General features: G+C 33.9%; 8 protein-coding genes, 1 long non-coding RNA gene and 2 other non-coding genes across 13 annotated transcripts; 4 read left to right on the top strand and 7 right to left on the bottom strand.

The window, feature by feature from the left end:
• Positions 1-11,274: 11,274 nt before the first annotated feature.
• On the top strand, positions 11,275-29,635 carry LOC149476459 (uncharacterized). The gene is made up of 7 exons (XM_089711705.1): positions 11,275-11,408; positions 13,188-13,218; positions 16,590-16,707; positions 17,281-17,435; positions 27,341-27,476; positions 28,212-28,304; positions 29,060-29,635. The coding sequence occupies exons 2-7, from the start codon at positions 13,204-13,206 to the stop codon at positions 29,173-29,175; spliced, it is 633 nt and encodes a 210-aa protein (XP_089567831.1). The 5' UTR covers positions 11,275-11,408; positions 13,188-13,203; the 3' UTR covers positions 29,176-29,635.
• LOC149476461 (ommochrome-binding protein-like) lies at positions 17,740-19,127 on the bottom strand. The gene has a single exon (XM_089711704.1). It carries the CDS (start codon positions 18,910-18,912, stop codon positions 17,992-17,994), a length of 921 nt encoding a protein of 306 aa, XP_089567830.1. The 5' UTR covers positions 18,913-19,127; the 3' UTR covers positions 17,740-17,991.
• Positions 19,338-26,021, bottom strand: LOC149476460 (ommochrome-binding protein-like). The gene is made up of 3 exons (XM_089711696.1): positions 25,999-26,021; positions 25,269-25,668; positions 19,338-19,822 (listed from the first exon to the last, which is right to left on the bottom strand). The coding sequence occupies exons 2-3, from the start codon at positions 25,664-25,666 to the stop codon at positions 19,384-19,386; spliced, it is 837 nt and encodes a 278-aa protein (XP_089567822.1). The 5' UTR covers positions 25,667-25,668; positions 25,999-26,021; the 3' UTR covers positions 19,338-19,383.
• Positions 29,636-31,351: 1,716 nt separating the features above from the next.
• LOC149476456 (uncharacterized) lies at positions 31,352-46,935 on the bottom strand. Its single transcript, XM_089711635.1, has 13 exons — positions 46,860-46,935; positions 44,729-44,871; positions 42,400-42,541; positions 39,744-39,937; positions 36,270-36,470; positions 35,795-35,944; positions 35,238-35,448; positions 34,560-34,735; positions 34,040-34,295; positions 33,081-33,238; positions 32,561-32,663; positions 32,027-32,130; positions 31,352-31,424 (listed from the first exon to the last, which is right to left on the bottom strand). The coding sequence occupies exons 1-13, from the start codon at positions 46,911-46,913 to the stop codon at positions 31,352-31,354; spliced, it is 1,965 nt and encodes a 654-aa protein (XP_089567761.1). The 5' UTR covers positions 46,914-46,935.
• On the bottom strand, positions 36,661-36,733 carry TRNAK-UUU (transfer RNA lysine (anticodon UUU)). Its single transcript has one exon. It is a non-coding gene; the product is annotated as a tRNA-Lys (tRNA).
• Positions 43,076-43,156, bottom strand: TRNAK-UUU (transfer RNA lysine (anticodon UUU)). Its single transcript has one exon. It is a non-coding gene; the product is annotated as a tRNA-Lys (tRNA).
• Positions 46,936-49,520: 2,585 nt separating the features above from the next.
• On the bottom strand, positions 49,521-51,419 carry LOC149476455 (ommochrome-binding protein-like). Its single transcript, XM_089711804.1, has 2 exons — positions 51,262-51,419; positions 49,521-50,582 (listed from the first exon to the last, which is right to left on the bottom strand). Exon 2 carries the CDS (start codon positions 50,573-50,575, stop codon positions 49,763-49,765), a length of 813 nt encoding a protein of 270 aa, XP_089567930.1. The 5' UTR covers positions 50,576-50,582; positions 51,262-51,419; the 3' UTR covers positions 49,521-49,762.
• A 525-nt stretch (positions 51,420-51,944) lies between these two features.
• Positions 51,945-81,518, top strand: LOC149476454 (uncharacterized). Of its 3 annotated transcripts, XM_089711765.1 has the most exons (15): positions 51,945-52,177; positions 56,098-56,236; positions 62,530-62,613; positions 63,540-63,554; positions 64,497-64,650; positions 65,321-65,514; positions 66,055-66,252; positions 67,293-67,445; positions 68,786-68,996; positions 69,923-70,098; positions 70,557-70,809; positions 73,090-73,241; positions 73,957-74,116; positions 79,924-80,027; positions 81,091-81,518. In XM_089711765.1, exons 2-15 carry the CDS (start codon positions 56,106-56,108, stop codon positions 81,167-81,169), a joined length of 2,064 nt encoding a protein of 687 aa, XP_089567891.1. In that variant the 5' UTR covers positions 51,945-52,177; positions 56,098-56,105; the 3' UTR covers positions 81,170-81,518. The 3 variants fall into 3 exon arrangements, with proteins under 3 accessions (XP_089567891.1, XP_089567892.1, XP_089567893.1); XM_089711766.1 differs by lacking the exon at positions 62,530-62,613; XM_089711767.1 differs by lacking the exons at positions 62,530-62,613; positions 63,540-63,554.
• Positions 81,519-81,591: 73 nt separating this feature from the next.
• Positions 81,592-82,777, top strand: LOC149476453 (uncharacterized). Its single transcript, XR_016317826.1, has 2 exons — positions 81,592-82,542; positions 82,584-82,777. It is a non-coding gene; the product is annotated as an uncharacterized LOC149476453 (long non-coding RNA).
• Positions 82,778-84,950: 2,173 nt separating this feature from the next.
• LOC149476452 (pro-resilin-like) lies at positions 84,951-86,845 on the top strand. The gene is made up of 5 exons (XM_089711965.1): positions 84,951-85,130; positions 85,580-85,641; positions 85,861-85,885; positions 85,974-86,105; positions 86,552-86,845. Exons 1-5 carry the CDS (start codon positions 85,125-85,127, stop codon positions 86,615-86,617), a joined length of 291 nt encoding a protein of 96 aa, XP_089568091.1. The 5' UTR covers positions 84,951-85,124; the 3' UTR covers positions 86,618-86,845.
• A 177-nt stretch (positions 86,846-87,022) lies between these two features.
• LOC149476451 (uncharacterized) lies at positions 87,023-90,629 on the bottom strand. The gene is made up of 8 exons (XM_089711719.1): positions 90,605-90,629; positions 90,130-90,158; positions 89,925-89,986; positions 89,611-89,682; positions 89,064-89,350; positions 88,563-88,684; positions 88,040-88,174; positions 87,023-87,777 (listed from the first exon to the last, which is right to left on the bottom strand). Exons 2-8 carry the CDS (start codon positions 90,133-90,135, stop codon positions 87,637-87,639), a joined length of 825 nt encoding a protein of 274 aa, XP_089567845.1. The 5' UTR covers positions 90,136-90,158; positions 90,605-90,629; the 3' UTR covers positions 87,023-87,636.
• Positions 90,630-102,425: the final 11,796 nt, after the last annotated feature.

The raw sequence follows: 102,425 nt of genomic DNA, 5'->3' as shown, positions 1-102,425 counted from the left end.
CCTATCTCATTATCTACGTTTTTTCTTATGATGCAGATGGAAATAAAGCGTGTAGTTGTAATTCGCATGCTATTGGATTCAATTTAAAATAAATTAGGTACCTAGGTAGGATATTATTATATATTTTCATTTGTATAGTTATGAAATTATCCACAGAAATTATCGTAAAATCACTTACCTAGATACTAGCTGTTGTATACGTAGTATATTATTATTAGTCTGTGATACTAGGTATTATTATTTATTGGTTCAATCAAACGTCGCTAGATGTAGATAGTGGTACTGTAATTAAGTAATTATCAATTACTAGCTTACCGCCCGCGGCTTCGCCCGCTTTGTCTCAAACCTAATAGATTATATACCTTTCTCTTGAATCACTCTATCTATTAAAAAAAACCGCATCAAAATCCGTTGCGTAGTTTTAAAGATTTAAGCATACAAAGGGACACAGAAAACGAGTTTGTTTTATACTATGTAGTGATGATGATAAAAAAAAGGTATGACGTAGTGATTGCAGTTATTTGAATTAAATAAAAGTAAGTGAATATCGTAATATTTAATTTTAAAACATAAATTATTTTCTCAGACCGTTTATTTTCTCGATTGTAACATGACGTTAGTCTGATCAAGATTTTCGTAGATGCATAGGTACCTACAGATATTCTTTAGTGGACCACTTACGTAAGCAGAGGTTCCATTGTTATACGATACGATGTACGACAATTTTATCCTACTGGCTACTACCTACTAGCTTTTCGCCCGCGTCTTCGCCCGCGTTTTCAAAGGAAAACCCGCATAGTTGCCGTTCCCGTGGGATTTCCGGGATAAAACTTATCCTATGTTAATCCAAGTTACCCTCTATATGTGTGCTAAATTTCATTATAATCGGTTCAGTAGTTTATGCGTGAAAACCATATGTATACATACAAACATACAAACCTTTCCTCTTTATAATATTATTAGTATATTAGTATGGATTATATTATGATAAACGCAAAATTTTGTACGTATGGATGGATGGATGTTTGTTACTCTTGCACGCAAATACTACCGAATCGATTACAATGAAATTTGGTACCTGTGTATTTTGTATATAGCTGAAGACCCAGAATAAGACATAACCTAGGTACTTACTTTTTATCCGACCGAAAATCTCACAGGAAGGGGAACTATGCGGGTTTTTTCATTGAGAACGCGGGAAAAGCCATCGCGCGAGAGGAAATCTGGTATGACCGTATGAGTAGGTAGGTACATATATAGAAAAGAAAACTTATACTTTTTAAATGATCTATGACTTGAACCGTTAAATTTGAAACAATTTACATTGCCAATTCTGGTACAACGGACACGCTTGACCTACTCTAATTACACATAGTAATTAGAATTTTGCGGAAAACTAATTTGCATACTCAGAGCCATTCCCAGGCGATAATCTCAGATTTGTATGGGAAATGATGGCACTTGCATTATGTAAGGTTGCTTCATTGTTTTAGTTTGATTCCTGATGTATTTGTGTCCTGCTATCCTTTCTTATTGTTAAATGGTACCATACATTATATTTTACACTTTTTCGTATAGGTATACTATATTTTACTATTTTAGTGTGCTATATTTACCAATTTACTAGTTTTCCGCCCGCGGCTTCGCCCGCTTATCACATTCGCAAATCTATAAAAAAGCACATCAAAAACCATTAGATAGTTTTGAAAGCTTAAAAAGAGAAAGACTGACAAACAACAATAAGCAACTTTGGTTTTATACCTACTATACTTGCTGTCCCGGCAGACGTAATCTGCCTTACTCTTATCACTGAAAGGGTCGTAGGGGGTATGAAAAATACTGCCAATTAACAGATCTACACAGTAGGCAAAAATTTCATGCGAATCGGTCCAGTCGTTTCGAAGGAATATGATAACTAACATTGTGACGAATAGAGAAGAGATAAAGATTGCATTAATCATGCTATAAATCAGTAAAGTACATATTTCGAAAAGCATGTATACATCAAAAAGCACCAAGATCTATCTAGATTCTAGACTCAATTAGAGGTGCACGTAGGCTGACAGATGAATTAATATGTGATGTACTCAAATTAGATTTTATCAGATAGTACACCCACAAACGAGTAACGAAATACTTTTTAGTGATGTAGAGTTATTAATGTTTAGACAGAGTTTAGTTTTTGGGTTATTATTTTTCTAATTAATGAATTGATTGTTAATTTATTAAACTAAAATGATGATTAATGGTTTTGGTTTATTTCTTCCTTAAATATCAATATATATTCTATATACGTGGTAATAGCAAGCTTAGTGGGCCGTTCAATTATTAGCCTAGCTTCTTTATTGAACGACAAAAACCTATTTAAATGAAGGTATTTAATTGCAACATATTAGTTACATTCATGACATTCTTGTTCTACATTTAACACGCTCCTCAAATGAATGGTTACATCTTCAAGCGAATAAAAAAAATACCCACAAATTACATATTTGTACTTTGCCTCAATTATTATATAAATATCGTGTCTAAAATTATATAATACATAAAACCGGCCAAGTGCGAGTCGGGCTCGCGCACAAAGGGTTCCGTAGCAGCAAATATAATAAATTACAGTTAAATCAACCTATCTCAAAAACTATAAGAGATACTTTGATCAAACCAAAAATCGTTGAAAGAGTTAATTAGCATGCATCACCTCTATTTTTTTTAGAATTTTATACCCCGTAGTTATAAAAATAGAGGGGGGGGGACATACTTTTTACGACTTTGAGAGCTGATATCTCAAAAACCGTTCACTTTAAGAAAAATGTTTTTTAGAAAACTTTATATCATTTTAAAAGACCTTTCCATTGATACCCCACACGGGTATGTACATCGAAAAAAAAAATTTCATCCCTCAGTTACATGTATGGGGGGCCCCACCCCCAATTCTTTTTTTTACTATTTAGTGTCATATTTTTGTAGCGGTTCATACAACACATATTCCCATCAAATTTCATCACTGTAGTACTTATAGTTTCCGAGTAAATCGGCTGTGACAGACGGACAGACGGACAGACGGACAGACGGACATGACGAAACTATAAGGGTTCCGTTTTTGCCATTTTGGCTACGGAACCCTAAAAAAAGCACAATATGTAGATCAAGGCCACCGCAATTATAAGCTTATTGTGCTATCTTTATTTGTGGCACATGTTATAAGCTGAAGCGACGAATTGGGCGATAAGCGGAACCGTTTAGTCATGTATTAGTTCTTTTCTAAACTTTATACTATCGAATCTGGTAAAAGCGGCAGAAGAAAGTATTACAAATTTCAAAAAGAATATTGATTGTTATAAACACTTAACTTAGGTAAACATACTTTATGTTGAAGAAAATTGAGTTCATTGATAAGAGCACAGGTTTGTAATAATCTAAGCATTTTCTTTATTAATTTATCCACTACTATAATAGTTGTTTAAAAAATATTATTCTTATCAGGAAAATTACTCAATAGGATATTGAATGTGCGACGAAAATCTTACACACATAAGATTGAAAACTCTTTGACTTGACTCAATTTATCGCTTACTCTTATAACATAGCCACATCACAATATTTGTGTAATCCACGTCTTGTTGATTGTATTTGATGTTGTTTTGACGTCGCCATTGTATAGCCAGCTCATTATTTAAAGATAATAGTAATTTCTTTGTATTGATCTAAATTGGATCTCGTTTGGAAGGACGGTATGGGATCAAGGTTTTAACATACCCTTGAAGAACTTTTTAAAAATTGCTCAATTGAAGTTTTGCCTCAGTAATTATAACCAATTTGTAAAAAAGTATATATGTTGTAAGTACTTAATTATTGTGGATATTTTTTCCCATAGTTCGGAACCGTTTTGATCAGCCAAGTGATTGGCTGGTACTTGGTAGGTTGATATGAAATGACATCGAATCTTTGGTTCTAATGATAATATATTTTATTACCTTTTTCAGAAGACTATCGAATAGAATATCTCTGCCAGGCAAAGGTTTGACGGGATACTTTTTTTATACTACATAGGTACATCTATACTAATATTGTAAAGCCGAAGAGTTTGTTTGTTTGAACGCGCTAATCTCAGGAACTACTGGTCCAATTTGAAAAATTCTTTCGATTTGAAAAAGATATCCCATTTATCGTGGATAGACTATAGGCTTTATATCTGCATCACGCTAAGACCAAGAGGAGCGGAGCAACGTCGAACGCGGGTGAAACCGCGGGGTGCAGCTAGTACACAGATACAAGTAATACAAGAAGGTAAGTGGACGGAAAATTATTAACTTTACCATATAATTAAAATTACCATAATCTTAGATAAGTACCTACCTATAATGATCGGGAATGATTCCCAAAACTTCTTATTTCGTATAGACCATATAGAAATTATGTATTCTATGGTGTAGACAAACGAACATTACAATCCCTAAACCATGCCTAAATAAAAGATTTCCACACAAATGTCGTAATGTAGGTACTACTTTTGGTAATAATTACATCTGCGGTCGGCATCCATAGAGATGCTGTGATACGCTTAAATGTTAAATGTAACAATTTGCTGTACATATGCTTTTGTAAACACATGTTATGGTTTTATCCTATAGTTAAGTGACTTGAAACATTTGAATTTGATACCTATATTATATTCTATGCGTGTGTTTGTATATGTACATATTATGTTACTGGAACTGCAATAAATCTATGCTCGTAAAGCTTAGTAGTTTATATTATTGCTGACGAGCTTTGACGTTATCTATACTTCATAGAATAAAGCTGAACTCTGAAGAGTTTGTTTGTTTTGTTTGAACGCGCTTATTTCAAGAACTACTGGTCCGATTTGAAAAATTGTTTCGGTGTTGGATAGCATATTTATCGAGGAAGGCTTTAAGCTATATATCATCACGCTAAGAACAACAGAAGTGGAGCCACTACACAGATGATTTTTGAAAAAGAATTACTTTATAGAAAGAATTACTGTTTCGAATTGACCAACAACAGCGGATCACCAATGAAAAATGCTGCAAAAATGGAAAAAGAAGATAAATCTTTTCAGGACAAACAAAGTGTCGTGGGACAGCTAGTTAATTATATAATTAGAAATAGAAGTAGTTTTATTTGTTTTAAAATTCCCTGACGGTATTCCTTTCTTTGGACAATACGGAGAATGCAACTCTATTTTGTTATGATTAATTATTATGTCTTTTGAACGTCTTAACATTCGCAAATAAATAAATTTGAATTTGAATTGTATTATGTAAGTACTAAGTAGATATATTATAACTAACAAGTTGAATCGTGCGTGGTTTACAAAATGGGTGTTTTAAACACTATCTGACCTGGTTTTAAATCCGTTATTATATATACTTATTCGTGATAATCATTACTTAAGCTTTAATTAAATTGATTCGTTCATTGTACGATATAATTAAGTATTGTTGGCTCGTGATCCATCAAACCTTGGTGCGATGAAAGTTATTGTGTTTTACAATAAATATTTTTCGACTGTACAAAAGATGTTTACAGGGTTCATATTATATTCCTACCATGTGCATAAACATTCATAATAGAACAATAACAATAATTGAATAAATCCATACTAATATTATAAATGCGAAAGTAACTCTGTCTGTCTGTATGTTACTCAATCACGCCTAAACTACTGAACCAATTTTCATGAAATTTGGTATGGAGATATTTTGATACCCGAGAAAGGACATAGGCTACTTTTTATCCCGGGAAAATCGTCAATCCCGGAAATCCCTCGGGAACGCGAATTATGCGGGTTTTTAGTTGGCGCGCGGGCGAAGCCCCGGGCGGAAACCTAGTAAATAAATAAGCAACAAAATAAATTCCAACTACACTTCAAAACAAATTCCAAGAAAATCGATCATTGAAACGAAATGTAGGTATGCATATTGCATAATACATCTACCGTTCAAATAGATACTTTGAGCAAGTCACACTGCGGTCTGCTAGGAAATTCATAGTAGCAGAAGAAACCATTAAAAATGATAAAAGGGCATTCAGACATTTAAAAGACAACTTTTTACGGTGATGTCGCACTTGCATTGAGCAACAGCGGGGTTATTTTAAAAATTTCTGGTAATTAAACACCTATTTATGGGTTTTAATTTGGTTTTAATGATCATCATGTGAATAAAATTTTTGCACTTACCACATTTAGATTTCAATTTTTCGATTGAAGCCTTCTGAATAATAAAATGAAATTTTTAGGGTAGCTACCTGATAGATAGAGCGAGTTTTTAAAAGCCAAATGGAAAACTTTTTTTATGTGATTTTATTTTTTTATGGGCCCTTGAAGTTGTGAACATACTGGGTAATTTTATCTTTCTTGGCATTTAATTCTTTTTTTATTCCATTCGAAGATCTAACGATAGTAAATGTTACCATACTGAATTGGCCTATCTTTCAGCTTACCACACAAAAAAAAATCAAGCATAGCTAGCGCAATAAGTCACGTCACCATAAATAAAAATCTCATCGTACTCAGCGATAGATGAAAAATTGAAAAAAATGTCATAACTCCGAAAATACGAAAAATCGCATAACATACATGGGGGTGATTCGGATAGCTCTCTAGGTCCTATAACTCCCAGCTTCCGTTCATCACTACTTTTTGGGACACCCTGTATAAATGTGCATGTCCACAGTACATATTACAATATTATTTCCTATGCATGTCTATATAGAATGTTCAAAACCAATTGTTAACTTCACTAAGACTATTGTAAGTTTTCCGACAAGCAAACAACGAAATGAAGCAACCTTGATACTTTCATTATAATTGCGATCTGCATATATCATGGTTTTGAAACTTGCATGGACTGTGAGAGAAATAGAATAATGAATCGAGGCGGTAGTAATTCTTATCGTGACGGGAGATAAAAACAGGTTTAAATGTAAGTGAGAATAGTTCATCGATTTCAATCAATGAATAGGATAAGTGTCAATATTGGTTATGCAATGCTAGTTAGTTCCGTATGGAGAGGATTCTGTTTGATTATTTCTTGAAAATAACTATCGGAAAAAAATATGCAATTTAGTGCAATTGTTATGCGACATAGGTACCTACCATATCGCCGCAATGGCGATTCAGTTAATGTAAATACCAAGGTCCTAAATAAACCCTTTTTTATTCATTTAAGATAGCCAGGCATTTGACAGCATCCTATACCTGATAGTAAGTAGTGATGCAGTCTATGGATGGACATGCCTGCCTAGAAAGTGCCTATTCACTTTTACCTTGAACAGATCCGGATTATAGGTTTTGGGAAAGACGCGGGTAAGGCGTTCCAGTCCCTCGCAGTTCGGTTTTATAAAAGAAGAATTAACCTAAAATCCCTACCTATTATCTAAATTCCTGAAGAAAACACTTGCGCACCGCAGTTCGCAGTTGCGCAACTGCTGCGCAGCTGCAGCGCTGCATAAGTATAGAAAGCCTGTCTCTGCAGTTGCAGTGAGAAGAAAATATATACATTATACATATTGTGTCCTTGCAGTGGGAAAAAATGGGATGATGACGTCATAAAATATAACGTGACGCGTTTTTTTACGCCTTCCTTATTTACATTCGTGACACTTAACTCGGAAAACAATAAAATGCTCATAACGACATGTTAATGTTTTGCTTCTTGTCAAAATATTAAAAAAGTGGATCAGATAAATATATCAAAGGATCATCCCGCTTTAGTGCCATAAAATAGCACTGTGTGTCCATAAATTTTTATCTGTTTACGTTCTATTTTATGTAGAATATAGTGTAATGTAGGTACACATTATTGTAATTGTAATAAATACTTAAAATTATATTGAATAAAATATTATAATTATTTTTTGACTAGCTAGTTTGTTTGTTTGATTGAATGCTATAATCTCGGGAACTACTGCAGTCCGATTTGAAAAATTCTTTCAAATCGGTCGGTCGGTGTTAGATAGCCCATTCATCGAGGAATACTATAGCTGGCTATATTATAATATCATCGAGCTAAGACCAACAGGAGCGGAGTCAAGCAAACCGCGGAGCGCAGCTAGTTAAATGTAAAGTATGAAACAAAATTATACCCTAAAAACCTTCCTAAGTGGATTACTTACGGGAAAGTCGTTATAAAGTATAACTACATGGCCACACTTATCATAACTGACAGATTGCCATCAGCAAATTCAGAAAACATTGACCTCAACGTGATGTTACATCTGAATCATAACGAGGATCGAGGAAAACAGTGGGAAGTTAATTGAAGTGAGAATTATTGCAGTCACGGATGAATGAGTTTTTAAAAGACATCTAAATATTCCTGGTTCCTGGGTTCGATACTCGGATATTTGAATATATAAAAGAATGACTGTGATAATTAAATTATTATATCCAATATAAATGATAATAAAAAATATGCAAGTTTTATTATATTGCATTGATCATACCAAGTGGGTGACTTACCTATTTTATTTATAGTAGCCACAGAACAGTAAAGTGATAGTAGCCCACCATAATATTATAACCTGCGGACGAAACCGCGGGCAATATCAAGCATTTCTAGCTCATGTGTTATTTTGATGCATAACCTACCTATATTATATATTATTTTACTCTAAAGTTTCATCCAAATCCTTTCAGAAATTTTTCGTGAAAGAATAAACAAAAACTTACAAACTTTTGAAATCATAGATAATATCAGTAGCACAGATAATATAATAGGTAAATGCTTATAGTAGCTGTGGCTGTAGGATCGAAGCGTGTTAATGATAACTGCCATAGATTATTGCTTTAAGTACATACATTTGTATTGTTAATATTATCTCACCTGCAAAATGTATACCTATGAGAATATGTTATGTGTAGTTAAGTTTAATGCATAGTACCTATAACCTACGCACTGTAAAAATATTTTTAATAGGCATCACTACAGTTACACCAGTTAAATGACAATAAAAGAGCTACAAAATATCCATATTTGTTTGTTTTATGCAACAGTTATATATGATAAGATTTTATTATATTTTTTTACCTCTCAAGAACAATTTACAAGAATTCCATAATATACAGTTATATTTAGTACTAGCTGTGCTCTGCGGTTTTTCCCGCAGTTCTCCGCTCCTGTTGGTCTTAGCGTGATGATAATATATAGCCTTCCTCGATAAATCGGCTATCTAACACCGAAAGAATTTTTCAAATCGGACAAGTAGTTCCCGAGATTAGCGCGTTCAAACAAACAACAAACTCTTCTGCTTTATGATAGACTAGCAATGCCCTGCGGTTTCACCCGCATAGATAGCGATATCGTTACAGTGAAAAGTCTACTATAGGTCGGACTATAGGTTTAATTTTTAATCACATGAAAATCACCTTTACCCCGTCCCGCACTACGGCCTTTTTTTTTTGGTTTTAGTGGGGAAATCTTTCATAGATACCCACGGCCTCCGGGGGAGGGGCCGTGGGTTATGTCGGATTCCTACCGACCAAAACCCCACTGTGTTCCGTCAAGACGCATATTGGTATGGTTAGGGAGCCAGGTGCAAATTTGGTTAACTATTTCCTCTCAAGAGATAATTCGTCAGACGCATGAGAGTATAGTATTATAAAGCCTCGTGAACGTCAGCTGGCGCTCGGTTGGGGGGGTGAGCGGTTGTAGCCTCCCACGCACATAGGAAAAAAAATACATTCATTCATTCATTTCCTCTCAGCTAAAAATTTGTCAAATTGTAGCTAACCCAATATCTCAACGAAAAAAAATAGTCAGCTGGTTACAACATGGTGTATTATACGTCAGCTGGTGTCTCGAACATGAAAGTTAAATTTAAAGAAAAATTTATTTTCCGTTATTTCCTCTCAAACAAAAATTTACCTGATGATAGCTTATATGTAACTGTGGATAAATATATATGTCAGCTGGCTGTATCTTGGTGGAAAAACCGTCAGCTGATACGGGAGGCTACAACCGCTCTTCCCCCCAACCGAGCTCCAGCTGACGTTCACGAGGCTTCATAATACTATACTTTGATGCATTTTACTAATTACCGCTTGAGAGGAACTTGGTCATAAAATCTGCTGCTGGCTCCCGGACCAGTAGAATTCCTCCGTGACCCCTACGGCCTACTCGAACAGCATATGTACCTACTATTTTCTGTAGATTGACACTTTTAAAAATTCGTTATATCTTTTGAATGGAATATCCAATTCTTTTCATTTAAAAAGTATTTTGCTGGTATTGAAACAGTCTATAATAAAACATCATTTAATGGGATAAGGATTAATATATATATGTATGGATAACATGGTTTGATTACTGTCGGCACTTCTATTTACTTTGAAAACGTAAAAAAGTTGTTGTAGTAACATAACTACTGAAGATGGACATATGGTATCGCGGACTTTCTTGTAGATATTGATCCATTCTATAATACCGTAGAACATTTTTTTGTTCTATCTTCAATAGATTCCGCAGCGCACGCGATGACAGAAGTTTTATTGAGGATTTTTTTACACCTTGGGTTACATTATTGCATTTTTGGTAAGGATCTCTAATTTTTTTGAAAATGCAATATAGCCTATGTTGCTCAGTAAAGATGCAGCTTTCTAATGGTGAAAGAATTTTTGAAATCGGTCCAGTAGTTTATGCGTGAAAATCATACATACATACATACATACATACTTACAAACTTTTCCTCTTTATAATATTAGTATAGATTAACTATAATATTTTAAGAATAGGTACCTACGTGAATAATAACAAAACATTAGATCTGAGTTCTGTTCTCTGTTTACAAATAATAAAATTGAATATTTGATATATGACTTTCGCCAACATTAAGAAAAAAAATTGCTTTAAAAAAATAACGCTAGGTTGCCTACCGGCTACATGCGGGCTACCCACTGTCTATTGTTAACTTTCAGGAATGCGTTTAAACGGAAATAAACAATTGCTTATTCCTGTATCTTAACTTTTTAATCTGTTTTGTCGTCATTGTCGGATAAGGATATCCTCTTGTAGGGATGAAATTCTTAAAGTGTCTAAAAATATATCTAATTTCCAACGATAAATTATTACATGAAACGTTTTATTATCTGTAGGTACATTGCGAGATCACGACTTGCACTTGGCCGCAAATGTTTTATTAGCACAGATCTGCATACATAATGCATGTTGTAAATCTCATTAGTCGAAAATCATATTGCACGTACGCTAATAAACTATATCATAATACGATGAGCCCCACGCTTCATAAAAACTATAAAACTATCATTTCGCGAAACTGTATCACAGTGTGTGTTCGAACTAGAGCGTTGCCGCTGTGCGTATCCGAATTTGCCGCGAAAAATTGTTCAGGTTTTGGCGCGAAAAGTTTTTAGTGATTTTTTTGAGGTTAGTAATTTTTGTGATTAATAGTTACAGTAAATGAAAAGGATCATAATACTTAAATAATTTAACAAGAGTAAATTAATTTATGTAGAGCACATATTATATTGTAAAAAATTTATAATTCAATATTTTAACACATCGAATAGAATAATAGAGTGAAAAATATTAAAATTTTGCAATTATTTTGACTTCTTAGTAAGGATTCTTATAAAGAAATATAGGAGGTATGCTACTTAAAGGATGTTTAGTTTTAAAATAAAATCTGAGCATTTTTTTATTAACATAATATATATCTGTAGTTTTTACCCAATATTTTGAATTATTAATGGGTTCCCATATGAAAGCATAATAATATATGATTTCAATCTGACTTTCCCCGTACAAAGGCTACACATGTCTTTCTGATTTATCAAGATAACCCCTGTCTCTAATTAGCCTAGTTTTATAATATTATAGTTCTAAATAAGGTTACATGACTATCCAATGGAGTGAAATGCTTTCACATATTGTTTATTTTACCAAGGATAACTAAATAATTATTACGTAAAACCATAGGTGATAAAAGTGTAGTTTTAAAATAGGATTTGGAGATAATATTATGTTCAATGATGTTTCGATAGAATGACTAAAAAATATCTATAGTAAGTAGTAGTGTTTACCTGAAAAAAAACTGAAAAAAATCAAAATCATGTACATCTTGATGAAAATTTCATCAAAATCAGTGTAATAGCATATTAAACTGAGAATTCTACAAAAAAAAATTGTGTTTTTTTTTCAAATCAAATGTCGGTGTTGGTGAAAATAAATGTTTTTTTTTTTATTATCATCATTAACACGCATCAATAAACGTTTTTCTTTCTTTCTTTTACTAGCTTCACCTGTATGTTTATAATCCTCTCCTAATAATCTCTAATATATCCGCCCACGGCTTCGCCCGCGTTTTCAAAGAAAAACCTGCGTATCTCCCGTTCCCGTGGAATTTCCGGGATAAAACCTAGCCTATGTCTTAATCCAAGTTACCCTCTATATGTGTGCTAAATTTCATTGAATTCGGTCCAGTACTTTATGCGTGAAAACCATACATACACCGACTTCTAAAGGACAGACGGATTGAATTCAACGATCAGCGACAATACTTACATACAAACTAAAACATAGGTCTAAAACAGTAGTTCTTACGTTATGTCACATTAACAGAGTTAACAATAATTAGCATAAAGATTATAACAATGAACTAACTGTGTCCCGCGACTTTTCTTCATTTTACTACTTACGTGTTAGCAAATTCTTCATAGAAATTAACATTTCTTATTTCTACTCCGAGAATTAACATATTATACTTTATAGTTATAACTTATGAGAAACAGATTTTGAATATTTAACGGATTATAATCACGATTTATTTGATACTAGATTTCCGCCCGCGGCTTCGCCCGCGTTTTCACAGGAAAACCAGCACAGTTCCCTTTCCCGTGGGATTTCGGGGATAAAACCTATCTTATGTGTTAATCCAAGTTACCCTCTATATGTGTGCTAAATTTCATTGTAATCGGTTCAGTAGTTTTTACGTGAAAGAGTAACAAACATCCATACATCCATACAAACTTTCGCCTTTATAATAGTATTAAAATTAAGATTAAGATTTAAAACCAAACTAAAGTAAATCGAGCGTAATAAAATTGCAGTTTTATAACTAGTGGTTGTATATTTTTATCGTAAATAATTTAATTCAAATAGCTGTTTTGAAAAAGCTCACGATTAAAGCTCGAATTTGTTTTACAGATTTGGAAAACTACAAATGGCGTTTTTCAAGGTATGTACATATAATTTCAACTACATATTTATATTTTATTTATTTATTTATACAGGGTGACTTGATTTATAGGATATAGGTGTAATAGTCTGAAAGGGTTGACAGTATATTATTATAGCTCATTTGGAGTAAAAAAATAAACATTACCTAGACGAAAATTATTGTTTTCAGAAATATTTGACAATTTACTTTTTTTTTATTTACCAAATTCTTAGGGAAAATGATAAAAGAAATGAACATACACACACATATAATATATGTTTGAGTACAGTAGATTAAAAGTAAACTAGTATAAACCGACTTGTTCCTCTCAAAAATACGTAATTTGTCACGCACAATAAACTATTATTGCCGTCGCTCGATTATTTAGAAATTTTTCATTTCGTTACGTCATACATATTACAACTACCTGATAATATAATATACATATTTAAAAACATAAGTAGAGCCCGTGTGGTTACACGCATAGTAGGTACCCGGGGAAAGGATAATGTGCTAATCCAGACTATTATCTTTGTACCAAAGATCTTATAAATCTCGTCACCGGTTTTTGAGTGAAACAGTAACAAACATCCATTTATTTATTTATTCAAAACTTACAAACTTATAACATAAGCACAGAATACTTAATAGTAGCTAACGCTTAGTAAGAAGTAGCCGTTCAGATTTGCTCTACCCAGTAAGAGCCAAAGAAAATAAAATAATGCAGCTTTCATAAAAAAGATTTGTAAAAAAAATTCATAAATACATAATAATTTGCAACATACTTATATCGAAACAAATAACCTCAATCAAACAAATAAAACTAAAATTTTATGAGTACGATTTTAATTTGAGTTTATCTAAGTACTAGCTGTGCACTGCGGTTTTACCCGTAGTGCTCCGCTCCTGTTGGTCTTAGCGTAATGATATATAGCCTATAGGCTTCCTCGATAAATGGGCTATCTAACACCGAAAAAATTTTTCAAATCAGACCAGTAGTTCCTGAGATTAGAGCGTTCAAACAAACAAACAAACAAACTCTTCAGCTTTATAATATTAGTTGTATACGTAGTATATTATTATTAGTCTGTGATATTAGTATTGATAACAACGTAATATAGTCTAGTTATATGTACTTTCCGGTGTATAATGTATTTGTGTAGAAATGGCAAATTATCAGTCTATTTTAGGATAATTACAATCACGACTAGTATGGGTCATTAATCATAATGGCAGAAATATGTAGGGCAGGGCCATAGAATTGGTGTTGTAAGTTTTGATGAAAATGTACAGGAATTCTATGGTCATGGACCTTATTATAGTATCGAATACTTGTTCCCTTATATTGTACTAGCTTTCCGCCCGCGGCTTCGCCCGCGTTTTTAAAGAAAAACCCGTTCCCGTAGGATTTCCGGGATAAAACCTATCCTCTGTCCTTTCTCGGGTATCAAAATATCTCTATACCAAATTTCATGCAAATTGGTTCAGTAGTTAAGGCGTGATTGAGTAACAGACAGACAGACAGAGTTACTTTCGCATTTATAATATTAGTATGGATTGTACCTATTATATTTATAATTGTATTGGCATTTGCATTTCACATAAGTTTTAGTCATCGATTTTTAATAATAATAATGTTACTCTTTCATGCAAATACTACTGAACCGATTACAATGAAATTTATCAAACATATAGAACTTGGATTAACACATAGATATAGGTTTTATACCTAACGGAAATCAACGGGAACGGGAACTATATAGGAAGCTAGTTTATATGTATACTAGCGGTCCGCCCCGGCTTCGCCCGTGGTACATATGAAAAATAGATGTTGGCCGATTCTCAGACTTACCCGATATGCACAGAAAATTTCATGAGAATCGGTCCACCCGTTTCGGAGGAGTATGCAGACTAACATTGTGACACGAGAATTTTATATATAAGACTAGCGGTCCGCCCCGGCTTCGCCCGTGGTACATATGAAAAATAGATGTTGGCCGATTCTCAGACTTACCCGATATGCACAGAAAATTTCATGAGAATCGGTCCACCCGTTTCGGAGGAGTATGCAGACTAACATTGTGACACGAGAATTTTATATATAAGACTAGCGGTCCGCCCCGGCTTCGCCCGTGGTACTTACATATGAAAAATAGATGTTGGCCGATTCTCAGACTTACCCGATATGCACAGAAAATTTCATGAGAATCGGTCCACCTGTTTCGGAGGAGTATGCAGACTAACATTGTGACACGAGAATTTTATATATATAAGAAGATAAGATAAGATATTATAAGTGTGTGTAATATACAGCTATCTAGGGTCCATTTCTAATTAACCACTGAACCAAAGTGACGGTCATAGTGTAAGTGTAGCATAAATCAGAGTGAAGTAACCGGCACTATCCTAGAAGACAATGCGTACATTCACTGTGTATAGATGAGGCTTATATGGAGATATAGTTTAATATTATGTATGTAGTTTGTTTTTTGGAAATGCGAAAATTACATATTTTTATTATAAGTATTTATAGTGGGGATGTAATCAAATTGGAAATTTATAATATATAACGTATCATACTTTGTTATTAATATTATAAAAAAATATCATTCATTTTTTCAATACTTATTTAAAACAGAACAAATGTATACACACCATAGTTAAATCGTCCAAATTGTTGGTTTCAATCTTAGAGCATTAGTTGGTTTAATGCTCTAAGGTTTCAATAAAAAAGTCAAAGAAGTAGGTACTTATTTTTTTATTTTTGCAAAATCGTAAAATGGCGCCATGTAAGCCCAACATATAACAATTAATGGTTCTTTCTGTGGTAACAATGCATGTTTGATGGCCATAGTTTGTATTCAGTTCTCAGAGGAAAAAATAATTCCTTCATCGGGCTGTTTTCTCTTGTTTCCCGACTTTACTAAAAAAGGGTAATGTTATCAGTAAAAGGGCTTGATGGTGTTTGATTATATTTATTTCAAGTGATAATGATCTAGTGTTTATTTTTCTAATGACGGACTTTGAACGTTAAATGGTATGTTTGTTATGTTCAAATATCTTTAACTTCTAGATTCTAGAAAAAGCTCTATCCTTTTTCGTAAAAAAAAATACAACAAGACAATACCAATTATTTCAAATCTACGATTAAAATTAATAACTACCTAACGATTTTAACCTAATATATGTTTTTTTATTTATTTATTAAAATAAATTTTAATCTACTATTAGCTATGAAGTTATGCTGGCATTTAATTTTATCCCAGCTTCGCTCGTATTTACGCGTGAATGAAATCCTGTTATTTAAGAAAATGTTTCAGGCGAAGTATTCAGGTATTGTTTTGAACTGTTTATAAATAAATACTAAAATATTATTTTTTCTTTTCCAGGTACTCAGCATAACATTACTAGCAACTTTGGCACATTGTGAACCACCAGTCAACTATTATAATGGTGGTTATAATGGATTAAATCGACCGAATAATAATTATTTACCGCCAAATTCAGGTAATTTTTTGTTTTAATTAGTTTTTTTTTTATTGAGGTACTTTAAATTATTTTTCATAAAATTTTTCTGTTATAATTTTTAGTGTGTACTTTAGTGATAAGTGATTGAAAATAGTATAGCCTTAAATGTATAAAAAGTATTATAGTGCAAAATGTAGTTATCTGAAACACTTGTTGTGCCCGCATGGGTCCGCTTGCGTAAATATAATTAGGTAAAAGGAAGTAGGTACCTACATGGTGGTCATGGTTCATGGTGGTCGTAATCATGTTAATTTCGTCATTTAATTTCACTCGATTGTGAATTTTATTTCAAGTAACGAATAATATCATTTATATTGAATTTATATTTAATCAAAAAGCTTTCCGTAGGTACACTGCTTTAGTTTCTCCAGCGTTATTTAAAATTAAGCAAAATTTTGTATAAAAAAATTATGGTTCAGTTTTCATATCGAACCAATTCTACAACAATAATTATTCATCATTCAACAATTTCTATTAACAATAATAAGTAAATTAATAAACAATGCAAGTTCAACATCTTTTATTCAAAAACATTTACTTATATTTTTTCAGGTTATTCACCTCCTAATACCTATCTACCTCCACACACAGGGTCTTACCAAGGCTCAGATTATAATGGTCTTAACCATAATCAAGGTTACGACAATGGTCACGGTCAGAATCACGGTCACGGTCACGGTCATGGGCACGGTGATGACAATGAAGTGGTATGTAATTTTTTATATATTTTAATAAATTTAATTATGTAACTATATAAATTGTAGATATTTCAGAAATTTCATAAGTCTATCCTCTGCTGAATTTACACTAGTAGTGAAAAATTAGTAGATTCTTGCTATCTGTAGGTAAGCCATAAAATGGATAAACAAGAGTTTTTGTGGAGTTTAGAAATACATGTTGATATTCCTACTTTACCCATGCTATAAAACTGGGAGTTTATTAATTAGGTATTTCATTAAAAATCGTTTGACTGACAAAATAATATAATCTGACATAAATATATATTTATATCCAAAATACGTTTTTAAAAAACCTGGCACATAGGTTACAATATTTACAATTATTATTACATTGATGAATATCTTCTATGAAGCCAGATACGTAACTTTATATTTGACCTTTCAATTGAAATTCAATAAATAATAGTGTTATTTACATTCTTGTAATATTTTATACAATAATATGTTATTACAATCCTTATCAAAATATGTTTATTACATCACCAATAAATAAAATAAATACAAAATTAAAGCTTATTTACAATCATTCAACAGAATTCCTCTTAACATTGTAAACGAAGTAAGAATTGATCGGAATTAATCTATAAATATTATCATCAGTTGCATAGAAAATATCACCATAGTCACCAAAAATTATACTCCTAGGAAAGAACGATAAATTTGCTACTTTATTCGCTGTTCCGTTCCTACAATCGATTTCAAACAGGCCATTATCAGTAACACCGAAAGTTTTCATTTCATCACTTAGAAAATGATAAACGACATTCAAATCTTTGTTTTTAACAACTTCAACACCGTCCACTGCACAAAAAACACCGCACATGGTCACAAAATGTATATTTCTTTTGAAATCCACGTCAAACTCCATGACTGTCTTCATGTTTCCAACTTTGACTGCCCGAGTTCCCAGATTGAAGATTTTGTAAATCATATGGTTGTTCGCATCGATTATATACATTGCATTGTTACGGATGACAATTTTGAATATGTTCATATTGTAAAGACCTATATTAGTAGCCACATTGGAAACAGGATCATACTTGTATAGACCATTATCAGATCCGAAATAAACATCTCCCGTATCCTGGTCCACTGCAGTTGCCTTATTCTTTGTTATTCCGTTGATTTTCTTGGCATTTTTCGTTATTACATTAATGTAGGCTCGACCAGAATTCTGCAAAACATCGTCCATGTACATGAAGTAAAGATTTCTCGTTGACGAATCGTAGGCTAGCTCTTTTGGGTTTTTGAATTGGTCAGACAGAAGTTCCTGTTTGTATAGACGGCCGCCGATTTTCTGTATTGGGGAGTCTGTCAAGTACACAGTAACTTTTGCCTCCACACTTAGGATCGTCACTAGACTTATTATAAGGTACATTATGATTCGTGCACTATACGTCACTATGTGAATCGCACTGAGCCCAATTGAGAATGTTTTCATCATTTATCTGGTTGAGGTTAAACTAATTTACGTTTGCTGCTGGTTTATTGTGTTGGTCGACTTTGATCTCTATAGCCTTGGGTTAGAATAACGTTTTGATTCAATTGACTCGATCCTGGTTTGAGTGAACAAGTATGAAAATTGTCATAATCGTCCGGAGGTCATTTGGGACAGCTCATCTCTTACTAATGCGTTTAATTGTGTTCGTTGTACATACTGGAGCAAATTGTTTAAAATTTTGGTACAATAGGTTACAACAATTGTAGATTATGTTTTCTTTACCAAAAATGCATATAAAAATGCTATCCATTAATTCATTTAAATAAAAATAATAAGATTGAGCATAATTTTCAAACTAATTTCGAATGATTTAATCGAGTTAGATATAAACGCGTAACTTTTTCAATAGGGAAATAAAACTGAACACATAAAATCAATTAATATATTTACAATCACAGCTTACAGTTACAACCCCTATTTCGAACAATTGTTATTTTTATTAGGTTTCAGTCTAACGAGACTTGTAGCATCAGAGTAAATCATATGATTTTCATTGTCAAACGCAAGACCGAATGCATCATCAACTGCCAACACTTTATCTAAACTGACTACTTCTTTATTAACTTTAAAAACACCATCCATCATACAAACATATGCATTACCATTTATATCTGTTGTCAAACCACGCACACTATCACTTCGAGTCTCTCTGTATAAAACTGCGTCTTTCGTACCTTTCTTCTGTCCATACAAACCAGTAGCATTTGTATAGAATAGAATATCTTCATTATCAATTACGAAATGATCAACTTTAGTGTCTTCTAAATCCTTAAACCTCGTAGAAGTACCATCTATGAGCGTGTAAAGGAACTGTCTGGGAAAGTCTGAATAGTACAAAATGTCTTTGAAGTATCTATACATATAATAAAATCGTAGGAAAGTCAAAACTGTACATTGAATATTTTTTTAAAAGAATACATATTCCATGATCTATAATCGATATAGAAGCCAAAAATATAGTTTTTAGAATTTTTGTCTGTTTGTCTGTTTGTCTGTTTGTCTGTTTGTCTGTTTGTCTGTATGTTTGTCCGAGCTAATCTCGAAAAGTACTGCATAGATTGACTTCAAATTTTGCATGAATATTACTAACAGGTCGAGTGAGGTTTTTTTAAACATATAATCATGCTATCACCTCCGGGGGAGGAGCTGTGAACCTTTACTTTTCTTACGTATTCCGTGTACTACGTCAGCGTACAATCTAAAGACTCATGTTTAAATGTTGTTTTTGGGTAAGCCATGCTATTATCTAGCTTTACACTATAAAAACTACGTCATTTACGTAATTTGGGCAGAGAAACTGTTTAATGAATCTTAGTACTATAAAGACAAATTTGATTCAGCGCCATCTATGAGATTTCGTAAAAATCAAATCAATTTACATGTTAACACTACTGAACACAATGTTAAAAATTAATAATTTAAATATAATTATGTTAGTTATTTATTTAACTCTTTAACCCATAATAAATCTTCCCTTCCCTATAAGGTGCGCTTATAATTCGTGTGAATATACTACATTTTTAAAAGTGAGGGTAGATGTATATTATTTTAAGTCAAACCAGACACCATTACAGTTAATCTAATATTGATTGTGTTCATTGGTTACATTTTTAAAAATCTTCGTGTTTTAATAATTCGATCACGAGGCGGGACTCTAATACAAAAAGGTTAGTTCGTTGATAATTATTATTCCTTCATCATTTACATGATGTTAATAAAAAATAATATACTTTGACTGTTAATACTTTTGTTCAGTATTTATCTATATGATTATTGCTTGGTAATTAATATATTTTCATGTCGTATACCTAATTATAAACATAAGTGTGATGTGAAACTAGCTGGATTTATTTTTACACACTCACAGTCTTATATTTTGTGTTAATGTTAAAATAGTATTAATAATAGTGTAAATCATAATATTTTTTCAAAGTTAAAAATATTTCCTTTTTTCTGATGGTGTTGCCATCGAATTAAACCGCGCTGTCGTTTCGTTCACAAAAAGTCATGTTATTAGGACCGAATATGTAGCCGCCTCAACTTACGGAAACGAGAGTAACCTGCGTTGTCTGTTAGTTATTGTATAGTCGAATTTAACGTTACATGGAAATTGGAATCTAAATATATGTATACCTACTTATATTAAATCTGTAGAGGTCAATTCTGCACATGAAATATATTTCCTAAATAACTATTATTTTTCATATTCGTGAGCAGAGCAGCAACTCCATTTTTAAGCTTTCGTCGCGTGTGCGTTCTTAATGCGTGTATCTTAATGGTTAAAGCTACACAGAAATCAAGTATGAAAGAAATGTTCTCCATATTATATAAAAAATATCTCCCGACATCATAAATGTCTATCTTTTATGGTTGAGCTTAGGAGTTCAAAGCTTTCTGATTATATTTGTCTACTAGCTGTCCCCGCGACTTCTTTCGCGTGGAATAGTGACTATGGGACCTATGACCATGGGCTCAGGGTGGGGCAACAATAAAAAATCATTTTTATTTTCATGCTCCCACTCCCGCGCCCACTCGCACTCCCACGCCATATGCCACGTTCAGTCCCAATCCCACGCCCACGCCCACTCCCCTTCACAATTAGTACCTACCAGATCAAAGCCAGGGTAAGCGCCCCACCCAGCCCCACCGTGGCTACGCCCATGCTGAATTACTACTTAAGATACAATTATTGAGTAAATACGTACTAAAGTCCGGTCGCGAAGCAGAAAGAATTTCGTACAATGACCTCTTTACCTACTGACAGTGGTCACAAACATTTTTGAATGAAGTGCAGTTTACATGAAATATTTGGAGGAGAAAATGTTTTTTACTAATTTATTAAATAAATGTCCTCTATTCATTTACAATACTAATTAGTTAGTTACATTTTAACTTTTTCAATAACAACGATATATTATATAAAAAAAAGTGTGCGTGTACACACATAAGAAGTGAAACTTCTTTATGACCTTATTTTTCAAAAAATAATATACTATGTAGGTACAATATTACAGAAATACGTTATTCTAACACGCGATTTCGACTTAGGCGGATTTTGATTGGACATAAAGAGTTTGAGGTTTATTCTTATAAATTTTGAATTCACAAAATCATAATTGAACACCTGACACCAATCAAGCAAACACAAACCTTACGCTCTCAGGTTAAAGGTTTACAATCCCTAAGGACGGCGGTCATTGCACCTGTGCGAGCAAGACACATTATTTTTACAAGGGAGTGACAGTGACAGGTTAATGTACGAAATTCTTCCTGCTCCGCGACCGGACTTTACCATAAATAATTAAAAGAATTGTTATTAAAATTTCTTACTAAACTGAGCTAAAAAACTTACGTACCAAATTATTAAAGAAAATCAAGAAATGAAATGCTTAACCTATACCAAATAGTTACTACATAATGTAATTTAAAATTATGATTAGTATATAATATCGAAAATCAAAAAAGAAATGCCTAACTAATTCTACGTACGTCTACGTAAAATTTCTTTTAAATTATGTCATATTATTTTTTAAGAACCAGGGGGGGGGAGAGGAGCAAATTCTATTTCCTTCCTTTCTTAAACGGATGTTTTTAATAATCTATGGTGTAGCCACTGATCAGCTTAATCGATACTCAGTTTTTATCAAATCCAGCAACAAATCCAAATTAGATCTTTCCTGTCTCACGCACGTAACTAAAGGCTGAAGAGAGAGAGAGCATGTAACTAAACCGTTTAGACGAAGAAAAGTGTATAGAAAAAGGAATAAATAATTTCATAAACTTCCCGACGATCTTTAAAAATAAATTATAACTTTCATTTTTTTCATTCCCACTTTTACCCCTATGTAGGTATAATAAGTGGATGAACCAATTTTGATACACTTTATCTAAGAACCAGCGTCGGAAAATATTCTGCATAACAAAAAAAACCGCATCTAATTCGGTTTACCTGTTAGCCAGCTACGGTGCCATAGACAGACACACACACACACACACAGAAATACATAGCGGTCAAACACATAACACCAGTCTTTTTGCGTCGGGGGTTAAAAATATAATACGACATAATTTAAAGGACATTTTATGTGGAAAATTTACCTATACACCAGGGTAGATAATTTTTGAAACAAAAAAAAATCGCAGTAGGATGAAACCCATTAGAAAAGGATATGATAAAAATGTAAGGAAAAATAAATTACGGTCAATCGGAGTTCGGGAAGTGGGAGGGGGGGGAGCTTTTAAGAGAAAAAATGGTTTCTCTCAATTTCTCGATAATAATAACACCTGCTATTTTTTTTCTACATATTTTAATTGTACAGACATCACTTTTCCACAATTTTATTATATGTATTGCTTCACAAGCATTGGCAGACGACAAGCGCTTGTCGCCATCCGTCGCGATTTGAACTGAGCGTTCCCACGGCATGTGTGCGTATGGCAAGCACTGGCGAGCGACAAGCGCGCCGATTCCCATGGCATGTGGTGTGGTGTGGCGCGGTCGGATTTGTGAAGCAAACATGTCGTGGGAATCAGGCTTTAACTTAATTTTTATTCACCCGCATCAGTGCCACCTAAAAAATCTTTATATCGAAATTCGAGCAAAGTTAAGAAAATGAGAAATAAGAGTTCTCAAGGATCGTTAGAGATAAGAGGCTTACTATTGACCGAAAACAACATGTGTTATGCCGAACCTGAAACTGCTTCACAACGAGAATTGCGGCTCACAGCTGACCGCGAACGGCATGTACTATCCTGTGAGACCGAAACCTTCACTGAGAGGGTATAACGTCTCACAGCTGATCGCAAATGGCATATTGTACTATCCCGTGAGACCGAAACCCTCACTGAGAGGGAATTACGTCTCACAGCTGATCACGATCGTCATATTTTATCTCGAGAATCTGAAACTTTTACTCAATATGAAGACCGTTTGACAAATAATAGGGTGCACCATAATATTATTCGATCGCTCGAAGATGAACATGAGCATAAGCAATGACTAGAGTAGGGACGCGAATATTACCATTATTTGAGACAAGAACGATTAATAAGTTTGTTTAATGAAAGATTAAGAATTGAAACTATTGGTCTCTTGAAACGGACGAATAGCGAGAGGCCCGTCTTACTGCAGACAGATTTCGACATAGTCTTAATGACTTAGAGGTAAACATAGAAGATCAATCTACAAATTCGGTGGTGTGGTCCGACAAATATAAAAGTGGGTTTGCTTATAACCTCACAATTGATTACCTACAGATCATCTTCTGTATTGGCGATATTAACGTAGTATGTTCTTTTTGTAATGCTTTAAAGTGGAGTAAGGAGTCGGCTTTCGTTTGAAGATACGCCGGAACCTTTGAAATCACTACTTTTAAGTTTTAGAGGAACATGTGCAATCTAAACAGTTCTTAGACAATATTAGCTCTTATAGTATTGCGTTTTAAATGATCCTTTGGTGCTCAACAATTATCAGATGCTCCTTTCATTCTTACTTTTAAGATACAAGGTCAAGTTTATCATTTGATAGGATCCCTTTTGCCTGAAGGCCAACCTAAGTTTCTTTAAATATATTTTGTATTCGACTACGACGAATAATCGAATACAAATAATCAATATTTCTCGAATTTAAAACTGAACTCATTTCACAATTTTAGAACATGTTAATTCATCAGGTTAATCCGTATATATGCGTTTTAAATCGACATTAGAAGCTTTTCCTCAAGATGGTGATATTAATATAAAATTGGTATAAATGCCGATAGACGGAAGTCTATCAGCACTCAGGAATTCCCTGAGCGTGTTATAACGCCCAGGCCACAGTATTACAATTTTTCCTACAGTAGGGCGACGAATGTATTTTCGCATAGCAACGGAGGGGAACTCGTGGGGCGTAAAGTGACGTACCACAAACATGCTTAGTTTGTGGTACCGAGCGCGAAAGAAAGTCATCGTGTTTTTAGTAAAGTTACTATGTAAACTAACGTAATTTATTACTTAGGTACATATTCTATAATGGTGCGCTCAAACTGTTAATCTACATTTAATTTAGATTATTATTTTAATTAGTTACTAAGAAATGTAGAATTTAAATCACATTCATTCATGTTTTCCTCAGATATTCGATGTCTATGATTTTCGATGATTTTAAGATTTTCTTATCAGAGTATTCAATTTTAATGTAGTTAAATTTTATAAGAGACAATTAAGAACATTCAAAAATAAAGTGTCACGTATTTTTTTTAAACGACGAATGACGAAAAACGACCGAATCGCGGACGAAGTCGCGGGCAACAGCTAGTAGAGTCCATATATTGGCGTCAGCTTCTCCAACGAATTCTGCTTTCTTTGACATGTGATTATATTTGTATATACCTTCACTACCACCTATATAAACTTCATGGTTCTTCTGATCTACTGTTTGTGCGAAGCCGTTATACACACCTGCTACTTCTCCAAATTCTTTAGTATTTAGATTGATAAATGCTGTTTTGAATACATCGTCGTCTTTGTTAATACTATAGCTGAAGTATAGGGTATTAGTGCTGTAATCTACAGTCATTAAATACGGTCTATCGATGTCTGTTTTAAGGACTTCCTTTTCGTGGTATAAATCGTTAACAGTAACGCCATCACATTTTTCTTTCACCACTGCTGCTTGAATGAGAAAAGAACTTGAGAGAAGGAGTAGTAGATGCATTTCTGAAAAGTAAATTATGGATTATAGTTTTGAATTTGGATGTAGTCTTTTAGTGTGATCAAGTGAAGTATTTAGGCTACAAAATTGAGAAAGTAAATTAATAAGGGTGCAAACTTTGTGTTTAAGAATCTTTAGGAAATTATTAAGGCTAGATTTATTAAAGGAGATTTGAGAACTTATAATTAGACGTTATATTATATCTGTAAATGAAAATTTTCGTACTAATAAATTATCTTGTTTTTGCCTTAAATTATTTGGTAATTTAATTTATTTTTCCAACCGTTCAAGGTTAATTTACTTGTTACATAAAATATAACAAATAAATCACTTACCCGTTAAGTGTTGCGGTCAATTTATTACTAAATAGATATATGAATTTCATATAATTCGACGTATAGAACAACAAAATGCATAGAGTCGTTGTTCTCAAAGTATTTACATTTATCGATTTGACCAAGCTTAGTTAGAAATACTATTTTATAACTGTTAAACAAAATTAACTAATACATAATGAAGAAAGTAGTTCAATAAATTTTTTGTTCATTCATTAGATAGTTAGATACTATAAAGCGGAAGGCCCGCGTTCGAATCACAATACAATTCTTTCTATTCATTCGCAATTATAAAAATTACACATTTTTTATTCATAACATCGTCTCTATGTATTGGCTTCCTCGATACGTAAACCAAAGGTTATCTTTTAGCAATGGTTAAGTGATACGTAGATACGTATAATTAGTTATGTTCTTATATTGACAATTGTTTTGTGTCATGTCTAAGAATTTAATTTTCAAGGTCGGGGTTTCAAAGTCAGTGTTGATCATTCATTATCTATATTAATTTGTTAAAGGTTTAGAAATATTTATTCCTAAGCTAAAAACTCAAAAACAAAGTGCATGTCACTCAGAGTCAGGAATAGTGTAGCTTTTTAAAGGTGCCTGAATTTTCTAAATTTGGTTAGTACCTGGCCCATTAGTTAGTACAACAACATACTTCATTGTTTTCATAACACCGTTTGAATTTATTACCTACTAGCTTTCCGCCCGCGGCTTCGCCCGCTTTGTCTAAAACATAATAAATTAACTAAAACCTTCCTCTTGAATTACTCTATCTATTACAAAAAACCGCATCAAAATCCGTTTCGTAGTTATAAAGATTTAAGCATACATAGGGACATAGGGACAGAAAAGGCGACTTTGTTTTATACTATGTAGTGATTTATTTATTACCTATTTATCGCTAATATTATAATGAGTAGGTATAATAATATTCGAATGGCGTTTTGATAAAATTATTTACGAAAAAACAAAAATAACGATATCGTTTTATAATTAATCTGAAGTTGAATTATTCCTTCTAGAATCTAGATTATGGTCTATACCACTGTTATATTCTAACATAGACCACAATATATACCAACACTAGCTGCGCTCCGCGGTTTTACCCGCGTTGCTCCACTCCTGTTGGTCTTAGCGTGATGATATACATTATACATATAGCCTATAGCCTTCCTTGATAAATGGGCTATCTAACACCGAAAGAATTTTTCAAATCGGACCAGTAGTTCCTGAGATTAGCGCGTTCAAACAAACAAACAAACTCTTCAGCTTTATAATATTAGTATTGATTATATTAATATTCCTACATTACTTAATTTAAAATATATTATTTTAGCCAAAAGCCTACGAATTCGGTTATTCAGTGAAAGACGCGAAATCAGGCAACGACTACGACAGACGAGAGATGTCCGACGGTAATGTAGTGCGGGGTGAATACAGGGTGGTGCTACCCGATGGAAGGACTCAGATTGGTGAGTTTTGGGATAGTGATAGATTGGTAGGTCGAGTTTAATGTATGTAGATTGATTGGGTCTTCAAGCGAAGAGTGAACGGGTACCTTTTAGGGAAGCGCGCTCCATCATAGGCCACATCTCAGCTTACCATCAGGCGAGTTCGTGGTCAAGCGCTTCCCTATCACACAATAAAAAAAAAAGATTGTGATAAGTATAAATTTTTAATTTACCAAATTATTGTCAATTCTAATAACTACCTTCGTAATCTCCGCTATGTTAAAGTAAAATTATACTTGCCTAGCCTTCGTAATAATAGTACGATTTACTATGCTTGTATATATTAATTGTTTTTATTCATCCCTATCTTAAAAAAATTAAGGAACCCTATCCATTAAGCGAAATGCTGTCTAAGACCCTATCGGATCCTAAATCCTAATACACCTCAAACGAATCCTAAAATAATATTTTCCATAGAATGATTTACTACTATTAAAATGGTAATTTTAAATTTTTTCAATTACCGCATTAAACATTCATAAGTTTTCAAAAATAAAAGAGATGGGTTCGAATTTCGTGTCATGATCATGCCATGATTTTATTTTTTCTCTTCTTTACAAAAATTCATTCTATTTAAAACAACAATTTAAACAATTAAGACTGTTGTTTTTAAATTGTTAATTAGACAATTTAAATAATTAATTTTAAAAATTTTAAATTCCTCATACAATTATTAACTAATTTATTATTGCACAGTATCCTACCACGCTGACTGGCAAACGGGTTACCACGCTGACGTGAGGTATGAAGGGGAGGCGCAGTATCCTGAAACTAACACTAATGTTTTGGGTAAGTTACAATTATATTGACTGACCGGTTGGCTTGGTTGGTAGTGGCCCTGCCTTCCAAGCCAGAGGTCGTGGGTTCGATTCCCACCCAGGGCAAATATTTGTGTGATGAACATAGATGTTTGCTCTGTGTCTGGGTGTTAATTATCTATATAAGTATTTATTTAAAATTATATGTATGTTTATCAGCCATCTGGTTTCCATAACACAAGCGAAAGCTTAGTATGGGATCAGATTGTGCCGTGTGTGAAAATTGTCCTGAAATATTCATTTATTTAATTATTATTTCTGCAGGTTTTTTGAAGTGAAACTTCTACAAGCGATAGAGTAAAATTTCAGAATCGCGTCATGGCAATACCGTCACGTCATGGAATAAAGCGACGATTTTGGTATCTTTGAATCTTGCCAAAGAAGTTTCACTTCTGGCGCGTGGCTCGGCACACACGCTCTTTTTTTTTTAAATAATTTGATGTACTAGCTGTGCCCCGCGGTTTTGACCGCAATGCACCGCTCCTGTTGATCTTAGCGTGATGATATAAAGCCTAAATTTCTGGATAAATGGACTATCTAATACCGAAAGAATTTTTCAAATCGGACCAGTAGTTCCTGAGATTAGCTCGTTCAAACAAACAAACTCTTCAGCTTTTATTAGTATAAAGTTATAGACTATAGAGTATATAGACTATAGATGATAATAGATATTAACTATTGGTCAGCTTTATACCATAAAATCTAATTTTCTTATTTCTCTTTTAGGATCAGGATCCGGTTACAACTACAACGCACCGGAATTCGGCGGTTCGTTGACCGGTTTCCATGGCAACGGGCAACAGTTGCCCAAACCCTCGTATGGGCCTCCCGCTTTTCATTGATTTTTATAAAAATGTCAAAAGAATTGCTTAATTTGTGTATAAATTATAGATATAACATTTCTTGTCTCAATTTTTTAAATTTTAAGATTAGTTAAAATGGAGTGTTTCACATAAAAAACAGGATATATTTTATCTTTCAGAACACTACTATATTAGTAAACATTGTAACGAATTGTAACGAATTTAAAAAGTTCATTCAGAAATAGTATTTTTTTTAATTCATTTAAAAGCTATGAAAATATATGAAAACTGTAACTATGTACTGTAATTTTTTGACTAAACGTATGTACCTACCATTGTGAAATAGATACATATTATGTACCTATTTGTTTTGTTTTAAAAATATGTATTTATAAGCATTTCTATTGACAATAACACCGAGAAGTATTAAACCGTAGTTGGTAAGATTTTTGTACAAACTTAGCTATATTTTTGTATTGAATAAATGACTTTTTTTATATGTATGTATTTGTTTTATTTGCCTCTACCTCTTCCTTGGTATAGTTTAAATGAATCGGAATATTATGTTTTATTTCCGTTATTTTTTCATAATTCATAATTCTTTATTTACGTTAAACATGGTATTTTTAGATGTTACATTTTTACTTATAGTAGGTACAACATGTTTAGCCGGCATTAAAAAACAGCATGCAAATTTTATAATTGTATATAAAACAATCATGGGTCCAATTAAATTATCAAATGTTAATTACAAAATTATTACTTATATAATATAAATTAGCTTGTCAATTATAATTTTATTTCTCGTCATCAAAAAATTCTTTAATACTGTAGAAGGACCGATTAGTTAGCCATTCTCCTAATGCTTTTTTACATAATTTGCCATTATTATTTTTAAATTTATTAGGTACGTGATTATAAATTTTAATACACATAAAAATACAATTTTTGTTATACAACTTTAGTCGAGGATTTCCATCTAAAATAAGTTTATTAGGATCCCTACGACTACGATCATTTATATAAGAAGCCTTTTTGAAAAGATGCAGATTTTTTGATACAAACACACAAACATCGTAAATGTAGAGTGACGGAAGCGGCAATAGACTAAGTTTTTTAAACATTGGTCTACAGGATTCATCGGGAGCTCTGCTACATATGGCTCTTATGCATTTCTTCTGTGCAATAAACACCTTTTGTACATCTGTGCTATTACCCCAAAAAATAAGTCCATAATGAAGTACTGATTCTACACAGGCGTGGTAAAATGTAACAGCCGTTTTTATATTTGTGACAATTTTAATTTTTCTAAGAGCGTAAACAAATTTATTAATTTTTTCACAATTTCATATAAAATTATCGTCATATCTAAGCGTACCAACCTATGTAAATGTAACTTTTATGAAAAATAGGTTATACCTAGATACTTGTTTAACATAAAAAAATCTATTCATGAAACCATTTGCAACTACAATATTAATTTCAATTTAATGTAAAAGCCAAAAAGTAGTTAAATGAAGAGAATAGTAGAGAATAGTGTGGTCGTAGTGGCCGTTTAAAGTGGGTCAAAATCGCGCCCAAAGAAGTCGGTTACAAACAAACATACAAACATACAGGTGAAGCTAATAAAAAGCGTGTAAAATAGGTTTTGTGTACAACGGGTTTACATCAAGTATTGTGTTTGTTAAGGTGTTCGTGTGTAAATTATTGTTGGCTTATAATATTATGTATTTATTATCATGTAAATCAGGAAATATTTAAAATAGATTTCCGCCCGCGGCTTCGCCCGCGTTTGCAAAGGAAAACCCGCATAGTTCCCGTTCCCGTGGGATTTCCGGGATAAAAACTATCCTATGTGTTAATCCAAGTTACCCTCTATATGTGTGCTAAATTTCATTGTAATCGGTTCAGTAGTTTTTACGTGAAAGAGTAACAAACATCCATACATCCATACATCCATACATCCTTACAAACTTTCGCCTTTATAATATATATTAGATATTAGATATTAGATACTGATTTCCTCCCATAAGAACTAACCTCGTATTTCATGAATAGGTATTATAAAAAAGATTTAACGAAATCGGTTCAGCCGTTCTCGAGTTTTGTGCTTACCAACACATTTTTTGTTTGCTATTCATTTTTATTATAGATTGTTATAAAACGACAATTAAATAAAACAAATATTACATTATTAATACTTTATTCAATAAGACTATTTGATACAATAACAGTATTTATCCAAATGCGGGCTTGTTCCATTTAGACACGCTGGCTCCTTGCCGTACCTGAAAACAAGAATATTAATAATTATAATTAACACTGCAAATTTACAAATTTATTATTTATACACTTAAAAAATCGTAGTAGTCTAAATTGTACATTGAATATTTTTTTAAAAGAATATTTGGGGCATGATCTACAATCGATATCGCAGCCAAAAAGATATTTTTGTCTGTGTTTTACTGACAATATGGATTAAAAATATGAAAAAATATAATTTTTGTTCTCTAAAAAAAAGTTAAGATATAAAAACACTTTACATTATTTAAAAAAAAATCGTAGAAAAATATTATTTAAGACTATCTGACTTGTAAAAATTATGATGATTCTGTTTTGAAACATTATAAATAAGTACCTATATACTACACTAGCTTTCCGCCCGCGGCTTCGCCCGCATTTTCAAAGAAAAACCCGTTCCCGTAGGATTTCCGGGATAAAACCTATCCTATGTCCTTTCTCGAGTATCAAAATATCTCTATACCAAATTTCATGCAAATTGGTTCAGTAGTTAAGGCGTGATTGAGTAACAGACAGACAGACAGAGTTACTTTCGCATTTATAATATTATATAGTATGGATTATAAAAATGTAAAAAAACAATACAAACGCAGATATCCTAGATATATCCCGATCGCTAACAATATACTTGTCCGTCAGTACATTGTATTTTATTGTCGCTTCAAAAGACGCGCGTTTTGGACTCATCACCACCTGAAAATTATAAAATTATTTTAAAAACTTTATATCACTAACAACATAGTATAAAACAAAGTCGCTTTCTCTGTCCCTATATCCCTTTGTATGCTTAAATCTTCATAACTACGCTACGCCACAGATTTTGATGCGGTTTTTTTAATAGAATATAGTGATTCAAGAGGAAGTTTTTAGTATATCATTTATTAGGTATTAGAAACAGGCGAAGCTGCGGGCGGTAAGCTAGTTTACTATAAAAATAAAATGTAAACGTTAAAAATACTTATGTTATCACGATTCAAAAGCACACGTGTCACAAGTGAAACTTCTTTATCAAGATTCAAAGATACAAAAGTCGTCGCCTTACTCCATGACGTGACGGTATTGCCATGACGCGACCTCGAAACGCGCCTAAAGAAGTTTCACTTCATAAAACAAATAAATTTACCATCATTTGATAATACATATTCCCTTCTTGTAAGGTAACGTTCGTCCAATCCCTTCTAACTATCCATTTAATTGATACAATCTCCCTTTTTGCGCAAAAATCTCTGTAAAAATATAAACAATATAATTAAATTATTAAACAAAACTGTATACAAATTAGTTGATCCATTTAGGAGCTACAAACACAGTTAAAATTGGTATATATAAACTATAAATGATGATGATTTTTGAAATGAATTGACATAGGAGGCAAAAAAAAGTCGTAAAATATCAGTAAAATCATGAACATATTATTATGTTTATATTAATATGGCTATCTATGTATTTAAAAGAGTAACTATGGAGTTTCTTGGTTTGGTTCTTCTCCATAGATACTGCTTTCCGAATCGGTGGTAAATGTTAAAATATGTAATGACGATTCAAAAGTGCTTCTAGAAGAAGTCTAATTGAATAAATAAATGTTAGAGTTTGAATAAAAATTTTTTTTAGTCCTTAAAGTACTAAAAAAAAATATAACACACCGCTTCTCCGCTGTAGCGTTATTGATGAACTCTGCCAGAGTGATAGCTAGTGTATTATACGCGGGATCACTCACACCAACATCGTGCCACTTTGTATTAGTACACACACACCAATGTGGTAGAATTGATGCGTCTTCGCATGTACGAGTACTTGGTATCTAAAAAATTATAATTACTATAGAAAAACAGTAATAAATAAATATACTTAATGAATAATAATAATTTTATTTAGAAAAACATGGTTTTACCACAAAACAATTTAAACACAGTCCAACTTTAAACCAGGGATCTGTCACTTTAATAGTTGTCTATGTGAAATACGACAAAACCAGATTAAAGAGAACCCGCGCTTAAAGTTAAACCATGTCTAAAGTATTTTTGTGGTAAGATAGACAATGTTTAATTTAAAATAACAAAGCGAATTAAACTGAAATTTTGAGATTTCAAATTAAAAAAACAAACAAATATCTATTATCTATAACAAAATATGTATCGTTAAAAAAAAACTATCCTTATCCTAACAAAATTTAAAACTAAAATCGCCTTACAATTTAAAGAAAAAGACACAACAACAACTTATTGAAAAAGAATTGTTATTTGTTAACCTAGCAAAAGCATCGCATAAAAACTAAAACTACACTACACTACAACTATTGAGAGAAATAACTAATAAAATACTAAAAAAAACTACGTAACTTAAGCAAAGTTATATGCAAAAAGCTGGCTACAAAAAACTACCTTACTTAGGTAACCTGAATAAAGCTATACGCAAAAAAACTGACTACTAACAACTACTTCTAATTCAAAAACTAATACTACAAAAAATCTCTCTAGAAAACCTACCTAAAACAACAAACTAACATTTTACTTTAATAAAACAACTACGTAAATAATAACTGAAAATTACTCTACTACTTTACTACTTTTACTATAGAAAAACCAGATTATTAAAAACTAACCGGTTGCAATAAACTCAATCCCCTCAACATTTTACTACCAGGCACGATATAATCACTTGCAAACAACTTAAGGCCCATAGCGTCCAAAATAGTAGTATGAATATCGAATGGAGTAGTAAGTACTTTACTATTTAGTTTTAGATTTTCTAATATATTCGGTTTTTGTAATTTTAATATTTCCGGTAAAGTTATTGACATGAAAGCCAAACGTTCCTCCATTTTACCTTGATACGTGTTTCGACGCATGGGGGAAAATCTATTTAAGTAAATTAAATTATTTAGTTAATGTTAAATTCAATCTATTTAATATCAATACTAATATTATAAAGAGTTTGTTTGTTGTTTGAACGCGCTAATCTCAGGAACTACTGTTCCGATTTGAAAGATTGTTTCGGTGTTAGCCCATTTATCGAGGAAGGCTATAGGCTATATTATATCATCACGCTAAGAACAATAGAACCAGAACAATGCGCGTAAAACCGCGGGGCACACACAGCTAGTCTTTAAATAATAACAATACCTTGGTCCATGATCGCCCATCAAAATGAACAGAGTGTTATTTAAAATGTTGGAATTTTTCAAATATCTCATAAAATCAACTAAATCGTCGTCAGCTGTAGAAATCAAGTTAAATTCATCATGGCTTATATCCGCTATGAACGTGAAACAGAATTTTTTCGATTTTATTGTTGTGAACTGAAAAACAATTATAAATATTTTAAAATAAATAGGAGTAGGTACGTAATTACATTTTGAAATTTTGGACACTTTTTTTACTGAAAAACAAATAATAAATCTTTCATACTCAAAAAGCAATATTTTTTTAACAAAAAATACCAAATAATAAGAAAAAATGTAAATGGGACTAATCGAAAGGCACCAGTTTTCAAATAATAAAGAATAATCAAAATCGGTTCACCCAGTTAAAAAATCCGATGTAACAATCCCAAAAAAAGAGCGTGTGTGCCGAGCACACGTGACAGAAGTGAAATTTCTTTGGCAAGATTCAAAGATACCAAAATCGCCTTACTCCATGACGTAACGGTATTGCCATGACGCGACCTTGAAATTTTATTCTCAACGCGCATAAAGCAGTTTCACTTCAAATAAATAAATAAATAAAATCTTTATTTGAATTCATACATTTTAATTTGTCACATTGGATTGTGGTTCATGCCCCCCTCAAAAGAAAAAATACCTGTTTAGTCAAGTCAAATAACACTTTATACTGCGGTTTTTCCCCTATACAATATCTCTTTTTGGTCCCCGTCCACCATTTTATCCCAGATTTGGCTTCCTCCATGAGAAAGGATCGTAAATAGTGATCCGCGGGGCATTTGGAGAAACCATTGTATCTGTATTGGAAGGAACCAATCCATGGCATGTCTTCGTAGTATGCCGTTTGGTAGCTGAAAAAAAAAAAATTACATAAATAAAATAAAATGCAATTTATTTTGTGTAAAAAATTACTATAACATAAGTACAAAACATTTTCATTTAGGTATCCCGGCGAACATTTACACTCATAATTCTTAGCTATCCATAATCCACACACAATATTTTTTATCTGAATTTGTCTTATTTATCCTTTTTTAATAAAAAAACCTATACCTAATTATTTTTTTCTATCGAATACTTTTTTTTTAATTTAACCCTTTAACACACGGTACTATTATCATCGGAGGTTTTCTAGTATTTTTTTCTAACCATATTTTTATTTTTAATTTTTTGTAATTTTTTCACAATATCCCTTACCCGTCATCCATAGCAGTTTTAAATATAAACAGATCGGGGTCTATCTTAGCGTCTGTGTGCACACGCCTCGCGCTAGTGTGCTGCCACTCGTGTTTCCCCGTTAAAATGGGAAATAAAGCGTCCGGTGTACCATCGCCTAGTATGTTATATCTAAAGTATAAGAAATCAAAACAATTTTGACGATTTTTTTACAATAGATGTAATATTAATAAATAATTTATTTATTGTACATCAAATAGAACAACATAGAAGGAAAAACACAATATTTGAATAGTATAGAAAGACGGTTTTAATTATAATAAATTAAAATAAACTTTATTAAGCAATCTACTTGATTCCAAAAAGTACAAATTACAAATAAGTTAGTAGCAACTAAATATTACATTGAAATAGCCATAGAATAACACAAATAATACTAAATTATAAGATTATCTTTCCAAAAATTGACATTTTTTATAACTTTTTTTTTTCATACCCATTCAAAACCACGCCACCCAGTTCGTTCACCAAAACGCTATAACTCTTAGGCATCTTCCTTATAAAGCCGTTATGCGACGTTGAATCGAAGCCGAGTATGAGCACGTTTAGGCTTGTTACACGTGAGGCGGAAACGCTGCGTTTTATTTCACGCACACCGGAGATGTAGCCTTGCCACCTGTGGGATAGGAGGCCGAAACTGGAAGGAAAACAAAAAAAAATGCTCATTCAATAACTTATATGTAAAAAAATGCATTCGTTTTATATTTTCTACGTAAAAATTGAAAAAAAAGAAAAAAAAATGGGTTTGGTATAAAGTAATTATCGGTATGACTAACTGAAAAAACATGCGTCATGCTTTTCATCATTTTTTCGTCAAAAAAGATCACCGCCCGAACAGGGACTTGAACCCTGGACCCTTGGATTAAAAGTCCAATGCTCTACCGACTGAGCTATTCGGGCTATGGACGAATGTCACTAATAAGTAATCTGAACTTTTAAATAATGTCTAAGTGAGTATAATATTTATTTATTTTTTATTTTATTTTATTAGTTTCCAAACAGCTTACACAACAATATAACAAACAAATTATTCAAGTACAATTAATAACGTTCTAACTTCTATGTATAAGCCTATTATATGGATACACAAATGTTTATGGGGCGATTATAACACCTAACGAGTACAGTGGCGAGACAGTGTCCTCGGCCGAGTGCTCGGTTGGTATAAACCATGTATAAACACTTTGGCTTTTACATGCGCTAATAACCTTGAGCATATGGACGGATCTCAAACCTCTCCCCCCGCACCTTCTTTTTTCCTCGCATTTTGTATTTAAAAAGATACTAATCAGTGAAACAAAAAATCCTCGTCAGGGACTGTTGTGTAACTGATAATTTATTAAACATAAAATTTTCAGAGCTCTAAGTCAGCAGGTTACGAAGTTTATAGAGTATTTGCAGAAAAATCGATGACCATGGCACATTTTTTTTTTCTAGAAATCTATTAACTTTGGAAAAAAGTCCTCGCGAGCAATTAAAGATCAAAGACCATCCTATTTTATAAATTTTTTTTCGGTATTGTGCTTTATGTTGTACCAGACTTTATAGAGGTTGAACATAGTCGAAATTGCCGGGAATTGCCGGGTAACGCCTTAACGAGTGCTCGGCCGAGTACTCGGCCGAGGAGAGCGGCGAGAGAGTCACTAGAATCCCAATTTGTTTACTAGGTCGAGTACCCACCTCCCCGCTTCATTCTTCTGCCCCCGCAGCGACTCACTATCCCGCTCGGCACGTATAAACACGCACTCGCTTGTCACTCGGCCACTCGCCACTCGTTCGTTATTCGTCATCAAGAAGTGTGCGTGTTTGTGTATTTTTTCAAACAATTTATCAAAATCTCAATTAAAATGGCCGCTAATAACGAATGGATCTACTGCAATTCATTAAAAAGGCTATGTTGCTCCAAGGGCATTTCGCCTTAAAATCCATTTTCTGGTCCAAATTCGTTGATCTTCCTCTTCTTATAAATCTCACAATTCGTTAATAATATCTGGTAACAGCCGATTTAAAACCCGTTTAAATTACACCCGTTTTATTACCCGTTTACATTGTGATAAAATATTAGCATAATGCAGGGGTTAAAAAAAAATAATAATAAAAATTAAATGTAGATAAAGATATTTATGTAAAGACTAAGGCAGATTTTTAATCTTATCTAGATAGACTATTAAATATTAATGAGTACAGCTGGAGAATGTTCGTTTTTTCTCATAAAGACCTTCCCAAACTTACCCACACGAACTTGTAATCAAGTGTCTTAGAAGCTTGTCTAATGTCTAGCCTCCATGAAAATATGTCTCATTTCTGGCGTGAGATTTTCAGCTACATAAACTTGTTTAACTTCACCTACAACACCGAGGTCAAGCGAGTTCAACACATTCCTCGAGTTAATTTATTGTAGCGATGCACTGCTGATAATATCATATCGCGATGCCTAGGAGTCATCAATGTAACCAAAATAGTGCGTGGGCGGTCGGTGCTTTTCACCCGTTTGGCCACACGGTAGGAAGAAATGACAGCATCGTTGGGAAGCGAGACAGATATTTTATCCAAATAGTTAGAGACAATTGAACTTAAGTTCTCATCCTTTTTATCAGGTACGCCATGTAATTCAAAATTATGTCTTCTGGATATTTGTTCCAATTGGTTAACTTTATTTTGAAGAGTTTTCAAATTATTGTCAATAGTAGAAGTAGTTACTGACTTTTAATTCGGTTGTAGTTAATGTCTGTGACGAGGAATCAGCTTGTATATCGTCGAACTTCTTCGAGAGAAATTCTAGTGAGCTTTCATGTTCAACTAGTTTGTTTTTAATGTCTACAATTGAGTTCTTCGTACACTTCAGAGCGGCCTCATTACGATTGCTTATATCTTTTAATTTACTAGAGCATTCCATTACAGAGTCTAGATCGGTGCGAAGTGACTGAAAGCACTTTTTCATTTCGATTATTTCAGATTGTAAATTACAATCAAGAACCCCGCTGAAAGTGTCAATCTTCTCTTCCTATTTGTCTAATCTCAATTGCATATCACTACGGAATGATTTGAGCTCCGACAAGATGGTAGTAAAATTCGCGGAATCACCAATGGAAGAAGCAGCCACAGGAGACGTCACTGCACCAGGAGTAGGCCTAATAGGTGTGTTCGTGTTGTCACCACCCCTTCGAGAAGCAGCAACACAAGCAGGACATACCCAATTAATACGGGCCACTTGTGAAGAATTGGTTGATTGATAGTGCTCTTTATCATATGGAATGCGTTCTATATGATAAAGAGCACTATATTTAGTGCATTTTATTCTCTTATGCGTCACTAATACGCTCAAATTACATGCCAAACATTCTCCAGCCATAATTAATCAATGATCGTGTAGACACAGCATTAGCAGAAAATATTCATATAATTTTTATATCTATGGCAACTTTTGTGTGAATTGGCAGTTGACACTAGACAGTGAGTTATGACAGTTGCAATGTTATTATTATTCGTTGTAGAAAAATTCAAATTTAAAATTTCTTCTTGTTTTTACCCTCTGCCCTCTTCTTGAAAGTGTTATAGAGTGAAACTGTGTTAATTTTCAGGTTTATAATGTGTAAGCAGTGTTATAAGTTTTACTCACTCAAAAGTCCGAAACATAGGATCAAAATTAGTCAGAAATTACACTCGGTAAATCACTGTCTAGGTAAAAAAGTAAAAAACAAAATAATCAGAAAAAATACAACAAAAGAACAGAATGATTTGCTTGAGTTGAAAGACAAAAAAAAATTTAATTGTATTTTATTTTATTGTTATAAGACATTTTAACGATAAACATTACATTTAGGATTATCCATAAAAATAAAATAAAATATAACACCATTATCCAAAATTTTAAGTAAAAACCATGGTAAAAACATACTTATTCACTTACCCTTTTTTATCGTACCCAAAACACGACACCTTAAAGTAATCACTCTGATTAAGTATATACTTTTCATCACCAGACAACTTTATTCCATCACCGATTTTATAATTATCATCATCTATGTATATTATATCTTTGTATACACAGGTGATGTCTTTTTTCGAGTCTAAAATCTCCTTTTTAACATAGCATTCCGACATCTGTATGAAAAAATATATAAATCTTGTTTATCTGTGTATGCAAAAGTTTATGATCATTAACAATAAAATAATAAATGTAGTATGTAGTTTAAAAAACTAAAACACATGCTTAGACTCATGAAATTATTGTATCTTCAATCATTATATCCCAAGAGCCCACTACGGCCAGACATTCCTTATTTTATAAAAGTTGAAAGTTTCTCTGTGTATGTCTCCTATACACACAGGTAGTAAAGGTGTATTAAGTAGTACCTAACTTTCATTATAGTTTAAAAGCTAAGTTTTATATATGTTAATTGGGGACATATAAAAATATGGAACCTCAAGAGCTGGACAGTTTTCATGGTTTTTACATCTTGCCAGACACATTTAAAAAATAACTAAGGGCGCGTTCCCACTATGTCGTAACGACTAATTTATCGTTCGACGACTGTCGTCTCTACCTGTTCCCATTATAACGATTGTTTGTCGTCAACACTTTTTATCGTTTAGCGACTGTCGTATCTAGCTGTTCCCATTGGATCGCGACCACATTTTATCGTTTCCTGGGAGTCGCTTTGTCGTTTACACATCATCAGCAAGCTACAAATCTAGTCGCCTCTGCGTTCGCTTGGTGATTACTAGTGCGTTTACTCTCCTGAGTTCAATGGACGTTATAGAGTTGCCGTCCACGATTTTTTATCGTTTTACGACTGTCGTGCTTGCCGTTCCCACTGTCACGACAAAGTGTCGTCACTGCAAAAACTGTCGTAGACGACAGTAAATTGTGTCGTTCTAAATGTGAACACCTCCATTTAAACATATAAGCCACGACACTTAAAACTACACGATTATCTGTCGTCACGACACGGTGGGAACGCGCCCTAAGGGCGCGTTCCCACCGTGTCACCAAGCCAACCATAATCACCAAGCGAACGCAGAGGCGACTAGATTTGTAGCTTGCTGATGATGTGTAAACGACAAAGCGACTGCCAGGAAACGATAAAATGTCGTCGCGATCCAATGGGAACAGCTAGATACGACAGTCGCTAAACGATAAAAAATGTTGACGACAAACAATCGTTATAATGGGAACAGGTAAAGACGACAGTCGTCGAACGATAAATTAGTCGTTACGACATAGTGGGAACGCGCCCTAACATATCATCAAATTCACGTTACTACCTAAAAGTGTAACAAATATGAAATAACGTACTAAAAACATTAGTTAACTATAATTATTAAAAAATAATAGTATAATATAAGTAATAAAGTTATTACTTATCTTTTACGGGGACTTATGTTGATGGAATTCCACGTATCACAATGACTTTTGACAGTTAAAAATGAGATATCAGTACTCCCAGATACTTCCCGTGAGTCATATTGCTTAACAGACGCTTTAAAGCTCTCACAATAACTAAAAAGTCATCGAGATACGTGAAATTCCATCAACATATTAAGTCCCCGTAAAAGATCACACACACAGAAACACCTTTACTACCTGTTTCCTGCCAAAGTAACCACAACCCAAACTTGATAGTCGCTGGTCATTCTTATCTGTATAGGAGACATATACAGAGAAACTTTTATAAAATAAGGAATGTCTGGCCGTCGTGGGCTCTTGATCTTGATGATTAGCTTATGATGTTAACGATGATGATGTTGAAGATTATGACGATATTGAAGATATAAATGATATTGAAGATTATGACGATATTGAAGATATAAATGATATTGAAGATATAAATGATATTGAAGATTATGACGATATTGAAGATATAAATGATATTGAAGATTATGACGATATTGAAGATATAAATGATATTGAAGATTATGACGATATTGAAGATATAAATGATATTGAAGATATAAATGATATTGAAGATTATGACGATATTGAAGATATAAATGATATTGAAGATATAAATGATATTGAAGATTATGACGATATTGAAGATATAAATGATATTGAAGATTATGACGATATTGAAGATATAAATGATATTGAAGATATAAATGATATTGAAGATTATGACGATATTGAAGATATAAATGATATTGAAGATTATGACGATATTGAAGATGGTGATTGGTGACGATATTGAACATGTAAATGATATTGGAGATGATGACAATATTGAACATGTAAATGATATTGGAGATGATGACAATATTGAACATGTAAATTTTATTGAAGATGGTGACGATATTGAACATGTAAATGACGTTGAAGATGGTGACAATATTGAACATATAAATGACGTTGAAGATGATGACAATATTGAACATGTAAATGATATTGAAGATGGTGACAATATTGAACATGTAAATGACGTTGAAGTGGTGACAATATTGAACATGTAAATGTTATTGAAGATGGTGACGATATTGAACATGTAAATGATGTAGATGGTGTCGACAACTATGTCGATAATAGTGATATTGATGATTAAATATTTAAATTAATAATATTGGCATACATTGCACTCAACCCAATCCTTCCCTTTGCACGTAACTTTCGGCATATCTCTGTTATATTTCATGGCGATTGGTGAAAAAGGGTCTATAAATGGGAAAATACAACCAACGTTAGGCGATGATACATGTGTGTTTGCGTGTATTCTGTAACAAAATGTATTTATATTAGCGATCCAACCAAGAATAATATCATACTTATTATTAACTAGCTTTCCGCCCACGGCGTCGCCAGTTTTATCTAATACTTTCCAAATCATATTATACTTACTAAAATCTTTGTCTTGAATAAAAACTGTGATAAAAACTATCGAAATGTGTTGCGTAATTTTAAAGATCTAAGCAAACAGACACTCAAATCTCGGAAAGCAACTGTTTTATATTACATACTATGTAGTACCTATGTACTGATTAGGTTATCAACTAAGAATAGGATCGGCTCAGCGACATTTTTATGACGTAGCTGTTAAATCAAACGTATTTAAATTATATGATTGAAGATTCAGACGTAATAAACAGGTAAGTATAGATTTGCAGAAAGGTTTTCTAAACAAATTCCATTTTATACGAGATTCTTTAAAAAATAAACCATATTGATAATTCTTAAATAGAATAGTAGTTTTTTAGTTGGTAAAAAAAAGGTTTGTGATGACATGTTAAAGAGATTATTATAAAAATAACCGCCCGAACAGGGACTTGAACCCTGGACGGCTGGACCCTTGGATTAAAAGTCCAATGCTCTACCGACTGAGCTATCCAGGCTATGTTTTGTCGAAATTAAAAATCAATTGACCTATTAATTTTATGTGTATTTCAAATTTATTTATATTGATCTTACATACTAAGTATTTATCAGAAACTTTTATAATTTTTTTGTACAAATCTTTTATACATATAGTATATCGTAGAACGCAGATAACTGCAAAAATTCTTTTTCGAAAAGAAAAAAAACAACATTTTTTAAGAATTTGCCTTTGAAAAGCACATGAGAATTTAATATTTAGGCTATGAAATAATTTAATGAGAAAGAAAAAAGGAAAATACTACGAAAAATTACTTCAAAAGCGTTCTTCTTCCCCTTACCGTACCTAGGTACCTAGTTACCTACGTCTTGAGATATTGCACACTATCGAAATGTTATACCTATAACATCGATAGTTCCCTAAAACTATGCAAAGTTTCTACTAAAATAATTAAGTAAGCATACAAAATAATATTAGTTCGTCTTCGGTAAAAACCAAAGACGAACTAAATAATAGAACCGAGAAATTTGCAGGGGCCGTATTATGACCTCTTATTTCCAGACAGTTTACGCCGTGAATTGAACTGACTGGCATATGGCATACCTATTGTGATTTACGGCCCCTAGTCTGCTGTGTTGCATCGCGATAAAAAGTGAGTGAAGTCCCGTGTCCCCGAAGTGGGGTAAGGGGCAGATAGATGCATTATCCATACATCTATTTCACTGATCGATTTTTCTTAAGGGACAAGTAGGTGATCAGCCTTCTGTGTCCTGCCAGACCGAGACATTTTTTTTTTCTTCGTCTCCACCGGGAATCTAACCCAGGACCCGTGTTTAACGCTCACGCGTCAACCACTGTACCAGCGCGCATCGCGAAACGTGCAGTGGAATGCGTGTGAGCAGTGAGGCGATTTTTTTGTAGGCATTGCAAATATTTTTTTGGTCAAAAATATTTTAGAGCAAACAAACAATTTCATTATCTTCAAAATCTATGTACAAATCTTAATACTTACTATATATATAAAAATGAATCGCAAAATGTGTTGGTAAGCGCATAACTCGAGAATGGCTGAACCGATTTCGATAATTCTTTTTTTATTATATTCCTTGAAGTACGAGGATGGTTCTTATGTAGAGAAAACGTAAACATGTACCACGGGCGAAGCCGGGGCGGACCGCTAGTACTATTATAAAGGCGAAAGTTTGTATGGATGTTTGTTACTCTTTCACGTAAAAACTACTCAACCGATTACAATGAAATTTAGCACACATATAGAGGGTAACTTGGATTAACACATAGGATAGGTTTTATCCCGGAAATCCCACGGGAACGGGAACTATGCGGGTTTTCCTTTGAAAACGCGGGCGAAGCCGCGGGCGGAAATCTAGTAACTAATACTATACAGCTGAATATTTTGTTTCATTTGAACGCGTTAATCTCAGGAACAAACGGACCGAATTAAATATTCTTTCGTGATCCAACTAGGTACATTAATCATTATATTAGTACCACGGGCGAAGCCGGAGCGGACCGTTAGTATTATTGGTATTATCACAGATAACATAATGTGTATTAGTATAAACATACTTACGGATTAGTGTTTAACATATCCTCGTTAAGCTCCTTGTACATTAATAAATAAAGACCAGTGCATATAAAAGTGCAGACAAATACGAAAGTTAGCATTTGTATTTTTCTTGATCTATTCTGTAGCCTTTTTATGTTGTGGCTTAGCTGAAAATAAAGGTCAAATATGAAACGGCTTAAAATTATTTTCGACTAGCTGTATTAGGCTTCTGGGAACTAAATAAAAAAGAGCGTGTGTGTCGAGCACACGTGTCGGAAGTAAAACTTCTTTGGCAAGATTTTTGAGTCTAACTAAACCAACCATTGATACCAAAATCGTCGCCTTGAATCCATGACGATGAAATTTAACTCTCAACGCGCCTACACGCGAAATTTCACTTCAAAAGCTTTGCTCATCTTCCTGAATATAGAAAATTTTTCTGCGGAAACGCGTAGGTATTAACTAACAATTTGTGGCGTACGTAAAATATAGAATTTGCGAAAAATATTGTAAATATTTAAATATTAGGAAATTCTCTCTGGTTTATTGTTCACTAGCTTTCCGCCCACAGCTTCATCCGCTTTTTCTATAACCTAATAGGTACCTAAATTACCTATATACTAAAACATGACTAAAACCTTCCTCCTGGATCACTTTTTAAAAAAACTGCATAAAAAATCATTGCGTAGTTTTAAAGGTTGCGTATTTTGCTGGTATTGAAACAGTCTATAATAAAACATCATTTAATGGGATATGGATTAATAGTGTATCGATAACATGGTTTGATTACTGTCGGCACTTCTATTTACTTTGAAAACGTAAAAAAGTTTTTTTAGTAACGCATAACTACTGAAGATGGACATATTGTATCGCGGACTTTCTTGTAGATATTGATCCATTCTATAATACCGTAGAACATTTTTTGGTCTATCTTCAATAGATTCCGTAGCGCACGCGATGACAGAAGTTTTATTGAGGAATTTTTTACACCTTGGGTTACATTATTGCATTTTTGGTAAGGATCTCTAATTTTTTTCAAAATGCAATATAGCCTACTGCCTATGTTGCTCAGTGAAGATGCAGCTTTCTAATGGTGAAAGAATTTTTGAAATCGGTCCAGTAGTTTATGCGTGAAAACCATACATACATACATACTTACATACATAATTACAAACCTTTCCTCTTTATAATATTAGTAAAGAATATAGATAATATCATTGATTACGAACATAATATAGGCATATAACGACGCCGTTTTTCAAATATGGCGAAGTAATGATGAATGAATGAGGAAGTGGCATTGTAGAATTTAAATAGGTACGAGTCAAAGTAAAAGTAGGTAGGTATGTACATACAGGTGTAATTTTAACTGTTCAATAATTTATTATGGGTCAATTCTCGGGTGTGTTAAGCAAATTTTTCGAAAAGTTTGAATGCAGTTTTCGGTCTTTCAAAAAATAATGGGTTACCGTTAATTAAAAAAAAATCTATATTCAGTTGTATTAAAGAGTATTTTCCCTTCTGGGGGCATAACAAAATTCCACTCTGTATTTTGTATAATGACAAAACGAAATAATATGGTCTTTGTGCGGTTGTAAATAAACACCACTTTTTATAACTATAATGCGTCTATTAATATTAGTCGAGTAACAAAACCTAACATATTATTTCTATGCTAATATGCCATTTTTTACGGAGACCAAAAGTATGTTTAATATGACCGTTTATATCTGAGTCTGACTAATACACAGTATAAAGTTCTGATTCAATAGATTATTTAAATACACCGTTACGTTAAGTAAATTCATAGTAGTTAGTAGTAGTAGTAGTAGCTATATAACTATTATATTCTATAGCAAATTTAAGATAAAAGTCCTTATGAATTATAGCATAGGCCATGGCAGCAATGTAATTTTTATCAGGCACTAGCAAACCCGGCGAACTCCGTTTCGCCACCAGAGACACCTTTTCTTTGCTATAAACCTCACGGAGCCCGAGACCTTTCCAACGAATGCAAAACCGTGGAAATCGGTTCGTGCTTTCTGGAGTTATAGCGTCAGGAAGGAAAACCCGACTTATTTTTATATAGTAGATTTATCAGGATTAATAACAGATTAAGGTAACAGATAACTGTAAAATGAAAATATTAACTTACTTTCCAAATTATTGATGACAATATCCATTTCATTTCTTTGTCTTCCCGGATCATCACAACGCAATTATATTGTCTATTAATAACTAAAACAACAACAAATTAAACTTATAGGTAATATTTAAATCAAATTTCAATTGAGATCGTAATTCGTAGCGGCAATTTTTTTATTTTTTTGGCAGTTGACAAAAGTGAAGTCAATAGAATGTCTTTTCTTCTTTACATAAATTTCCTTTTTAAATAAAAAATCAGAGACGTCAAGGATACTTCATATAAATGTTTTTTTTTTATTGGAAATGATTTTTTATGACATCATAACTTAACTTATTATGTACTTAACACAATATTTTTCTTTCCATAATTTAATTTTAAGCGGAAGTAGGATTCGTGTTTATATCTTGCCAACATGATAAAAATTATGTATTTATTATTTCTGTTTCCTGTATTGTCTATGATTTGAGGGTCTTTCTGTTTCATAAACAATTAAGTAAACAATACATAATTTTACACAATTTGACGATATTAATTTAGGATAATAACTATTTTGTATTAATCATTTGGCAATAACAATTAATACAGTTATGCACTTACACTGGTAAACAGTGTGATATAGCACCGCGGATGTTTTAATAATTAATATCACCAATAATTATTGTCAACATTTATTTTGCATAAAAATTTAAAAATAATGAATGTACACGTGCTAAACATACTAAAAATATATTACTACGAACACAAAAAACTAATTAAAAGAAAATAATAGAGATAAATAATACAACAAAGTAAAACAATATTGTAGGCTTACATTGTAAGTTTGGGCTTTAGCATATAATTTTTAATTCATGTTATAACAAATGTCTGAATAACAAAAGTTTATCCACATAAAAAAATCGAGAGGTGTATAGAAGAATATAGTTTGGAAAATCCAAAAGTGCACGCCTCATAATTTTTTTTTAATAATTTTTTATTAAATATTTTTTTTGTTTATTTAATAACAATTAAACCACATCGAATCAGACCCTGAAAAATGAAAGGGTTCTATTCCTGAGCATACTCAAGCGTAAGAGAAAAAAAAAGACTCGATTAGTAAAGTATTTCGGTCGCTATCGTGTTAACAAGAAAATCCTCCGCACATACAGACACACGGACGTCCAAGACAGAACTTTTTTAAACTGTTTTTTAACTAGTTTAAATAACAAAAATGACATCAAAAATATCATGAATGTTAAAAATAGTGTTTTTTCTTAATATGTGTGTGTATGTATTATCTTACAAGTGCAATGTATGATACATAAAGACATTTTAAGTTTGAAAAATCAGATGTTTTGCGCGAAGTGACAGTGGTACCCACCTCAACGCTTCGCATGAGGCGTGCAATATTCTGCTTAATATTAATTTTCTTATACCTTTATGATGAAATCACAGACATGTATCAAGATAGACTAAGCGAGTGTATCTACTTCCCGTGTCCAAACTAAGTTTATGAAACTTACTTGACGCTGGCCTACACTCAGTCCGCGCTTGCAGTTCGCCAAGGAAAGACGTGAAGCTGAATAAAGTAAAATGCCGAATTGCGCCGTTATAAACTGTAGAAACTCCACAGCTGTGAGTGGCTGAGTTAGCATAGATGTTTCCTTCCACCGGTAAGTAATTTTCTAATCAGAATATGCACTATTTATTTTAAAATCAAATAAAGAATATCTGTGGAAAACGATCGTGACAAACACGGATACCAAATCATACGAAATGATTCGGAATACATTGCGGCTTTTACTTGGCACGGTAAAGATCGCGTCGTATGATAACAAGCAATGAATAGCGTCTTCTCATTTTTCTGTTCTCATTTTTCTGTCCAATTTTGTGGTTAGTGATGTTCATTTGATGCAACAGTTCTCGATTCTAATCGATTTTATAATCGAACAGAAAAATGATAATTTGAAGGAGCAATTTTTCAGAAAAAAAGGCATAGATTTTTTTTGTCATTTAATACGACTTGACCTAGAACTTTTAAGTATTTTAATACAAAGGTACTAAAAATAAATATTATGACATGGACGCCATTAGTTATAAAGTGTCATCTTGGGAGTTTTTTAAGAAAACTCCTTATTGCTTAGACTATGTTTGTTTTTTCAGTTTTCCAAGTAACCCGAACATAAAAGGAAAATGGATCGATGCAACGGGACATAAAGATTGATTGATTGACAGTTTCATTACTTTCTTTCGATGGCCTCTCTAGTACGTAGTACATGGTAACTCAATGGGCATATGTAAGAAAAAGCTAAAACACATTAGTTTACTTGTTAGAATATTAAAAGGTTTATAACTTTATTTTATCATCCCTCTGTCTATGGTAATTATCATTTTTCTGTCTTGAATCGATTTAGTAATCGATTACGATTCATTTATTTGACTACCTCTTAGACATAGATCTAGTTTGATCTGATTTCTTTCGATTTACTTCGATGGGATAGGAGTTAGGACGATACTAGAATCGCCGCGCGAGTGGCGGCCTAATCGATTTAGCGTAAAATGAAATTAACATCACTAAAAAGCGCTCGTGACGTCATAACGCGTCAAGGTCAGTACAAAAAATATGACACGCTTGGTTTTCATACAGATCGCGGTACTTGCGTTGTCTACTTAAATATACATGTCTGTGGATGAAATGTATAATTACTATCGGTAACATATTTATGTGACGGTTAATGGTTATTACCGTTGCAAGATAATTGAAGTAGGTATTCTATGTAGAAAACTATGACTACTATACTAAAAATGTAGTACAAAACTTTTAACATTTCTACCCGTTTCACTTCGTTTACTATTCTAAATAAATTTAGGTTTACCCAATTGAATAATTTCCATTGAACTGCTTTAAATTAGTTTCGAACTTGTGAATTAATTCCTTAATCTTCAAAACAACCAATAGGGCTCAACTCTAACCTAACGAATAAATCAGCCACTGCATAAATTGGTTCATTCATCTTACTAAATGCAAGAGCCTTTAGCCTTGCAATATCAGAAACTTTGTCAAATACATATTTGTACTTATTATATACATACACTCCCTTGGCAGTACAAATGTACGGCTTATGGTAAAGGTCCGTAGTTAGCGCATCAACTGTATGCATTTCATGAGTATTAATAGCTCTTGTGCCCATTTTAATTCTAAAAAGCTTCTTATTTTGTGTGAAAAACATGTTGCTGTCATCGTCTATGACAATTTTATCAGCTTCCACTCCTCGCATCTCAGGAACTAAACTAGCGTAGCCATCTTCAAACTTGTACACTTCTCGTTTCCTGTTTGTAAAATAGAGTCCATCTCTAAAATGTACACTTTTCACATCCTCCTGTATTGGAAGTCTTTCTGGAACCTTCTGGTCGTTTATTTTGTAGAGACCGTCAGCACCACCGACGTATACTTTCCCATAAAACTGATCAATAGTTACGGATGTTGCGTTTCTTATCCCACTTATAGTTCCTACTGTACGAGTGCCTACATCAAAGTAACCAAGAAGAAGCAAGGGTTTTTCCGAAAGTGTTTCATACGTAAAGTATATTGTATTATCGTTTTTGTTGTAGGCAAAATCATGTAAGTTATGAATTCCTTCCTTGATTATGTAGAGGTTATAGTACTTATCATCGAAATAGACACCATGACATCTCTTATCACCAGTAGTCAAGGTGATGATGGCAAATATAATAAACAGCAGCTTCATGGTAGAACTGTAACAGAAAGGAAACACTCAGACTATGGCGTATAACTATTGGAAATTAATACAAAAAGTAACACGATAACCAACTAGGTAGGGTACGCACAATCCTATTGTTTGTGTGTATACTGTAGCGCTGCATATACTAACAAATAAACCTCATGAACAATTGACCATGAACTGGATTCTATGTGTATCTATTAAGTTATTGTTCATTCATGCACATACAACACATCCTCGATCATACGTAAATCGAGTTTGATAAAAAAAATATTTGTTTAATTTTACGACAAATTAGCTGAGGAAAAATGCTCCTCAAATTTTGTATGCATAATACAGCCTTAAACTGCAAAGAGATATTGCTCATAATATGTTACATAGGTACGTGTGTCCCACTTAACAGTCTGATTGGAAAGTAAAATTATAAACAACTTTAATATTATAGCCATTGTTATGTGGTTGTTATACACATAACAATTTTTTAAATGTTTTGTAATTTTAGGTTTTGAATCTATATTTTACACATAAAAGTATTATTTTAAGTTTGAATAATATTTTTTCCCCCTTTTATGAGCGATTAAATTGTTGTAAATTTTTTAATGTATACCTATTTAAATATAATGAATACATAACTTATAAGCGGCATTTTTCATATTATTATTAGATTATCATTACTGACCTACAACTCTTACCTTGCACAAACAGCAAAAACGATCACAAGCACGTCATTTGTAATTTGTAGTCAGCATTAAACTGGTGTGAGGAGTACTTCGATTCTCGAGGTTTGAACGTGAAATAAAACAGAAAATGTTTATAAATATAAATCTTGACCTCCTAACATTTGAACTTCCGGTCAAGAGCAAGATTAGATTATCAAAATAGCTAGGAAAAAAATCACAAATACTATAAATTATTTATTATACGTATAATATTATTATTATTTCGGCTCATATGTCGTCTTATATAGTTACCATTCAATATTAATTGTTCGTTTAACCATCAAATTATTTTTAGTTTTCGTAAAAAAACTTTCTTCCTAAAATATGTATTAAGAATCACAACAAAATTTAAAAAAAAAGTTTGGGAATCTCTGATTGTTTTTTTTTCACATTTCTACATAACTTAAAAAAAAATAGCAATGTATTATTAGCCTGGTTTCGTATTAAATTATTTACTTTAATAGCGCCGAAACTCCGAAAAAGATATAAGAGATCAGAGAAAATAATTAAATACCTACTTCTTTCCTATAACTTATGTCTATGATCAGTACCAACTGCACCACAGAACAGCACCATCCAAACAGCTGTCAAACGTCAATTTGAATTTGACATCGGTGGTAGTCTGTAATCTCTGCTCGCAGGTAACTCGCAAGTCGCAAGTTTCAGTTTTCACAGCAAGTTTCATTTTGCAATAATCAACCGTTTAATGGTTTTCCTTGAATAATTTATTCTGTTGCAGTATATATTTTATTTACATTCTACACGCTAGTGTCCAATGTGTAACAAATTAATAAATAGCAAGAAATGTGTGTCAGTGTTTCGATATTGTAAATAAAATTTTAGGGAATTTCTTATTGGAGTGTTTACCCTTCAAGTAGCGGTAAATAGGGTAAGTAATTGAAATAAATACGAAATTATTGGCCTTCAGGGTATATTCTTAACGTTAGTAACTACCCAGTCTTTAATTTGAGAAGATAGAAAGTTATACCATAAAAATTACTGCGTACATTATTATTTAGAGTAACAAACGCACATTAAAAGGGTTGACTTTAGAAACGTGCGGCACGAATTTCGGCGCGATTTTAATTTTTATCGATCGATAATGATGCCCCGAAACATACATTAGCGGCTTTTCGTGCGGAAACGTGTAATTACAGAGAAATCTTTTTTTTAATTTTTGAGATTATGTTCAAAATTGTTTGAGTTACATTGACAAAACTACAAGAATTGTGTTTGAAAGAGATAACAAATGTCTTAATGTACATATTAAAAACCATAGTTCATTCAAAAGCATGTTGCTGAGGGGACAACAATTCATACGGGTTATAATTGGCGAGCATATGATTGTTTGCAATATGGGTATGTTCATAAAAAAGTTAATCACTCAGACCCAGACAACCCATTTGTTGCCTCTGACCCATTTGAGTCCCAGTGGCATGTTGTAAAAAGATTTTTTAAAAAAGATAACTATAACCACCCAGCAAACTTCGGTGATAATATTATAGAATATGTGGAGACGATGGGTGGAAAAAAATAAAATGGATCCATTCATTGCCATTGTAAATTGTATCAAACATGTATACAAGATTTGAAAAATAATTATTTAAAAAAATGTTTTTATTGTATGTATATTGCACACAAATTGTTAATCACAGAACCGAATCTGTCCACCCCGATTCCACGTGGTACTTGTCTGTCATACACTAGAGTGTATTTAAAAAGTCGGAGGCGCGGAGGAGCGTGGCGCCCGCGTGTGCTGAGGAGCAGGCAGAGTCAAGCGAGCCGGAGTGGCTGAGGCTGGTCGCCAAAGGCGACCAAAAAGCCGAAGCTACGAAGGCGAGTGAAGACTCCTGCCTGCAACGAGGTACACGGGGGCAAGCGCCACGTTCTGCAGCGCCGGAGCAGTCAAGAAAGCCCATAATCTTCGTTATATTTCTAACTACATCAATACATAGTATAAAACAAAGTCACTTTCTCTATCCCTATGTCCCTTTGTATGCTTAAATCTTTCAAACTACGCAACGGATTTTGATGCGGTTTTTTTTAATAGATAGAGTGATTCAAGAGGAAGGTTTAGTATATAATTTATTAGGTTTAATTCAAAGCGGGCGAAGCCGCGGGCGGTAAGCTAGTATAAATATAATCTCAAAAAAAATTAAAAAAAAAATAGAAGGGGGGTTTCCTCACCCCCCCACTTTATAGGGGGTCTCCCCTTACCTCCGCCCTCCCGTTCCCTCCCCTCCCCCCCCTTAATTCGTGCCGCAAATTTCTAAAGAAATACCCATTAAAATATTTTTCTTTTATTCTTGGGAAATATTCTTGTTTGTATAAAGAATGAACGAATAAATTAGCATAATCGCTCACTTTTTTAAATAATAAAAAATATGTATCCTTCATAATTGGTAATTTTTTCTATAATTTATAAAAATCGATTAAAATTTTCGCACAAATAATATAATAATGAAGCAAGAAACTTCACATGAACAGGGCTTATACAATACAAAAAGTACTCATACATAATATAGTAAGTACACTGTGAAGCATTATTTGACCATTTGGAATGTACCTAAAATATAAAATTTTGCAGCACTGATTTTCAGTGTTCTAACATTTACATTACATCTATGTTTTTTTTATTCAATTATTCAAATTTTAATTTGAATCACTACTGCCAGAGAATTAGCTTATTCCTAGAAAACAAACACACTTTTCATGCTAATAACATTAAAGATAGTTTTCAATGATTTTTTATCAAATTAAACACAAACAGTATTTTTTACTTATCAGTTCATTCCTTCAAAATTTCAAGGAAAGTCTTGATTAAATAATACTAAAAAATGATATCAATTCATTATTGATAATCTAGATTTAAAAGACAAGCATTTAAAATAAAGATATAGTAATCATTGATAATTCTATATAGGTGGATGGATAATTAATTTCATAATACAATTTTTTTTCAATGTGATTGGAAGTCATAACATAAGCAATGAATTACAATAATTTAAGATAAGGATTATATCTTTATATATTATGTTTTACAATAATTAATAGGTACTGTGTACATTTTCCTCATAATATCATAGACACACAAATATTATCTAGGATATTTCAATTAATCGTTTTCTGACCATGACTTCCTTGTTGAAAGAAATCCCCATAGGAATGACATGTTTCACTGCCGTAAAAAGTAGCCTATGTAACTATCTCGAGACACAAAAATCATATAATATAACTAGCGGTCCGCCCCGGCTTCGCCTGTGGTACCTACATGTTTAAACTATCATATCTCTCAAGTTGGATCGAACTGCACATGGTGTGCGAATTTTATTATAATCGGTTAAGTGGTTTAGGAGTCCATTGAGGACAAACATTGTGACACGAGATTTATATATATTAAAGATTGCTCTGTTGTGATGTAAAGGAATGACAAAATTTTTGTATGTATCTAGTTATACTTAACTATTATAATATTATAAAGCTGGTGTGTTTGTTTGTTTGTATGCGTTAATCTCAGGAACTACTGATTCGAATAATTAGTTTGGTGTTAGATAGCCCATTTATCAAGGAAGGCTATAGGCTATATCATGACGCTAAGACCAACAGGAGTAATAGGGTAAGACTGCAGGGCCCAAAAAAAAAAGTGAAGTCCCATGTCCCCTAGATCAGCCTTCTGTGTCCTGCCAGACTGAGACATTTTTTTTTTCTTTGTCTCCACCGGGAATCGAACCCTGGACCCCTCGGTGTTACGTCAGGAAGGGCACAGCTAGTTGGTAAAAAATTGTTCTTTTCTCTTAGGTTTTGAACATGAGGCTTCATGGTTGGTAATTTACATAAAAAAATACCAAAGAGGTGTTAATTCTTATCAAGAACTATAGTCATAAATAGTATTCATTAAAAAGTAATTAAAAGTTAATGTAGTATGTTTAGTATCCAATTATGTTTTACATGCAATAAAAGTGTTTCCTTTATTTCATTAGGTATTTAAATTACTTCATTTCAATGTTAATTTGTATGAATAAGAAATAAATGTTTTTCAGTAAGATAAATAAGTCATTTTACTTATTAGTTATTACTATGTACTATTTATTTATTACTAGATGCGCTTCGCAATTTCACCCGCGTGGCTCTGCTACTGTTGGTTTTAGCGTGATGATATATAGCCTATATCCTTCTATGCTGGCTATCCAACACCGAAAGAATTTTAACGTGATAACGTTTTTAAAATCGTTTTAGTCGGGTGACATGTTCAGAAACTTGTGTCACACCAAAACCTCACGACCGCGATCGCAGGTATAACAAGAGAGAGACGGACCGATCTCCCGTCTCATCTCGAGCGCTGCCACCAATAACACGTTATCACGTAAACATCTCGCTCGTAAGCCTACTTTAAAAACAACCATTTTTTTTTTAAATTGGACCAGTAGTTCCAGAGATAAGCACATTCAAACAAACAAACAAACTCTTCAGCTTTATAATATTTATACTAGCTTCTTGTTCAGGATTTGTCCAGGTTTATTTTACATAGATCAAAGTTTTAATATTTTGGTTACTAAGAAAGAATGAAAGGGATTATTGAAGGTTTTCCCTATATATACATTTACTTTAATATTTTATAGTTATTAGTTAGTTATACTTATCATGGTACAACGATAGAAGTAGAGTATAAATAAATAATGTTGCAAGAATTGAAAAACCTATTATTTTTTAAATTTTGCGGGTATATTAATTAAATAAAAAATTCCTTTTAACACAAACCAAGTTATCTATATAAAACTATAGTTTTATTTTCTACAATCTGTATTTCAGAGTCAACAATGAAAAAAATGTGGTACAGATCAAGAAAAAACCAACTTGTTATAACAATATTACTTATATTTTCCTTATTTTATTACATATCTATAAGTAATAACTTACATCGGGAACCAAACTTGGATATAACAAGAAGGTAAGTGCCTATTTGTGGTGATTAATTTTATTCACACAAGCATGCCAGAAAACACTATCATTTCATTGTCATACATTTCACACTAATTCTCACATAATCCATACTTATATACTTATACTTATATCCATACTAATATTATAAATGCGAAAGTAACTCTGTCTGTCTGTCTGTTACTCAATCACGCCTGAACTACTGATCCAATTTGCATGAAATTTGGTATAGAGATATTTTGATACCCGAGAAGGGACATAGGCTACTTTTTACCCCGGGAAATAGGATAGGTTTTATCCCGTAAATCCCACGGGAACGGGAACTATGCGGGTTTTTCTTTGACTGCACGGGCGAAGCCGCGGGTGGAAAGCTAGTATATTATAATTAGTCAATTTTGTATAAATAGTAAATAGGTCCTAATTTTTTTTACATTTATTTACAAGAATGTAGTTACAAACATTAAGCATGGGTCCTGTGTTTGCGACCAATAGTGACCACCATGTATGAAAAATGTATTTTTATATTTAGCCAATTTACCATGTCAGGTTACATGAATAAACACCAGGCACAAAATATAGAATTTTATGATTAAAATAAGTGTCTCCTATGTTCTCAATTTCTCCGAAAAAATGGGATCTGATTGAATCGATGGCCTTAGTTAAATTTGTTATTTAGTCCTTCAGACATATTCTAACTAAGTATTCTAATAAGAATTTGGTCTGTGTAAAAAAATATTTATAGGCATGCGCGCATTTCATAGAAAGGGGGAACCAATGCATTTTTAGACAAAACAGAAATTCAAAAAATACTGTAAGAGTGGAAATAATTTAGATAATTCAGGTATTGATTAATCTTTTATTATTAACTGTCAATCGTTGAAATATGTCAGATAATGTATGTATGTATGTTTTATGTTTAAAACACGTGGTGATATGATAACACATGGCATGTGTTTTTACTTAATGAATTTTCATTATTATCTATCGATAATTATTATATCTAAGTATATAGACAACTATTAGTTATATCTTTATTTCTTGGTATTGGGTAAAGATAAAACTATACCTATAAATACGATAAAATATTTTGATGAAAAAATGACTTGGTCATGAAATAATTTTGTACCGACCGACCGGCTAATAATTTTTTCGAGCGAAATATCTTTCTCGTAAGAATATCACTTGCCTGCGAGTGGGACTTTATTCAGAATTGGTCAAGCCGTTTCGTAGATTGCTATTTTCCTTTAGATAGGTACCGTGTTGGTATAACTTCATAAAAATAAAATTGTTATTTAAACGGTCCATTGTCCACGACGGTCCATTCCTTAAGCGGTGGGCAAATTTACATCTTATGCAATATAATTATGATAATGGATAATTTGGATAATTTTTAATGGTTTTAATCTTGTTTTTTAATTGTATGATTTTAATTTGTATGGAATTTTAATTTTATAATTTTATGTATTACTAACATAGTTTGTAAGATTAATGTATACTAACACAAATATGGATAAATATCTGGAAATAAAAATATATTATTATTATTATGTTTCTCATTTCCATAATACTCGGGTACCACCAGAAGGACAGTACCCGGATCTTTGGAAGGCTTACGTGGGGACACGGATCCAACACGCAGAGGCCCTTTCGAGAATTTTAATGTGTTGTGGGACACCAGCCGCAGCCTGCCCATGACTGCACTATAGAGATACAGCCCTGGGCAGTCCGCGGCCGATGTAGGACTATTGCAGGGTATGGAAATTTAATGATTGGGCTATGGATTGGGATGCTAAATGGACTGGTACTGAGGACTATGGGAAACTATGGCACCTGCCTTTCTACTAAAAGAAAGTAAAAATGTGTTGGCAGGTGGTGACTCGCCCTCTCACTGTATGGGCCCCCGAAATAAGTCGCTGCAATAGTGCGACAAGGGGGCAACATTTTGTGAGCAGCTAAGGGTGGAGAGGCGTCCCTGGACTTTAAACTACGATCACGCGCTCCCTGAGGGTCCAGCATCACGTGCCCACTCGCCACTTACGCTTCGCATCCACCCTTCGAGCTAAAAGCTCTCGCGACTCCACTCTGGCCGGCCGGTTAAGGCAAGCCAGAGGTGGGGGTCCTGTCCTCGTCAGGCTTCACTCCGACCGGCCGGTGAAGGCGAGCCGGAGATGAAGACAGGGGCCTCCCCCGGGAGCACTCGGTTCCCGCGGGGTCGCTACTCCCCGACACCCCGCCACAAGGTGTCCTGCGGGTTGACTGATTGCATGGGTGGAATATCTATTGTCACGTAGACAATAGATATTCCAACCGTGGGCGATGGGGTCGTCACATCCCTACGCCCTTATTATTATTATTATTAAACATTAGTTACCTACTAACTGACTGAACACAAAAATTTTAATAATTTGTTTACGCAGTCACAGTTATTCAATAACAAATAAACATGCAGTAGTAAGTAAAAAAATACTAAATATTTAAACATGAGAAATAGGTTTAGTTTAGATACATTTATTTTCAAAGAAATGAATATTTTGTCAGTTTTTACACGTTAAGATACCTATAATTCAGTAAGTGTATGCTATCGATTCTTAAACGAAACGACAACATTAAGAATATAATATGCTATATTAGTGCAAAGTGTCATCAAAATCCGTTCAGTAATAATTTATGCGTGAAATGTAACTACATACCTATTTGCGCGTTTATAATAACAGGATAAGCAAGGTTCTGTAAATATGTCTGTTTGTAAATTACTACACAACCTAAGTAAAAACCATCTCAATGTTTATAAATGATAATGTCTATTTTAAAAATTCACTCAAATGGATTCATCCATTCGAGAGCTACACAAACGCAGATAAATTTTATTTAACAATCTTTTTCGTCGACATTTAAAATTCTCTATACTGCGGTGTTACTATTATGAAAATGCCCTTGAAAAATTGTTATTTGCCACAAATTACCATGTAATTTAGAATCGGTATAGCACAATGGTTATTATTCTTTGTTATACAGGGTGTACCAAAAAGTAGTGATGAACGGAAGCTGAGAGGTAGAGGACCTAGAGGGCTATCCGAATCACCCCCATGTATGTTATGCGATTTTTCGTATTTTCGGAGTTATGACGTTTTTTTCAATTTTTCACCTATCGCCGAGTACGATGATATTTTCACTCATGCTGACGTCAATGATTGCGCAAGATGCTTGATTTTTTTTGTGTGCTAAGCTGAAAGATAGGCCAATTCAGTATGGTAACATTTACTATCGTTAGATCTTTGAATGGAATAAAAAAAAGAATTAAATGGCAAGAAAGATAAAATTACCCAGTATGTTCACCACTTCAAGGGCCCGTAAAAAAATAAAATCACATAAAAAAAGTTTTCCGTTTGATTTTTAAAAACTTGCTCTATCTATCAGATAGCTACCCTGAAAATTTCATTTTATTATTCAGAAGGCTTCAATCGAAAAATTTAAATCTAAATGTGGTAAGTGCAAAAATTGAATTAACATTATGATCATTAAAACCAATAAATAGGTGTTTAATTACCAGAAATTTTTAAAATAACCCCGCTGTTGCTCAATGCAAGTGCGACATCACCGTAAAAAGTTGTCTTTTAAATGTCTGAATGCCCTTTTATCATTTTTAATGGTTTCTTCTGCTACTATGAATTTCCGGGTTATTTCGTCCAAATTGTGGCATTCTCTCAAGTAGCCGAGGTCTTTTTAGTATTCCCATTGAAACAAATCAATGGGGTTTAGGTCGAGGGACCGTAGAGGCCAGGCTTTAAGGCAGGCGTCACCGGCGCATGCGCAGGCTGCAACGATCAATCCATCTTTCAGGGTATCTTTGCCCTTTAGCCTGGCCTGCACGGTCTCCGGACATAAACCCTATTGATTTTTTTCCGTGGGTATACTACAAGGCGAGAGACTGCCACAATTTGGACGAAATAACCCGGAAATTCATAGTAGCAGAAGAAACCATTAAAAATGATAAAAGGGCATTCAGACATTTAAAAGACAACTTTTTACGGTGATGTCGCACTTGCATTGAGCAACAGCGGGGTTATTTTAAAAATTTCTGGTAATTAAACACCTATTTATTGGTTTTAATGATCATAATGTTAATTCAATTTTTGCACTTACCACATTTAGATTTAAATTTTTCGATTGAAGCCTTCTGAATAATAAAATGAAATTTTCAGGGTAGCTATCTGATAGATAGAGCAAGTTTTTAAAAGTCAAACGGAAAACTTTTTTTATGTGATTTTATTTTTTTACGGGCCCTTGAAGTGGTGAACATACTGGGTAATTTTATCTTTCTTGGCATTTAATTCTTTTTTTTATTCCATTCAAAGATCTAACGATAGTAAAAGTTACCATACTGAATTGGCCTATCTTTTAGCTTAGCACACAAAAAAAATCAAGCATCTACCGCAATAATTGACGTCACCATGAGTGAAAATCTCATCGTACTCGGCGATAGGTGAAAAATTGAAAAAAAACGTCATAACTCCGAAAATACGAAAAATCGCATAACATACATGGGGGTGATTCGGATAGCCCTCTAGGTCTTCTACCTCCCAGCTTCCGTATATCACTACTTTTTGGGACACCCTGTATTTTAGGTACGTCATTACATAGCTACATTATTGGTATGTAATACTAGCTATCTGCCCGCGGCTTGGCCCACGTTTTTAAGAAAACCCCGCATAGTTGCCGTTACCTTGGGATTTCCGGGTTAAAACCTATCCTTTGTGTTAATACAAGCTATGTGTGTGACAAATTTCATTGTGATCGGTTCAGTAGTATTTCCGTGAAATAGTAATAAACATCCATACATACATACTCACAAGTTTCGCATTTATATAATATTAGTAGGACTAAGTAAGGTACGCGACTTCGTCCGTAGGTGTTACTGAAAAACCTTAATGCCTAGATATAATGTCTAAAGATACTGCACTTTAAAATTTTGTGAGAATGGACGGACGTTTCCTCAATTATGCCAGAACGGCTGAATAGATCTGCATGAGATTAATCTACTTACATGTTTTATCGCGAGACGTGGTTTAAAGAAAATCCGTTCAGTATTTTTACATAAAAAATCCCTTCAAGAGGATATACATAGGGCCAGGAGAAACCCTACTATCCCTGCTATATTAATATTATAAATGCGAAAGTAACTCTGTCCGTCTGTCTGTCTGTCTGTCTGTTACGCTTTCCCGCTTAAACCTCTCAACCGATTTTTGATGAAATTTGGCATAGACAATCTTTGACCCTGAGAAAGAACATAGGCTACCTTTTATCAAAAAACGACGCGGGCGAAGCTGCGGACGGAAGCTAGTTTTATATAATATTTACTATTAAATACTGTATTATGTATAGAATATAGTGTGTAATAAGTAAAGATAAGGATAAGAAATGGTGTTGCAACGAATTCCATTATTTATGCTTTTTAAAATTACTTTAACGATACATAGTTTTATTACTGAATTATGTAAAGTATGATTAGACTGTTGAACTTCAACCGTCACACTAAAACCTCTCCCCCTTGTTTCCACTGCACGTATCGATGAAATACACATTCGACAAATCCGCATTGTGATACGGGAACCACGATATATGTAGCCGAGCGATACGTGGAGGAAACATTTTAAAATACATACGAGAAGGCGACCATGAAGGAATATCTATCAGCGGTTAGATAGATATATACATATAACTAGCGGTCCGCCCCGGCTTCGCCCGTGGTACCTACATGTTTAAACTATCCTATCTCTCAAGTTGGATCGAACTGCACATGGTGTGCGAATTTTATTATAATCGGTTAAGTGGTTTAGGAGTCCATTGAGGACAAACATTGTGACACGAGATTTATATATATTAGAAGAAGATAATAGTTTATTCAGAGAACATAAAACTTATAAGTTAAAAGCAATTCATGAATTAACTTACGCAGACATAATTATTTATTATTACTTCTATTTACATGCATGAAATAAAGACATGTTAAGCAATGTAAGGATCGAAACCACACTCTCAGGTGTAATTGTTTACACACACAGACTGACACAGGTATTTTATTGTACATAATATGATACTAGTAATAAAGAACTTAACTTCAATGCTTACAACCGAATATAATATGTTAAATCTTATAAAAAACCTTTATCTAGATACACTTCCCCACATATTTTAATACTTTAAACCTATAATCACAGACATACACAATTTCCCATCAACCCCTTTTTAGTTTAGTTTTCTTTTGCTATTTGCATGTATATTAGTTGCTCGTTTCCATTTTAGTGATGGTATTGTGGGTGAAATTAATCATCATTCCGTTGTTAGACCGCATTGGGACCAAATTAACATGCCAGCTAATCTTAACAGGTAATGGTTTTATTATGCTCGTAGTGTTGCTTATAACCCCTTACTGTAAACCCCTAAAGTGTGATTTGAACCCCTATTCACAGTTATAGTATGTATATATATCTGCTTATAATAATCACATACAGTTATATATATCTGGACTCTACCGATCTAATTGGTTACTTAACAAAACAAATATTACTTGTTTTTAATTACGCTCACAAACGATTCTAATAATAATTGGCCATTCGGTTAGTCGGCGTTCGGATATTCGATGCTCTACTGAATGTAGTACTTTTTTGTCATGGAAAAAATGAATACATGACAATGAAGCTATTATAAACATCATCATAATAATTTCCAGCAAGTAACAGCTAGTGGTGATATAAAAAACTATGTTACTTAAAGTTCCTAAGTTTAGGGGTTTCTAGTAATACATTAGGGGTTGTGAGTAATATATATTTTTAGTTAATTTGCACATCATTCAAACGCATGTTAGAATCACTGGTGTATTTGATACAAAATAATATTATGTACTATGTGTAATATAATAACGTATTAATGATTCTCAATGTTTTTGTGTTTTTTTTTGCTTTTAGTTGATCATATTTTTTTTTGATATGTATATGTGACTTGTATATTTAAGAGTTGTATTTATCAATGCTCTTATTTATTAAAAAAGTTAATATTTTGAAGTTAAACTTATTTAGGCGGGTCGAGAGTAAAATTTCAAGGTCGTGTCACGACAATACCGTCACGTCATGGAGTTAGGTGACGATTTTGGTCTTTGAATCTTGCCAAAGAAGTTTCACTTCTGACAGGTGTGCTCGTCACATGCATTGCATGTTTTTTGTTATTTTATTAGAAAATAAAAGCATTGAAACTTCAACTCTAGTAATGGCATGATTAATTGTGTTATTAAAGATTTGTATTTTTTTTCTTTCCAGAAATTCTGTAATAGAGTGAGTATGCATTGATTTGCTTTGTTTAGAATTTGAACGCTTTTGAATATATGCTTTGGAGTTTTTTTTGCATATGAGTAGTAATAGCATTGATGTATTGCAAATAAACTTGTAAGGTGAGAACTATCATATGTTTATATTATTTTTAAAACATTTATATAAGTAATAATAACAACTTTAACTGGCATAATATACATCTTCATTTAGATAAGAATCCTTACTAATATTATAAATGCGAAAGTAACTCTGTCTGTCTGTCTGTCTGTTACTCAATCACGCCTAAACTACTGAACCAATTTGCATGAAATTTGGTATGGAGATATTTTGATACCCGAGAAAGGACATAGGCTACCTTTTATTGCGAAATATGTACCACGGGCGAAGCCGGGGTGGACCACTAGTTTATTATAATAAAAACATTTAAACATGCTTATTGGTATACATCATCATTTAGATTTCAGTTGAGAATTTGGTAAAACATAAGCATGAAAATTGGGTTTACTTTAACATTCACAATTTTTTAATATAAAGTACCAAAATTATTCGAAAAAATTAGTATAAAAGCCATTTAATTTAATTCCTAATTCAATAAAGTCAGACTATTAATTTATTTATATGGACAAATTGAAATAACGTTTACATTGCATATTTTGTATTTGGGATGCGATTGTACAGCAAAAGACGCAGGTTCGAATCCCACCTCATGGTCGAAATATTTATATTCTTAAAAAATTGGTATTTAGTTTCCATATGAAATCATTTTTTTTCTTCAAAAACACTCTTTAACAATTTTTAAGTGACTTAAAAATATCTACACCAGAAACGAATTTTTTTAACTACCTTATAAAACATTTTTTCAAAAATACGTCACCAAAAAGTTTCCTCAGACAAAAAAAAGTTACCTCAAAGCCAAAAATGAAAAAAAAACACCCACCGTTACAGATACATAGAGAAGCGGCTTGAAGAAGCGTTACAACAGGACAAAGGCACCGGGTGTGAGATACCCCACCTCGATCCATTCGCGCAGGAGGTCACTAAGTTCGATAAGGAACTGCCAAAAGTTGTTTGTGAGGGACAGGATTGGGTTAAGTGCTATGTGAGTATGGAATGTTTAAAAACAGCAGTAAAAGTACTAAAAACGTAATTAAATCATTTACATACATAAACTGGTTTAGAATCAAGAAATGTTAAAAAATAAACAACTAGACTCAAATGACTCAAACAAGTACTGTTTATCTGTTAATTTTAATTATTTTATTGTTATAAAAATATGTATTTGTATGTTAACGGTACAAATAAATGTATTTTCTTTCTTTCTTTCAAGTGTCCAAATTAAAACTCTGCCTGAGTCTGTTTAGGGCAGTTTTTGAGTTTTCTAATTGGCGATACAATAGACTTAAAACGTTATTGATACGAAATAAGGTGTTAATTTAAATGAATGTTTTATGCAACGCATTATTCTATTCATGAGTCTTGTGGTTTACAGTACGTCATTGAAAAAATTATCACGGTCGCGGTAATTGTCATGTTCATGGTTTTGCCCATAGTCTAAAGAATAAAACATTTGAATTTTGTATGTATGTTTTAATGCGACACAAAACCTTTTGGTCTTTGGACCTTTTTCAAAAATTATTTCACCACTAGAAAACTACGTCTTTGTCGAGTAGCATAGGTTTTTTTCTCAAGTAAAGCCGGAGAATGCAGCTAGTATATTTTTAGTTTTTTTTTTATCCAGTATATAATATTTTTATTTCTTTAATTCACAGCTATCACAATGCAAAGTGGTACCAGACATTTTAGCAACTACCCGCGACATTATATGCACTTACAACGATATTTTGTACGAAAGTGACAAAAAATACACCATTGGACCCCCCACGGAAGTTAAAGGGGGGGATCCATACGATCTGGTGAAAAGTGATCATGTGAAAATCAAATGTACTGGAAAACATGAGAATAGGTGAGTTTTATTGAAGTTATTTTAAAGTAGAGGTTGCTTGGATGAGATTGTTGATTAGTGATAAGTTTGACAGTGTGTTTACTTTCCTTTCATATAATAGTGTTACAAAGTAATGTTTGAAAATTATTAAATACATAACCTAAAAATTCAGCTACTACCCTCACTTAAAAAAAAAATATTACATTGTATACAATGTGCTGTTTTTCGTTTTCTATGTCACTTATTCATAACCTTTTGTTAGCTTCACCGGTGTGTTTGAAAATAAGAGATTGCTTTGAACGCTTATTAAGCTATGATACGTCACAATATGGCGTAAATCGATTTTATTCTTAGTTGAATCGCTACTAATATTATAAACGCGAAAATGTAAGGTTGTATTGAAGTCTGTTTGTCTTTCACGCGAAAACTACTGAACGGATTTTGATGTAGCTTATGTATCAGAATAAGACATAAGCTATATAAATATTAGTTTAAAAGGGCACTGTTATTAAATTATATGTTTTTACAACTTTTTTCTTATATTATATGCTTTATTTTCAGCATACTACCCTCAAAATGGATGGGCCATGGGGTTGGATTTCGTTCGATCCGTCCCAAACCCCCGCCCCCGGGACGGGAAGAAGCATATAATGTTCTATTCCTTGGTTTTGATTCGACCTCAAAAAATGGTTTTATTCGACGAATGCCGAAGAGTTTTAAAGTCATCAATGAGATTTTGGGAGCTACTGTTTTGAATGGGTGAGTAAAATTATAATAAACTAGCTTATGCGCGCGGCTTCGCCCGCTTTGTAGAAAACTTAACAAATTATACACTAAAACCTTCCCAAAGATATGGATACTTATTCGTCGAATAATGTATAAAACTACCATTTAAAAAAACATATTCTAATTGCCCGTATTTGACAGTTTACGTGACACTTTAATATTATCGTGTAATATTTTATTGGACGGATAAGTTTTAACCAAGCATTGAAAAATCGGCCCTGAGAAAATTAACGCGACGTTGCCGCTCCGCATGTTTCTACGCAAGAAGCATTAGTCTTGCAATTGTCAATTATTGAAAGTGGATTGAAATGCTTATTACGTGGACAAATTATAGGTCTAATTTAATTATTTTGTACTAAGTCAAACTAAAAGATGTATTTGTTTTTTAGAATAAAGTGGGTTTTGTATAAATTTGTATCGTGATATGGATTGATAAATTGTTTATATCTTTTCGGTTTTTCGTCGAAACATCAATTTCTGATTCATATGTTTTATTTATTATTTGCATGCTTTAAATAGTTACCCATTAAAAAAATGCAGTTATAGCGAAGTATACTTCTTAGCAAATATTTTACATAGTAATGCAAGAGATAGATATACCAACACCAAAAATATATAAATATTCTCCAATTGCACGTTAACATATTTGGAACGAAGTTTCTTATCGCGCGTTGTGAAAGGGGGCTAGACGAAAAAAATTCTTACAAAAGGTTGTCACGACACTTTTTGCTAGAGTTGTGCGGCGTGCGCGTGGCTCTCTGTCTGTCTCTCTCTAACTTAACACTTCGTTCCATCCGGATGTCCCTTGACATCGCTCAAGTTTTTTTGACGTGACAACGTTTTATAATTCATGCGGCGTTACCTCGCTCTGAGGCGTTCCATGTAAAGCTTGAAGTGCAAGCGAGAGCGCGGAACGAGCGACAAAGAAGCACAATCGGACGTTGTCACGTTCAACTATCGTCAGTAAACCGACTTTACAGACAACCAATTTATTTTTATTATTTTATTTCCAGGTACAATATAGTAGGCGACGGTACTCCAGCCGCTTTATTTCCGATATTAACTGGCAAGACCGAACTGGAGTTGCCAGATGTAAGGAAGAAAATGAAAAATAACGGCACTCTGGACTCTATGCCGTTTATATTTTATAAGTTACGGGATGATGGGTAAATATATAGTTTGTTAGTTTGTCCATTTGTGGCTAAAAAATAATCTAAAATCGCAGATTAGAGAAAATAATATTCTATATCTAAAACTTTCTTGCTAATGTTAGTGGAGTGTTCGTTTGTTTGTCTCATTTTCACGCTGCATCGGAGCGATTGAATGAATGGTTTTTATGCTAAAGTGAAGACTATAATTAATATTACATCACGCTACATTTAATAGATCGTGAAACCACGAGGTGCAGCAAGTTAATTTTTAAAAATACATAGAACTAACCCACTGACGTTGTAATTTTGCTTTAATATTATTTCTATTCATGAAAAAATGTCTTATTCATTTTCATTTATTAAATAACTATATAACGGTGCCTGTGCCTTGTTAAAGCGTGTCCCAGACAGACGCGGAATGTGGTGGCGGTGACGGTCAGTTGGATGACTTGAAAGTTCTAGGAACATCATAGACACACAAGCCCCAGGGCCGAAAAAAATAATATGTAATAAAAAAATAATAATAAAATAATACATAATTGTTTCGGGGGCCGCAAGCCCCGCCCCCTCTTCTGTGTGAATGAGCGCGCGGACATGAGGCGATCAGTTGTAAATTTTTGTAACAGGCCGCGTGTACCGCGTGAAATTATGCCTATAAATACTGAGTTATTTTTTCGAATAGTGCAAAATTACCCAGTTTTACCATACATCACATAAAGACTAAAAAAACAGCAAAATATGGGCAATAAAAGCAATAAAACTTCGTACGATTGGCCATTACTATCGTCCACTTGCAGGTGAGACTCAACAGTTAATGTGCCGCCGTAAGTTAGAATGACCTACGTCCAAGAAGGCAACAGCAGATCGCCACCGCAGGCCGCGTCTGTCTGGGACACGCTTTAATAATAAATTCTACGATTACTCAGTTCAGTTACAGTCAGATTGTTTTAATTATATTTATCTTTTCATATTTTTTTGCTACCCCATATTGTCTCTTGAAAGAAAGGGTTCCTTTGTGCCTTAACGAAAACGTATAAAAATAGCCGAATTGGTTCATCCATTCTCGAGTTTTATCTTAGCGTTTGGCTGTTCATTTATACTAATATTATAAAGCTGAAGAGTTTGTTCGTTTGAAGGAACTACTGGTCCGATTTGAAAAATTCTTTCGGTGTTATATAGCCCATTAATTGAGGAAGGCTATATATATCATCACGCTAAGACCAACAGAAGCGGAGCCACGCGGGTGAAACCGCGGAGCACAGCTATTAATATAATATAAAAATGAAATCTTCAGCTTTATAATATAAATCTACATTATTTAATAAGTACAATAATTATTATTTTTCTTATTTAAGCTACCGCACAGCATATTTCGAAGATATGCCCTGGATCGGCACATTTCAATACCGTTTCAATGGATTCCTTCACCAACCAGCAGATCATTATCTTCGAGCTTTCTATCTAGAGGAGTCAAGTGATGGTAAAAAGTGGTGGAAAAAAGGGGGGAGTAAGTACTGTGTGGGGGATACTCCGCAGTATAAGTTGATGATGGATATTACTGATCAGGTGAGTGTAAGGTGAAATGAAATGAAATAAATAATAAATATTTCAGGACAATTTTCACACACGGCACGATCTGATCCCATACTAAGCTTTCGCCTGTGTTATGGAAACCAGATGGCTGATAAACATATATTTATAATCCATACTAATATTATAAATGCGAAAGTAACTCTGTCTATCTGTCTGTTACTCAATCACGCCTAAACTACTGAACCAATTTTCATGAAATTTGGTATGGAGATATTTTGATACCCGAGAAAGGACATAGGCTACTTTTTATCCCGGGAAAATGACGCAATCCCGGAATTCCCACGAGAACGGGAACTATGCGGGTTTTTCTTTGACTGCGAGGGCGAAGCCGCGGGCGGAAAGCTAGTATTAAATAAATACTTGTATAGATAATTTTAACAGCCAAACACAGAGCAAACATCTATGTTCAAATGAATGGTGCCTCGGGAGAGGATTGAAACACTTAAGACTGCTAATTAAATATTGCGTATATTTGAAATAAAACATGCCTTATTAAATAGCTACAAAATTAAGTTACACGTGTATTACCTTAACATAAGTTCACTACATCTTATGAGGCAGAGTTTTGCTTGGGACACTTTTTGAGCAGGATTGTGAGTGTAGTCGAATATACGTCAATATTTGATCTAAAAATGATCTATAAATAAATCTATAATCTATATTTCTACATCTATACTAATATTATAAAGCTAAAGAGTTTGTTTGTTTGAACGCGCTAATCTCAGGAATTACTGGTCCGATTTGAAAAATTCTTTCGGTGTTAGATATTCATCGAGGAAGGCTATAGGCTATATGTCATCACGCTAAGACCAACAGGAGCGGAACACTGCGGGTGAAACCGCAGAGCACAGCTAGTATAATTTAAAACAGTTTCTCATATAATTTAAATAAAATTTCAGTTCTTCAAGTTACCAGACAAGAAATTCTGTTTCACGTTCATAGCGGACATCACCCATGATGACTTCAACATGATAGCCACGGCTGATGATGAGACAGCATCCTTCTTGGAGAGATTCATCACCAGTGGGCTGGGTGAAGACACTGCTATCTTGGTGTTCGGTGATCATGGGCCGAGGTGATGAACTATATTATGATGAGAATTTTCATTTAGCAGTTTAATGATTGGTGATGAGCAGTTCTTTAGTTCTTTAGTTTAGTTGACGTTGAACAAATACTACATTACTTGATGTTTGTGTATGGTTTTTATTTATTTTTATTAATCAAAAAGATAAATCATATAACAAATAAATTGACATGCCAAAAACCACACGGAAATGTGTATGTGTGTATGTTTGTTACTCTTTCACGCAAATACTACTGAACGGATTACAATGAAATTTAGCATACATATAGAGTAACTGAGTAACTGGGATTATAGATTAGATTATAACACATAGGATAGGTTTTATCCCGGAAATCCCACAGGAACGGGAACTACACGGGTCTTTCTATGAATACGCGGGTGAAGTCGTAGGCGGAAAGCTAGTCAATAAATTTTACGATTCATTAATATACAATAATTTCAAACCACAGATACGCAAACGTCCGCGACACGTTACAAGGTAAACTAGAAGAGCGTCTCCCTCTAATGGCGATCAGACTACCAGACGCGTTAACAAGATCCCGACCAGACGCTATACACAGTCTGGTCGGGAACGCAGAAGTTCTGACAACACCACACGATATACATGCCACAATATTGGATATAATGGGTCTGTCTAGATATTGGAATCCGTATAGGATAAAAGGTGCGGAAAATACGAGGGGACTGAGTTTGTTGGCACCGGTGAGTTTTTAATAATAATATTATCTATACTAATCTAAACTAATATTATAAAGAGAAAAGGTTTGTATGTATGTATGTATGGTTAAACTACTGGACCGATTTTGATGAAATTTGGCACAGATAATCTTTAGACCCTGAGAAAGAACATAGGCTACCTTTTATTGCGAAATATGTACCACGGGCGAAGCCGGGGCGGACCGCTAGTAATATATAAATCTCGTGTCACAATGTTTGTCCTCAATGGACTCCTAAACCACTTAACCGATTATAATAAAATTCGCACACCATGTGCAGTTCGATCCAACTTGAGAGATGTTATAGTTTAAACATGTAGGTACCACAGGCGAAGACAGGGCGGACCGCTAGTAATATTATATGTAGTGTGGAATGTTCGTTGGAGGGAAAGCATTTTAAATACTGGAGATAGTAAATTTTTCTGAAAGGAAACATTCATTTATTTTTGACTAGCTGTGCTCGGCGGTTTTAACCGCAGTGCTCCCCTCCTGTTGGTCTTAGCGAGATGATATATAGCCTAAAGTATTCTTCGATAAATGGGCTATTCAAAACCGAAAGAATTTTTCAAATCGGACTAGTAGTTCCCGAGATTAGCGCGTTCAAACAAACAAATAAACTCTTCAATAATATTAATATAGCATAGAAAAGAAATAGAACTGCATTCGAAGATTCACTTGCTTCGACCGTGAAATTTTTATTTATAAATTGTGGTAACGTCTCTTGCCGAGAGACCGCCTCCTTGGTACAGTGGTTGACGCGTGAGCGTAGAACCGAGGGGTCCTGGGTTCGATTCCCGGTGGAGACGAAGAAAAAAAATGTCTCGGTCTGGCAGGACACAGAAGGCTGATCACCTACTTGTCCCTAAAGAAAATCGATCAGTGAAACAGATGTATAATGCATCTGCCCCTTACCCCACTTGGGGACATGGGACTTCACTTTTTTCTCTTGCCGAGAGACGCTCTTACATTGTCAGACGCTAGATGCGGTCTGGGAATCAACCATCAAGATATAAAAACTAGTTATACCATGTATGCAAATTATTTCATCATCTTCTATTTTCAACCACAAAAAAAAAAACAACTAACATAAAAAACTATACATCAATAGTTTTAATAGTCAAAACTTGTTTTTCGCAAATAATTATTTTTTGATAAAAGTGAATTGTTCAAATTCACATATTATTTTAAATCTATGTTCAAAGTCCCATAACGCGTGACATTTTTCCGTTACGCGGCATCTTTGATTCGACGTATTTCTGTAAAGTTGCATATGGTAAATTATTTTTTGAAAAATAAGGTCATAAAGAAGTTTCACTTCTTACGTGTGTATGTCGTGGCCATATCGTAGATTTGCTCATTTCATGATATGATCGATCATTTCGTGAAATGGTCGCATTTCATGAAATGCTCGAATGTCTATTGGCCACATCATGATGTGGTTTGGGCAGATCAATGATAAGAAATCGTTTCTCGATATGGCCAACTAAACGCGCGGTTTTTTCATGAAATGATCAAAATTATTTGATCATATCGTAAAATAGTTACATTAATTATTGGTAGAGGCGCTGCAAGCGCTGTGTTTATGTGATAAGATGGCGGCCGCTGGCAAAAATTTAATTATTCGCAATTTAAAACTTCATAGTTCGTTTTATTACCATATGAAGAAAGTCATAGCAAATAATTTACGACGAAGAGGTTCGAGTCCTATGGAAAATTCGGATATCTTATATTGAGGAAAAAATGCGTCTAAAATACTTTACATAAATATATTTATATATCCTATGTTATTATAATTGTTCCTTTTTTTAAAAAGCGGTTCGCTTCTGGCACTCGCCGGCCGCTACCGCGGCACGCTCGCTTTGCTCGCTCGGCTCGTGCGTTCTTTATTAAAGTCTAACCTAACCTAACCTAAATGTTTTCTATTGCAAAAACCATTCGCTTCTGGCATTCGCCGGCCACTGCCGTGGCACTAACTTATATGACAATAAACAAGTTCTAAAAATATTCAGAATTTTTTAATGTTTTATGGACTTTATATATTTTATACGATCTGGCCAAATGTGGATGACCATATCGTGAAACGTTGACGATTTAACGATCTGATCAAACCATGTTGGCCATTTCATGAAATGCGACCATTTCGTGAAATGGCCACTCATATCATGAAATGATCAAATCTATGATATGACCACGACATGTACACTAGTACACGCACACATTTTTTTATATAAACTTTGTTTATTTATAATTTTATTATCATTTCCAGATATCCCAAAACCGTTCGTGCAGCGAAGCCGGGATAGAACCACACTGGTGTTCCTGTTTGTCCTGGGAAAGGGTGGAAACGAGTGAACCGATATATGATAAGTGTACAAAAGCCATCGTCGATTATATTAACTCGCTCACTGAGAGTGTTAGGTGAGGAAATAATAACTGTGAAACATCGACATATTGATGTGAATTATTAATTTTTGTTTTACGTGCACCTATAGATGTTTCAAAAAAAAAGAACAACAAATATGTAACAATTGATAAATTGATATGAAAAAATTGAAAGAGTAGAATAAATTTGATCCTCTCGCGGGATCAAGGCGTCACGCCACGGAATGGCGAAAAGGCGCGGGTTCGAATCCCGCCGTGTGATCCAATTTTTTCTAGTCTTTAAAAAATCATAATTTTTAAAAGATCCAAATATGTAGATTATTGAATAATAAAAATCAAGTGAAAAGTTGTAAAAGTAGGTGAAGAAATAATAATAAAAAAATGCATAATATTTGTTATTAATAATGTCAAATGAATCAGTATAATTTAGCTACTGATCTCCATATCCCAGCTCAAATTAAATTGATACATATTTTGTTCTAAACTCGATTAAAACTAATACTTGACGTGACAACGTCTTATAATTCGATATAACCGGCTGCACGCACGATAAAACATGACTCATGCGGCGTTACCTCGCTCTGAGGCGTTCCGTAAGGCTTGAAGTGCAAGCGAGAGCGCGGAACGAGCGACAAAGAAGCACAATCGGACGTTGTCACGTTCAATTATCGTCAGTAAACCGACTTTACAGACAGACAATTTTTTTTTATCCATGTTTTGTTCTAAACTCGATTAAAACTAATATTTTCAGATCAAAATGCATCCCTCGTACATTACAAACAACATCATGGGTGTTAAGACAGCGTCCAAACAACGGAGTGCTAACATTTGTAGCGGCGAAAGACGCGGACGGGTATGTGGGCAAGTTCGGTGCCCGGGTGAGGCCCGATAGAGAGAATTATCAGGTTAAGGTACGATTTGGTGTAAAAATTGGTAAAAATTACAAAAAAAACTAATAAAAAATGAGCGTAGACACGAGGACGGGCGCAAGTATACGTACACACGATCCAGCCGCAAGTATACGTACACACGATCCAGCCGCAAGTATACGTACACACGATCCAGCCGCAAGTATACGTACACACGATCCAGCCGCAAGTATACGTACACACGATCCAGCCGCAAGTATACGTACACACGATCCAGCCGCAAGTATACGTACACACGATCCAGCCGCAAGTATACGTACACACGATCCAGCCGCAAGTATACGTACACACGATCCAGCCGCAAGTATACGTACACACGATCCAGCCGCAAGTATACGTACACACGATCCAGCCGCAAGTATACGTACACACGATCCAGCCGCAAGTATACGTACACACGATCCAGCCGCAAGTATACGTACACACGATCCAGCCGCAAGTATACGTACACACGATCCAGCCGCAAGTATACGTACCCACGATCCAGCCGCAAGTATACGTACACACGATCCAGCCGCAAGTATACGTACACACGATCCAGCCGCAAGTATACGTACACACGATCCAGCCGCAAGTATACGTACACACGATCCAGCCGCAAGTATACGTACACACGATCCAGCCGCAAGTATACGTACACACGATCCAGCCGCAAGTATACGTACACACGATCCAGCCGCAAGTTTACGTACACACGATCCAGCCGCAAGTATACGTACACACGATCCAGCCGCAAGTATACGTACCCATGATCCAGCCGCAAGTATACGTACACACGATCCAGCCGCAAGTATACGTACACACGATCCAGCCGCAAGTATACGTACACACGATCCAGCCGCAAGTATACGTACACACGATCCAGCCGCAAGTATACGTACACACGATCCAGCCGCAAGTATACGTACACACGATCCAGCCGCAAGTATACGTACACACGATCCAGCCGCAAGTATACGTACACACGATCCAGCCGCAAGTATACGTACCCATGATCCAGCCGCAAGTATACGTACACACGATCCAGCCGCAAGTATACGTACACACGATCCAGCCGCAAGTATACGTACCCATGATCCAGCCGCAAGTATACGTACACACGATCCAGCCGCAAGTATACGTACCCATGATCCAGCCGCAAGTATACGTACACACGATCCAGCCGCAAGTATACGTACACACGATCCAGCCGCAAGTATACGTACACACGATCCAGCCGCAAGTATACGTACACACGATCCAGCTGCAAGTATACGTACCCATGATCCAGCCGCAAGTATACGTACACACGATCCAGCCGCAAGTATACGTACCCATGATCCAGCCGCAAGTATACGTACACACGATCCAGCCGCAAGTATACGTACACACGATCCAGCCGCAAGTTAACGTACCCATGATCCAGCCGCAAGTATACGTACACACGATCCAGCCGCAAGTATACGTACACACGATCCAGCCGCAAGTATACGTACACACGATCCAGCCGCAAGTATACGTACACACGATCCAGCCGCAAGTATACGTACACACGATCCAGCCGCAAGTATACGTACACACGATCCAGCCGCAAGTATACGTACACACGATCCAGCCGCAAGTATACGTACCCACGATCCAGCCGCAAGTATACGTACACACGATCCAGCCGCAAGTATACGTACACACGATCCAGCCGCAAGTATACGTACACACGATCCAGCCGCAAGTATACGTACACACGATCCAGCCGCAAGTATACGTACACACGATCCAGCCGCAAGTATACGTACACACGATCCAGCCGCAAGTATACGTACACACGATCCAGCCGCAAGTATACGTACCCATGATCCAGCCGCAAGTATACGTACACACGATCCAGCCGCAAGTATACGTACCCATGATCCAGCGCAAGTATACGTACACACGATCCAGACGCAAGTATACGTACACACGATCCAGCCGCAAGTATACGTACACACGATCCAGCCGCAAGTATACGTACACACGATCCAGCCGCAAGTATACGTACACACGATCCAGCCGCAAGTATACGTACACACGATCCAGCCGCAAGTATACGTACCCATGATGCAGCCGCAAGTATACGTACCCATGATCCAGCCGCAAGTATACGTACACACGATCCAGCCGCAAGTATACGTACACACGATCCAGCCGCAAGTATACGTACCCATGATCCAGCCGCAAGTATACGTACCCATGATCCAGCCGCAAGTATACGTACACACGATCCAGCCGCAAGTATACGTACCCATGATCCAGCCGCAAGTATACGTACACACGATCCAGCCGCAAGTATACGTACCCATGATCTAGCCGCAAGTATACGTACCCATGATCCAGCCGCAAGTATACGTACACACGATCCAGCCGCAAGTATACGTACCCATGATCCAGCCGCAAGTATACGTACCCATGATCCAGCCGCAAGTATACATACCCATGATCCAGCCGCAAGTATACGTACACACGATCCAGCCGCAAGTATACGTACACACGATCCAGCCGCAAGTATACGTACACACGATCCAGCCGCAAGTATACGTACACACGATCCAGCCGCAAGTATACGTACACACGATCCAGCCGCAAGTATACGTACACACGATCCAGCCGCAAGTATACGTACACACGATCCAGCCGCAAGTATACGTACCCACGATCCAGCCGCAAGTATACGTACACACCATCCAGCCGCAAGTATACGTACACACGATCCAGCCGCAAGTATACGTACACACGATCCAGCCGCAAGTATACGTACACACGATCCAGCCGCAAGTATACGTACACACGATCCAGCCGCAAGTATACGTACACACGATCCAGCCGCAAGTATACGTACACACGATCCAGCCGCAAGTATACGTACCCATGATCCAGCCGCAAGTATACGTACACACGATCCAGCCGCAAGTATACGTACCCATGATCCAGCGCAAGTATACGTACACACGATCCAGACGCAAGTATACGTACACACGATCCAGCCGCAAGTATACGTACACACGATCCAGCCGCAAGTATACGTACACACGATCCAGCCGCAAGTATACGTACACACGATCCAGCCGCAAGTATACGTACACACGATCCAGCCGCAAGTATACGTACCCATGATGCAGCCGCAAGTATACGTACCCATGATCCAGCCGCAAGTATACGTACACACGATCCAGCCGCAAGTATACGTACACACGATCCAGCCGCAAGTATACGTACCCATGATCCAGCCGCAAGTATACGTACCCATGATCCAGCCGCAAGTATACGTACACACGATCCAGCCGCAAGTATACGTTCCCATGATCCAGCCGCAAGTATACGTACACACGATCCAGCCGCAAGTATACGTACCCATGATCTAGCCGCAAGTATACGTACCCATGATCCAGCCGCAAGTATACGTACACACGATCCAGCCGCAAGTATACGTACCCATGATCCAGCCGCAAGTATACGTACCCATGATCCAGCCGCAAGTATACATACCCATGATCCAGCCGCAAGTATACGTACACACGATCCAGCCGCAAGTATACGTACCCATGATCCAGCCGCAAGTATACGTACACACGATCCAGCCGCAAGTATACGTACCCATGATCCAGCCGCAAGTATACGTACACACGATCCAGCCGCAAGTATACGTACCCATGATCCAGCCGCAAGTATACGTACCCATGATCCAGCCGCAAGTATACATACCCATGATCCAGCCGCAAGTATACGTACACACGATCCAGCCGCAAGTATACGTACCCATGATCCATCCGCAAGTATACGTACACACGATCCAGCCGCAAGTATACGTACCCATGATCCAGCCGCAAGTATACGTACACACGATCCAGCCGCAAGTATACGTACACACGATCCAGCCGCAAGTATACGTACACATGATCCAGCCGCAAGTATACGTACCCATGATCCAGCCGCAAGTATACGTACACACGATCCAGCCGCAAGTATACGTACACACGATCCAGCCGCAAGTATACGTACCCATGATCCAGCCGCAAGTATACGTACCCATGATCCAGCCGCAAGTATACGTACACACGATCCAGCCGCAAGTATACGTACCCATGATCCAGCCGCAAGTATACGTACCCATGATCCAGCCGCAAGTATACGTACCCATGATCCAGCCGCAAGTATACGTACACACGATCCAGCCGCAAGTATACGTACCCATGATCCAGCCGCAAGTATACGTACCCATGATCCAGCCGCAAGTATACGTACCCATGATCCAGCCGCAAGTATACGTACCCATGATCCAGCCGCAAGTATACGTACCCATGATCCAGCCGCAAGTATACGTACCCATGATCCAGCCGCAAGTATACGTACACACGATCCAGCCGCAAGTATACGTACCCATGATCCAGCCGCAAGTATACGTACACACGATCCAGCCGCAAGTATACGTACACACGATCCAGCCGCAAGTATACGTACACACGATCCAGCCGCAAGTATACGTACCCATGATCCAGCCGCAAGTATACGTACACACGATCCAGCCGCAAGTATACGTACCCATGATCCAGCCGCAAGTATACGTACACACGATCCAGCCGCAAGTATACGTACCCATGATCCAGCCGCAAGTATACGTACCCATGATCCAGCCGCAAGTATACGTACACACGATCCAGCCGCAAGTATACGTACCCATGATCCAGCCGCAAGTATACGTACCCATGATCCAGCCGCAAGTATACGTACCCATGATCCAGCCGCAAGTATACGTACACACGATCCAGCCGCAAGTATACGTACACACGATCCAGCCGCAAGTATACGTACACACGATCCAGCCGCAAGTATACGTACCCATGATCCAGCCGCAAGTATACGTACACACGATCCAGCCGCAAGTATACGTACCCATGATCCAGCCGCAAGTATACGTACACACGATCCAGCCGCAAGTATACGTACCCATGATCCAGCCGCAAGTATACGTACCCATGATCCAGCCGCAAGTATACGTACACACGATCCAGCCGCAAGTATACGTACCCATGATCCAGCCGCAAGTATACGTACCCATGATCCAGCCGCAAGTATACGTACCCATGATCCAGCCGCAAGTATACGTACACACGATCCAGCCGCAAGTATACGTACCCATGATCCAGCCGCAAGTATACGTACCCATGATCCAGCCGCAAGTATACGTACACACGATCCAGCCGCAAGTATACGTACCCATGATCCAGCCGCAAGTATACGTACACACGATCCAGCCGCAAGTATACGTACACACGATCCAGCCGCAAGTATACGTACACACGATCCAGCCGCAAGTATACGTACCCATGATCCAGCCGCAAGTATACGTACACACGATCCAGCCGCAAGTATACGTACCCATGATCCAGCCGCAAGTATACGTACACACGATCCAGCCGCAAGTATACGTACCCATGATCCAGCCGCAAGTATACGTACCCATGATCCAGCCGCAAGTATACGTACACACGATCCAGCCGCAAGTATACGTACCCATGATCCAGCCGCAAGTATACGTACACACGATCCAGCTGCATTGCTCCGCTCCTGTTGGTCGTAGCGTGATGATATATAGCCTATAGCCTTCCTCGATAAATGGGCTATCGAACACCGAAAGAATTTTTCTAATCGGACCAGTAGTTCCTGAGATTAGCGCGTTCAAACAAACTCTTCAGCTTTATAATATTAGTATAGATTTCTAACTAACTTCTTATTGTATTTTATCCCATACAATTTAAATTATTTATATAATTTTTCAGATTTCCGTGGGACCAGGAAAGGGTATATATGAAGCATCAATGACTTATATTGTTAAGGAAGATAGATTCGAAATCGATTCCAGAGATATTTCCAGGACAAATGCGTGAGTTTTTATATTATTTTTATTATTTACTAGATTTGAGCCCGCGGCTTCGTCCGCGTTTTCAAAGGGAAACCCGCATAGTTCCCGTTCCCGTGGGATTTCCGGGATAAAACCTATCCTATGTGTTAATCTAAGTTACCCTCTATATGTGTGCTTAATTTCATTGTAATCGGTTCAGTAGTATTTGCGTGAAAGAGTAACAAACAAACGCACATCCTCACAAACTTTCGCATTTATAATATTAGTAGGACACTGATTTCAATATTTTTTTGCATATGCAGAGAAATATAAATGGTTTTGTGGCATCAAAAGATATTACAGTTAATTTATTTCGGCAAAAAAATTAAAAAGCATATACCTAATTATTTGGTTGTTCGTTTTTTTTTATAGAAAAAGTGATAATATTTTTAAAATTTTACCACAATTAATATTTATTTTATTTTAAATAATTTATCACAACGACTTTTTTGTAAAAACTACAAAGCATACTTACACTCGAAACATTACCTGCCCTTCAGCGCAATTGTTAAAAAATATATCTCAAAAACAGTAATTCTCTTGTGCAATCAATTAAATACCAAAAACACTTACTAATATGTATTTTTGTGTATAAATAAGTAAATAATATGTTTGATTTACTGGAATCAGCTAGAAATAATTTTCAAAATAATAAACAGCAATCGGTTGCAGCGCTGATACATGTAAATATGGCCCTTATGCGTCGCAACGACAATTGATGACGTCACAGCGCAGTAGTTTACTATGCAAACATAGTTTTTCAGTTAATTATTGTAAAAATTGTCAAAATTAAATATTTTTTTTTGTAATTGATAGAGCAAATCGGGAGCAATTAAAAAAAAAAATGTATGAAAAGTGAATATTTTTCATTCTATAGGGAAATCAAGTTTTCAGTAGTTGGATTAAAAAAAAAAATTATAAATAAACTAATAATTATAGAAGTGGAGCAATTACTGATTCTGATGGAACATTTAAGGAGCCATTTTTTGAGATATTAATAATAAAAAAAACTTTGTTTGTTTTTAATAATTTTTTGCTATTCCAGATATAACAACGAGCCGAGCTGTATTAGCGCAACGCATCCACACCTCAATATGTATTGTTACTGTAGAGATTATAGTTAGAAATTATATTATTTATCATTTGTATAGCATTTGTAATTAAAAAGAGCGTGTGTACTGAGCACACGTGTCAGAAGTGAAACTTCTTTGGCAAAGATACCAAAATTATCGAATTGATATAACGTGACGGTATTGCCAGGAAATTTTACTCTCAACGCCTAAAGAAGTTTCACTTAAAAAATCTAGTTATTAATAATATCAAAATTACATTAAATTACATATTATTATATAATAAGTGTAAATATCAAAACATATTTATGTAATAATATGTAACATATTATATTAGTTATTTTTTATTATTTATATAATTTAAGAAATACAGTTAAATAGATATTTATTATTTAATATACCTACAAATTTAATTTTTTATTTTATTTATTTTTATTTTATTGAGATTAACATGTGAATTATTCCAAAAATAATAATTAGATTTATATTTTTGTATATATATATATATATATATATATATATATATATATATATATATTATTAATTTTAATTAATATGACAGTTTTTAGCTTTATGCTGTAAAGTGTAAAATAGTTGTAAAAAAAATTGCATAATGAAAATCTATCAAAATTGGAACAGCAGTTGCGTTTAAAAATGGGACATACATTTAAAATTAGTTAAATAAGTTACAAAGTATTTATTTTACGCTAGATCTTTTTAAATCAAGCTATAATATTATTATGTTGTCTTTTTATATGTATTTTATGTTTTGTATGTGTAGTGTATTTTTTAACGGGTTTAAATCGCGATTTACTTCATCAAGTATATTATATTATATACCAACGTTTCTAAGATCCGTGAAAAAATCGTGTTTTTAATTATAATTATTAAAAAAATTAAATTTTCCTGTATACGATCTCAAGATATTTGAAATTTATTTTTATACTCTTTTATGGAGTTTCATAACTTCTATTATATATTATTACATATGTTCTGTTTAGCTTATCTGTCAGTTAAAATTAATAATTGTATGAAAATGTATTTATCTGTCAGTTAAAATGACAAAATGTATGAAAATGTACGTCATAAAGTGCTGGATAGGCTAACAGCGACTTAATCAGCTAGTCGTGAAACTGACGGTTAAAAATTGTATCTTTTAAAACATTGTATTTTGATTTCGAATGGAAATGGAATGGTTGAATCAAATGCAAAAGTTTAATTTAACTCGGTTTATTAGTTCCTGAGATTGTCATGTGTAAGCAAAATTCAATGCAATTTGTTTTTTTTTATATTTATCAATTCATACGCTCGAGATTATAAAATCCTATTTACACGACTGAAAAAAGTGAGTAATGTTTAATTTTATGTAACTATGTATGTGAGTTTATACAACCAAATAACTTCAAAAAGGATGGAAAGATTTTGATGTATTGTATAATTAGTATTTTTTCTAATGCAATAGATTAAGTTATATCTATAAAAAAGATCTTTTTTGTATTAATAACTTATTTTAAATATTTTAGTTTTATCGTATTTATTTATCTATCAAAAACGGCTTCACTCATATTGATGAGATTTTTGTATAAATACGGGCTTAGAATTTTGTTTGTATAATATGTACTACCTAATAGACTTAGAAAAAAATTCAGCCAAGTTCTAATATGATAGAAATATCAAATAATCTATTCAAAAGAAAATAAAGGCCATCATGTTTTTTTTATTTTAAGAATTGTATTAGGTTGATAAATGTTATAAAATTTGTCAAGCCGTTTCCGAGTTTGTTCAAAACGCTGTGACACGATTATTTTTATTAATAGTTTTTGTACATACATAATTAATTTAGTTAAAACAACTTAAAAGTCTAAAACTCAAACTCAAATTCAATTAGACTTCTTCGAAAAGCAATTTTGTATTTTTTTTATATTTTTACATATTTTTAACATTTACCACCGATCCGGAAAGCAGTATCCATGGAGAAGAACCGGCAAGAACTCCGTAGTTGCTCTTTTTTGGTCTTATAAGATACTAGCTTTCCACCCGCAGCTTCGCCCGCGCAGTTAAAGAATAACCCGCATAGTTCCCGTTCCCGTGGGATTTCCGGGATAAAACCTATCCTATTTCCCGGGATAAAAAGTAGCCTATGTCCTTTCTCGGATATCAAAATATCTCTATACCAAATTTCATGCAAATTGGTTCAGTAGTTAAGGCGTGATTGAGTAACAGACAGACAGAGTTACTTTCGCATTTATAATATTAGTATGGATTAAAATATCAGTGGCCCTTATTTTCTTTCGATTAGATATCGTGTAGTATCTATAGATTAAAACCTACCGGAAAATTAAAAATGTCACAAAAGTTTTTAACTATCAATAAATTTTTGTAAAGTTTTTTCTGGTTGAGCACCAAATATTATACTAGTCAGTACAATGCGAATTTTGTGCTTTGTATATATGTAATAAAATAAATAAATAAATACCTAATAATATTATGATGTTTTATTTTAATAAATCAAATTTCATCAAAATACATCGAGCCGTTATGTGATTTATCAAAATTTTCAAGAGATTTCCTCTGAGGAGTTTGAAATGAGCCTCATTTTAAAGTTGTCTCATTTTCGCTTACGATAGTTGAATCATGCCATCTCACTTTGACGACTAATCGTGTGTGCGGTGTGCCTTGTTTGAAGATCGATTGTTGAGTTGGTAACATATCTACAGTTTTTTAGTTTTAACTAATCTGTACTAATATTATAAAGCCGAAGAGTTTGTTTGTCTGTTTGAACGCGCTAATCTCAGGAACTACTGGTTTGATTTGAAAAAAATTTTTCGGTGTTAGATAGCTCATTTATCGAGGAAGGCTATAGGGCATAGGCTATATCATCACACTAAGAACAACAGGAGCGGAGTCACGCGGGTGAAACCGCGGGGAACAGCTAATAAAACAAATAAACGAATTTTGCAGTTATTTGAAAATATTATCGACTGTTGAATGACTGACTGACTGAAGAATAAAATAAAACAAGAAGTTTCCGTCAATAATATGTATTTCATAAGGAAATGAATCTAAACTTGTTTTCCTGTTTTTGATTCAGTTTCCTGTCCCATTTTGTTATTAATAGGTACGTCTTTGTATTAAGGGGAAAACTGGGTCAGATTATAAAGTTGGTTACGCATATAAATATGAGAATGTAGAAGATACATAAAAAGCGTGTGTGCCTAGCACACGTGTCAGAAGTGAAACTTCTTTAGCAAGATTCAAAGATACCATATCGCCTCACTCCATGACATGTCGGTATTGCAATGACGCGACCTTGAAATTTTACTCTCAACGCGCCTAAATAAATTACACTTCGAAAAAATATTACTTTCATCTCCGAACCTAAAGTGCGCGAACGAAGCCGAGGTGTTACCTACTATATATACTAGTATTATAATATTTATACGCCTTTAAATAATATATCCGCTTACGTACTGTGGTATCTATACTAATATTATAAAGCTGAAGAGTTTGTTTGTTTGTTTGTTTGAACGCGCTAATCTCGGGAACTACTGGTCCGATTTGAAAAATTCTTTCGGTGTTAGATAGCCCATTTATCGAGGAAGGTTAAAGGCTATATATCATCACGCTACGACCAACAGGGGTGGAGCCACGGGGGTGAAACCGCGCGGAGCAGCTAGTATATGATAAGAATAGCTTATATTATTACTTGAGTAACAAACATTGAGGTATTATTACTACGTATAGAGAGGACACGAACAAAATCTGTGCGACAAGCGCGGCGGCCGCGGCGCGGCGCGGGGCGTCTAGTTAGTCATAGATTAAGCGATGAGAGTCTGTGACGTTTGCCTCTAACTCGTGTTACAAAGAGTGTAGTAGCGATGCCCTCTCTAGTACGTAGAACATAGTAACTCAATGGTAAGAAATATTAAATTATCCTTATTAATGTATCTAACTTCAAATTGGTATATAAAGGTTTAAGTTGTATTCAAATGAGGATTTGAGCTTAAATATGAAGGTAAGTGTAATTACGTCTTAATAATATAAGGGCCATATTCACTGTTTCGTAATTTTTTTCCTTTGTTTCATAAATAACCTTTGTTTCATAAATTTTATGGGTATTATGTTATTCTGCTATTATTTTATATGGAACTAGTGGTCCACCCCGGCTTCGCTCGTGGTACATATTTCGCAATAAAAGATAGCCTATGTCCTTTCTCGGGTATCAAAATATCTCCATACCAAATTTCATGCAAATTGGTTCAGTAGTTTAGGCGTGATTGAGTAACAGACAGACAGAGTTACTTTCGCATTTATAATATTAGTATGGATTACAATAATAGTAGATGTCGTTATTAAATAGTTTATTAATGTTATTCTTGTAAATTCAAATTCAAATTACATTTATTTTACAAATTAAAAATAGAATGTTAAATCAATTTAAATTATTATGTGTTTGATTTCCAGTTACTTATTATTTTCGTTGCAATTGCTATTGCATCTGTATATGGAAAACCTCAATATAATGGGTAAGTGAGTAGAATATATTATGTACCTACCTAATTATTATGAATAATAATTATTCTTTGTTCATTTCTTTGTGTTTACAATAAAACATTTTAATTTTTTACGAATTATACAGGATACCTACCTTATCTTAAATATCTATAGGAATCCTTTGTAATCAGAATTCATATCTATGAAAAGCATGTATCATAATATTTCTTAAATCCTATTTATATTTTTAGATATCCTGTTAACGGTGCTGCCTCGGTATGTTTTTATTAAATAAGTACATATTGATGGTTAAATTTTACATTAAAATTGCTTTCTCTTTAATATTAATAATTTAATTTGACAGGACAACAACTACCTCTATAAATACATGGTAAAACAAGAGCCAGTAGGTCCCAATTTTGGGCAACGCGAGTCGCGAATCGGCAATCGTGTTGTTGGCATGTACTATGTGCTGCTGCCTGATGGACGGATTCAGGTAATAAATAATTACTAGCTGGCATAAAAATCACTTCATAGCATAAAACCATGTCGCTTTCTCTGCCCCTATGTATGTTTAAATCTTCAAAACTACGCAACAGATTTTGATGCGGATTTTTTAATAGATAGAGTGATTCAAGAGGAATGTTAATAATTAAAATAAATACAATTTATTAGGTTTTATTCTGTTTAGACACAGCGGGCAGAGCGCGGGTGGAAAGCTAGAAAATTATATAATAAAACCTTCCTAGGGAATTACTCTATATAATGAAAAAAATTGAATCAAAATTCGTTGCGTAGTTTTAAAGATCTAAGCATACATACATACAGACAGGATAGTCTATACGGGAAGCGGTTTGCTTTAAATTGTAGTGATTAAAATATGGAAAAATTCCTTTCTTTTTAACACGCTTCATTTAAAATCTATTATTTTATATTTTTCAGAAGGTGGATTATGTAGCAGATGAAAACGGCTACAGACCTACAGTTTCCTATCTACTACCCAACTAGAATCCATCATTATTGATCTAGCCAATTTCAAATGAACTATGTTAATTATGATATATTTAGAAGATATTTTGTTGTTAACTTATGATATGTTTATAAATGATTTAATAGAGATACCTCTAGTTCCAATTTTTTTGCCTTTTTCAGTTTTCTTATTGTAACCATTCGTAACTTAACTATGTCAAAGTAAAATATTGAATTGCAAGAAAATATTTAATTCATAATTTTGATCAACGGAAATATATTATAATGTGAAGCTATGTCTTAAATAAATGTTATTTTTATACATGCATGTTTTATTTTAATTGCTTATAAATCTTATAATAGTTTTTATAAAAGGATTTTTTGCAATGTTTTCTTTTTATTACAAGCTCCATGGGACAATACAATTGAAAAGAAACAAATAAATATACAAAAGCAAAGTTTATTAAAGTAACCATTAAAAATAAAACTGTACAAGCCTTAGAGAAAGATAGATTTGGCAAAACTGGCCATTTCGTAAATTTAAGATTTACGACAAACTTTTAGTTCTAAAAACAACAACATAAAGTTGAAACACAAGTGAAACTTTACATAAAAAGTATGTTTTTTATATTATAACGATTCATTTCTCCCAATTTTAAGAAAAAAAATTGGATTATTAATATTCTTAACTATTACTTTATGAACTGAAAGTTTGTCGAAACCTGCATTTTACATAAAATATCTTAACCTTAATAAAAACATCAAAATCCGTTTATCATAGCCTCAGTCGTTTGTTAACAACGATACAATACATTACAATTAAAAAACGTAAAAAACCAATAGCATTTTATACAAATTATATATGTACATATTTCTACATAATATTTTTAACAATTCCTAATTCTTCATTTATATTACTAAAAATAATAGGTGGTATTCGTTCAAAAATCTAACCATTTCACTTTAAAAATCAATCAAAATCACAATAATAAATTCCTTAAAAACTCCAGAGAGATCAATTTATACACTAGCATTTTTTAAAGTGAATTTCAGAATATTTAGTACTGGTAACCCCCTTGAGCTTTCTGGTTGTAACCCCCCGCCTGCGCGTTTCTGTTGTAACCCCCGACCCCTAAACCGGTGTCTTCGTAGGAAATTTTCGGTCTGTAACCGTTTTGGTCTGCTTCGTACTCGACAGTCTGGAAATTAATTAGAAATCATAAACTCAAAATGAAAATCTTCAATTCGCATAATTTTTGACATATGAATAGCTATTTTTTGAAACTTCCGAACATTCGGTGTGTCGCTTCTATATATTTCTTTTGCTTTTATTAAAATTCTTTATATAAAATGTTGATGAACATTAAAATTAATGATTCTGAGAGTAGAGCATAGAGAAACTATCCAGGCTTCAATTATAATATTCTTTTAACTGCTTAAATAAATATATCAAAAACATACTTGTTTCCTGCCGTCAGGTAACAGCACATAGTATAAGCCCTCGGCTCTGTCTCCTTGACGAGATTCGCGGTGACCGAAGTCGTTGCCGGAAGGTTCGTCTTTCACCATGTATTCGAAACTGTAGTTTGCAGGCTCCTAATATAAATTATAAGATAATTTCGTGAAAAGTTCAGTTATATTTACTACGCTTAATGTTGTCTGCTGTCGCTAACATACGAAACACAAATACCTTCGTATTTGTGTATTGAAGAAGAAATTTTTAATAGTTTTGTTGGATGATTCAGAAGTAATATTAAATAAAGTGAACCCTTATTGACGAAGCTGTTGTGATCCTTTCATTAGTATGGCAGAAATAATATTTTTATATCTATTAATATCTATTGAAAAGTATAGCAGGCTGTTGAGCATTTATTAACATAGAGCGAGGTATAAGTAAATAGGAAATGATTCCGTTTTAAGAATCATACGTAAATGAATGATATAAATATAATAAATATGATATGAATAAATAGAGCATCCTTACCCCAGAGCTTCCATCATCGTAGTTGTATCCGCCTTGCGTGGGAGGAAGGTACTGACGGTTTTGGTTTCTGTTGTAGCCGTTGTTGGCGCCATTGCCATTCTGAGAGTATTGACGGTTACCACCTGTATTACCACAGTTAGGTTAAATGTAGAAAATATAAATTTATTCCGATGAATACCTAAATCGCATCATGCTCGATACTACAAATAAATAAATAGACATGAAAAAGTAAAAACACTGAAAATACGATGTAATAAAATATGCAATTATTGTATTTCTACCGATCCTTGATAAGCGAAGGTACTAAGTTTGAATTAAATCTGTCCGTTTCAAGTTGGTCGAAATCAAGTTTAAAGGAGACAGTAACATACAAACACAAACATACAGGTGAAACTTATAAAAGTGTGTTAAAAATAATGCATTATTCTGACTTATTATACGAGAATTTACATTAATATTCATGGTTTCGATTAAATGTAGTAAAAAGAATTAAAACATTACCTCTACCAAATCCAGGAACGCCGTATTCTCGCGAAGGGGTCACGAACTGAACTCCGAAGTCAGAAGAACCAAACCCATTAGGGGTTCCATACTGAGCAGACGGTTGCGATAGGCGTGCACTTTGCGGCGGTAAGTATTGGTTAGTCAGACTCTGCGATGGGGGTCCATATTGATTAGAAGGTATCTGGTTTGGGGGTCCATATTGGTTAGATGGTATCTGGTTTGGGGGTCCGTATTCTGAGGAGGGGCGACGGGACGGCGCGTTGTATGTGCTTGACGGACGATTTCTACAAAAAATATATAATTTGTTATTTTATTGTTTAAGAAATGGATAGGTAACTTATTTTTAACATTACTGTAATCAGTGTGAGCTTTTGTTTCTCTGTGTAAGTATATTTTGTTGAAATTTGAATTTAATAAAATACCTATAAGATAGAAATAATGAAGATATTTGCTTCTTAGGTAAACCTATTGTGTTAACAAAAACATGTTTTTCAACATTAGGTGACTAGGTATTACATTATGATTGAAAAATAATAATTTTTACCTGAAAATAGCATCTGTCTGTCTCTGTCCTCCAAAACCTGGAACGCCATAAGACTGAGAGGGAGGGAGATACCTGAAAAAATCTTTATCGTTTGTATTGTATGTATGTTTGTTTGCACCTCTAAAATAGACGATCAATGATATAATAGAATAAAAAATAGATATGTAGTTTTTTTTCAACTTTCATAATTATACCTACGTTATGTTTTTTTTATTGGTTATTAAAAAAAGGTAAAAAGACTTGTAAGTTAAATTTGTAGAGTTCAATTTTCGGATTGATGGATAAACAAATATACATAAAAAAAACATAATCACCTGTTATTAACTGGTGGTTCAGCAAATGCTGACACAGCAAATAATACACCAACCAAGAATAACTGAAAATAAGAACAAAAATGATAATATTTCTCAATTTAAATAAAAATATTTTATAGTAAATAGTAGAATTGCTGTGCACATTTCGATGAAATTTTGCTTGCAGATAGATTGTGTTGATAATAAGTTAGAAAATTATATTTACCTTCATGACTGCTTCGATCCTGATTTATCCTATTAAATAATTAAAATATTATTATTTTAATAATCAAAATTAATATTTGTAAGTATAAGCATTCATGTTTATTTGTAGGGTGCCTACACAATGACAGACAGACATTTAAAAATTAGAAATTTTATCGCATTTAACACTATTTTAAATTAAGGCTCAAGATACAAAGAAAAATAAATTATTATTGATATAATATGTAGGTATATTGCAAATTAATTAATTGAAAATACTCTTAACTTTTTTGAACTTCAAAGAATGATAGAACGTTATGCTAGGATCTAGCTTTATTAGATGACCTATGAATACTCAGAAAAAATAAAATTAGAGAAACATACTCTTTCTAACACAGGAAATTTGAAAAATAAGATAGACCTAACAAACTTAGATTTTTTTCAGTTATCTAGATTAAGTTATAACCTTACTTACTTATATTCCCAATTATTATTACCTTTAAAACGTCGAAATCACTGTATTCTGTATGTTTAAGAGATGTATGTATAAGAGATGATATTGGAATGATGATCCGATACCGTTCGGAGACTTATATACTAAATCTTAACTCGTTAGGCGTGCGTGAGCGCATCTCCTGATATATATTGTGTGAAGAATGCTCTACTTAAAATATTTTTAATATGGATAAATGAAGTATGGATATTGCATTTTTATAATGACTTGAAACTATTAATCCATACTAATATTATAAATAACTCTGTACTAAGTAACTCTGTCTGTCTGTCTGTTACTCAATCACGCCTAAACCACTGAACCAATTTGCATGAAATTTGGTATGGAGATATTTTGATATCCGAGAAAGGACATAGGATAGGTTTTATCCCGGAAATCCTATGGGAACGGGATTTTCTTTGAAAACGCGGGCGAAGCCGCGGGCGGAAGGCTAGTGTATTATAAATATTGCAATTCTATGACACTATTCTTATGGTTGGGACCTTTAGTTTCTGTGATCTGTGGTTGGAACTAAGAGTAATTTGATTTGGAATTATTATAACTTAGGCAAATACTAGAATGAATGTAATGTGCATTGGGAAATATTATTTTAATAGCCATGGACTGCAATATTACATTTTCTTTTAGTTATGTATAAAAAAAACGTTTTAACTCAGTAAAATCTAAGCCTTTGTTTGTAGGTAGAAGCCCAAAATAAAAGCAAGTTACCCTTCTTTCACTTATTAAAACCTTCAATTTAGATTATGTTACATTTTGAAAATACACTTTTTAGAAGCATTTTTCAATGGCATTATATACGATACATCGGTTCGAAAGTAATTTGCCAAGTAACAAATTTAATAATATACAAAGTAGAGTGCCTTCCACCACAATACTTTACAATCGCAAAAGCCCAAAACGGCGAAGCGTGCTCCACAAGTTTTTGACCAACATACAATTTATTATGACTAGTGATCGCCCGCGGCGCTCGCTGCTTTAATTGATTTATCAGTGTTGAGCAAGTGCGATTTATTTGTATAAAATATGTGATTGCAGGTGATTTTAATTTGTTTATTAGTCAGTTTTATTGAATTATGGCCTTATTATTGACTAGCTTTTTTTGCGTGGTTTTGTTCGGATCCTAAACTTTTAGGATAACTTTTTTTGTTAGGTATATAAATTACTAGCTATACGTCCTGGCTTTGCTCTGATTTAACTCGGAATCACTACATAGTATAAAACAAAGTCGCTTTCTCTGTCCCTATGTCCCTATGTATGCTTAAATCTTTAAAACTACGCAACGGATTTTGATGCGGTTTTTTTTAATAGATAGAGTGATTCAAAAGGAAGGTTTTAGTATATAATTTATTACGTTTTAGACAAAGCGGGTGAAGCCGCGGGCGGAAAGCTAGTAAGAAATAAAATGAAAAATGAAAAGCCCTGTGTTTCTCGATATTTTAATTGTAAAATAAATTCGATTTAGTAATTTTTGATTAAGACTGTATAATAAAAGAACAAACATAAAATCAAATCTAGTCTCTTTCAATTAATCAATATTTTTCATTTCCTTTGAACTTTTGTAGAAAAATAAGCTCTTGAATCTATACATACGGATAACATATTTTTATACTAGTTTTGCTCGCGTTTAGGTACATAAGGATAACACGGTTCCCCTTTCCGGATTAAGAACACATAAGATAACTTCATCATCATCATCAGCCCATATACGGTTCCCACTGCTGGGACACGGGCCTATGAGGGCACAGGCCATAATCCACCACGCTGGCCAAGTGCGGGCAGATGTCACATGTCATCGAACTTTTGATTCTTCGACATGTCAGTTTCCTCACGATGTTTTCCTTCACCGTTTAGTTAACTTATTTGTTTTAAATAAATTATTTTATTATTAATTTGTATAATAGAACCTGTTTGGTACAGGTTCTATTATATTGCCCAATTGCCGAACCTTAGGTACACAAATATTACTTAACAATATTGACACAATAAGCTTTTGATACTTACTAAGAATGAATGTTGGTGTGTACTTTGTACTATTATTGTACATATCTACTTTCAAAGTTAGATTAGTAGATAATAATTAGATTTAAATAATTAATCCATTGAGTATTATTTTACATTAAACTATATTATGTATACCTAATTTACGATTATATTATTTATTAAAATTATTATAGAAAATCTGTATTGTGTACCTACATGAATTTGTGGAAAAAAATTCATTATAGGCACATTAAGAATGAGCTTAGAGGGGTAAGGAGGTTGGTTCCTTAATATGGGTAAATTTGCATATAAGAACTAAGAAGGATATGAAGCTTTGAAAAAAAATCAAATTTAAAACTTAAGTTGTGGTGCTTGTTGCTTTGCACTTTTAAAAGTGCTTATGCATAGTCATTTTTTAAAGTACCACCAATTTGAAAAGTCGCTTATACCACAATATACAGATACATAGGTACAGTAGGGAAACTTCATACAAACGTTCGAAATGGCTCACGCACACAAGCAAGCATGTTTACGAGAAGCGTAAGGGTATTCTTATATCTGTCAATTGTCATAAATACCCTTACGATTCTCGTAAACACGCTTGCTTGTATGAAGTTTCCCTACTGGTTGTATCTGTATATTGTGCTTATACAGCAAATTGGCAAGAAAACCTATAACACAGTTAAACGATACATTTATCCATATTATAAATAACATAAAGGGAAAGGAGTTGCAATATGCAAATATCGATTTGGCCGGCGAGTTACAAAACCGTATCATTTGCACCGGAATCAATCATTTTGCATTCCGACAGCTTTGCATGCATGTGACCTTGCTTATTTACCATAGCTTTGCCCTGCGGTTTTACCCGCTTTGTCCGTGTGTTGTTTGTTTTACCAACTTAATCACTACATAGTTTATAACAAAGTCGCTTTCTCTGTCCCTATGTCTCTATATTTATAACTACATAACGGATTTTGATGCGGTTTTTTAAATAGATGGAGTGGTAGAGTCAGCTATAAACTGTTTCAAAATCCGTTGTGTTGTTTTAAAGACTATAGCATACGTACATACCTACAGACAGAGGCGGGAAGCGACTTTTTTAATTTTTTTTAAATTTTGTATTTGTTATAGTTGGGTCGGCTAAGATCGGACGCATTTGCCGAAAATTTTATACGTATTGTATTTTTTATTTTATTTCTCATGATTCGATGTCGTTTTTCTGTTGCGGTCAACTGTAAATTGATGACAAAAAAATATTGTTTAACCCCTAATTTTTTGGTTTGCGTAGATGCTATCTATCTAAGCAAATTATATAACAGTTCGGCCGAAGATCGGACTATGTAGTATCTTCACTTTTATGCGTTTAATAATAAAGTTCACATTAGGAAAACATCTGGACTTACGTCCATACATTGAGCATCAATGATTGGGTCAGGAAATTCCTAAAAAATTTGACAAAGAAGTTTTGCCTGGCCGGCCGCAAAGTGAAGAGAGGGGCAGAACAAAATGGCGGATCTAGTAGTGTTGGCAGCAGTAGAGAATATTGCCTAGTTTGCAAGTTATTCCATGCATCCGATCTTATGTCACATCCGATCTTAGGCGACCCAACCTTATAAGATACAAAATTTTCAAATCAGAACCGTGGTTCCTGAGATTAGCGAGTGCAAACAAACAAACTCTTCAGCTTTATTTTATATGCACTAACAGCTATAGATAATAATTACTATTTTACTAACTTGGAAGGGCACCATGAAAGGGAGATATTATTGATATTAAATATTAATTTACTTAAATATATAGTATCTTGATTACCTAAATCATACTTATGGAGGAACATGAAGAGATTCTTATTACATTGTATATTAGGTACATATTATTATATTCTATACTGTACAGGTGTAGTTTATGTAAGTCAAACTATTTAATTTAGTATGTTACTTGTCTATTACTAAATAGGTCCACTTTTTTTTTTTTTTTTATGAGAGAGGAGGCAACAGAGCAGACGCGACAACTGATGGTAAGCGGTCAGCGTCGCCCATGAGCACCCACAACGCCGGGGACATTGTGAGTGTGTTGCCGGCCTTTTAGATAGGAATACGCTCTCTTCTTAAAGGTCCCCAGATTGTAACCATTCGGGAACACCGCACAAGTTAATAATACGTTATACGTTATAATACGTTTTAATAAAAGGGAAGAGCCGACATAACAATAATAAGGAAAATACGATTAATCTTTAATGTCTATTACAAAGATGTTTTAATTCTATCCTCTTCTACTTATTATCCTTCCTACTAATAATTTTAATATTATAAATGGGAAAGTATGTGAGGATGGATGTATGTGTACGTGTATGTATATTTGTTACTCTTTCACGCAAATAGTATAGAATCGATTACAATGAAATTTAGCACACTTATAGAGGGTAACTTGGATTAACACATAGGATAGGTTTTATCCCGGAAATACCACGGGAAAGGGAAGTATGCGGGTTTTTCTTTGAAAGCGAAGGCGAAGCCGCGGGCGGAAAGCTAGTACAGTTATAAGTTTAGACATAATTGCACGTATGACCCAAATTGTAGATGTTTTAAACTTTGAGAAATGCAGAATATTATATTATGCTAGCTAAATTTAGTAGTTTGTGTCGAAAACCTTATAAAACCTAATTATGTGAAGAGTAATGTTTATTTAAAAACACCGACCCAAATAATGCCGAAAATTACAAACCTCAAAAACTTTGGCCCAATTTACAAAGTGTAACAACTTATTTTAAGCCTATTATTTATCAAGTACATATTACAATAATAATAAACTCGATTGAATTCGGTCCAATTACTCAGCACATCACGATTGATTATCCAATGTTACGCAAAATATAATTTAATTGTGCCAATTCAATAGTTTGGTACGAATATTATATTAGTGAAGTATTCGGTAATCTGTTGTTACATATAAATTTGCTACTATTGTAGATTTATCTTTATTTTAAAACTTATTGCTTGAAACCTATCATATGAATATTATAAATACGAAAATATATCTAATGCTTTTACGACTAAACCAATGTACCGAATTGGATAATTTTTGAAATGAAAATAGTTACCTAGAGGCGCATGTTTAACTACATTTTTGTCATACCCCTAATACGTTGAAATAGGGGATGAAAGTTTGATAATAATCTATATTATAATAAAAATGAATCGCTAAATGTGTTGGTAAGCGCAAAACTCGAGAACGGCTGAACCGATTTAGTTAATTCTTTTTTTATAATAATTTTCCTTGAAGTACTAGGATGGTTCTAATGGAGAGGAAACGTAAACATGTACCTAACACGGGCGAAGCCGGGGCAGACCGCTAGTATCTACTAAAATACATACAAAATTTCATAAATTTAATGCAAGACGACTTTTTAAATTTCATGTTTAATTTACATAATATCATATTAATTTAAATTCTAAACACATAAAGTCATATTATAACTACTCATCACTATTTAGGTTCCACCGTAAAAGGCAAGAACATCACTAGTTTATCGATATGACAATCCATCGATAAATTCGGAGCAAGGTCGCCATAAAAATACCGATGCTATGTACGGTTGTTCTTAGAAATTACATCGATATCGATACAGTATTGCATAAACATAGGTATAACTCCTATTAGGGTTCCGTACTGAAAGGGTAAAAAACCCTATTATTGAGACTTCGTAGTCTGTCTGTCTGTCTCTAGGCTGTATCTCATAAACCGTCATAGATTGAAAGCTGAAATTTACCACAAATGATGTTTTTCCGTTGCCGCTATAACAACAATTAATACTAAAAATTGAAAAATAAAATTAAAAATATTATCCCCATAGTACGGAACCCTTCGTGCGCGAGTCCGACTCGCACTTGGCCGGTTTTTATTACAAGCTAATACTAATTCAATTTGATGAATGATTTGCAAATTTTGTTGTGTATTTTAAACTAGCTACACGGCCCGATTTCGCACGGGAGCAGTTAGAATGTAAACCATGAAAGTAGTTTTTAACTTTGTGTTGAAACAGTTTCATTAAAAGTAATAAGGAGTTTTTTTATTAGTACATATGTATCAGTTATATAATAATACTTCTATACTAATAATATAATTATGTAAAGCTGTACTTTGTTTGAAAGCACTAATCTCAGAAACTACTTGCCTGTGAAAGCTAAGAAGAAAGAATATGAGATTTTCTCAAAAATTTGATGTACATGATAATATAGTGACAACATGATCCATTTTTTTTTGTGTGGTGTCTCTCAATGTTAGCTAGAAGGGCTTCTACATTTTAACGCGGACGCGGGGGTGAACTGCAGGTTCACCCTGGTAGCGACATGCACAAGGGCGTCCCCCCTTGACGGGGATCTCGAACCTCGGCTTGGGCTGTCGCTTGAGTGGAGGAGGCCAGAAGGGCCCTAATCGGACGGGACAACATGATCCAATGTGGATGTTATTCCGTTTACTTTGATAAAATAGACTATGGTTTGTAGATTGATAAGATTGTCCATAATTTCCAATGATTTATTTTAAAACAATAATAATTGATATACCTACTAAACAGAACCCTAAAAAATGAATAAATCTCCTTTGAATAACTACCATTTAACATTTTTAATATAATTTAAAGGTATACCTAATGCTTGCGTAAATCTTTACTTATTTTTTAGATAATATTACAAAGCTGAAGAGTTTGTTTGTTTGTTTGTTTGAACGCGCTAATCTCAGGCGAGTAGAAGCTGGTCCGATTTGAAAAATGCTTTGGGTGTTAAATAGCCCATTTATCGAGGAAGGCTATTTATAGGCTTATATATCATGACCAACAGGAGCGGAGCAGTGCGGGTAAAACCGCGGGGCACGGCTAGTACTAAATTATTTAGTTACCTAGCTTCTAAAATGTAGATTACTAGTATAATTTCTAAACACGTATTGGTTTGCCAATCTCTTGTAAGCTTCGTCGATATGTATCGATCATGTTTTTAAGTTATAAGCTGAGGAGGTTTGAAATAAATAAAATGACAAAATATTAAATTTTATATTGAATGAAATGAAAGTTTTATACTGAATAAAAATAACTTTAGGTTTGGAAGTAAGGTGATAAAAACACACTGGTAATCATCGAGATATATGTATTACGCACATATAGTTAAACATAAGTTTTGTAAAAACACACAAACATTGAATCAACTGTATAAAATATAATTTTCATCGCAGATATAATGTAAGTTGTGATCAATAAAAGTTGATAAATTGTTTTTTGAATACCTATTCCTACTTTCCCAAAAATATTTATTTAAGATGTAATAAGTTTCACAAAATCTAAACGTTCATACAGTTTATGATTTTGAAAACAGACTGAATGTCATCGTTTCGTCAATTATTGTTTGCAATACTTATAACTTAATTAAGTATTGTTATAATTTGGACCAATCACGACACAGTGATCCTAATTTCGATGCGCACGATTCGACAGCTTAGTCAGGTTTTGAGTACCTATGAGTTAAGGTGCTCGTCGATTATCCATATTATTAAACTAGCCGCGCTCCGCGGTATCACCCGCATTGCTCCGCTATTGTTGGTCTTAGAGTGATGATATATAACCTATAGCCTTCCTCGATAAATGGGCTATCCAACACTGAAATAATTTTTCAAATCGGACCAGTAGTTCTTAAGATTAGCGCGTTCAAATAATGAAAACTCTTCAGCTTCATTATATTAGTATAGATTATTTTGACTTATCAAGACAAGTTTTGGCCCTTTTCGTTACCTATGTATTGCTATGTACACGTATGGGTGTTGAGATTTTAAATTAACAAATTCATTTTTTTATATTACCTATATTTAAACTGCTTTTCTTCAAATAAAAGTAAATATTGTAGTTGCGTACATAAAATATTCATACGTATATAACTAACTAACAAATAAATAAATATTACCTAGGTACTTGTTTATTTTTTGCTAGATACATTTATCAGCTTTAATTTTTAGTAGGTACGATAAAGAAGATTATAATTTTATTAGATGGATGGTGTGTAACAACCTTTATAGTTTAAAAGTTAAGTTTTTTGCCATTGAATATCGTATTAAATATTAATTAGTAATGTGTCTTATGTAATACGATGATTGATTGGACAGGTTATATAATTAAGATGGAGTATTTATTTAACTATTATGATTTAATTTCATTAAATACAATTTTAAATTTTCGGCCGCAGATTCGCCCGCATAGTCAAAGAAAACGCGCGTAGTTCCCGTTCCCGTGGGATTATCGGGATAAAAACTTTCCTTTGCTACTTTCCTAATTATAAAAATACTAAGTTAATTATAAAAATAGTAAGTATGTGTGTGCCAAATTTCATGAAAATCAGTTCAGCAGTTTTGGCGTGAAGGAGAAACAAACAAACAAACATACCTACATACTTTCGCATTTATAATATTAGTAGGATATCATGTAAAAAAACTTGACGTTTAGTTTTAGTTATGTTAAAATCTAATTTATATTATTGAGATTAAAGTATAGATCATGTTAGATTATTGTGGCACGATCGACTATCTTTTGTTACAATCAATTGGTTTTATTAAAATGTGTTTGTTAAATAATAGTTAATAGTATAAAGTATCTGTTTGTTTGTTTTTTGTTGTGTGAATTTTGACTATGAAATAAAAACTTGGAAAGTGAAATTTATGTGTTGTTAGGTATGTAATTTTTGGTAATTACAATAACGTGATATTATAACGTGAATTCAATCCTAAATACCTGCTAAATTACTTCGAAATATAGGTTAAAGCAATAGCTCTGGTGCGTTCTACGAGAGATCCCGGAGTCCCCGCTACCATGCTTTGGGTTTGGCCGTCGAGGAGGTTTTAGTGGCCCGTCCCACATGCTCTCTTTTTCCCCCAAAAGGGGAAATCTTTTGAATCTTTTGAAGATTTCCTCCCCGTTACCAAAAAAAAAGGTTCAAGCAATAAATTTTATAAATTTTTGAGCGATATATCTATACAAATTTCTTTGGATTGTAAACTTAGGTACTACCAACTTAAAATGTTCCACAAATCAAATTTAAATAAAAACGTTGTTTTTGTTTTATATAATTTTGTCTGTATGTGTAATACGATCGTAATATCTTATCTTATATAGAAATATCCTAAAAATGGCATATGAAACATGCTTTTGATGCTCATAAGTCATAAGAAACTCAAACTTAAATTTTAAGTACATTGCAAATATGTTTTCATCGGTAAAGTATTCTGAATAGCCATTTATCAATTGATTTAGATGTGTCCATTCAAGTGTAAGAGCCCTAAGCTGTCTAGATTTTAGATATTAAGCTTTTAGGATTCAATTTATACAAGTAATTTATTATGAATTAACGATAATATGCGAAGTCGAAATGTAATAGTTATTTCGTATATTTTGAGAGACATCTTAATAAAATATAGAATTTGTGATAGTACGTAGTCAATTCATTTATTAACTAGACTTCCGACCGCGGTTTTGCCCGCGTTATCCAAGTATTTTGGGATAAAAAGTAGCCATGTCTTATTCTGGGTCTTCAGCTACCTACATACCAAATTTCATTGTAATCGGTTCAGGAGTATTTGCGTGAAAGAGTAACAAACATCCATCCTCAAAAACTAACTTTCGCATTTATAATATTAGTAGGGTAAAGGGTAACCTACTCATAATTAAGTTACTAGAAAGGCTTATACAATGTAAAATAGGCTTATATTTTAAATGTAATTACAAATTGTGATTTCATAATCAAGTAATATTGATGAAATTCTGGGCGTTAACTCATCACTTTGAATAGACAAGTTGCTCTAATCGAGACTAGAATCTATCTTAAGGCTAAAATTACATCAAGATCTAATCAGCGATTTATGTGTGAGTTTTAATAAGTTATCTGTTATACCAATCCTAGCATACGTTATTTAAAAAAATATTTTGAGATAAATCTGTTGAAAATGAACCACCTATTTGTTTTTTTTTATAGTAACGTAGATGACGTTTCTTTATTTAGTATGTCCTATTATTTGTATTGAGTTGCTAATTTATTTAATTATTATAATAACTAGATTTCCGCCCGCGGCTTCGCCCGCGTTTGCAAAGGAAAACCCGCATAGTTCCCGTTCCCGTGGGATTTCCGGGATAAAAACTATCCTATGTGTTAATCCAAGTTACCCTCTATATGTGTGCTAAATTTCATTGTAATCGGTTCAGTAGTTTTTACGTGAAAGAGTAACAAACATCCATACATCCATACATCCATACATCCTTACAAACTTTCGCCTTTATAATATATTATAATATTAGAAATATTAGATATTAGATTAGATGTCATAGTTGGAGTCTCTTTAAATATTAATAATTACGACAAGCATCGAACCTGGAACCATTAAAACTACCAAGTTACATGTTATAACGAAAAGTGTAACGCAAAATTAGTATATTAATATTCAGTAAGATTCGTGACTACAGTAATCGCCTAGCACGATTCGAACCAATACATTCTCCATTGCAACACATATAAATTATAGAAAAAGCCCAACTGTATATTATGATTAAATTAGGATCAAAAAGAGAGAGATTATTTTTAAAGAAAAGAAATTGATCACGAGGCAGAATTAGATCGAATATTTTGGATCTTTTAAATTTTTTCTCATTATATAAAATCATAAAGCACTAGCATACGGTTCGCCCCGGCTTCGCCCGTGGTACATATTTACGTTCTTGAGACTTGAGTTCAATTTTTTTTTATTAGAATCCTATTAAAAGAAGAGTAGAATAGTATCTTGCAAAGAAATAATTTTGATTCAACTATTTTGTTGTAATACTTCGGTAACAATTGGACCATTGGACCTATTTGATGAAAATTTATATACATATGGATCTGGATTATGGATGGTCTGAAAATTGGTCGCAATATATACTTATTTTTCATATGTCTTGGCAGAACAACTTTTAACGGTTCAGCTTTATTTCAAACTAGCTGTCCGCCCCGGCTTCGCCCGTGGTACATATTTCGCAATAAAAGGTAGCCTATGTTATTTCTCACGGTCTAAAGATTATCTGTACCAAATCTCATCAAAATCGGTCCAGTAGTTTATGCGTGAAAACCATACATACATACATAGGTACAAACCTTTCCTCTTTATAATATTAAGATAGTATAATTTTAAAGAAAAAGTAACTTGCCAAATAAACTTGAACACAAAGAAATATCATCAAAATTAGAGCAGTAGTTTTACATATTATTGCAAATAGGTTATTCAAATATTCTGAGATTTCATTCACATCCGTTAAGATATTGTAATTTTATGAATTTAAAACATATTTCCCTTGAAACTATCGCATTTTGATATTTCCAACCTACTTAAAAAAAGGATGAATTTCTCAATTAAACTGAATTTTTTAAGTGAAATTTCTTTAACCGCGTTTAGAGAAAATTTTTACGGTCACGTCATGGCAAGACTGTCACGTCATGGAGTAAGGCGACGGTTTTGGTATCTTTGAATCTTGCCAAAGAAGTTTCACTTCTGACACGTGTGCTTAACACACACGTTCTTTTTTAGGTTTTAACCTCTGTACTTTCGACGGACCGATTTTGATAATTATTATTTTACTAGGTTTCCGCCCGCGGCTTCGCCCGCGCAATCAAAGAAAAACCCGCATAGTTCCCGTTTCCGTGGGATTTCCAGGATTGCGTCATTTTCCCGGGATAAAAAGTAGCCTATGTCTTTTCTCGGGTATCAAAATATCTCCATACCAAATTTCATGAAAATTGGTTCAGTAGTTTAGGCGTGATTGA

The sequence above is a fragment of the Colias philodice genome, chromosome 27 (genome assembly GCF_061535455.1).
Source record: "Colias philodice isolate Cphi_HAF_F1 chromosome 27, ilColPhil1 Martin Lab GWU primary, whole genome shotgun sequence".
Lineage (NCBI taxonomy): Eukaryota > Metazoa > Arthropoda > Insecta > Lepidoptera > Pieridae > Colias > Colias philodice.
Note: the sequence above shows the minus strand (reverse complement) of the source record. Positions and strands in the feature narration are given on the sequence as shown.

What these genes read in the sequence shown, in the direction of transcription:
- LOC149476459 (XM_089711705.1), top strand. An exon ending in TTATTTACCGCCAAATTCAG is followed by an intron (nt 16,708 to 17,280) that starts GTAATTTTTTGT and finishes ATATTTTTTCAG; the next exon opens with GTTATTCACCTCCTAATACC. An exon ending in CGATGGAAGGACTCAGATTG is followed by an intron (nt 27,477 to 28,211) that starts GTGAGTTTTGGG and finishes ATTATTGCACAG; the next exon opens with TATCCTACCACGCTGACTGG.
- LOC149476461 (XM_089711704.1), bottom strand. Translation starts at nt 18,912, where the DNA reads ATGATGAAAACATTCTCAATTGGGCTCAGTGCGATTCACATAGTGACG.
- LOC149476460 (XM_089711696.1), bottom strand. Translation starts at nt 25,666, where the DNA reads ATGCATCTACTACTCCTTCTCTCAAGTTCTTTTCTCATTCAAGCAGCA. An exon ending in GACGCCAATATATGGACTCT is followed by an intron (nt 19,823 to 25,268) that starts ACTAGCTGTTGC and finishes TTATATGTATAG; the next exon opens with ATACTTCAAAGACATTTTGT.
- LOC149476456 (XM_089711635.1), bottom strand. Translation starts at nt 46,913, where the DNA reads ATGATCCGGGAAGACAAAGAAATGAAATGGATATTGTCATCAATAATT. An exon ending in GGTGGCGTGGTTTTGAATGG is followed by an intron (nt 35,945 to 36,269) that starts GTATGAAAAAAA and finishes CTTATACTTTAG; the next exon opens with ATATAACATACTAGGCGATG. An exon ending in AAAACTGCTATGGATGACGG is followed by an intron (nt 35,449 to 35,794) that starts GTAAGGGATATT and finishes TTTTTTTTTCAG; the next exon opens with CTACCAAACGGCATACTACG.
- LOC149476455 (XM_089711804.1), bottom strand. Translation starts at nt 50,575, where the DNA reads ATGAAGCTGCTGTTTATTATATTTGCCATCATCACCTTGACTACTGGT.
- LOC149476454 (XM_089711765.1), top strand. Translation starts at nt 56,106, where the DNA reads ATGAAAAAAATGTGGTACAGATCAAGAAAAAACCAACTTGTTATAACA. An exon ending in GACTGAGTTTGTTGGCACCG is followed by an intron (nt 70,810 to 73,089) that starts GTGAGTTTTTAA and finishes TATCATTTCCAG; the next exon opens with ATATCCCAAAACCGTTCGTG. An exon ending in GAGAGAATTATCAGGTTAAG is followed by an intron (nt 74,117 to 79,923) that starts GTACGATTTGGT and finishes ATAATTTTTCAG; the next exon opens with ATTTCCGTGGGACCAGGAAA.
- LOC149476452 (XM_089711965.1), top strand. An exon ending in CTGTTAACGGTGCTGCCTCG is followed by an intron (nt 85,886 to 85,973) that starts GTATGTTTTTAT and finishes TTAATTTGACAG; the next exon opens with GACAACAACTACCTCTATAA. An exon ending in TGCCTGATGGACGGATTCAG is followed by an intron (nt 86,106 to 86,551) that starts GTAATAAATAAT and finishes TATATTTTTCAG; the next exon opens with AAGGTGGATTATGTAGCAGA.
- LOC149476451 (XM_089711719.1), bottom strand. An exon ending in ACGATGATGGAAGCTCTGGG is followed by an intron (nt 88,175 to 88,562) that starts GTAAGGATGCTC and finishes AATTTATATTAG; the next exon opens with GAGCCTGCAAACTACAGTTT. An exon ending in TACCTGACGGCAGGAAACAA is followed by an intron (nt 87,778 to 88,039) that starts GTATGTTTTTGA and finishes ATTAATTTCCAG; the next exon opens with ACTGTCGAGTACGAAGCAGA.